We start from the raw sequence: 121896 nt of genomic DNA, 5'->3' as shown, positions 1-121896 counted from the left end.
GGACAGATTTGCTCATCGCTCCATTTTTTAGGTAATGGTTTTTACAGCAGAGGACGGCACCTACCACCTGCAGATCTGTCAGTCAGTATCAGACCTGAATGTTCAGATCCATCAGCAGGAGACACTGAACACAGGCCTAATAAATGGCCGACCTGTAACAAAGAATAGACGATTGCTCACCTGACAGATCCCGCGCTGCTGCTCTGGTTCTTCTGGCAGGGTTCTTTTTTCCATGCTTCCGTGATAGCTGCTGTCAATCACTGACCACTTCAGTGTACAGCTGAGGCCAGTGATTGGCTGCAGCGGTCCCACATTGATGTGATGTCACCGCTGCAGCCAGGAAAATAGAGCCCGGCCAGGAGAATCGGTGCAGCAGAGTGGGATCGGTCAGGTAAATAATCATGTATTCTTTATGACAAGTCGTTGACCCGTGTTGTCTGGTTTTCTCTTAAAAAATGTAAGCAGATTCATACAAGCTAATCCAACCTCCCCCTATGTGCAATGCAAGACCTCCACCTATGATGTCCCTTATACATATTGGAGAAGGTTTATGATGTCTCATAATTATTATTATTATTATTACAGGGGAATAAGCTGCTGCCCTGGCACCCGACACCTATAGCAGCAACTTACTGTATCTCCCAGGAGAACAAAGGATCAGGCAGCTGAAATCCAACATCCCGATCCGTCTTTCCTCTGACATCTGCCGTTATTAAATGGTCGGGAGACCCCCATACATATTAGATGGTTGCCAGGTTTGGCGGATGTTCATCTACTGCATATGTGCACCATAGGACATATGAGAAAAGATGATCTACACCAGGAATGTCAAACTCATGGCCCTCCAGCTGTTTAAAAACTACAACTCCCAGCATGCCCTGATAGCTGTAGACTGTCTGAGCATGATGGATGTTGTCGTTTTACAACAGCTGGCACGTCACAAGTTTGATATCCCTGATCTACACCGTCTCCAGTGGCTAAAGATTTTATCTGCTGGGTTGATATTAGGCCTCTTCTACTACCGTAAAAACCTAAAGGGGTTATCCGGGAATTTGGACTCCTGTCGGCTGTTTGAGGAGGCTGTGGCGCTCCTTTAGCGCTTTGACCTCTTTCCAGGCCAGTAACATCACCGTCAAGTGGCCTAGATGCACCTAGTCACATCCAAGTGAATGGGGCTGAGCTGCAATACCAGTAGCAGCCTCTATACAATGTATGGCGCTGTGCTTGGTAAGCTGTGAAGACACTGCAACACACACCATAGCTCCGACCTCCTCAAACAGATGATCGGCAGGGTGCGGGGGTCAACCCCGGCTGATCTGATATTGATTACCCATCCTGAGGATAGGCAATCCATATCAAATTCCTGGATAACCCCCTTTAACACTACGATATAAGTGTGAATGTGACACATAATACTGTTAGTTGATTTTCCTCCATATCCAGAGCACAAAACATGCTGTCATGAGGGACAACAGCAATCTACAACTTGTTTAAAACTTAAAAATTGTGAAAAGGGGATAAAGCAAAGGTTAAAGGGGTATTCCAACCAACAAATTAAGGTTGGAATACCCCTTTAAGAATTTGGGATCTGCTTCCGTTGTCTTTTAGAGGTGGGACATGGAAAACAGAACAACATACAATTTCCAATACGTTTTCTTGCCACTTGCTTATATTAGCTGTAGCAGAGGATATCCTGGTACGCCCACCCAAGGAGCTGTCCGGCATGGACATGGTAGAAACACAAATTGTCCTATTTATCTAGGACGCAAAGTACAAAACAACAAAAACATTTTATAACGATTCCTCTATGTACAAGTACTAACTCTACAACGCCTCTGTCCCCCGAGCGCAGGAGCTCCCATCAGTGACAAACATGGCTGCCTTATGGCTGATGAAGCCAGGGGGGCGCACTGATCAATGCACTTATGCCACTTTAATGGCATAAAGTTGCACATTTTAGTGCATGCCATATTTGCCCTATAATTTGTGACTTTTTACACTTTTCGCCACTTTTCAAATGTGGGCAGAACCTGTCATTGCCTGACAAATTTACTTTAATTTATAGCTCAACTCTATGCCAAGTCATAGCTGAAGTAGATTTGATTTTCTGGTACATGGACTGCCAGAAGATGTGCAACATTTATTAAAGGGGTTGTCCAGTATCCACCTGAAATAAAGAACAGGTACTTACCTGTTAGATCCTTTGCCTCCTCTCCAGTCATCCAGCCTGGGCTCTTATTTACCAGGCTGAAGAAGTGATATCATATCGACAACATGTGACTGCTGCAGTCAATCACTGGCCTTGTCGGGTGCACTGCTGAGGCCAGTAATTGGCTGCAACAGTGAGGTCACATATTCTTCATATGACGTCACCACTGCATCCAGGTAATTAGTGCCTGGCTGGTAGAATAAGAGCAGCAGAACAGGATGTGTCAGGCAAGTACTTACCTGTTCTTTATTTCAGGTGGATCCCGAAGATTGTCCAGACAACCCCTTTAAGGGGCATGCAACTTACTCCAACAGACTTTGGACTTAAACTGGCATAGTGATATATATATATATATATTTAGTCCAGAAAATGAACGGCACTCCAGTAAATCATGAACAAATGACTCCTTTAATCACCTGTGCGGTACAACGTTTCGTCTCAATACTAGAGCCTTTTTCAAGCAGAGAACTCATACAAATGGTGACATATATATAGGTAAAAAAATTATTGTATGTCACCATTTGTATGAGTTCTCTGCTTGAAAAAGGCTCTAGTATTGAGCTGAAACGTTGTACCGCACGGGTGATTAAAGGAGTCATTTGTTCATGATTTACCGGAGTGCCGTTCATTTTCTGGACTATTCATTGGGGTAAGAAGCCTATTCCCTTAAGAGCGTGCACCCATTTTTCTCATCATTTGCCAGTGCCGCCATTTTTCTCAGAATATATATATAAATAGTAAAAATCCACGGCACTCCTTAAAAGTGAAAAAATGTGCTATTTATTCACACATGTCAAACAGCAACGTTTCGGTTCTCTCTCAGAACCTTTTTCAAGCCAAGTGAGGCTCGGCTTGAAAAAGGTTCTGAGAGAGAACCGAAACGTTGCTGTTTGACATGTGTGAATAAATAGCACATTTTTTCACTTTTAAGGAGTGCCGTGGATTTTTACTATTTGTTCATCACCCTGAATCGAGGGGTCACCGCTGGCACCCATTTTTCAATTGGCAAATGAGTGCTGCCCTGCTTTTTATGTATATATATATTTATATAATTGAACATATAGGACAACTTTCCTGCCAAACCGCCGTGGGGGAAGGCTATACAACAACCACTGAACAGCTAAGGACACATCACTTAGGCCACTATAATTGCAGACTGTAAGCCTTATTACACTAGTGTCATTCATCCACGTCCATAAAGTGAGATAATCTTGCCCTATACGTAACTTGGACAGAAATGTGGGTGGCTGAGTATATCGCATACTTTGCCATGAGTACCCGCTAGCGCAGCTGATTTCAAGGGACACGGGCATCAAAATACAGAAAAACCCACTGGGGGGGGGGGATCAAATATTTTTTTAGTAAACCATCTGAGTAGACATTATGACGGCCCTTTGCAAACGTGAATGCGGGAGGTGGGATTTCTAGCACTGTCTGCCACAGATGACCGGGATGATGTGATGTGACATGTTCCTCTTTTTCCATTAATGGTCCATACTAAATATCTGTAATATCTGTAAGCACTGCTCATGTTCTGCAGAGCCCAATAAGTTCAATGTAAGACGAATAGTAGATTAAGTATCTGGACTTCGTCCCGCCGGTGAGCTTCCAATGGTACACCACGCAGTGAGGCGGTCCCTGTAAAGTCCTGGGGGACTTCTACAGCTGCCCAATCCGTGTGTCAACGTTACATTACACATACAGAGAATCTGGTCTCACTAGCTGATGAAATGGGGGTCCAGGTTCAGATACCTTATAGTATTGGAATATTTAACCCTTTACATATATACACTATACACACACACAAGTCACCATGTGAAGCACCGTCGATTTCTCATGCCTGTAAACAGCTTGTAGGTAACGTCTGTAAGGCCATTAGCTTACATCAAGCACCATCTCCTAAGAGGGATTGTTAACAACCGCTAGTTGTAACGTGATTTTTGGATAATGCCGCTCAAACAGAAGAGATGCCAATGGAATTAGGAGTAAGGCAGTACAAACTAGCTCCTGCTCTGAATGGCTAGCATCATGTAATACTACATTTCCCCTGTAGTGGCCACTGCAGCTTCCTCAGCGATCACTGGGTGATCACCGGCTAGACACCAGGCGATCAGCTGACTGCACGCCTGCCATTGTCTTGATAAGAAAAACTCTTTATCCAAGATCATTTTCAGACGAGCCCGTTCACTGCGGTGTGCAAGCGTGAATTCCCATAGTGAACTCTGCTCCTTTGGCTGCCCAACCTTACATCAGTACAAATCATTACAGCTAAGGTCGGGTAGAGACACACAGCCTTATAAGTCATTATAACGCCATGCAGTCCGATCAAAGGAGCAGAGTACACTACGGGAATTCGTGCTCCCACGTGAGTGAACATACTCATCTGAAACTGTCCGAATCCATCACAGGTTGGTAGACACGCAGGCCTACATACGTGGGATGGTGCCGCGCATGCAACAACCATGTTCTGCTGCAAAGAGCTTGCTTGTCTTTAGGACCCCCAAATGAAAGGTATTGTCCACACCTGACCACCTATCTCATTACACTGTTCCTATTCCACTCAAAGCCAAAAAAAACAAAAAAAAAAACAGAAGCAAAAGCGCTACAATAGGTATGAATGTAACAGAACTGGTATGCCCATCCATGGCCACCTGAGGAACTAACATAGGCATTCTATTCTGCTCCTCGTGGGCCGGTCTTCACTTGTGGTTTTGCTGGAAAACACAATTTCTTGCTTTTTTTCAGAAAATAATGCTGAGAAAATAAACGATTATTACAGACAACACTGACAACGTGACGGTATGAGGCGACGGTACCGAACACTGGTTCTAACCACGCATTGATGGAGCATTGCATAAAGTCAGCTACAAATACCTGTACATTATATATAGAGTGATTGAGGTCCTTGCGACGCCACCTTAAAGTGGATCATCCCGTCTCCACCCAGGTGACACAGCGGGCGTCATACCCAATGGCTGAATCGGCAAGAACAGGAGGCCTTTGGGAGACCTGGCGATCGCTGATTTGGACTGTTTAAGGCATAAATCCTACCAGTCGCTGCGGTGACATAGACACCGCATTCTTACTTCATGCAGGGATGGATGCACTCGTCCTCTTGGGAACCAGCTGGAGGCACTCTACACAGAATTGTCTTGCCGACAAGCAGGCACAATTGTGTAATACCCCCCCTGCTGTTATATGTAGCGTCAATATAAGCCACCGCTACCTGATATATATACATGTATATACGTTTCGTATAAAATAGAAAAACTGTACAGTGGGCAGGCTAGCTTATAGATTCATTATTCAGTGGCTATTTGGGGAATGTGAAATAAACCAGATTTCCACAGCTGGCGGCAGCAGCAGCAGGCTTGTCCTTCACGTCAGGGTCCAGCAGAGGATATACTGACAAAAGCAGCTTACAGGATAGCTATAGGCCCGCTGTGGCGGAAATGACGCTATGCTTTCGTACCATTCACATAGCTGCCATTTTAGGAGAAAAAATGAAACCAGAGACGGGTATGGCGTTCGTGTTGTTTGCCGGAGGACAGGGGATATTTACATCGCGATGAGGAATTCGAGGGCGTCTTTAAGTTCACAATGGCCAGACTTCAAATCGAGAACATAAAAAATAATAATAATAAAAAAACCAAACAAACTGGGAATCTGGAGAGTGAGGTGGATAGCGCTATGGCAGACATTCGCACTGGGAGGGGGAGCGCTTGTGGTGCCGCCTGCTGAGGCATTTGCAGTCCAGGTTAAGGTTGGTCCTATGACTCGTACCAGGAGTGATACTTGCATCACAATCACACAGGTTATTTCTTATTAGCGATTCTCCTCTTCCGTGTTGCTAGCATGTCATAGAAGGGATCTTTGCTAATACTTGCTCTACAGGAAGACAAAAAAATGGAGGAAAATGTTAGGAGAAAAGACAAAATCAATTACACCAGATAACGCCACTAAAATAAAAAATTGTTCCACCTTAAAGGGAGTCTTTCACCAAATATGACCATAACAGACCACTCAGATCAGGTTCTCCATTACTTTCCCCCAGATTAGTATGGTACCTTTCATATTGCAGTCCATCGCCGATTTGCTCCAAAAAACACTTTTATACCATATGGTAATTAGGTTCTGCAAGTGCCCAGGGGCAGCGTTTATGCCGCCGGTGCCCAGGCCTCTTGGCGCTTTGCTTACCAAACCCCTCCTCTTTCACCCCTCTGGCCCGTCCTTGTTTAATCTGATTACCTCCTCCTCTCCGTCTGTCTGATGGATAGGTCATCAGTATCTGATCGGTGGGGGTCCGACACCCGGTCAGCTGTTTCAGAAGGCAGTAAGACCGCGGCCTTCTCGCAGCTTTCCCTAGGCCAGTGACATAACGTTCATTGGTCACATGGCCTGGCTGCAGCTCAGCCCCTTAGAAGTGAATGGGGCGAAGCGCGATACCAAGAACAGCCACTATGCAATGGATGGCGCTGTGCTTGGTGAACTGACAGAAGACCGCGGCGCTATTGCGAACACCACTGCCTTCTCAAACAGCTGATCAGCAGGGGGGTCCCAGGTGTCGGACCCCCACCGATCAGATACTTTTGACCTAGAGGATAGGTCATCAGTAAAGACTTTCGGAAAACCTCTAACATGTTATCTAATATACAGGTCACACTAGGTCTAGTAGCTGTGAGTCACGATCGCCCGGCCTTCTAGCCCCCCCGTCTCTGTGATGGCGATGACTCACTTTATGGACTTTATCCATTCCTCTTTCTCCTCGGGTGTGGGCGCAGATATTCTGTACACCACATGGTTTCCTTCCACCACTCTCCCGTCTGCTTCGGTTTTACAGGCTTTGATAACTTGTCCTTTGTGACTTGGATTGAATAACTCAAAGCAGTTCTGAAAAAATGGAGGTGGGACACATTATTAGTGCTGTCAGGCAGGAGACAAACCTAGAGTATGCATTACCGCCGAGAGAGGCGATATCGAGCAGTCATCGGTCACCAGAAGGGCTGTACAGCAGGCCATGACCTTGGCAGTCAGCTGCACAGATATGGATTCAGTTTAAAGCTACATTCACACTACTGTATTTGGGATCTGCATCAGATCTGCATTTTTTTGTGGATCTTTCACCCCCCCCCCCCCCATTCATTTCTATGGAATCCACAAAAATAACGGACATCATCTGTGAGTTGTCTGCATCTGTATGTCCGTTGCACAAAAGCTAGAACATGTCCTATTCACTACCGCAAATGCGGAAGACGGACCGAATGAAGTCAAAATATCCGCAAAACAGAACGGATACAACACGAACGTCATCCATATTTTGCGGATCTGCGTCACGTGAATGCACCCTAACGCATGTGTCTCAGACAGTTGTGACTGTCTATTCTCCTGACATGTCTGCCTTAGCAATTAGAACAACAATATCAGAGCTCATTTTCTTAGAACTGTGTTGTCCATTTAGTCCTTCTGGAAATGTATTACTAAATGTATTAGGCTACTTTCACACTGGCGTTTTGGCTTTCCGTTTGTGAGATCCGTTCAGGGCTCTCACCAGCGGTCCAAAACGGATCCGTTTTGCCCTAATGCATTCTGAATAGATAAGGATCCGCTCAGAATGCATCAGTTTGCCTCCGTTCTGCCTCCATTTTGCTTTGGTGTCCGTCTGACCAAACTGAGCCAAACGGATTCGTTCTGACACACAATGTAAGTCAATGGGGACTGTAAGAAGGTACCACCGTGGATGGAAGTTATGTGTCACCGAGGTTCCTGGCCACAGTGAAGTAAGAGACGGTATTTTATGTGTCAGCAGCAGCTATTGCTAACTGACACCTTGAGATTTAGCATGGCTGTCATAGCTGATCCAGGACGGCTCTTACTTGGAGTATTGTAAAAGGTAGACCAGGCACTCTATATATGTAGCCAATAAATGAGATATTTATTTGGTAAAATGTAATTTGATACTAAAAGCATAAAGTAACAGCATAAAATAACAGCATAAAATAGCATAAAACAATGACACAGTATACAACAATAATATAACAGCAATGTTAATTAGCAGCAAAGTGTCAGCAGCCAAAATAACGTTAGCAGCCACCGAAGCCTAGCAGAGGAAATGATTTAAAATCCATCCACATGAGTCGCAATTGCAAATCAGATATTCCTTTACAACCGTAGTGGTATGATATCAAAAGTCTTTCTTACAAATGAATTGTCCAAGTGACGGGTCAATGTCCGTATTAATATAATTATTCTCCTGGTTAGTTTGCGGTATAGTGGGAAGGCTAGAGGGTACAGTGTAAAAAGAAGAGTGGCGTCACCCTCAGTTGTATTCGCTTGTTCAATGTTACCTTACTCTTGCTCAATTCCCGTCTCTGAATACCGGCTTGTTGCTCTCAGCTGACTCTGTGTCCAGTATCGCCAGCGGATTCAGCGCTCGTTGAAGTCATGTGCCGCCAGGATTTTTCGTTCCAAAAACTTGGATCAGATCCAGGGGGATTCTCTACCAGCATGCCGTTGCAAGGTATAGCCCATACGCGTTTCGGGGACGTGTCCACTGAAGAAGGGGACACGTCCCCGAAACGCGTATGGGCTATACCTTGCACCGGCATGCTGGTAGAGAATCTCCCCTGGATCTGATCCAAGTTTTTGGAACGAAAAATCCTGGCGGCACATGACTTCAACGAGCGCTGAATCCGCTGGCGATACTGGACACAGAGTCAGCTGAGAGCAACAAGCCGGTATTCAGAGACGGGAATTGAGCTACATATATAGAGTGCCTGGTCTACCTTTTACAATTTTCTATTACCCTTTGTGTGGCTGGGTGGGCCACTCAGACCAAGAGCACCTGTTCCATATTGTCCAGCTGGAGTGATCCACAGACACTCTACTCTCTTACTTGGAGTAGGGTGGGTGACTACTCCCCATGTTCCAGGCTGGGTTTTTCCAGGCGTAAAAAACAGCACTGCCAGGTGTGTGGATTTACTGCCCTCTGCCAGTGGAGCTCAGGAGTCTGTGAACTGAGCGCTGTGCTGGGATTTGAGGTTTGAGCCAGGCTGGAGGACTCAGGCCCCTCTAAAGGATCTGTCTGTGCAGATTCATGACGGATCCGCACCAAACGCGAGTGTGAATGTAGCCTTAGTTGACAACTACTTGTTACCATTCCCCTTATCAAGCCTACAACACTAAAGGTCCTTTTACACAGATCGATCTTTTAGGCAATTATTGGGAACAAACCAAACGTTCCTGATAATTGCCTGATTGTCAGCAGAAAGGAGGGCGGCATTTACATGCAGTAATCAACCCCTGCTGTATGGAGACAAGCAATAGCTGCAGGGATCGGTCGTCCTCATTCAGAATCATTGTTGCTGGGCAACAAATCCCTGTTCACACAGCACGATCAGCTGCACAGAAATGATGATTTTAGGTGCCTACAGAACAGGATCAACGAATGTGTGGGTGATCGCTGGCACCTTTTACCAAGGCCAATTTTTAGGTTACGAGAGTTTATACAAATGCTCATCCCCAATAATATGCCAGATCATCTGTCCATGTAAAAGGACCTTAACAATGTCCAATGTCAGACTATGCAGGCATGCACCCTACTGACCTCCATCTTGAAGGAGGTGACTAAGAAAAAATAAAATAAAAAACACTCACTGGTTTACGAGGATCTTCAACTTCTCTGATGCTTAGATTTTCCAAAGGAATTATCCCTCTAGGCTCTTTATCCTGTAGAAGTATACAATGCATGATTAAACTAGTATTTACTTCTAATGACCTCCAGATCCAGTGATGGTGCAGTTAGTTAGTTGTCCACCAGGGGGAGTCAACATGCAGGATATAAAGAAGGAAGCTGATAGGAAAACTGTAGATGGATGCAAGGGTGGATTTGGAAGCAAAGTTTGGGATTTTTTTTTTTTCAGGCTGAATCATGGTATACAACTGGTTAACAACACACACACATCAGTTTTTAGATGGATTATTGCGTTGCACGCAGAACCTGGCATGTGTTGTGAATGGGGAAAGGGGACTCCGCTGGCAGGTGGCTTATCACGCTAAGAAAAAAAGGATTGGACAGGTTGAAATCTAACATGCCTGACCCTACATTTATTGTGTACATCAGGAAAGCTCAGAATGTAGGCTAAACGTGTGTGTGTATATATATATATTTATATACACACACATATACACACACACTGTCAGGTCCATAAATATTGGGACATCGACACAATTCTAACATTTTTGGCTCTATACACCACCTCAATGGATTTGAAATGAAACTAACAAGATGTGCTTTACCTGCAGACTGTCAGCTTTAATTTGAGGGTATTTACATCCAAATCAGGTGAACAGTGCAGGAATTACAACAGTTTGCAGATGTGCCTCCCTCTTGTTAAGGGACCAAAAGTAATGGGACAGAATAATAATCATAAATCAAACTTTCACTTTTTAATACTTGGTTGCAAGTACTTTGCAGTCAATTACAGCCTGAAGTCTGGAACGCATAGACATCACCAGATGCTGGGTTTCATTCCTGGTGATGCTCTGCCAGGCCTCTACTGCAACTGTCTTCAGTTCCTGCTTGTTCTTGGGGAATTTTCCCTCCAGTTTTGCCTTCAGCAAGTGAAATGCAGCTCAATCAGATTCAGGTCCGGTGATTGACTTGTCCATTGCAGAACATTCCACTTCTTTCCCTTAAAAAACTCTTTGGTTGCTTTTGCAGTATTCTTTGGGTCATTGTCCATCTGCACTGTGAAGCGCCGTCCAATGAGTTCTGAAGCATTTGGCTGAATATGAGCAGATAATATTGTCCGAAACACTTCAGAATTCATCCTGCTGCTTTTGTCAGCCGTCACATCATCAATAAATACAAGAGAACCAGTTCCATTGGCAGCCATACATGCCCACGCCATGACACTACCACCACCATGCTTCACTGATGAGGTGGTATGCTTAGGATCATGAGCAGTTCCTATCCTTCTCCATACTCTTCTCTTCCCATCACTCTGGTACAAGTTGATCTTAGTCTCATCTGTCCATAGGATGTTGTTCCAGAACTGTGAAGGCTTTTTTAGATGTCATTTGGCAAACTCTAATCTGGCCTTCCTGTTTTTGAGGCTCACCAATGGTTTACATCTTGTGGTGAACCCTCTCTATTCACTCTGGTGAAGTCTTCTCTTGATTGTTGACTTTGACACACATACACCTACCTCCTGGAGAGTGTTCTTGATCTGGCCAACTGTTGTGAAGGGTGTTTCCTTCACCAGGGAAATAATTATTCGGTCATCCACCACAGTTGTTTTCCGTGGTCTTCCGGGTCTTTTGGTGTTGCTGAGCTCACCGGTGCGTCCCTTCTTTTTAAGAATGTTCCCAACAGTTGTTTTGGCCACGCCTAATGTTTTTGCTACCTCTTTAATGGGTTTGTTTTGTTTTTTCAGCCTAATGATGGCTTGCTTCACTGATAGTGACAGCTCTTTGGATCTCACCTTGAGAGTTGACCGCAACAGATTCCAAATGCAAATAGCAGACTGGAAATGAACTCTCGACCTTTTATCTGCTCATTGTAATTGGGATAAATGAGGGAATAACACACACCTGGCCATGGAACAGCAGAGAAGCCAATTGTCCCATTACTTTTGGTCCCTTAACAAGTGGGAGGCACATATGCAAACTGTTGTAATTCCTACACCGTTCACCTGATTTGGATGTAAATACCCTCAAATTAAAGCTGACAGTCTGCAGTTAAAGCACATCTTGTTCATTTCATTTCAAATCCATGGTGGTGGTGTATAGAGCCAAAAATGTTAGAATTGTGTCCATGTCCCAATATTTATGGACCTGACTGTATCTGTATGTATAATATATATATATATATATATATATATATATAGATATAGATATAGATATAGATATAGATATAGAGAGAGAGAGAGAGAGAGAGAGAGAGAGAGAGATGCCATCACAGCCCCTATGGGTGACGGCTGCATTAAATGGCTGCAACACTTACAGGCTATGATGGTATCTGTTTATTGACTACGTCACAAAAGGCACTAAAAGACTTATGATGTATCCATAAAGCACAGTCAGGAATACACCACAGCCTCCATTTAACACACAAGTCGGGAGCTTTTCCCTGCATATACGTTAAAGGGGTTGTCTCATCTTAGACATGGGTGGCAGATCGCTAGGATTTGGCACCAATGTCAGATAGGTATGGGAGCAGCTCTGGGACCCGTGCCTACTGGAGAGACTTGCCTATTTTCAGCACTGCCGTAGAAAAGAATGGAGGATGGCTGTGCAAGAGGTACCATTCTGGAGATAGGAGTGGGTTCCAAGGGTAGGTAGGACTCACACCTAGCACTGGTGGCATATCCTAGCAATGTTTAAGGTGAGACAATACCTCTTTCATCAAAGGCCAAGGACGCAAAGTGCATATAGGCTTAGGTTACATTTGGGACTGAACCGCTTTAAGAGTGCAAAAAAGTTCTAATATTGTCTCCCGGCTGTTGAGATTTCACTTGAGGGACCAGAGCTACTTACCGTGGTGTATTCAAAGTAGTAAAGGCAGTTATCGGTCAAGATGAACCACCGACGTTTCCACGTCTTCACTCTTCCTCCTGGAGACACAAAGATCACACTATTGAGGAACCATCCCGAAAATGGCCGGTTCGCAAAAAAAAAACAACCTCCACAGCTTAATCTGGTCACACTCAGAAGAGACCTGGCCCCTTTCATGGAGCTGTCATCTGTGTAGGAACATGTGCTTTCCATTTATCCAGCACATTCAAGCCTCTCTACCAAACTGCGGGGGGGGGAGAATAACATATCCGCCCAACGGCCTTTATGACTTTCCCAAAAGGGCTCTCCATTATTTCATAGCTTTGTCATAAAGTTCTCGCACTAGGAGAATCCCTGACTACATGACGGGATCTTTTCGTCTTCTATTGTGCGTGACCAAATCTTATAAAAAAAAAAAAAAAAAAAAAGACTAGCTCTGGAAGAAATCCAGGAGCGATCCCTGAAGAGAATATCTTAAGGCATGTTTGTGAGCAGGGATGAAGTCATCCAATATCTCAATTAACTGGGGCATACTCATTTCAGAAAGAAAAAAAAAAAAAAAAAAAAAAACAGCTAACGCTGGACGACAGGAATAGCTTCCACCTGTTTTACATTTTACGGGCAAGAAAAGGAGGTCTGGATTTAACCCTTTCTACTGCTGAGGACTGGCTGGCTGCGTGCAATGTGCTCTTCCATCCTTCAATACTTTGTAAAGGGGGAGGGGGGGGGGATAAAAAAGTTTTAAGAACAGATAACATTTCAGAATTACAGAAAAAGCAGATGCAAGCCTGGAACGAACAAACAATGTCTGGACACGACAGTGAAGATGACAGCAGCCGATGGAAACGCAGACCGTGACTTGTAGGCATGGGTGTTCATAAAGCGATGCAAACTCATGCTTCTTTGCCCATTGCTTGATCTTTTTTTTATTTTATTTTTAAATATTTTTTGAATTAGTGGAGGCAACCTATGGGTTCTTCAGCCTGGCATATCAGTCACAACAGCTGGAGAGCCTTGCAGATCGCCGCTCCAATTTTTCAGCATATTGCCTATGGTAAAGAGGACTCCCATTTAGGAGACTGCAGTCTGTTTTCAGCTTTATCTCCTTTCGGTTGACAGGTCAGAGACTTAAAGACGTCTTATAAATCCATTATCCGGCCCTTAACTTCATTACAGATTAATGTCATTACGGATCACGTCGTTAGAGGAGGAGAATATGACATTATACACCTATGTACGGCCCATCTGACTGCTGATGGAGACGCTTGGCCACCATGCAGGAAAGGCAGCGTCTCCTCTTACAGATGGAATCAGTTCATTTGTATTACGGGAGGCGGAGAAGAAAGAATTACAGCTTATTTTCCACAGAACGTCCCTGATCAGCCGCGCTTGTTTTAGGATATGGTGTTTAAGGATTCTCAATTTCCTTGGAATGTCTTATATTCCCCTCCATCTCTTCATAAGTAACTAGTAGTAATAAAGCCTCCGAGACGCCCGCTAGTCTCTAAAGGACCGCCAAGGTGCACTCCTGGGAATATCAGTTCACCACACAATATGGGGGTCGTATTTGACAAAAAGAAAACAAAAAGCGTTGGGTCTTACCCATGGCGGGTATTTACTGATTATTTTATACAAGGAAGGAATTATTTTTTTTCCTAAGTTGGGAAAATTGGCTTCTACCTCAGTTTTTTTTTGCCTTCCTCTGGATCAACTTGCAGGATAACTGGATGGACAGATGTCTTTTTTCAGCCTTACAAACCATGTTACTATGTATGTTACATGACCACCAAGAACTGCTGTAGCCGTCATATCTCACTTCATTACTACTAACGGTAGGCTCGCACTAGCGCTAGGCAATCCAGCAGCCTGCAGCTCTATCTGTCCGACCAAAACCCGGCATTTATGCCAGAAAGCAGCTGGATCACCACCAGATCCCATTACAGTCAATGAAAATCCAGCAGTGAATGGCAGTATCCGGCAATGCCGGATACGGTGAAAACACTCTGCCGGAACAGCCTGCCGGATTTCATAACGCAGATGTGAACATACCCCAAGACTGTGTTCACGTCTGTGCTAATATTTCCATTGTTCTGCATTGAAAATAACAGATCAAACGATGAATAAGAATGGTGCCCGACAGATCCCACTGATTATACGGAGGACATGGTAGCCATCAGGCAGCCTGGCATTTATAGGGCAAAACAGCACTGCACTAATTTTTTAGACTTTTTTTTTTTTTACGGAATTTGTGACAGAGGCTCCTAATGCAAATGTGAATACAGCCCAAGGCCACTGTCCCACAGTCAGTGTTTTCCATCAATGACTGAGCCAAAGCCAGGAGGTGCAGATCTTTCCATTATACCTTGTTTAGGCCTCATGCACACGACCGTATTTTTTTGCTGCATCCGATCCGCGGATTAAATGCAGACCCATTCATTTCAATGTGGCCAGCACACAGTGGTGCTGTCCGCATCCATATGTCTGCCCTGCAAGATAATAGAACATGTCAATGGAGCCTGCAGAACTTGCGGTATGCACATGCCCGGTATCCGTACTTTGCAGATCTGTGGTTTGGGGACCGCAAAACGGAGACAGTTGTGTGCAGGAGGCTTTAGGCTTCTCTCTTGGTTTTGGCTCACAATCACTGACCAGAGCCTAAGAGACGTTATTATGAGGTGCCCTTCCAGCCAGCACAGGTCACTTTTACTGTCTATTTTTGAAGACGACCAGCTAATTCTGTGGGAAAAATATATCGACATATACACACTTGTGAATGAGGACTGCGGATGCTCCAGTGGGCGACGAGCAAAGGATAATGTGGTGGCAAAACACATTTGTGCCGTCATGTCATCAGACCTGTCACTTTCGAGCAAACATTGGCAACTTTCCCCCTCATTACGTGGCGCTCAACACTTTTCTAAAAAGTAGTAGGCAGGGGGTGCATCTATGTGGTGTGACAGATTTAAAGGGCACCCGTCAGCAGATTTGTACCTGTGAAACTGGTTGATCTGTTACATGGGCACTTGGCAGCTGAAGGCATCTGTGTTGGACGGATGGCCCCATGTGAAAAATGAAGTTTTAATATATGCAAATGAGCCTTTAGGAGCAATGGGGGTGTGGCCGTTACACCTAGAGGCTCTGCTCTCTCTGCAACTGCAGCACCTCTACATTGTGATGGACAGGGCCAGACAGGTGTGATGATGTTTTCACTGCCTGGTCCTGTCAATCTCAGCAATATGGACACATATGAACATGGGACCAACACAGATGCCTTCAGCTGCCAAGTGCACATGTAACAGGTCAGCCAGTGTCATAGGTACAAAACTGCTGACAGATGCCCTTTAATCAACTTGGTAAACCTGAAATTTATGCCAGCTCTTGGCTGGTATAAAACTAGACCTTTGACGACGTGCCAAAATTTAGATAGTCCGGTATATGAAATGCCAGCCTTGATTAATTTTCTTCCTATGTGCCTGCAATCAGCCCCTTGATTTGCATATATTGGGGGAAATCGGTTTCCTGTTATTACGTACGCGCTAGATCTGTCAGGGGTGCAATAGGCATCCAGACGTGGCAAACTAATGATTTCCACAGAGAAATCACTAGTACATTTCTAAGACCTAGCAGGATAAAGAATTAAAAGAGATAATGAGAAAAGCAGAAACCCAAAGCTTGAGGGCCTCATGTCCTGTCCTGATTTAAGCATTTTTGCTTTCACTCCAAAAGAAATCTCTACCCAGAAGTGCTGAAACAGATGTCAGCTCCGTTCCCGCAAACTACCGGACACAAGACTAGTCAGCGAAGACAAGTCAAAGGTTTATCATTTTAGGACATGGTTCCCATAAAACATCTACAGGAAGCCGGTGACCATAAGAATTCTACTGGCATGCTCCAATGAAAGCCTATGGTGGACTTAGAACTGGACGGGAAATTCACCTCCTGGGAACCATATAAGAAAAGACAAATGAATGGAACCGAAGGAGCCAAAAACCAATCTTATAGAAAATTACAATTCTGACACTAATTACAAGTATCCTGGTCTTGTCACTTGTGTTTCCCGAGCAGAGATTTTCCAAAAACAAGTATTACGGGTCCAGGAATGAGTAGACACCCATCACCAAGGACAAGACTGGATGCAGGTCTGGGAGACCGGCTAATCTCCTCGGACAGGACACCATCCAGTCAGTAGCACCACATACAGATATGTTACTATAAAGCCATGTACTAGAGCCTTTAGAGTTTGTGTAAAAAGTGCATGAGGCCTAAAAGTCATAAAATGGGTACAGTGAAGGCGATGGGCACTCACATGTTAGGGCCACGTACCTTCTCACCTAAAAAGAGGACAGATGCCATCATAAGGCAAAAAATCCTTTGTAATAAGACATGAAATATCTCCCGTCTTACATGGGTCAGTTGTTCTTAGATAGGGATAAGTGAATCGACTTTGGATGAAAGTAACATCCGAAGTCGATTCGCATAAAACTTTGTTTCAATACTGTACAGAGCAGGAGCTCCATACAGTATTAGAATGTATTGGCTCTGATGAGGCGAAGTTATTACTTCGCATAATAAACTTCAGAAATTGATTTATAATGTAAAAAAAAACATTTCCCGAACTCGGGTTCAGTTCCAAGGTACCACGCGAGACTTTGCGATGTAATAACTTCGGCTCATCGGAGCCAATACATTCTAATACTGTACGGAACGCTCGCTCCGTACAATACTGAAACTAAATTCGATTCGCTCATCCCTATTCTTATGTTTGCGAATCATATGCAATTTTAAAGGCTATGGAAACCTTCAGGGCAATTTTATACAACTGTATTTTACTCATTTAGGGCTAAAAAAATAATTTTTTCAATTTGTCTTTAATAGAATATTAAGCCGTTTTTGAGATACAAGGGTTAAAAAAAATAATAATAATCAGTCTGTTTACAAAGTATCACTTCTCAGTCTCCTCAGCTGAGGGCTCATGTGAAGCCTTATCTCTGATCTCCTGATCCCATAAACACTCATTAAAGCTAGAATATATCAAACATAAGAATATAGCTTAAAGGTGGATTTAGACGAAGCAATAATTGTCCAGATTATCAGAAAACGACCGATAATCTGGCCATCTAAATGTGGCGCTTGTTCATCGGGTGATCCTGTCGTTCGTGCAGGCGCCACCCAATCATCATTTCTGGAGAGCAGATCATGCTGTCTAAACTGCAATCTGCCACCCAGAAACAATGATTCTGTATGGGGAGAAGGCATCGCTGTAGCAATCCCTCTACATCATACTGTGAGGGAGATCGCTGCATGTAAATTTCCCCCTCACTGATCGAGCAGCCGACTGTTTGGAAGGAACGCTTCCTTCCCGAAATCAGCCTCTCCATCGGCCCGTCTAATCCCGCCTACAATTAGAGTTTATGAGGTCAAGAGATCAGAGATGAGGCTTTACATGAGCTGTCAGGAGTGGAGACAGCTTGGCAAATAGACAAATTTTTAATCGCATGTATCACAAAAACTGCTGAAACTTTTTAATAAAAAAAATAAAAAATAATTGAAAAAAGATTTTGAGCCCAAATGAGTAAAATTCAAAATCATTAAAAATGCCCCGAAGGTGTCCATAGCTTTTAAAGGGGTTGTCCATCTTCAGACTGGTTTTTAAATAACTCCCACAGGACCTGTCAAGGGAAGTATACTTACCTGTTCCCCTTCCATGGGTCCAGCGCTTTCATAAATGTGCGTCGGTCCTTCTAGCACTGAAGTTTACATGTGGGGACCATATCAGCTTTAATTTCAATAGGTTAGATGCTTTCTGCCGTCAGTGGTTTAACCTCCTCTTTTTGGCTCAACCAAGCAAGCATGTTTATGGAGGACATAGGGGAGATCACTCTCCCATCATTTATCCTATGCATGTCTAGCTCAAAGGTGTTGCCCATAATTGGAAATACTTGGCTGCTTTAACACAAAAACAGCTCCACATCTGTCCACAGGGTGCGTGTGGTATTGCAGCTCAGCAACATTCACTTCGATAAAGCCAATCTGCAATACCAAACACAACCTATAGACAGGAGTGCCACGGTTTCTGAAAAAAAAAAAAAAAAGCATCCGTGTTTGTCTAGTCTTGGACAACCCTTTTATTAAAGGGCATCTGTCAGCAGTTTTGTACTTATGACACTGCCTGACCTGTTACATGTGCACTTGGCAGCTGAAGACATCTGTGTTGGTCCCATGTTCCTATGTGCCCGCACTGCTGAGAAATATTATGTTTTAATAGATGCAAATGAGCCAAGAACAACGAGGCTTCTAGACACTCTGCTCTCTCTGCAACTGCCGAGCCCTCTCCACTTTGATTGCCGCGCCGTTTGCCTCTCTATCTCTCAGTACAAGTCAGAGGCTCGCAGTACAGAAGAGACCTGCCGGCAAACCCCTTTCTTGTACTGCGCCTGTGCCGGATACTGAAGCGCATGGCGGAGGGTAGGACTTTAGGAGAAGTCAGGTCCAGGCCTGATTACGTTTACACTGCCTGGTCCTGTTAATCAAAGGAGAGTGGAGAGGACACGGCAGTTGCAGAGAGAACAGAGTCTCTAGGTGGAACGGCAACACCCCGTTGCTCCTAAAGCCTGGATTTTTCTCAGCAATGCGGACACATATGAACATGAGACCAACACAGCTGTCTTCACATGTGTACAGATGCACTTCATATTTTCAAGAAGGACCCATTTCAACACTATACAAGTTATACAAGACTATCATAGGTAACTATCGAAAAGAATAATATTCGACATCCAGCTTTGGCACTGCGGTGCACCCAAAATCTCCCTAGTAAATACTTTGTATTGGAAAGAATAGTCAACTAAGCTTTCCAGTACAAAGAGAACAAAAAGTTATACTGCCGTATACTGCATGAGGGTATTCCAAAGGGTCTGTCGGCATACCCGATGTATGGCGCCCCCCCACGGCTGTGTTTGTGGTGTGAATGGACCCTGACTGTTCACTCTGCAAATCTCATCCACTGTCATGAAGATGTTAGGCTATGTTCACATTATTATAGCTTCCATTGATACGAAGCTGCTGTGATGGATCTAAACAGTCACCGACTGGTCTTTAATGGGTTCAGAAATATCTCATCATTTTTGACAGCGAGACTTGTGCTGCATGCTGCCCTAGCCTTGTCGTCAAACAGGATGAAAACCCAGAAAAAAAACCTGCTAATGCAAACAAGAACTGTACACAGGGACAGCTGCAGATTTTCATAGCAGTCAACTTTTTCCAGCTAACCAGTTCACCGCCCTCGTCTGTGCCGATGAGGGGCAAAAACCCCCCAAAAAGTGCAGTCAACAAATGGCTCTCTGGTTTGGCTGGTTAATCTGTGTGCATTACATCAAAACCTATATGAGAGTTACACGTGACATAATATGGATGTATCACCATCAAAGACTATTGGCAAAAAAACAATTACCCTAATGCATGGATTTCTCGGCAGGGCAGAGGCCTCGGAGGGGTCCCATCCATCCTGTAGGTCATCAGCTGGTCAGACAGTAGAGCATAATTAGGCTTCACTCCATCACACAGATGATTGTTTTAATATAATTGGGCCTTTTTTAATAAAATTTCATACAAACAAGCTGGACAGTGAAATGAATCACCGCCATGGAAGTCTATAAAGAACTGGAGATGGATAACCTCTTGCACAAATCTATCACCGCTGAAGACCAGGAGGAAAACATCTAGTCACATATAATGTCTTCCTCACTCGTGGTCATATTGAACTCTGGGACCTCTCAGCATAGTAATAATGTATGCTGCACCATATATAATGATAGTCACTGCTAAGGGTACTTTCACACTAGCGTTTTTCTTTTCCGGCGCTGAGTTCCGTCCTAGGGGCTCAAATCCGGAAAAGAACTGATCAGTTTTATCCTAATGCATTCTGAATGGAGAGCAATCCGTTCAGGATGCATCAGGATGTCTTCAGTTCAGTCTTTTTGACTGATCAGGCCTTTTCAGAAAACTGTAACATGTTGTATTTTTACCTCCGGCCAAAAATCCTGAACACTTTGACTGAACGCCGGATCCGGTCTTTTTCCCATTGACTTGCATTAACGCCGGATCTGGCGCTGTGTGTTCAGTCAAACCGGATCCGGCTTTTGCATGTTAAACCCGAAAAATGTGAAAAAAAAGTTAAAGTCCATAAATGGCGGATCCGTTTTTTCCAATGCATTTTTTCATTGTGTTTAAAATCCTGATCAGGATTCAAATGTAATCCGTTTTCACACGTTTTTCCGGATCCGGTGGGCAGTTCCGGTGTCGGAATTGAACGCCGGATTAAAACAACGCTAGTGTGAAAGTAGCCTAAGTCCTCCAAAATGCTGCACTGATAAAAAATAAAAACAGGACACCCCCATGAATGACATTATTTGCAACAGAGAAGTGAGCAGTCATGGTTCCCACATCCATTAGGGATTCAGATGACATCCAGCAAGTGGCAAAAAAATAAATAAATATCTAACCAAAAATCTAGTGCTTAGGGGCAAAAAGTTGCAAACCGGGAAATGTGTTAAGATTAGTTCCTTTCTACACCAAAAAGCTGGCGCAGAAGCTTAAAGGGGTTGGGGACTTTCTGGTTACCATTGACTAATGTTATATGTAAGATGCTTATATGTAACTTACTGATATGGGCTTTGTTGAAATTCTGCACCATTTTCTATATTTCATAAGGTATGTCCCCCTTTTGTGCTGTCCACATAGGGGTCTTGTCCATAAGATGGCCGCTGATGGAGGGTCATGTGACCAAGCAAATCACCTCCACGTGAGGTCTCCTCTATTCAAACACACTGCACCTGCCATCTGTACTTGCACTGGGAGGTGATTTGCTTGGTCACATGACCCTCCATCAGCGGCCATCTTATGGACACTATTTTTTTGCAGAACAGAAATACGGACATACAGAAACGGAATGCACACGAAGTAACTTCTGTTTTTTTGCGAATCCATTGATATGAATGGTACCGTATAGGGCAGGGATGGCCAACCTGCGGCTCTCCAGATGTTGCAAAACTACAACTCCCAGCATGTAAAGACTGCCTACAGCAGGGCATGGTTGGGAATTGTAGTTTTACAACAGCTGGAGAGCCACAGGTTGGCCAGCCCTGGTATAGGGTCTGCAAAAAAAAAAAAAAAACGGAACGGACACGGATAGAAAATACGTTTGTGTGCATGAGGCCTAATAAGGGGGGCATGGCTTACGAAATAGAGCAACAAAGGCTGTATAGTAAGTGTCAAAGTCATCTTACATGCATATTAGTCACAAGGAGCCAGAAAATAGCCAACCCCTTTAAGCCATAATTACTGTAAAAAATAAAACTCAGACATCATATAGTACATGACAATCTCTTTCTAACAAATGTGGAACCAGCCCTGCACCTCACATGGATCCAGAGATCTCCCCATTTACTGCTCCAATTGTACTGCTACATTTTCTTTAGGCTGGCAGCTCAAGGAGTGTGTCCTTTCTGCTGTAGCGCTTTCCCTCAAACCGACAGCTTCTAACAGAACATACGGCTGGTGGCAGTTAAGATTAAACTGAGCATGTGTGACCACTTCAGTGAGGTGGACAAGAGATAAGGAAAAGAACAAACAGCAGGTGGCGCTATACAGATACATTTTAATGAATATCTCAGCAGCTCTAATAATTTTTTAATTACATGCAGTTACAAAAGTATTCAGTCCCCGATGCTGGTTTGAAAAATGTAGAATGTTTCACATGGCACAACCCCTTTAACAAATCTCCCCCATGCTGTTATAACAATTTAGTACAGGCCATCCATATTCTTAGGCCTCTTTCACACAGGCGTCGCGTGTGAGGGCCGGATAGGATTCGGGTGCGTCGCGGGAAAATCGTGCAAGTAGGTACACAATTGCAGTCAGTTTTGACTGCGATTGCGTTCTAATGTTCTGTTTTTATCGTGCGGGTGCAATGCGTTTTGCACGCGCGTGATAAAAAAAACTGACTGTGGTACCCAGACCCGAACCCAGACTTCTTCACTGACGTTTGGGATCGGTGTTCTGTATATTTTATTATTATCCATTATAACATGGTTATAAGGGAAAATAATAGCATTCTTTAATTCAGAATGCTTACTAAAATGTCGATTGAGGGGTTAAAAAAAATAAATAAATAAATATGTAACTCCCCTTATCCACTTGATCGCGCAGCCGGGCTCGTCTTCTTTCTTCTTGCAGGACCTAGCTGGATAAGGACCTTCGGTGACGTCATCGTGGTGAGCGCGATGACGTCACCAAAGGTCCTTTTGCAGGTCCTGAAAGAAGAAGCAAGAAGACGATGCCGGCTGCGCGATCAATTGGAACAGGTAAGTTAATTTTTTTTTTTTTTTAACACCTCAATCTACATTGTACTATGCATTCTGTATTAAGAATGCTATTATTTTCCCTTATAACCATGTTATAAGGGGAAATAATACAGGGAATACACTTTATTGGGGTCCGTGGTTGCTTTTATCCCGATCATCTCCTAGCAACCATGCGTGAAAATTGCACCGCATCCGCACTTGCTTGCGATTTTCACGCATACCCATTCACTTCTGTGGGGCCTGCGTTGCGTGAAAAACACAGAATATAGAACCTGCTGCGATTTTCAGGCAACGCACAAGTGATGCGTGGAAATCACCGCTCATGTGCACAGCCCCATTGAAGTGAATGAGTCCGGATTCAGTGCGGGTGCAATGCGTTCACCTCACGCATTGCGCCCATGTGAAAGGGGCCTTAGAGGGGTAATCTATGGTTACAAATCAGGGGTCTGTTTTTTTCCCCCCCGAGAAATAGGGCCCCTCCTGTTCTCCGCCTGTGCCGGATATTGCTGCTCATTTCCAGAAACAATAGCAGGCATAATCGATAGACGGGTGGGGGAGCAGAGTTTTTGGGTTTCCAAACCTGGACAAAACCCACAGCATGGAGAGCCCTTTCTTTCTAGAAGCCCGGAGATCCGTGACTTTAACAACGTCATCTTCACACATGATATACCAGCAGATCATTCTGATAGTGGTGGATGAGCTCAACTGTGCTCCATTTGTCTTGATGGACTTTTGGAAAGTCTACGGGGACCGCTATTGATTTTCAGAAGTGTTAAGTGAAGCAGGCAGCTAGAAAGGAGCGGTGGCAATGTTAAGCGTAACTCAATCCACTGGCTAATCTGCCTGCAGAAAGCATGAGTTATTCATGAGCGTTTAGAGGACCACTTCTGCTAATTTCTAGCGGGGAAAAAAAAAAGAGCCTGATCCCCACTGGGAATTTAGTGACCAGCAAGGTATGCATGGAAAGCAAACCTCACTCAGTCTTGTGTTGAACAGCTTGGCCCAATGCACGGCATTACACTTGACGGGAGAAGGAAGCTAGCTTCTCCCCAACCTTCTGCCTCTCCTCATGCTAGCTCAACCACTGCTGCTCAAGTCATCTTGGAACAAAAAACAGTGCACAATTTTCTTAGACATTTTTTCTTATAAATCCAAGGCCAAAGAAAATATAGTGAGGACAGTTTTAAACCTACATAAGGACACCCACTGGTATCAAAACGTACAATTCTTCCAAGAGAACAACGACCCATAAACCTCCTAGAAAAGGAGGGGGAGCAGGGCCGCAGTAACCAGCTCTGTCCACCGCACGAAGGACGGCGCTGTGTCGTTCCTGCAGAACGGTTGATCGACCCGATGGCGATCAGATCGTGATGGCCTTTCACTTGTAAAGGGTTTGTGTCATTTCAGCAAATAGCATTTATTATATAGGAGAAGTGAATACAAGTCACTTACTAATGTATTGTGATTGTCTATATTGTTTCCTTTGCTGGCTGGATTCATTTTTCCATCACATTATACACTGCTCGTTTCCATGGTTACGACTAGAGATGAGCGAACTTCTGTTTTAAGTTCGGCGTCTAAAGTTCGGCTTCCGGTTAGCGGAGGATCCCGATATGGATTCCGAATTCCGTTGTGGTCCGTGGTAGCGGAATCAATAATGGCCATTATTGATTCCGCTACCACGGACCACAACGGAATTCGGAATCCATATCGGGATCCTCCGCTAACCGGAAGCTGAACTTTAGACGCCGAACTTAAAACAGAAGTTCGCTCATCTCTAGTTACGACCACCCTGAAATTCATCAGTGGTGATCGTGCTTGCCCATTATAGGAAAAAGTGGTGCTTTTTCCTATAGTGTGACAGCACGACCATCACTGATGAATTACAGGGTGGTCGTAACCATGAAAAAACGAGCAGTGTATAATATGATAGAAAAATGAATCCAACCAGCAAAGGTGGTAATATGAACAATCACAATACATTAGTATAAAATTCCCCTACATGATAAATGCTATTTGGTGAAGTGAGACAACCCCTTCAAGGGATTTGAGGGAATGCAAAACCCTTTTATTCTGCACAAACGGTCCACATTAATATTCAGAGTAGCGGTCAACGGACCAAGATTGTGCGACAACCTCTTGAACACTGCACCAAAATTGAAAAAGATTGAAGGGGTAAGCAAAGAATAATCAACAAATTGATGACGAAATTATACACTTTAGGTGGAATTACCTTTTCAGGGAAGAAGACCTACGAAGAGTGCGGCCATGAAAGTGAGGGCTGCTTAACTTCATATTTGCAAAATCAAGAAATATAGTAATGGTAGGTATCATAGCATTAGACAGACAGAGGATTTTGGGCATGGATTCGGTGGAGAAAAACTGTCCGAATCTGCGAGGAGACCGCCTCTCAATGGGAGAGGATTTCTGCCGTGCGGTTTTAAATACCGTGCCAAGAATGTATAGGCTCATTCTTGGCAAGGTTTCCACGCAAAGCCACAGCGGGAGCCTGCTCGCGATTTAGCTCTATCCAATGGAGCTAAACCTAGAGTGGGTCGGCATGAAAACCCACAGCAAAAACAGCAGCACAGCGGTTTCTGCTGTGGGATACGTGGCAGACAAGATCCCCCGTCTGAACATACCCTTATGTGGCTTTGTAGGCACGCTTATAAAACACACTGTTCATTATAAGAATCAGAAAAAGTTTTTTTTTTTTTATTATTATTATTTTTTTATTATTATTTCTGCAGACTAGGTTAAGTGATTGTGTTACGTGTTAACTCGCAACGTGAAAGTGAAATGTTAGCATTAAGGATTTATGGTGAAATGTATTTCGCAGACTCTTAATACATTGCAAATGGATCCCCCTCCCCCGATACGCAGTTATATTTCCCCCTCCTGAGGATTCGGCGACTGTGGCACTCGGACTTCCTGAGAAGCGAGCCCGAGTGCTACAGGCACTTTGCGGTTACAGAGATCTGCAGGCTGGAGTCTCGAAAACCGCAGTCTACCAAAAATGACTGCAGATCCCGATAAAAGCCCTCACCATATTAGTGACTGGTAAATGGCAATGCTTGTTAACCAATTCATATCAGGAAATTGAAGCTTGGCAGAAGAATCAGGAAGATTTTTCCAACCAAAAAAAAAATTAAATAAACAAAAACACAAAAATGCAAAATGGTGATTATGGGAGGAGGGGGGGAGAAAATAAAAAGAGCGCAATTCTGTGATTATTTTAAAAAATTGCAAAATAAAATTTTTGTGAAAAAAATTAATATAAAAGATTTAAAAAAAAAGTAATGAATAACTAAAATTGTGTGGCTGGAAGCGTTTGGTGTGTACGTACCTCCTAACGCAGAATAAGCAGAGACAGCCAGTCACAGAACAGAAAGGTGAAAGGTCATAGGCCATAAGGAAAACAAGAAGGCACATTTAAACCACTTATTAAAAATCATAGCCAAACCAAACCAATACAAACTCACAGATAATATGGAAGAAATTAAAAGACACACAAAAATAATCACCGTTTATAGAGAAATGCATTTAGATATTAAATATTGGAAAACCATACCCATCAGCTTTTAGCAAAGTTTTAAAAAAAAAAAGAAAAAAAAGGAGGGTCTTGTCCAGATTTGTGGAAAAAAAATATATAAATATAGATTCCACCCCACCGTTCCTTCTCAAGGGGCCACCAACATCACGTGTTTGGTGTCTTTGTAGTTCGAGTACTATATCAGTACTATAGGATACAGAAGATTGACCTTTCTGAACACAACTTGGACTGGCCGGTATCACAGTGGTTATGGCTAGGAGGACCTAGATTGGTCAGATGTGAACATGGTTGCTCTTGCAAAGAACCTGATAGAATACCTAAAGGTTAGGCATATACCCATGTAATGTTGAATGCAGGGAGACGTAGATTATAATCAGGCGGCACTGCATACACTGATCACGCCGTATTTAGACCGGGCCACATGCAGTGGAAAACACTTCTCAACGTGGTGCTCAGCAAAAAGTAATTTATAGTAGACGACAAATGGCAACTTGAAGGGAGGAATAGGAATAAAGTTGCGGCACTCACCGAAATGTGTCAAAGGTGTCTTTTATTGTGGCTTCCTCAGCAGGTAGCAGAAAGGATCCGGGGCGGACACATAGTTGCAAGCAGCGACGGCCGTTTCGCGCGCTAAGACGCGCTTCCTCAGGCCACTGATTACGTCATTGCGCATACATGCGCTTTATACGAAGTGGGTAGGGGGACGGCCGACGCCGTCAGCAAGTATCTCACTCCCACGGATGTGACGTGATAAAAATACATGCAAAACAACAGGTAAGATTACAATCCAATGGTTAATTGAGCCAAAAACAAAACAAATATGGAAAACATACAGAGGAGGGACGAATATTAAGATGTACATATAAGGCAAGTGGCAAAATTACATCTCTATATCGAGATTAAGATGGAATAGCTAGCCTGGGCTACGGTAGTAAATTAGAATTCCTTGATATGGACCAAGGTCCACGATATGTATATAAGGCCTCATCAAATAGGCAAAATGTTATTTGGAAAAGACAGAGGGAAAGGATCTGCTTCTACATGGGAAAGACAAGTCGCAAAAAATTCTTCCAAACATGAGCGCATGAAGTTTCACAAAAATACAGACATGTCATTTCTATCATTCATTCCTACCGCATGCATAGCCTCCGTGCGCATAATCCATGCGCACGGAGGCTATGCATGCGGTAGGAATGAATGATAGAAATGACATGTCTGTATTTTTGTGAAACTTCATGCGCTCATGTTTGGAAGAATTTTTTGCGACTTGTCTTTCCCATGTAGAAGCAGATCCTTTCCCTCTGTCTTTTCCAAATAACATTTTGCCTATTTGATGAGGCCTTATATACATATCGTGGACCTTGGTCCATATCAAGGAATTCTAATTTACTACCGTAGCCCAGGCTAGCTATTCCATCTTAATCTCGATATAGAGATGTAATTTTGCCACTTGCCTTATATGTACATCTTAATATTCGTCCCTCCTCTGTATGTTTTCCATATTTGTTTTGTTTTTGGCTCAATTAACCATTGGATTGTAATCTTACCTGTTGTTTTGCATGTATTTTTATCACGTCACATCCGTGGGAGTGAGATACTTGCTGACGGCGTCGGCCGTCCCCCTACCCACTTCGTATAAAGCGCATGTATGCGCAATGACGTAATCAGTGGCCTGAGGAAGCGCGTCTTAGCGCGCGAAACGGCCGTCGCTGCTTGCAACTATGTGTCCGCCCCGGATCCTTTCTGCTACCTGCTGAGGAAGCCACAATAAAAGACACCTTTGACACATTTCGGTGAGTGCCGCAACTTTATTCCTATTCCTCCCTTCAAGTTGCCATATACCCATGTAACCCTCTATGACAAAAGCACAAGACAAACCCGAAGAAGCATGTAGGAGGCATAACAGAGGTCAAAGGAAACTCTACCTCCAGCACCTTAACGGATCCTATTTTGTAGGCTCTTATGGTTTTGGCCAAGTACTTTCAGTACCCATGGGATGTCTACTTAACAGACCATATAAACATGTTGCTGCATTTTCACCCATCTGATGCTTAGAGGGATGCTAAATGGGCAAACAAGTAAAAAGCAAAAAAACACACTTACCTTTTGGTAGTCAGCAAGACTTTCTGTAAATTACTGAAACAAACAGCTTTACACTAAACTAGCAGATAGAAGACAACCTCTTATACAGTCTTCTCCATCTTGGCTAGCACCAAACTAGCAACCAGGGGTGGAGCAAGTTAAACCCGCCTCCCTTCCCATACTTCCTGTTTGTGGCGGGTCAGATCAACAGCATTTTTTGTTCATTTTTTTTAATTACTTTTCTAGCCTTTGGATTCCCACTGGATCAAGGAAGAAGAGCAGGATATCTCAGGCCCACTAGTTTGTTGTTTGCTGGTTTTAACATGAGTGCCCCTAAAAATAATAATTTTTGGAAAATAAAAAAATATTAATTTGCATCTACTGGAGAGATCAAACAGATGAAGAGATCAGACAGGCTCTATGTCCGCTCAGTCTGTGTTTAGTTTTAGGTGACCTTAGGAGAAGGCACCACAGGCAGCCGCGACTTTATGTATATACATTCTTAGTTGTGGGTACAGTTTTCCTGTTTTCCAAATCAAAGCATCTTAAAGAATGCATTGTGAGGAAAAAGAAGGGAAACCACAACTGAGAATGGGTGGCTTTATATAAACTTCACAGACCTATAGAACAGGCTGCTCAAAAATTTCCATAATTGAAGATAGCTGAGATCAACCGTGTATCTGACTTCCTGTGAAAAAAGCTATTGAGAAAAACATATGGAAAGGCAACTTGGAGATCATGACTACATACTTACTCTGGCTGAGCAAGCATGTGTTCTCAGTAGGAAGCTGCTGCCAGAGGGGTCTCATCTGACCATGAACATGGCTTAGGCAGGGTGTTGAATGGAGACCAGACCTGTATGGAGACTTAATGGAAGTACTCCATGGTATGGACACTTATTGGCAATGCTCCATGGGAAACAAATATGCAAAGAGGTATCTCCCAAGGAAGAGAACCATCTTGCAAATCCCAAGGCTTGTTGGAAATTCAGATTCCAAGAGGTGGCACTAGCGAGAATGTGTTCTTGGTGAGTATGCAAAGAGGTATCTACCAAGGAAGAAAACATTCTCGCTAGTGCCACCTCTTGGAATCTGAATTTCCAACAAGCCTTGGGATTTGCAAGATGGTTCTCTTCCTTGGGAGATACCTCTTTGCATACTCACCAAGAACACAAAGAATGGGGCAGATAAAATCCAATGATCTGTGGAGAGTCAAGAGGCCCTCATACACATCAGATGGTTGGCTGGACCCGCCAAATTGTCGGGTTCGTCAGACCTACCTCTAATGTGTATGGGCAGCTTAACACCACGGCTAATAAAACAGTAAACCTACACTTGGCCTAATAGAATAATAGAATTAAGTTCAGTTCTAGCCATTGGCATGCATCTTTTGCCCACTCCAACTAATTTTTGTATAGATTTAGAGCATTATAATATTTCCAAAATGTTTTATAGCCTTCAACTTTTTTCCTTTTGGTCCGCCAGAAATACAATCGAGGAAAAACTAGGAGCTAAAAAGTTGCAATTCATCACAGCAGATGTTCTGCACGCTCCTTTTTTAAATAATCGTAAGATCTGATGTTTGAGGAGCCATGGAAATTAAAACTGCACAAAGCAATCTATGGAATCCATCCATGCGCTGAAAGTCACCAGAGTATGGGTTGAAGGCATAGAAAATTCTACAAAATTGCCTAAAGGTTTACAGAATGATAAAAAAAATACCAACAAAGCTCTTCAGATTTAAGCCGTGAGCTGCAAAGCTATTTTAATTATTAAGCATCTGATATGCAGATCTCTGCTTTGAAGATAGCTTCATTATGAGAGTGATAACTATGTTAGCATGCAAAACAGTAATGCAACCCTAAGGGTTGTGTATACGGATTATGAAGAACATACTGTATGTATACAGTAGTAGTAGTCCACTTCCGTCAAGACATTAGAATATCTGCTATTACTATCTTCAAGTATTTGGGCTCTCACGATAACATATTGAGAACATAGTCTATCCTGGAAATGACTTCTAGATGCCCACAGACAGAATATTGCTAAAATGAAGAAAAAATAACTTGTCATGAATCATCTTGCACCATAGATGACCCAGTCAGGAGATAAACTGGCTCCATGTTATTAACACCCCTATAAAACTAACTCATCATCTTTAGGGTTTTTGGTTCCATCCCTTCAGGTAACATGGAGCAGAGCTGCCATTCTGCAATTCTTCAGTTCTGACTTATACTCAACTTTGGCATGTCTCTCTCCCGAAGGCAGATACTGGGGGAAAGAAGGATCAAGCACGCTGAATTTCCACATGCCCAAGAGATAAGCCACTGCCAATGAGGCCTGGCATTAGCGTATTTCCCTTTCCCAATGAAAACATATGCACGCTTGGCTGAGCTCAGAATGCATGTGCACTGGGGGAGTCGAGAGGAACAAGTGTTCAGCCACCAACTATCTAAGGTATGAGACCTTAATCCAACCCATTAACAAGCACTATTGTCCACATGGGAAGGAAGGTTGACTAATAGACAGATCTGGTATCCCTATTCTCAAAGAAAGGGTGGGATACAGACTGGACGCCCACATTTCCAAAAATCCACGGAACCACCTCATGGCTGTCTCCTGAATCTGAAAATCATTAAAGCTGTGTGAACTTCATAAAAGAATGTTGAAAACTGAACAGTCCCATAAAAGTGTCTTCACCTAAGGGCAAATCAGTGAACAGAAAAAAAAAATAATCATGTAATGACAAAACTATTGAAACTGCAGAAGCAAATGTGTCAACGTATGAGTCTTCGGTAGCTCACAAAAATGGTGATTCCAATGAGACCCTCCAACATGCCCCCCTGACTAGCACATTATGCAGCAGAGTTCATTGAGTACTGCATTTCACCAACAAAAGCAGAACCTTTATCCAGAGATGATCGATAGGAATAAACAAAACTGATCAGGTTGACCACCATGGCTCTCTCCCGGGCCATACACATTAGTAAGGATTTCAACATTTCTGATCCTTTGTAACCCCGGTAAACAGTGCCAGTGGTCTCTGAAAGAACCTTATACATTCTAAGCATGCATGCCAAGCCAATCGGGCACATGCATGTTTATAAGACAATTAGGAAAGATCTTATGAAGAGTACTTGTAAAAAATATGAACTTAAAAATCTCAGCACAGGCCCCATCTTTTGAATGCAGATGAATGATTGTCATTACGATCATTCATCCCCATAGCGATTCTCTGTTTGTCAGTAGCATGTCTGTTTACCCAGGACACTGTGACGCCAACAAATAATGATTTTACAATGCATTCAGAAAGTCCAGACCCTTTCACTTTTTGTTATGTTGCGGCCTTGAGCTAAAATAAAAATATTCTACAGGGTGGGCCATTTATATGGATACACCTTAATAAAATGGGAATGGTTGGTGATATTAACTTCCTGTTTGTAGCCCATTAGTATATGTGAGGGGGGAAACTTTTTAAGATGGGTGGTGACCATGGCGGCCATTTTGAAGTCGGCCATTTTGAATCCAACTTTTGTTTTTTCAATAGGAAGAGGGTCATGTGACACATCAAACTTATTGGGAATTTCACAAGAAAAACAATGGTGTGCTTGGTTTTAACGTAACTTTATTCTTTCATGAGTTATTTACAAGTTTCTGACCACTTATAAAATGTGTTCAATGTGCTGCCCATTGTGTTGGATTGTCAATGCAACCCTCTTCTCCCACTCTTCACACACTGATAGCAACACCGCAGGAGAAATGCTAGCACAGGCTTCCAGTATCCGTAGTTTCAGGTGCTGCACATCTCGTATCTTCACAGCATAGACGATTGCCTTCAGATGATACGAGATGTGCAGCACCTGAAACTATGGATACTGGAAGCCTGTGCTAGCATTTCTCCTGCGGTGTTGCTATCAGTGTGTGAAGAGTGGGAGAAGAGGGTTGCATTGACAATCCAACACAATGGGCAGCACATTGAACACATTTTATAAGTGGTCAGAAACTTGTAAATAACTCATGAAAGAATAAAGTTACGTTAAAACCAAGCACACCATTGTTTTTCTTGTGAAATTCCCAATAAGTTTGATGTGTCACATGACCCTCTTCCTATTGAAAAAAAAAAGTTGGATTCAAAATGTCCGACTTCAAAATGGCCGCCATGGTCACCACCCATCTTGAAAAGTTTCCCCCCTCACATATACTAATGTGCCACAAACAGGAAGTAATTATCACCAACCATTCCCATTTTATTAAGGTGTATCCATATAAATGGCCCACCCTGTAGTTTTCCCCCCATCATTCTGCATGCAATACCACAATGCAAATTTATTAAAAAGGAATAACTAAAATATCACATGGACATTATTCAGACCCTTTGCAATGTAATCTAGCTCTGGGGCCTTCCATTTCACTTGATCATCTTTCAGATGTTTCTACACCTTGACTGGAGTCACCTGTGGTAAATTCAGTTGATTGGACAGGATTTGGAAAGATACAGCCCAGTCTATATAATGTCTCACAGCTGACAATACAAATACACGGATCTACAGAAGGGTACAAACACATTTCTGATGCACTGAAAGTTTCCAAGAGCATAGTGGCCTCCATGATTCTTAAATGGAAGAAGTATGGAACAACCAGAACTCTTCCTAGAGCTGGCCACCCACCAAACGTAGTAATCCTGGAAGAAGGGCCTTGGAAAGAGAGATGACCAAGAATTCAAATGGTCACTTTTGCTGAGCTCCAAAGATCCTGTGTGCAGATGGGAGAAACCTCCAGAACGTTAAGCATCACTGCAGCACTCCACCAATCTGGGTTTTATGTCAGAGTGCCCAGAAAGAAGCCTCTCCTTAGTAAAATACACATAAAAGCCCCCTGGAGTTTTTCTTTAATAAAAGCATCTAACGGACTCCCAGACTGTGAGAAACAAGATTCTCTGGTCTGATGAAACCAAGATTGAACATGGCCTCAATTATAAGTGTCATATCTGAAGGAAACTGCTCATCACTTCCCAATACCATCCCTACAGTGAAGCATGGTGGTGGAAGCATCAGTCTGTGGGGCTGTTTTTAGAGGCTGGGACAGGGAGACTGGTCAAGGTTGAGGGAAAACGTAATGAAGCAAAGTACAGATATTCTTAATGAAAACCTGACCCAGAGTGCTTTGGACCTCAGACTGGATTGAAGGTTTACCTTCCAAAAAGACAAGACAATGGCCCTAAGCACACAGTCAAGACAACACAGGGGTAGCTTAGGGACAACTTTGTGAATGTCCTTGAGTGGCCCAGCCAGAACCCTGACTGGAACCCAATTGAACATCATTGGAGAGACCTGAAAATGGCTGCCCACTGACGGTCTCCATATAACCTGACAGAACATGAGAGGAATGTCAGAAAATTCCCAAATCCAGGTTTGCAAACCTTTTAGCATAATATCAAAGAAGACTGGAGGCAGAAATCGCTGCCCACGGGGATTCAACCAAGTCCTGAGTAAAGGGTCTGAGTACTTATGTTAGTGAAAGATTTTAGTTTTTCCTTTTTTTAATAAATTACCAAAAATTTGGAACATTCTGTGTTCTATTCTGGGGTATTGAGTGCAGTTTGATGGGGAAAAACTTGTTTTTTTATTTTTATTTTAGCACAAGGCCGCAACATAAATTGGGAAAAAGTGAAAGGATTTCAATACTTTCCGAATGCATTGTATGTGCCGCATAAACGACAGATCATCCAACAATAGAGAGTTTTGCTCATTTATCAGTTGACCAGTGGAATGTTTATCTTGGCCATTGATGGGGAATACGGATTTAATAAATGGCTCGATCCTGGATACAGGTTAATTAGACAGCTATCTGCCAAAGGCTGTCTCTCCAACCCTCCCAGCCGACCGTGCATTTGAGATGGGAGAAAGCCACTATCCGATGGCTCTGACAATGGGCTTATCTAGCAAGAACAAAAAGATCAGGGATGTCGAATTCCAACAGCCCAATTCTTATCTCCCTGACATCTGCTGTCGGGGGAAGAGTCGGGAGGACCCCATACATATTACGGCTGTTTCACACTTGCGTTGCAGAGGATCTCAAAACCGGGCAAAAAGGGTTCCGTTTTCTTCCCATTCATTGTCAATGGGGACAAAACTGATCAGGATGCATTCCATTCCATAGCGTTTTTTGACACAAAAGGATCAAGCAGCAAAATCAATATAAGCTAATGATGCGGGATCCGTTTTTTCTTATGTTTTTTTTTTTTTTATATGAAAAAACTGGATCCGTCATCCCTTGACTTACAATGATTTCAGTTTAGATCCGATTCGTTCCGTTATGTAAAACAACCACATCCTAACGCAACGGATGCATCCGGATGTGATTACATTACACTGAACCGTTTTGGTCCGGTTTTGACATCCTCTGCTGGATCTTAAAACCGGAAACCAAAACGCAAGTGTGCAACAGGCCTTAGATGGTCATGTGGTCCAAATGAAATTAAATGGTTTAGCCAACATACAGCACTGGGCGCTGATTTACTATGAAAGGTTATGCAGCAGACATAGAATTCTGTAATTAGCCTGCTCTTCTCATAAAATACGCGGCACGTCCCTTTATGCCATAAGCACGCTTGGTTAATTAATGAAAAGACAATAAAGATACAATAATATTTGTAAAATGGTCATAGCCATACTGCACAGCGTTGTACCGCACAGTGTGTAAGAACTAGACCTTTACTGTATATTGCCAGACAAATCCCACAATACCCGCACAGATCCCTCTACACAGTCATTCATTTTTTTAAATTTTTTATTTAATTTCTGCTTTCTAATTTTGTATTGCTATCTACTGATTGCTCTTCATCTGCTCTTCACGACTCCCAGGGCTGCTGACCCTACCCGCTCTGAGGACCCAGCGAGCAGTCCAATTTGAAGCAGGAAGCTCGGGGATCCACGCCTTCCGCGCTAGGAGGAAGGGGTCATGTTGGAGGGTGGATGTGATACAAGACTGTGTTGATGCAAATCAAATTGCTGAGCTCTGCTACTGTGGCTTGGAATGTAATGAGCTGAAATAATTATCGAGCAGCTTAGAAATGCATGGATCGTCTGCCTCTAAATTCGCTTCAATTAACGGAACAATCTCCAGATTTCTTCCACTCAAAAGAAAATGCTTAAAGGGGATAGTTCCGATATTTTAAATAAACGACTTGTTTGAAATCAATAATAAAAAAAAAACAAGCGTACATCAATGTAAACCTCATCTTTCTAAGGCTAAGAGGTCTGGTGACGAGAAAAAGACAAGACACCGTTACGTATTCGCGTACACGAAAAATGTAAAATATAATTTCTAAATATATAAAATACAGAAAAAAAAAAACACGTATAAACTCTGTCTCCTGCAACATAGGGGAGGAATCGAAGGTACAGATTTCATTAGAAAGGGGTAAATTATTGCAGACAAAGTTGTACTAGTAATAAAATCCCCCAAAATAAAAAAAAAAAAAAAAAAATAATAGCAGCTGAAACATAACAAGACATTTATACTTTGAAGTAGTAAAACCCTGATATTGACTCGACTTTGTCCTTCACTTGACATTCCCTCAGGCTAACACAGAGTATTACGTATGCAGGATAGCTGGCTAGGGGCTAAGATGGGATTCAAAGAAAGACTCAACTAAAAGATCTTGGAGGCAACAATGGGGAAAAAAAAGGAGAAATCAATCCACACGTATATTATGAGTCGACTAACCTAACTTTAAGAGCCATCCTTCTCTGTCAGGGTTGAAAAACGTGTGTGTCAGGTCGTTCCCGTCGTCCTCTGGGATCTTGAAGGGCTCGTTCTTAATGCTCTCATACAAATTCTGGAAAAAATAAAAAGGAGAAAACGTTGCAGCATGAAGCGTGACGTCCGGGAGACAGATGTATAGGATGCTCATTTATTTTTGGATGCGATACAGCGACAATTTTCTGTACTGCGGTAAAACAAGAAACAAAAGGAAGAGTCGTGTTTGCCCGCAACAATCACGGCACAGCTGCACGCTTCGTAGAGCGAGCAGGAGGTTTAAATCCATAGGGATAACCGACTGGGTCTAATCTATTTTCTTCTCCACATCCTTCGGCAATTTGTAAGACATCTGCAGCTTCTTGTGTGCGTCTGGTGCGGGTGTGTTCACATATACAGGGTTTTTGTATGCCATTTTGCTGCTGCGGTAATTAAACACAAGCCAGAGGTGACATACCGTAGTAGTGAGAGGGATTCACATAAAATCCTGCTCACATTGGGTAAGGTAGCGACCTTGTGACCACCATAGCCCAGTTTATATCAAGCTACATTATTTTTTTCATAGGGTGGTCATGGTCATCCAGGCATTCTTCTCTGACATGTTGAAGATGCTGAGGAACCCTAATCTACAGTGGTCTAAACCACGGCCTGCCCCATCTGCTGAGGCTTCCCCGACTCAAATGAGAAAATGGTGGAGGTAAAGGGATTTACCAAGGAAATATGGGCATTAAAGTGTTAAAAATAAAAAATTAAATAAAATTAACCATACTTTCACCGATTTCCAGCCGCTGCTGTTTCGATGCTGCTCCGATCTCAGCTGCTCGTTTACCTCTTGTTCCTAGTTCAGGCACCGAGAAACACCTTCTCGGCCAATCACTGGCATAGTGGAGACCCACCGTAGCCCGCGATTGGCTGAGAAGGCCTTTCCTGGAATACGGGGCCAGGACTAAGAAGTAAAAAAAAAACAAAAAAAAAAACAACATGTTTCAATGTATATCTGGTGCTGGATCGGAGGTGCTGTCAGCATCCACACAGGATGGTTACACTGCAAATTTTCCATCACGGAAATTCAAGCAGAAAATCCGCAGCATTTTTTATTAGCAGCAAAGTAAATGACAATTTTTTTTTAAAGAAATCTGCAGCAGAATACACACAACTTGTAAATCCGCATCGGCGCAGATGGTTAAGTATGCGGAAAACCAGTAGCATTTCCAGTTTAACAACAAAAATGTCACCATTTAGTGCGTTTTTTTGCCACTGCGCAATTCTGGCAGACACACTGTGGAAAATCCACAGCGGACCCGACGAGTGTGGACGCACCTTTACAATTTTAATACATTTCAAAGTCCCACATAGTCAGATGGATTAAAAGCCGCAGCAACCAAGGAACGTGCAGGTATCACATCAAACCACTGACGTGACTGACATTATGGAGATTTATCTTTTTTGCAGTGGATTTTCAACTGTGGGGTTTTACTGCAAGGATCACATATGGAACGCACTTTCAGTTCAGACAATATAGCTTTGTGGCCTTTTTCTTTTCAGTGAAGAAGAAACATTACCTAGGACGGCGTCTCCGGAGCACAAATCACACAAAAAAAAAAGTGTTTTCCAGCACAACTCCACCACTGATGATGGACAATGTGGTTCAGCCTTTGAAAACATGTTATCCTATGCTTGCCCCACCTGTGCCTCTTCAAGAAGAAGCATTTATAGAGGAGAGCTGTGTATTGATTCCAGATTGGAGACCATATGAACAACGCAATGTTCTCATAATCCGCCCTGTTAATGTAAATGGATTGCAAGGAATGTACATTAAAGACTATTGAGAAATCCATGTTAAAGCCCTGATGGAAAGTCCACAGGACATTCGCTGCTGCGTCATCAGAATGGAACGGAATAACAGGCTAATAATCTCCGGATGGAGAAGAAAAGGAATCGTGTGGCACACAAATATCGTAAGGTACAAATGGCACGCGATTCATAAGTACAAAATCCACCGGAGAAGCTTCACCTTTCAACTTCATGTGTTAGACATCTGTATGAGGAATCACTTTTGTGCAGGGCAGGACCCGAACACATAGGAGACATTGCCTAGTAAGTGTCACTGCATGTAGAGGACAGTGAGATCACTCGATTCCAGTGGTAAATGGTGATGTCACACAACTTCTACATCTCCACCAATGGTGTGTACAGATGACATGACACCAGTGTTCTCACGTGCAGGATTTCTGATGGGTTGGAAGGCGCCCGGGCATCCCACTACACCTCCACAATTAAAAGAGTTTGAGGATTTTTATACTGATGACCTACAAGGTCTGATCGGTGGGGGTCCGACACCCGAGACCCCCACCCATTAGCTGTTTGAGAAGACACCAGCGCTTCTGTGAGCGCCCTGGCCTTCTCACAACTTACCAAGCACAGTGCCCTACATTGTATAGCGGCTGTGCTCGGTATCACAGCTCAGCACCATTCACTTCTATGGGGCTGAGCTGCTCCTAGGCCACGTGACTGATGAACGTTTTGACACTGGCCTAGTAAAAGCTGACAGAAGGCCACGGAACTGCTGTGAGCACCGCTGCCTTCTCGAAAAGCTGTTCGACAGGGGCCCTGGGTGTCGGAGCTCCACCGATCAGATACTGATGACTTATCCAGAGGACAGGTCATCAGTATTAAAATCTCGGAAAACCCCTTTAAGTCACTACTGATGACTCTAATTCTAATAAACTTTCCGAATTGCATTCGAAGACTACGTGTGCTGTCCCTATTTTTGGATCTTTGGAGGTATATTTGGGTGATCCTTGACAGAGAACGTGCACTAACCTAGACACAAGAACTAGGGTGTGCTGCTACTATCTACATATTGAGAATTACCAGTTTCTATATTCTTTTACTCAAACCCAATAATGGTTTCTTTGAACTATGGTGTTAATTAGGGGTGAGCAAATAGACTTTGGATGAAACATCTGAAGTCGATTCGCATAAAACTTTGTTCTAATACTGTACGGAGCAGGAGCTCTGTACAGTATTAGAATGTATTGGCTCCGATGAGCTGAAGTCTCGCAAGACTTCGCGCAATAACTTCATAAATTAAATTGTACTGTAAAAAAAACATTTCCTGAACTCGGGTTCGGTTCCAAAGTACCACTCGGGAAATGGTTTTTTACAGTACAAATTAATTTATGAAGTTATTGAAGCAATAAATTCAGCTCAGCGGAGCTCTTGCTCCGTACAGTATTAGAACAAAGTTTTATGCGAATCGACTTCGGATGTGTCATCCGAAGTCGATTCGCTCATCCCTAGTGTTAATGTCTATTGAACATAGTTTGGAGGTGCTGGTCTAACTCTCTTTTGCATTGTACATTTGGGGGGTGGCTTCCCCAATTTATATCTTGCACTCCCCACCCATCTGCCTAGTACTATTAATCAGAGCATCACATAGCTGGATTCTACTTTGCCTTGAATTTTGTAGGCCAAAAGCCCAAGAGAGGCAGTGTAGGTCCTGTCTAATAGAAGCCACCTTGTTGCTGGTAGATGGGCCCCGACACCCTTTTGATCAAAAATATGCTCAAAGAGCTTCAAATTTTCATATAGTAAGTATAGCAGTAATGCAGTCTCCATTTGTTCATGTTTTCAATGTTTGCCTGTGACTTTGTGCATGCAGTGTGCTGGTACTTGTAGTCCTTGTTTGCTTTTGCATTGCAGCCACAGTAGCTTGCACCGGTAACTCCCTTTTTATACATAGTTTGCACATATTTTTATTTTTTATTTTTTTTTGAGTAGTTGTCAAACCACTGAATTCAAAGCCTTCTCCTGGGAACCAAGTGCCTGCTGGTGGGATAATTGGCTTCCTGTGAATCTGGCTTATGGTAAAGACATTAGATTGTAGACTCCACTGCAGCAGAAAGTGATGATGAGGCTATGCTCTAAAAAGCCCCATAATCTTTATATTGCAGATTTCAGGGAGAAATGACAATAAAGAGCAGCCTTGTGCAGCCACCCTATATTCCTATTCTGCCTGAAGAAGCAATCAGCCCTTAATATAGACCATCTCATAGGTTCTGTCGGCAGTTCACGGCACGGATCCACTGCATGTTCACGCCCAAAGAAACCACAACAGTAGAAGGAAGGATCCAGCGTGCTTAACATCTAATGCTTTATTCCAATATCTGCATTTAAGAAAACACATCTTCCCAACAGTCAACTGATGCGTTTCGACCGGATAGTAGTCTTAATCAGACCATTCTGAAGATGTGTGTTTTTTAATGCAAATATTGGACTGAAGCATCAGATTTTATTAAGCACGCTGGATCCTTCCTTCTACTGTTGTGGACTGATGAATACCTGCCACAGCATATTCTCTTCAAGTCCTGAACTTATGATCCTGGATTGCCTCTGGTTCCTCTAGTGCTCATACTCCTACACGGGATTGGGTTAGCTGGCTTAGAGCATGGGTGCATTTAGAAATGAAGGGAAGGAAGTGAGGAGACTGCTCTCTCGCCCCAGCACCATGGAATACGTTGGCCGGCTATAAAAAGCAGTAACGGAGTAAACAATATGAAAACAGAATGGCTTTAGTTAATAAATGAATTACCCTTAATAATTCCTCTGGGAGATCGCCACCTTCATTGATGCCACGATTCATAGATATAAAGCGCTCCACTGGTGGCTTATCCCTCACATTGGGGTTATGCAAACTTGTATTCAGCATAATGATAGCAAAGGACAGGACGTAGCAGGTATCTATAGGGTAGCAATAGATGAAGGTTATTATATGGAGTCCATGAGTTAAGGAGTTACTAATTTCTCACAGCAAAAAAAATCCCTTAAATTATACAGTGAATATAAGAAACTTTGTAATATATCTTATTAAAGAAAATATGCTTCCTCTCGGGCTTCTTAGACTGTCTTCCTCCTCTTTCCCTTCACTCAAGCCTTTATTATGAAGGCGGTTGACGGGGAGGGGAGAGTTCCTTCCTGGCAAACGCCTGCTCGTCAGCGAAGAAGTCTGCTGCTATTACAAGCAGCGATCTCCTCCAGAGTATGGGGAGGAACGATCGCTGATGCCAACAGTGGTGGGGCCTTATCTTACTAAATATAGTAGAGTCGAAAGTGCTAAGTGTAGCAGAGCTGAGAAACTGCAGTTTGCGTGTCTCTCATCCTCCATCCTCTCTCTATAGACATCAATATTAAAAGCAGGAAAGAGCAAAGTAGCGTGATAAAAGCAGATAGCAGCATTTTTCCTTAACAAGATATATTACAAAGTTTTTTATAGTCATAATATTTTTTTTTCATATTCATAATATATTTATATTCTTCTATATGGAAAGCAGGTCAAATAGAGTCCAAAGGTGAATTCTTTAAGCCCCATTTGATCCAGAAAAGTGAATGTAGCCACCACAGTAAACATTTCAATAGTGTTTTTTGGGTATTCAGACATGTATCCCGCAAAATCCTGCAGACGGCTAAAACTCAATATGAACCCAGCCTTAAAATGTGACAGGCGGCCGTCACTTTCTCTTTGTCCTACTAACCTGTAGACTGAAACACTCCAGGGTTACACAGACAGTATCGTGATGCAAATGCTTCCATCATTCTGTCTATCTTCTGGGCTTCCCCTGGTAGCCTGAAGCTCCACAAAAACTGTCTGCAATAATAAAAAAAAACTTAATAAACATAAAATATAGAGCAGTTGAATGCTGTTTGCTTCCACTAATTCTGCATTTTTCCGAGATTTGATAACTGATGACACCTGGGATTCCTGCCGATCAGCTGTTTGAGAAGGCCGTGGTACTACTGCGAGCGCCGATGCCTTCTCAAACAGCTGATTGGCGGGGGGGGGGGTCCCAGACACCCACCGATTAGATACTGATGACCTATCTAGAGGATTGCTCATCAGTTAAAAAAAATCTCTGAAAATCCCTTTAATCATAATCCAAATGGACAAATCAATTTACGGTATTTCATAAAGGATACTGCCCCCCTCTCCAAACCATAATGGTTACTTGAGCATACTGCAACTCATTTGCCCGGAGGTGTCCTTAATCACCTCAGCAGATGGCTCATTTTGCCAAAAATCCACTGATCACAATGTATGCAAATTGACAGGGCCAGGGTCATCACACCTGCCTGGTCCCGTCAATCAAAGTGCAGAGGCCATGGCAGTTTCAGAGAAAGCAGAGACTCTAGGTGTAACGGTAACGCCCCCGTTGCTCCTAGAGGCTCATTTGCATATATTAAAACATGATTTTTCTCAGAAATGCGGCCACATATGAACATGGGACCAACACAGATGCCTTAAGCTGATAAGTGCTCATGTAACAGGTCAGCCAGTGTCATAGGTACAAAACTGCTGACAGATGCCCTTTAAAGGGAATCTGCCACCAGTTTTATGCTGCGAGGTTCCAGCTCCAGCACATGCCAATGAATCCTGATATTTATAAGCTCACGGCTCTCCCCATCCCCCTGTCTTTAAATGACAGTTTATTGTCCATATGAATCAGCAGCAGCCGGGCGGGGAGAGCCGTGAGCTCCTGAATATAGAGACTCGTTAGGCATGGGTTCGACCTGTTTAGCACAAGATTTTAGCAAAGTCAGTTATAGAAAGTGGCCCAGGATTTTGCTCAGGGGACCTGTTGATAGTTAATGTTGCCCTTAGTTAGGACACCATAAAACTGGTGACAGATCTCCTTTAAACATTTTCTATTCAATTTTGGGGACCATCGTCACAGCTTTGCAGCAACTGATGGTACACCGTTAGGGTATGTGTACACGTAGCAGGACTGGCAGAAAAATGGATGAGGTTTTAACATTGCATTCATACGCTGGGGAATTAGATCAGTGTGGAAAATATTAGAGGTTGTCTCACAGTAGCGACACTATACATAGCCTATAAACCAACCAGAGGTAGTTAAATGATTGAGACATTATGAAACGGAAATTGTGCCAGGTTTCCCTGTGTTAAACAGAGGCCTATTAAACAGAGTTCTATAGTATAAGGATTGTTGGCATCAAAGCACTACGTTCTACAAGTGTTACCTGAGCCAACTTGGCTTTCATTACATGTTACTATTCATAGGAAAAGTCAGTATAATATGTATATATATATATATATATATATATATATATATATATATATATATGTAAAGACCGTATTTTTCTGACTATAAGACGCACTTTCCCCCCCCAAAGCGGGTGAAAATGGCAGTGTGTCTTACAGCGCAAATGCGAATGACCGCTTCCATTATGCAAGCGGTCATTAGTATGCAGGAGGCGCGGGGATGGGTGAGTGAAGAGCTGCGCTGGCTGTACTCACCACTCCCCAGTCTTCCAGGCGCCACACTGCATGTGTCCTGACTGTGTACAGCGTCAGGACATAGTGCACATAGGCGCGCATTATAACTTGACATTGCGCGACACTAAGTGACAGTGCAGCACAGGCCGGAAGAAGACCAGGGAGCAGTCAGAGTGGTCCAGAGGAGGAGAGGCATGTGCATTTTTTTTGTTTGATGGAGGTTTGGGGTCTGATCTAAGGAGGAATGGGGATCTGATCTGAGGCTGATAGGGGTCTGATCTGAGGAATAGGGGTCTGATAAAGAGGTCTGATGGGGGTCTGCTCTGAGGTCTGAGGAGGAATGGGGGGTCTGATACAGAGGACTGATGGAGCTTGGGGGTCGGATATGAGGTCTAAGAAAAAATGGGGGTCTGATACAAAGGTCTGATGGAGTTGGGGATCTGATAAATATTTTTTCCTTTTTTCCTCCTCTATATCCTAGATGTGTCTAATGGTCCAGTAATATATATAAAAAAAATATATATATATATCCTCTGAGTATATGCAGATTGCTGCTCTGACCTTAATGCCTGGACAAGATTCAAATCCGCAAACTCATGGAGTTCAACAAATGCTTGAAGTACCTGGATATTAAAATCATCCCTGTAAGAAAAAAAAAGGAAGATTGTAACACATTGTAGATTACAAATAGCTACTAATTTAATAACGGTTATCACTATATTTCGTACAAACCCCCAGCAGAACTGCATGTGTAGCAAATAAAATTTCCTGTGACAACTGTCCTACTAGGTAGCTACATGAATCATAAGAGGGGTCACTCAAACTGGAAGTCCAGTGGTTGCTAGACAAACAAGAGACACCCCCCAGAATATATTATACAGGACCGGCAAGAGCATATATAAGCTCTATTAAGGTTTATATTGCCAATTAACCTTGCTTGGAATCAGATCTTAAAGGGGTGTTCCAGGTTTCTTTACACTGATGTCCACTACATAGAGGACTGAGCCTTCTGCTTCCAGCTCTGTTGGCTGATGAAAACAGCTGATTAGCGGGGGTGCTTGGTGTAGGACCCTCACCGATCTGATGCTAATGACTCATCCTGAGGATAGGTCATCAATATGAAAAAGCTGGAATACCCCTTTAAGAAAAGATATCCATTGAGCTTCTTCCACTACGTCTGCCGCCCGCAGAACTTGTTTTTTCCATAAGCATAATATAACGGTTCATGCATTTCCTGCTCAACACAAGAGACACGTGAAGCGGCAGCTCAGTAGAGCAGGGTCATGTACTAAAACGCTTCAACACATGTCCACATTCCTCAACCGTTGTGAGGCTATAAATCAGGATTACACAACAGGGGCGTTCAGGGACATGTGAGTGACAGCTGACGACTGACGATGCTGCCGAGAGCAGGATTTCGGTGTCCGTGCTGCCCAGCGATAACATGCGGAAGGTAACGTGACAGACAATAGTCCCATTATAAAGAGCCATCATTTCCTGCAAATCAGATTTAGTCCTGAGGAAGGCATTACTAGATGGTAAAGGGGTATTATCCCACCTGGGACAGTTAGGGCATATCTGATAGATGCAGGTCAACCCTCTGGGACCAGTGCACACCGCTCACACCATTCACTTCTTTGCGTGGCCGATTCCGTAACTCCTGCAGAAGACCACCTCTCCACTGGTTCTCCGCCTGGGACCCCTGTTCTCAGTACACAAGTGAGTCCCTGAGGTGAGCCCCACATTGATCAGACATTTTCATCATATGCAGTAGACATCCAAGGTTTGAGCCTTTAAAGCGCCATAACTTTTTTTTTTGTTCAGATAGACATATGTGGGCTTGTTTTTTTGCGGAACATGTGCTTTCTAATGTCACCCATTTAATATTGCATACAATGTAGTGGGAAACTGGAAACAATTCCAAACGAAATTGAAAAAAAAAAAAGCAATTGCGCATAATTTTATGTTTTTTTTTTTTTACAGTGTTCCCTATGTGGTAAAAGTACCCTGTTCTCTTCATTCTCTTGGTCAGTATAATTACAGCAAATCCACATTTATATAGCTTTTCTTGTGTTTAATGCAGATTTTTTTTTTTCTAATAAATTATTTTTTCTGTTACGTCTACGGAGCATTTTTTTGCAGGCGATCTGTGATTTTTATTGATCCCATTTTGGAGTGTGTATGACTTTTTAATAATCTTTTTATTCAATTTTTTTTGGCAGGTGAAGCGACGAAAAAACTGCAAATTGCCAATTATTTCTTTTTTCCTGTTACAGTGTTTATCATACGGGATAAATACATTTATGTTTTAATAATTCTGGCATTTTGGGATGCAACAATGATGAGATACACCCAAAATTATTAAAAAAACTTAGTGGTGAGCTGGCAAAACCGTTAACAGATTTATTTAACCAATCATTAGTAACAGGAGTCGTCCCGGAAGATTGGAAATTGGCAAATGTCGTGCCCATTCACAAGAAAGGTAGTAGGGAGGAATCGAGCAACTATAGACCAGTGAGTCTGACATCAATAGTAGGCAAATTAATGGAAACCCTATTAAAGGATAGGATTGTGGAACATCTAAAATCCCATGGATTGCAAGATGAAAAACAACATGGGTTTACTTCAGGGAGATCATGTCAAACAAATCTTATAGATTTTTTTGACTGGGTGAATAAAATAATAGACGGTGGAGGTGCAGTAGACATCGCATATCTAGATTTTAGTAAGGCTTTTGACACTGTCCCACATAGAAGACTTATCAATAAACTGCAGTCATTGAGCATGGACTCCCATATTGTTGAGTGGATTAGGCAGTGGCTGAGTGACAGACAACAGAGGGTTGTAGTCAATGGAGAACATTCAAAACAAGGTCATGTTACCAGTGGGGTTCCACAGGGATCTGTACTGGGACCGATTTTGTTTAATATCTTCATAAGTGATATTGCAAAAGGCCTCGCTGGTAAGGTTTGTCTTTTTGCTGATGACACAAAGATATGTAACAGGGTTGATGTTCCTGGAGGGAAACGCCAAATGGAAAAGGATTTAGGAAAACTAGAAGAATGGTCAGAACTCTGGAAACTGAAATTTAATGTGGATAAGTGCAAGATAATGCACCTGGGGCGTAAAAACCCAAGGGCAGAATATAGAATATTTGACACAGTCCTGACCTCAGTATCTGAGGAAAGGGATTTAGGAGTAATTATTTCAGAAGACTTAAAGGTGGGAAGACAATGTAATAGAGCAGCACGAAATGCCAGCAGAATGCTTGGATGTATAGGGAGAGGTATAAGCAGTAGAAAGAGTGAAGTGCTTATGCCGCTGTACAGAACACTGGTGAGACCTCACTTGGAGTATTGTGCGCAGTACTGGAGGCCATATCTCCAGAAGGATATAGATACTCTAGAGAGAGTTCAGAGAAGAGCTACTAAACTGGTACATGGATTGCAGGATAAAACTTACCAGGAAAGGTTAAAGAACCTTAATATGTATAGCTTGGAAGAAAGAAGAGACAGAGGGGATATGATAGAAACTTTTAAATACATAAAGGGAATCAACTCGGTAAAGGAAGAGAGCATATTTAAAAGAAGAAAAACTACCACAAGAGGACACAGTTTTAAATTAGAGGGGCAAAGTATTTACTGAGAGAGTAGTGGATGCATGGAATAGCCTTCCTGCAGAAGTGGTAGCTGCAAATACAGTGAAGGGGTTTAAGCATGCATGGGATAGGCATAAGGCCATCCTTCATATAAGATAGGGCCGGGGGCTATCCATAGTATTCAGATATATTGGGCAGACTAGATGGGCCAAATGGTTCTTATCTACCGACACATTCTATGTTTCTATGTAACAATACCTGTGATGTTTCATTTTTCACTTATTTTTACTACAGGGAAAGGGGGTGATTTAAATTTTTATATATTTTTTTTAAAACTTCTTTTTACCTTTTCTAGCACCCCTACGGGGCTTGAATATGCAATCAGATCACTAATGCCAATTAATTATTGCAATGAATGGTGAATTTGCTGTTCTTATAGAGCCTGCCACCCGCAAGCCTGCATAAGAACTACTGTACAACTGTAATAGCATGGGTTCCTTCAAAGACCCAGGTTATTGCACACCATAAACGGCTCCCCTAATCGTCCCGCAGGGGGAAGCCGTTGAGGCAGTTCTCCTCGGGAAAGCCGCCTCAGATGCTGTGGTCACAATTAACCATGGCAGCTGGGGATGGGGGGGGGTTTAAACGTCTGCAACCGGCGTTATCACCGATCACAGATATTAGCCCCGGGTGTCTGCTGTGTATCTTTAAAGGGATACTTCTTGGTTGTCAAGGGGTTAAGAAACCAGTTATGTGGCAACTATTTAACGTAAGCTGGAATCTGACTGATTGCTACTGGCAAACAGTCCACTTTCCCTTGCAGCAATTTTGATAAAACTCCCCGTTTTGTTTCAATTCCTCATAATTTCAAAGTAATATTCTAATGGAAGGGCGACATGGGGCAACATCAGCAGCAAGTTGGTGTGATACTGCACTTCTGTTGGGCTCAATATATTTTTGGCGATGGGCCACAGGGGCTCTTCATGGAGCACTAGCCTTTATAGAAATACATCATGCAATCATAACTGTGGAGCAGGAAGCTGAAATATAAGCGAGACGTTCTGCATTCCATGGTCATGTCATCAGCCCACACCTACCCCGAGGAACTTCACCGTAAAGCCTCGCAGCTAGAATTCGAGCGACTACGTCCTGCTAAAGCAAGAAATGAAAACAGCTTTCTGGTCACCTGCCAGCGGCTAGTCAGAATGACAGGAATGTCTAACAAAGCTATGGATCTGCGGTTAGGCCTCAGCCAAGCCCATTACTGCAGCAACCACCTTGGAAAAGGGAGTGTAATCTCAAAGGGACACCAGACTTAGAAACTGATCAGGCAAACGTAACAGCCTAATTTTCGAAAGTCAAGTCCAAATGTAAGAAAACGTAAGAAATAAAAAGAAAACTTTCTCCGCCTATTCGTAATAAAAAATTAAAGTGCACTGAACCAGGCTGATGAAGCAGCACCAGCAAGACTCCTATATAAAATTTGAACGTATTTGCTTTAAATTTTATGTACAAACTGTTCCAGCTTAGATCCTCTCCAGGCGCAGGTTCTGCCGTTTTACGTTATTTAAAAAAAAAATATATATATATTATACTCAATGCAGCTCTTGTGTGCTGAAATGTGTATGCTGGCTGAGAGACAAATTCCTACAAAGGAGCCATACTGGAGCCCAGCACAGAATGAGGTGGCAGATCGCAGGCACAGCGCGCACGTTTGGCATGCACAGCAGACTTACAGCCAGGACACAAATCCTGGACTTTTGTTTCAAATATGGAGAGAGAACTAAAACTATCATAAAAACAGGGAAAATATTCACGGCTTTGCTAGAGAAGAAATGGGGGATAAATAAGTGAATAATGGAATGTCTTTAGGCCAGGGTACAATATATACATGAAAGCGAGAAATATTTCCTTTATAAGACCTTAGTTGGACACATTTTTATAAAAAATTGCTCTTAAAGGGGTTATCTCATCACAGACAATGGGGGTATATCGCTAGGATATGCCCCCATTGTCTTATCGGTGCGGGTCCCACCTCTGGGCCCCGCACCTATATCGAGAACGGAGCCCCGAAAGTGATGGAGGCCGCAGTGTGCATGAGCAGCCGCCCTCCATTCATTTTCTATGGGGCCGCCGAAAATAGCCGAGCCCGGCTATTTCCGTGAAGCCCATAGAAGTAAATGGGAGCGGTGGCCAGTCATGCGCGGTGCGCTCCCATTCACTTCTATGGGGAGAGCACTTGGTGGAGGCCGGCCTGGAGTCCTCCAGCCACCACTTTCGGATGTAAAAGACCAGGGATGCCCAACCTGCGGCCCTCCAGCTGTTGCCAAACTACAATTCCCAGCATGCCTGGACAGCCTACAGCTATTAGGGCATGCTGGGAGTTGTAGTTTTGCAACAGCTAAAGGGCCGCAGGTTGAGAATCCCTGTAATAGACAAATTCTCCCACTTAGGACCCTTGTTTCCCAGCAAGCAACTGATTTTACCATGACATTTAGAACTGTAATAAACTACAGTATACGAGAACCTTCGACATCGTAGAGGAGGAGCTCTATGGTACAAACGGTTACCGTTTAATTACATCGTTAAATGTCTGTCTACTGCTTTTCCCCCCAAAAAATCAGTTGTTTGGAGGGGGGTGTCAGGAGCTGGCACAGCCCCCATATTAAAGGGGCTGTCTGTGATTTGACAATTCCTTTAAATATCTGATCATGTCACAGTGTAATGCTCCCTGTAATCAACCATTTCAGGCTGGGTTTAGGCCTAGTTTTAAGGGGTTGTGAAAAAATTGGGGGGGGGGGGGGGGGGGTAATTGACAAACTCCCCTATTCGTCCAGATCTGTAAAGGAAAGATGACTTATCCGTTTTCCCCAGGCTCCTTCCCCTGCAGGCCTGTGATGCTCCGCTAGGCTCTATCAATATCTACATTCAGTTAGAAATCGCCGTGGCGGTGACTGGCTCCCCCTACGTCAAGACAAATGGTCACATGATGCAGGGTAATCCGGTCACTGCTGCGGCCAGTGATTGGCGGCGCAGGAGAAAGAACGGAGAGCCAGCGCTGGGAAACAGGTCCCGCCCCCCCCCCCCACATTCTTGCACAACCCCTTTAATGGCCATCAATGGAAAAACCCGATCGGAAGTCCAGAAAAGCCCTGCCCCCACAATCACTCCTTAAGGTGCCCGTATACATTCAACAGCCCGCAGCTGTGTCTCCTGACTCCCCCATACACAAACGCTGGGCTTGGCCGAGCATGCATGTGCTTTCAATGGAAAGTAGGAAGCCGCTGTCAGACAACTCTCTCCTTGGGCGTTGAAACTCAATGGGGGACATTTATTAATAATGGTGTAATTTGCGCCAAAAAAATATACTAACATAAAAAATCTAAAGTGGCGATTTATTTCACCTCATATGAAAAGGCGCACAACACTTTTAAAATTTACCTTTTTTAAATATACTGTAAACCTGATTATCCGCCTTTTTCTCTCTATTTGCGACATTTTAACACAAATGGCACTAAAATGTGACTTTTTTAAACTAATTTCTGGCGTGATGCATTCTTTACGCTCACAATTCAGGAGAAAACAGCTGATATATTTGGTGCAAATCAAAACGCCATTCGTTTTGGGGCATTTTATGCCATAATTCTGGTGCAACATGTTTAGTAAATGTCCCCCAATGCACCCAGTCTTTATCTTTCGGGGACGGTTGTAAGCTCCCCATACACGTCCTCTAATGTCTCTGGTACCGCCCAGACACATTCATATACCTCCGCTCAATGCTACCAGCTCTTTTGGGAAGCTGCACTTTTTTTACAAGATGCTCTAACAAGGCTCGACATGACTCATTAGCTTTAGATTTCTTGATACAAGATGCAGAATTTCCAGTCTATGGCTACTTTCACACTAGCGTTTTTGATAGATCCGGCAGGGTTCAGCAAAAACGCTTCCGTTACTGATAATACAACCACCTGCATCGGTTATGAACGGATCCGGTTGTATTATCTTTAACATTGCCAAGACGGATCGGTCATTAACTCCATTGAAAGTCAATGGGGGACGGATCCGTTTTCTATTGTGGCAGATTGTGGCAGAGAAAACGGATCCGTCCCCATTGACTTGCATTGGGGGTCATGCCGGATCAGTCTTGATCAGTTTCCCAGGACGGAAAGCAAAATACAACATGTTGAGGTTTGCAACTAAATGGAACGGAATGCATTTTGGAGCATTCCGTTCTGTTCTGTTTTGTCCACATTAACAATGAATGGGGACAAAACTGAAGCGTTTTTTTCCCCGGTATTGAGACCCTATGACGAATCTCAATACCGGAAAACTTTAACGCTAGTGTGAAAGTACCCTACCTCGGAGAAGAGGCGAGCGCATGTTTAATATCCAGGACAAAGTCATACATTTTTAGCAGCGCAAGCAAAAAATTAAAGTGACAGCGTGCCAGGAGCCAAGGACGAGGCTTGAGAAAAGTCGCGGTAAGAGGACTGCAGCGCTGCGGTGTCTGGTGAATAAAGGACAGCACATCGGAGCTACTCCTGGGATAATATTCAGGGTGCCAATTTACCTTTCTCCCAGGTAATCACCAATGACCGTTTTGTTCAGACCTTCGCCTTTGTATAGAAACTGCGCTATGTCCTCCGCCGTGTTCTGCAACAAGTCGTTCTCGAGGAGGAACTGGATGCCCTGGGTGTAGAAAACACAACATAAGCGCTCGACGTTACCATCAGCAGAAAGTCATCTAAACCAGAGTCTAATTTACATTTTACAATCCATAGTCCAAGTAATGCATACATGTAGGCAATCGCACATCTTAGGATCTATTCACATTGCACTTGTGGCGTTTCCTGTATATAGTATCACACACAATGCCCTGTAGGGCTAGCTCAGCTGAACGTAATGATACCTTTCTCTTAGGGATCCATTGCTTCCTTCTGGAGAATAAGCACTTTTATTCCATATGCAAATTAATAGTTAAGTGCACTGAGGGTGGGCCTAAGCCACTTGGTGCACCCTTGTTCTCCCCTTCGTCCACTGCCAGCCCCCACTCTCCTACTTGATTGGCAGTGCCAGGTGAGATAACTATACAGGAACCTGGTCCTATCGCTCAAGAAGGAGAGAGAGGGACTGAAGAAGGAGAAAGGGTGCACCGAGTGGCTTGGACCCACCCTTGGTGCACTTAACTGCATATGGATTAAAAGTACTTTCGGACTTCCGGTTCCGGCACGCATATGTGAGGACGTGCGGTGAAGGAGCTCCGTATACCCTGCTACATATCGGGGGTTTGCCGGGACCAGAAGCGGGATCGCTGCTGCCTACCTTGATTGAACCGGGTGGCTCATGGACAGATACCTGGTCCGCAACGGCCCCCCACTGCTTACCTCTTCACTCCTGCAGCGAGAATCGGCACTGACGCGATCTGACAAGATGGCGGAGGGTAAGCGGAGAACAACCCGCTCCTCTTCACAACCCCCCCTACCGCCCGATGCAGATGAATCTTCTAGAGGGGAGTCACCGCCGCAATCGCAGCAGTCGCTGCAGCTCCAGGAGCTGGAGCTCCCTAGCAAAGAAATCGCTTTGGCGGTTGCACAAATACTGGCCCCAGATATTAAGGCCAAGTTGGAGTCCACCATTGCTGGGACTATGAAGCAATTACAGCTGGACATTGCGCAGAACTCTTCCCATATTCGGGAATTAGAGCAAAGGACAGGGACCCTGGAAGACGAGCTTTGCAACTCAGTCTCAAGTAAGAGACATAGTTCGTATTAACCAGGCCCTGCAAGATAAAGTGGAGGACCTGGAGAACCGCTCCCGTAGGAGCAATATTCGCATAGTGGGTCTCCCAGAAGATTTCCCAGCGCATCATTTGGCGCGTTTTTGTTCCTCAGAACTCCCGCAGGCGCTGGGATTTGAGTTGCCGCTTACTGTAGAGAGGGCTCATAGAATTGGCCCCCCCAGAGAAACACGCGTTGATAACCAGCCATCCAGACCGAGGCCGGTTATTGTTAAATTTCTTAACTATGCTGACAAGGAAGCCATCTTGGGGAAGTACAGACGCCTGACTCAACCCCTCAGAGTTAAAGGGAATAAGCTCCTTTTATTTGGCGATTATTCTATGGAAGTAGTCCGAATGTACTCGCCAGTTCAGTGCGAAAAAAGTGAAGTCTACAGTGCCTTATGGCGGATTTATGTGGGTTACTCTCACTCAATGGTTTATTGTTAATGCTGTTGTTTACGGGTTGGGGGGAATGTTCTTAGCCACTTTTACGGTCATGCTCCATGGATGTTTTGCACTTTCTATACCTATTATAAGCGGCCGGAGGCGGCCTCCACCAGGTGGTACTCCTTGTAAGCCCTTTATACTGAACCAATTATGAAAGTAGTCACTTGGAATGTAAAGGGCCTTAGAGCCCCGCAGAAAAGAATAATGGTTCTCAAACACCTCAAGAAATTGAAAGCGGATATTGCGTTGCTGCAGGAGACGCACCTGGGGGAGGCTGACCTATGGCGCATGAAGCGTCTTTGGGTAGGACAGGTCATGGGATCCCCATCATGTGGCAGGAAAGCGGGGGTGATAATTCTCATACATAAGCGAGTAAGCCATAATGTGATCGCTACTGAATGTGATGAGGAGGGCAGGATTATACATCTTAAATTGTCCACGGACGCGGGTCTTATAGATCTATTCAATGTTTATGGACCCAACACTGGTCAGGCCCCTTTTTTTAGGGTCTTGGAAAGTAAAATTCTACAGGAGGCAGGAAACCAGATTTTAGTCATGGGGGATCTTAACGCAGTACATAACCTAGAGGAAGATAGGAAACAGACGCAGTCTTCGCTTCAACCTACGCAGCCTATCAGAGGTGGAAAGTTTTCTTTAGAACCTCTCATTAAGTCCACAGGTATGATAGATATTTGGAGATTCCTGAACCCAGTGGAAAGGGAATTCACTCATTTTTCACATGTCCACCGGTCGTGGTCCAGGATCGATTATGCCCTGACTTTGCCACAACTTTCGAAAAAAGTCCTTCAGGCTGAGATCACGGACATGGTTATATCTGACCACGCCCCGGTATGCATCACTATTGCAGAAAACACCCCCAGAGGCACTGATAAGGTAGCTAGGTAAACGCCAAACCCTATGTCTGACGATGATTTTTTAGATAGACTGAAAGGTTGGTGGTGGGAATTCTTGGATAATAATTCGGGTCATCGTGATAATCCTTGCCTCCTGTGGGATACGGCTAAAGCAGTTATTCGGGGTAATATCATTTCATATACATCAGCTAAAAAAAGGAAAATATGGCTAGGGCTCCAGCATGCCACTGATGAGGTCCGTTCGGCTTACACTTCTTACTTAGCGAGTCCTATCGACATAAACAGGACAAGTGGGTGACGGCAAAACACAATTATGACCATAAGTTAGAGCAACAAGTTAAACTCCATATGGATTATCACTCGGCCAAGCTGTTTAAATATGGCAATAAGGCAGGTAAAATGCTAGCTAACTTAATTAACGCACAACGTTATAATCCTGCCATTAGGTCAATTTTAGATGAAGGGGAAGGAAAAAGCTCACTTACCCAAAAGACATAATTGAATGCTTTAGGAAATATTATGAAGCACTTTATTCCAAAGACAGGTTTAACCAGTCACGGGCGGAGGAACTTCTAGCTAATGTCTCTCTCCCCAAACTTTCAGAAGATATGCTAAATAGCCTCAATAAACCGATTACAATTGAGGAGGTTCAGGGCACCATTAAGTCACTCGGTAACGGGAAAGCACCGGGTCCGGATGGGTTCCAGGCGGAGTTCTTCAAGGCCCTTGCGGTGGATGTCTCCCCGGTTTTGCAGGAGCTGTCCAACTCCTGTCTACACGGGGGGGACATTATGTCTACAGGGAAGCTGGCCCATATTAAACCGATTCCTAAACCGGGTAAAGATGTTGCCCAGATGGGATCTTACCGCCCGATATCGTTAATTAACCAAGACCTGAAAATTATGACTAAGCTAATGACCAATAGACTAGCGGAACTCATGCCATCCCTGATCGGACCTCACCAGGTCAGGTTTACAAAGGGGAGAGCAGCGGCCACTAATATCAGAACAGTTCTAACGATATAAGATCACCTTTTTTATAATCAGGATCTAGCTGGTTGCCCAGCCCTGCTGTCTGTGGACGCGGAAAAGGCCTTCGACAATGTTAATTGGAATTGGCTTGGGAAAACGCTGGAGGCCTTTGGCTTTACAGGGCCTTTCCGGACGTTCCTAGATAAATTATACGCTGGCCCGATGGCTCTAGTTCATCTACCTGGTTTTCTGTTGACACCTTTCGCCTCCACAGAGGTACGAGACAGGGTTGCCCCCTGTCCCCGCTCCTCTTTAATTTAGCCCTGGAACCTTTAGTCAGATTCCTGATTCATTCTGATGTGTACCAGGGGATTAGGGTGGGAACTAAAGAAACTAAACTCATATGTTTCGCAGATGACATACTTATTTTCCTTAATTTCCCAGAAACAGATCATAATAAAGTATTAGATTCTCTACAATATTTTGGGGAGGTGACAGGCTATCGGGTGAATGTGAGCAAAAGTCAATTGTTATATTTAAAGGGATATACTAGAGATCGCACAGCACCAATTATACTCCAGGAGGTGGAGGTAGTCCCCCAATACTTGACCTATCTGGGGATTAAAATAGGTAGAAGTCCACTGTCCCTATATAAATTAAACTATAGTCCACTAATCAGAAAGATAGAGGAAGAACTTGATAGGTGGCTGAATTTGCCATTGTCTCTATTCGGGAGGGCCCATCTAGTGAAGATGGTCAGCTTTGCCAGATTACTTTATCCCTTGCAAACAATTCCTCTCCTGATAACACATATGGACGTTGCCAGAATTCAAAAGGCTTTTTCACGCTTTTTATGGCGAGGTAGGAGACCGAGGATCGCGTACGCGAAACTATGTCTGTTGAAATGGGAGGGGGGCATACAGATGCCTAATATCAGGAAATATAACCTAGCTTCCCTCTGGAGACATATTAAAGATTGGATGTCTGGTTCCTCGAATTTTTCCAATACCCCCTTGGAGAAGGAATTGGCCGCTCCATGGGATTTGAGAGCTATTTTACACACCAGAATCCGAGACATTCCTCTGACTTTGAGGAAATATACACTACTGAAGGATACTTTAGCTACGTGGAGAGGGGTCCGTAAACTGTTTCGATTACCTATGTATCTCTCTCCATACATGCCATTATGGACCCTCCCAGCCTTTCCAGCGGGGAGACAGTCAGTAATGTTTACACTCTGGAAAGAGAAGGGAATTATTTCCTCGAAACAGTTGCTTAACCCCATGGGAAGTGAGTTATTGTCTTGGCAAAATATCAGGTCCCAATTCCGGTTGCCTCCCTCGCACTTCCTCCCATATAGTCAAATTAGTTCTTTTTGCCGGTCTCAGTCGCTAAACATGGGAGACCAGGAAAGGAGAGTCTGGTTCGATGCCCTAATGGGAACTCAAAATAATTCCTCTTTCGGATCTATATCGGAAAATTCAAAATACTAATTCGATTCCGATAGAAGCAAAAGTTTTCCAGAAATGGGAAGTTGAGCTGGGGGAAGAGGAGTTGACCCCAAAATTAAGGGAAGGCTTGGAACGTGTGAGGCAGGCGACAGGAAATGAGACATGGAGGGAAATGCACTTCAGGATTTTGCACAAAGCAACATATGCGTTTGACTTGTCTTATAGGGATGCTCCAGCACACTATCTTAGATGGTGCCCAAAAAGTCAACTCCAGAAAGCCAATCTGTTGCATGGGCTGTGGGGCTGCCCGTCTTTAACCCCCCTGTGGAAGGGTGCGCTAGAACTCCTGAAACAGATCTGGGGGGTGGAAGTACAATTGAATCCACTACATTGTATTTTTCATTATATACCTTAGGATACTAAGGGGGAAATAACTCACTCCACACATGTCAAAGGTATACATCTGTTTTTACTAGCAGTTAAAAAAACGATATTGAGGCACTGGATATTCCCCACCATTCCCACATTGGAGGAAACAGTGGGCATTATGAGCCGTATTCTCTATATGGATAGGCTGGAGGCAGAGAACAATAAGGATACGTCCACAAAATCCTTCTTCAGTAAGTGGAGGAAATTTATTAGCCATGTTCTAACTCCTATGGAGATTCAGGAGGTAAAGAAGCCTTTTCGCCACACTAAATGGTATCTGGAAGAACAGATAAAGGGGACGTTAGGTGCACTAGAGATAGATATCCCGTGATGGTAGTACTAGCTAACTAGAGGTGTAGACATGATTTCTTCAGGTTATAGATACAGGGGCCCGGCAAGCGGCCGTGAGGCAGACATCTTTGACGGAGAGTTATTTTACTTGACCGAACGTTGGGCACACAGTTTGGGGTGACAAAGGTTCATGGGAGGGGGGAGGTGGGTGGGAGAAAATGGAAAATTGGGAAATATTATTATCTTCTGCCATATATGACACTTTATTGTAAGTGTATCTGGAAATGACATTTGTATCTGCTAAGTGTCTTTTTACATATGTATGCTGCTAATTGATGTTTCCCTGAATAAAAATATATAAAAAAAAAAAAAAAGTACTTTCATTCCAGAATGAAGCAACGGATCGTGAAGTGAAAGGTATCATTACATTCAGCTGAACGTCCCCTACAAGGCGCTGCGCCCGCTGTAACGGACTCCCATTAATATGTACTAAACATAGGACAGTCATTGACGTTGACTCCTCACCGGGTCCTATGAGTGTTTGCTTATGCGTCTCAGCCCACATTACATTCACTTATCTTCCGAAACAGTCATCTCAGATGGAGCAGGACTGGCCAGGCAAAACGCAGGAGGCAGACTCCTCTGAATAAACAGTCTTCTGTGTGCATCTGTCTGGAGACGGCAGACTACACCGACATCAGCTGTTTAACTAAACGCCGTCCGAGCGGTGCGGCAGAATATTTTATGATATGAGAGACTATATACAAGTGCACGGTAATAGCCTGCATACACAAACACATGCAAAGTAAAAATCGTATGCAAAATTGGATGAGATGAAGATGTACAGCTTAGGGCTCATGCACATGACTGGATCCATTGTAACAATGCCTGTCCTTGTTCGCAAATTCTTTTTTATGAACGGGCATACAGACATATGGACACGGAAAGCACACGGAGTCATTTCCGCTTTTTTTCAAGCACCATTGAAATGAATGGTTCCGCATACGGACCTGTAAAAAAAAAAAAAAAAAACGGAAACGGAAGCAAAATACATTTGTGTGCATGAGTACAGGTCATCAGTATCTGTTTAGTGGGGGTTCAACACCCAGCACCGCCACCGATCAGCTGTTTGAAGAGACTGCAGAGCTCCGGAGAGCACAGCGCCGTCCATTGTATAGTGGCTGTGCTTGTTATTGCAGCTCAGGTCCATTTGCACATGACCGTGTGCTGCGGACCGCAAATTATAGTCCACAATGCATGGGCACAGACCGTAGGGCCGCCGTATGTGGATCGTGTACCCATTCACTTGAATGTGGTCCGCGATCCACATCTGACGAGCCGTACCTCAAAAAAGCAGTACATGCACTACTTTGTTGCGGTGCGGAGGCACGGACAGAAACCCCACGGAAGCACTCAGTGGTGCTTCCGCGGGGTTCCGTGCCTACATTGCACACGGACCTTCCGGATTGCGGACCCATTCAAGTGAATGGGTCTGCATCCGTGATGCGGGGTGCACACGGCCGATGCCCGCTTTTTGCGGGCCGCAATACGAGCACCGGCAGGCAACAGCTGTGTGCATGAGGCCTAAAAGGAACTTAGCTGAGCCTAGGCTATGTGACAGATGAATGTGACGTCACATGGCCTAGGAAAGGGCTGCAGCACTCACCAGAGAGTCTTGGTCTCGTCAAACAGCTGATCGACGGGGGTGCTGAGAGCGAGATCAGATACTGATGACCTATCCTGAGAATAGGTCATAAATATTAAAGGGCATCTCTCAGCAGATTTGTACCTATGAAACTGTCTGACCTGTTACATGTGCGCTTGGCAGAAAAATGATGCTTCAATAGATGCAAATAAGCCTGTAGGAGCAACAGGGGCGTTGCCATTACACCTAGAGGCTCTGCTCCCTCTGGAACTGATGCACCCTTTGCATTTTATTGACAGGGCCAGGCAGTGAAAACATCATCACACAACGGGTCTGTCAATCAAAGTGCAGAGGACGCGGCAGTTGCAGAGAAAGCTGAGCCTCTAGGTGTAATGGTAACGCCCCAGTTGCTCCTAGAGTCTTATTTACATATCTTAAAACATCAGTTTTCTCAGCCATGCGGACACATATGAACATGGGACCAACACAGATGCCTCCAGCTGCCAAGCGCACATGTAACCGGTCAGCCAGTGTCATAGCTACAAATCTGCTGACAGATGCCCTTTAAACTCCTGGAAAACCTCTTTAATAATAGACTCAAAACAGAAATGAATCCATACAGCACTGTTCACGCCTGTGTCCTGCTCTGTCCGTCAGAGTTCCAGTATCTGCAGCGCGATTCTTACTGTCAAAAATTTTAAAAACCGAATGGAAACCTGACAGATCCTACGTTAAGTCAATGGGACAGATGACTGATCAGTATACACCACCAGAGCCTAAGATGAATGACATTGTGGAGTTCATATCAAAATCAAAGTTATTGAAACATAAAATCACACAAAAAAACACAAAGCATTAGGGTACCTTTTTGGGGTCCATATTGAATTTTTTCCTCCCCATAGCTATCTGTTTATTCCTCTGTGTGGTTTTGCTAATAAAAGATAAAAAGACACTTAAAAAACGGATCTTGCAAACAGCACATACACACATTATGGAAAAACTATAAAATCGCATAACTATAATAGATCAGAGCAAAAAAAACGGTTAGGCTGTCTCGTGTTACTGAGAAGAGAAAATGGATGCAGTCATCAGGTTTACTGTGATTTTCTCCGGAAGCATTAAACCCCCACTAATTGATCTTAATTGAGATGAAAACTGCAGGAGGCGTACACCGGTCCTCAGTGTATATTTGTCACACGTGTGACATCAGGAAGAGATTGGAATGATGCAGGTTTCATTATTATGAAACACCGCGACAATTCAGCAAATTATGCACATACAGTAAAAAAAACTGAATAATGCCTCATGCACACGACCGTGCCGTTTTTTTTGCGGTCCGCAAAAAACGGAAGCCGTCTGTGTTGCCTTCCGCAATTTGCGAAACGGACGGGCGCTGGCAATATAAATGCCTATTCTTGTCCACAAAGCGCGGACAAGAATAGGACATGTTATATTTTTTATTTAGCGGGGCCGCGGAACGGAGCCACGGATGCGGACAGCACACGGCCCTGTGCATGAGGCCTTAGGCTGGGGCTACACGGCGATCTTCGACGTGTAACCCCGGCTTTATTCTGGCATCAGCGAGACCTGACAGAAGCTGGAGTTCTATATATTTCACATTACATGCGGTATTCAATGCCAGAATGCTGCCAAAAGATAAAAAAAAACTACTACATAAAATGGACATCCCCTATAATAATAAAAAAAAAGGAACATTGAGCGAGATTTATCAAAATGCAGCAGACTTCTAGTTTAATTTGTGCAAAAAACGGACATACAAACTTTGTACCATGTTTATTAAAGTGGTAGTGCCACGAAAAATATTCCACATTTTTCAAACCAGTCCCTGGATCTGAATACTTTTGTTATTGCATGTAATGAAAAATGTATTACAGCTACTGAGTTATTCAATAAAATGCATCTGTATAGCGCCACCTGCTGTTTGTTCTTTTCCTCATTTCCTGACCACCTCACTGAGATGGTCGCACACGCTCAGTTTAAATCTTCAACCATCACCAATCGTATGTTTTATTAAAAGCTGTGACAGTTACAGCAGGATAAATTGTCCAGTACAGTAGAGTGATGGTGTAGCAAGTGGAGTAGCATCTCAAGACCGACACGTTAGACTTACTGAAGCACCACATTTATCAAACACGGTGCGGCATTTGAAAAATTTGGCGCAAATTATGGGAAACTAGAATCCTGTATAATGGAGTTTAAAAAATTTCCCTCATGATAAATCTCCCCCATTGAATATCAGGAAATTACAAAATCACGTTCAAGACCAAAAAAATAAAGTGGCTGAATTTTCAGAGCCGATCCATATGAATTCAACTACATGGCCGCACTCCTCTGTATAGGAAGTAACTCCCTGCGAGTGTTATGTGCACACACAGACTTTACCGCGAGTCTTTCCTTATACATGTTCTACCAGGGACCTGACCTGTAGATCCCTGATCGGCAAGGACCATTTAGGCTCTGTTCACACCACCATCAGAAAGTCCCTTCAGACGCTCCATCGGCAGTCTCTGCAGATTTGATCTGAAAGAATAACGCAGCATGCAGCGATACTCTTCCCGTCCAAATGGTGGAAACCCTGACAAGATCGGACAGGCCCCAATATAAGCCGGTGGTAACAGTCGTTAAACAGATCTGGCAAAATCCAAGAAGCCCAAACGGAGATTTTGGGGGTTCAGCTCTTACCCAGATAATCACTTCGGGCCCCATTCACAGGACCGTATGGCCGCCCTGCCCATGTTCAAGACTACAAACAGCGGCTCCACAAAACTCAGGCACCGGCCGTGTGAATTCCGCTTTATGGTGCGAACCCGTTGACTTGAATGTCAGCTTAATGGGCCAGCACCCTCCATGAGGAGTTCACACGGCCTCATATTTTGCAAACCTGATGTTTGCGGTCCACAACAAGGGCACAGCAGCCATATGGTCGTGTGAATGGGGCCTTTAGAGGAAAACTCATGTATAATAATTTCCCCCTAAAACTAACAAATAAATACAATTCCTAAAATGTGCACTCTCTACAGAAAAGATAAGTATATAGGCTTCGCAAAATTCCTATGGACCGGGTAATCATAGGGACCAATAGTAAAAGTTGGAACGTGACCCTTCTTGGCCACGGCCATCACCAGCTGCGAGGGAGTATATCATTATGTGTGATAAGGGTCATATAAAAAAGTGCTTTGTGTCTCTTGGTCCTTGGATATTTTCCTCTCTCCCCTAATCTTTCTACAAAGCCTTTGCATTGCAGGTTCTTATTCACACATGGGGTTGAGTCATGGTTTCTTTCTGAGGTTCTCAAACAATAAGGTCAATGCGAATACGGCCAAAAACTCATCTCAGTCCTCAGTCTTCTGCCTCACTTTTGTGGGGTTGTCCAGTTTTGGGATGAAATCGGACATCCCTCCGAATCAGCCTGCAATAAACAATGGTATGCACTTACCTGCTGAATCCCGGGCTGCTGCTCCAGTTCTCCCGGGCCAGTCTCTAGTTACCAGGCTGCAGCGGTGACGTCACACTGACAACGAGTGACCACTGGCCTCTTCAGGTGCACCGCTGAGGCCACTGATTGGCGGCAGTCAGGAGTTGCTGACCCCACAGCTACAGCCAGGTAAATAGAGCCCTGCTAAGAGAACCAGAGCAGAAGTGTGGGATCCAGCAGGCAAGTACTTACCCGTTCTTTACTGCAAGATGATATGGAGGGTTGTCTATGGCTGTCTGTACACCTTAGATTACTTGTGGCCGAATGCTTGTTCACCCGACAGCTATCCTTCTGACCACCCACACATGCATGCTCGGCCTGTGTTCTCAATAAGGAGAGGACACAAAGCCCATGCCAGACTTGAAGCGACTTACTGTATCTCCTTTGAGAACAAAAGGATCTGGCAACTCAACTGCCCAGTCCTTCTTTCCCCCCAATATCTGCCATCGGGGGGAAGGTTGAGACACCACCATACACATTAGACGGGCGGTCAGGCCCATTTGCCATCGGGGGGAGAGTCGAGATACCACCATACACATTAGACGGGCGGTCAGGCCCATTTGCCATCGGGGGGAGAGTCGAGATACCACCATACACATTAGACGGGCGGTCAGGCCCATTTGCCATCGGGGGGAGAGTCGAGATACCACCATACACATTAGACGGGCGGTCAGGCCCATTTGCCATCGGGGGGAGAGTCGAGATACCACCATACACATTAGACGGGCGGTCAGGCACACCTAAACGTCCCCTACAGAGTTATGCTCTTGTGTATGGATCTAAAATTCCTCACAGATTTAACTCAAGGATTTGCAAGGTGCTGATTGAAATCAACTAGACTTACTTAAAACTGCAAAATTGCAAACATGTGTACAACCACCAAGCTCAACTTTTAAGGAAGCCACTTCTCCTTTAAGGAAAAGCTACAAACAGAGATGTAATGGTCCTTGAGTTGCTATTTTAAAGAGCGCACAAGACTTCCTCCTCCTCAAACGATGTCCCATGACTTATTTTCCAGCCAAACGACCGGCTTATTAATTTAAGGTAGCCCGATATCCGGCTTCCAGCACTTCCCACCGACATTACACGCCACAGATACGCTGTCTTGTGTTGCCCGCCGGCGATCTGCATGCAGACAATCACGAGAAGCATCTGAAATAGAACGTTAATTGGTTCCCCTGCATTCTAATCAGGGCTCTTCAGAAACCTAAAATATTAATGCAAACATGAAATAGAATTTTCCGCAGCCTTCTAAGCTGCTCCGTGTAATCTGAGCTGATAACTGCTTTGCATGAACTAGGAGTAGCAGAATGTCCGCCCAGATGGGCATCCGTCAGCAAGAAATTCAGCATGAAGCCAAGCACAACGCCGGGTAGGGTTTGCTGAGCACAATGTAATAATACATATGACACCTTTATTCATTGTGCCAATGCTGAGAAAGATTTTTACTACAATATGCAAATGAGCAGTTAAGTGCAACAAGGGTGGACCTGAGCCTCTTTGTGCACCCTAGCTCCGTCAGCATCTCTTTTCATGGATGACTGACAGGACCAGTCTTCTGATTCTTATTCGTTCCTAGCCCTAAAATCCTAGGCCACCATCATGTGTTAGAACATCGGCACATGCGCAGCACAAAAATCTTTGCAGCAGGGCTGGGCATAGTACTGTTCTAACACACGGCACTCGCGCGAGATTTCAGGGCAAAGCGAGGAGAACTTTCAGAAGCCTATCCCTGTTGAGCAGTCATGAGAGAGAAAAAGTGGTAGAGCAAAGCAGCTAGGGTGCACCAGGAGGCTTGGGCCCACGCTTGGTGCACTTAAAGGGGTTGTGTCATTCTGGGAGCTGGTAAAGTGGTGTGTCCTCTTCTATGGGAGCTCTTCATTTTCATTAACCCAGCTTTCCCAGAAGAACAATTCCGTTCGGCATTTTCTAAGCAAGTTATATCTACGTCTTAGGCCTTGTTCACATCAGCGTTCAGCCTTTCCGCTCTCCTGCTCCGTTACAGGAGCAGGAAAACGGAAAGGACGGATTCGGCTCATAACTGCGCCGAACGGAGCCCACGGACCTCATAAACCCCTATAGACTATAATGGGGTCCGTTAGGTTTCCGCTCAGAAGATGATTTTGGAGCGGAGACAAAAGTCCTGCATGCACAACTTTTGTCTCCGCTCCAAAATCATCTTCTGAGCGGAAACCTAACGGACCCCATTATAGTCTATGGGGGTCTATGAGGTCCGTGGGCTCCGTTCGGCTCAGTTATGAGCCGAATCCGTCCTTTCCGTTTTCCTGCTCCTATAACGGAGCAGGAGAACGGAAAGGCTGAACGGTAATGTGAACATAGCCTTAGGATTCCGATTAAAGCTCCCACAGGTCCATCCTTCCGTCTCTTCATTTCTCCTCCAGACAAGGCCAAGGAGCTCAGCAAAAACAGCCCTTTCATCCTCGCTATTTGTGGGGGGTCCCAGTGCATGGCCCCCCGACTCCTGACATGACGCATTTACGAACAATCAAAGGATAGAAAACATTCTGGTTCCATAAAATAATATATTAATTTATAGTTGGCAAACAAAAAAATCAATAAAAAAATGGCGTACATTTTCTGTCCTTCCAGAAACCCCATCAAGGAATCCAGTCAGCCGCCCCCCTGGCCAAAATGGCTGATAACAGGGAACATCGCACATCATTTAAATACAATCAAACAGGAGACAAGAAAAAGCTTAAACATACATTTGACCTTTTATTCATTAACACTTGACCCCCTACATTTACCAAAACCAGATCCATTGGCCCATGGAAAGTCCTCCATTGGTACCAACACTCCAATGCAGTAGGTAACTTCCATTGTGGCCTGGTAGTAATAGATCAGTAATCCTCTACCTACCTTTTAATCCAAAGCTACTTTAAAACCCGTGAGACAAAAGCACTAATACTCGTAAACCGCTTTGTGGCCCGATCTCGGATGACGGTGAACGCTTACCTTTCTTCTACAGACGTTAGGTTGTCGATTTCAGTCATCACCTCTGCAATTTCAAACTTCAGCCTCTGTATGAAGAAGAAAGAAGAAGACGACGGTCATGTCCGGCGAACACCAAATGGAAGGGATACCTTTTACACGTGGGAGTTGCTGATGCTTCTGGATTTTGACACAATTATTGCAGGGATTAGCACGGATTTAACATCAGAGGTCAATGGCGTTCCTGTAAAGTTTCTGCATAAACCATTGTTCTGAAGACTCTAAGTTAAAAGAAAAAAAAAAAAAACACTTCAAGGGTGTTCGACATAAAAAACTTCTTGTTTGTGCGTAAAAATCAGATCGCAAACAAAAAAGCAAGAATGTGAAATGGATGAAAGAGACATTTGTGAGAAGACAATAGTGGGCATTGTGATGATAGCGTGAACAAAAGCGGCAAAGAGATTTCCTCTAATTCACCAAAGCTGTGAATGTGCTTAAAGGGGTCGCCTCACTTCAGCAATAGGCGTAGAGAAAGTTAATGAGGCACTTACTAATGTATTCGGATTGTCCATATTGCCTCCTTTGCTGGCTTGATTCATTTTTCCATCACATTGTACACTGCTCGTATCCAGGGGTTACGACCACTCTGCAATCCAGCAGCGGTGGTCGTGCTTGCACACTATAGGGAAAAACTCCCACAGTCCCGGCCACCTCTGGGAGGCTGGCGCTTTTTCATATAGCGCGCAAGCACGACCACCGCTGCTGGATTGCAGGGTGGTCGTAACCCCTGGAAACGAGCAGTGTACAATGTGATGGAAAAATGAATCAAGCCGGCAAAGGAGGCAATATGGACAATCACAATACATTAGTACGTGCCTCGTATTAACTTCCTCTACATGATAAATGCTATTTGCTGAAGTGAGACATCCAATTTTAGTAAATTAGGAGTGATGCATAGATTCCCAAAAATAGTCTGCAATGCTTTGTGTGGATGATGGGTTTTTCAGAGAACATCAAAATGTAGAACACAATGGGAGAAACGAGCCAAAAAGAACAGAGCAAAAGTGTAGGATCAACCAAATCCAGCAATCGGGCAGCAGTTTTTATTTGTCACAATTGAGAGTTGAGATCCGATTGGTTGTTATGAGCCTCTCCCACCAATGCTCCCCTTTAAGGATCACTTCCATCTTCGATAGGACCTGCTATACATGTCTAAGAGATGCTGAACCTACCTCTGGGACCTGCACCAGTCTCCAAAACAGGGGTCCCCAAACCACGGTCCCACCACGTCCAGGCAGAGAAAGAATTGAATGGTGGCCCTGCATGCGTGTGGCTCTCTCCATTCCCTTCTATGGGAGTTCTGGGAACACCCGAGCACACTTGCTCCACTAACTCCTGTAGAGGTCAATGGAGCGAGACACATTTGTGCGGCCTAAATGACGGGCCACTGCCATCTCATCAGACAGGAAGGGGGACGCAGGAAATGGTTCTGAAGATTTGAGGGGGTCTAAAAAGTGGGACGTAAATCAGAGACTAGAATATATAAGGATTTTTTTTTCTGGAGGCCTATCCCTTTAATGTTTGATCGTAGGGCTTTGACCCCCAAGTGGACAGGACTGAGAAGCAATATCAGGGTCATGTAAACAATGAAGCCCCTTCATTCTGCTGATTAGGCTACATGCACACGGCCGTATGTGTTTTGCAGTCCGCAAATTGCGGATCCGCAAAAAAAACTGTTCCGTTTTTTTTTTTGTTTTTTTTGCAGATCCATTCTAATAATGCCTATCATTGTTCGCAAACTAGAAAAAAAAAAGGAGATGCACTACGGAACGGCAACGGAACGGACATACTGATGCGGACAGCACACAGTGTGCTGTCCGCGTTTTTTGCGGACCTATTGAAATGAATGGGTCCGCATCCTATCCGCAGATAAAACGGAACGGACACTGAAAACAAAATACGTTTGTGTGCATGAAGCCTTAGCGGCATACCAGAGGTCAGACCCCCTACAAATCAGATATCCAGGTCCTATAGAGGTTTGACTCACAGAACACCCCTTAAAAGGCGTATCTAAGTATGCTTCACCCTACAGGTCCTACAGGGTGGAGGGGATTTTAAAAGAAGATACGCGCCTGGACAAGCCCATGTACGGCACTACATCTTTTTCTCACCGCACAAGCTTCTCGATAACTGTGACCAGATGTGTTTCATCATGGCGGCTTCCACAGTCCGGGGCTCATCTTCCGACTTCACATGATTAATGTCTAGTGAGGGCGATTGCTCAACTCCAAGTAATGTCCAGCAGCCATTGCAAAGCAATCCTCAGAGGGACCAAAAATATTTTGGCCTTTGCACATCAGCTACTTTCTCAGCAGCCTCCACACCCAGATGTGTCACAATGATGTGCGGTTCACTCGCCCCAGCTGGAAAAAGATAATCCCACACATCTTATGTGGGAAACCTCCCCGCCAACAGAAACGAGCCGATAACTCAGTCACTTCCTTGTATAAATTGGCCCTCAAATCCCCCTCTTGGTAGGGGCACTTTCACACTAGCGTTTATGTTTTCCGGTGTTGAGTTCCGTCCTAGGGGCTCAGTACCGGAACAAGACTGATCAGTTTTATCCTAATGCATTCTGAAGGGAGAACATTCTGTTCAGTATGCATCAGTTCAGTCCCTCCTACGTTTTTTGGCATGCTGCAGTTTTCTCTCCGGCCAAAAATCCTAAACACTTGGCCGAATGCCGGATCCGGCATTAATTTCCATTGAATCCGGCCCCAAGTGTTTCGGCAAAGCGGATCCATTCTTTCCGTCCACGCATGCAGAGACCATTAAATCTGTGAAAATAAATAAATACATACCGGATCCGTTTTTCCGGATGGCAACCGGAAAGACGGATCCTGTATTGCAATGCATTTGTGAGACGGATCCGCATCCGGATCAGTCTCACAAATGCATCCATTTGCGTCCAGATTGCGGATTGCCTGCCGGAATCTTCTGCCGCAAGTGTGAAAGCACCCTAATTCCCATTCAGCATTTTCTTAGTTTTAGCCATCGCTTTGTGACCAATATGGTGGCTATAACAGGGGACGTGGCACAGCTTTCCCACTGCATGATCAGAAATCTGAAAATGTGTCCAACATCTTATATATATATGTTAGCTATATCTGTATCTGAGACACAGCAGAATAGAGGTTCCCAAAGGCCAATCATTCCCAAATCATTTGCCACCTTAGGGAACCCCCGATTCCACCTCTTCCTTTTGCTGATTTAAAGGGGGTGTTCTGGAAGTTCGATATTGATGGCTCATCCTTTGGACAGGCTCTCAATATAAAATCTGGCTGTGCCGCCTGTGTGGATAGGTCATCCGTTAAAATATCTCGGAAAATAGCAGGCAATTTCGCAACAATACAATCCCTTTGAATGATGAACGTACGTAGAAATCAGTTACGAAATATTCCAACTTTACCTCTATGTCATCGATAAGCTCCTTTTTCCTCCGTCTTATATTTAACAATTCTTCTCTCTCCTCAGACGAGAGATCTTCTGGCACTGAAACGAAAAGAAATTACTTGAAGTGACCCGCAATACAAAGCAACCAATAAAAACGACCACATCCTAACCAGACGACTCTATTAATATCAAACATTTCCAGCCGCACAAAGACACCCACAGCGAGAGCAGAGCGGCATCTTTTATTCTACTTTCAGAATTACAATCTGCCCTTTCAGGCGGCTTTCATGTGACATGTTGCAGATGCAAAGTCACCGTCACCAAGTCTACCAAGTAATTCAATTTCATAAGATTTCGTCGCCTGACCGCACCCCCTCCCCTCCCTCCGCGGTCAAAAAGGGACAGCGAGGCTATGATCTGCAGGCAACAAAGGGTTAATTTTTTAAAAAACATTTCCTCAATCAGGAAATCAGCAATCAAAATGTATAGAAGAAGAAGAAGAAGAAGAAAAAAAAAAAAAAAAAAGCACGGCCTGATTACGCTGCACAGTACCTCGGGGGATGGGGTCCGCAGAATTGGGGCAGTTCCAGCATATACTAGAGCAGTAATAATAGTAGCTGCCAGGACTGGAATCACAAATCCGAAAAACGAGGGTGTTTATCCCTTTACAGCAATGGTAGCCATTCTTTATCAGAGCCGGAATACGGAACAGACGCCTCCTAACAGCACACATCTGTTGACTCCATCTTGCACACAGACTTGTTGGTCCTCATCAGTGCAAGATATGGACACCAAGGCTCTATGGAATAGGGTTTGGGGAGCAGACGGGTAGCGCAAAAGAAGGTATAAAATGTCCTTTGCTTGTGCGCAATTGACAAGAATAGGCATTTTCTACCATAGGGCTGGCCATGCCATAAAATGAGGAACACTCATGGCCGGTATCAGTGTTTTGCGGATCCGCAATTTGCAGATCAGTGGGGGCCCTCACACTTGGGACCCACGCCGATTAGCTGTTTGAGAAGGCAGCGGCGCTCCTGTGAGCGCCGCTGCCTTCTCTCAGCTTTTCCTAGGCAGGGCGACTATACGTTCATTGGTCACGTGGCCTAGTAGCAGCTCAGCCTGAGCGATACCAAGCACAGCCGCTATACAATGTACGGCGCTGCGCTTGGTGAGCTGCGAGAAGGCAGAGGCGCTCCCAGAAGTGAGCTGATCGGTTGGGGGTCCGGGATGTCGGACCCCACCGATTAGATATTGATGACCAATACAGAAGACAGTATTAAAATCTCGGAAAAAAACCTTTTAAGGCCTCATGCATGCGACTGTATAATGGGTCCGCATCTGATCCCCAATTTTTGGACCCATTTACTTCTATGGGTCCACAAAAAATACAGACAGTGCGCGGGTGTCATCAATGTGCCGCCAGCCTCAGTGCGGCCGTTCCTCAAATTAGAGAACATGTCCTACTGTTCTCCGCTTTGCAGGCAAGAATAGGCAGCTCTTAAGAAAAAAACTGCAGCATGCGCACGAACGGTATCCATGTTTTACAGATTTGCGGTTTGCGGACCCCAAAACGGATAGTCGTGTGTATGAGGCCTTCTAGTTATTATCTGCTTGCTCCATAAAAGAATGGCTTCTATATCTTACACTGATGAAAGATGAAAAGCCAGAAACAGCCACCTACAAGTTACAAGCCCACAGGTTGTATCATTTCGGCTGTATCTTCATGGGTCCTGGTGCGCCTCGGCAAGGGTGAGGAGGTATTTACGCACCATCTTCAAGTTAGGAATAAAGCCATTTTTATGGAGATTTGTGATGGAAGCGATGACGGGCAGATACCTTCTGTATAAAGGAGGCAATGCTGTACTTCAGGCTCTCAGTGGGGGACTTGTACTGGAAATGTCACCGATGACGGGGGGTGAAATCATTACATGGGCGGCTTGCTGGTGTGACATTGTGATGCCCAGCATGGTCCTTTGATCTGCTGGAGCCAGTAATCAGACCATTGTCTGCCTACAGCCCACCCTGTGAAGGCTGATCTGCCAACGCTAGAGTCCGATCGGATGCTACCACCGACCAAACAATGTTATCTCATCTACAGGAAGCAAAAAAAGTCAAACACCATTTACATGTTAATGCCATGTAAATGACATGATGACATCCAAGAGTCAGTGGAGCCATCATTATTGGGTTTGCCATAGGCAGCATAGGTCATGTCCAAAGTAGGAGTCCGGCCCTCTTTCGTGAAAATGCGGTTTAAATCAGCAGATCGGTATCACATTTCTTGAGGAGGACAAACTGCGTTCCAGCAGAAGAACCGCTTTCTATACTCCCTGTAAGGCACGGAGTTCATGGTGACGTATGGCTTGCCACGTGTTGTGCCACGTTCTCATGCAAGGTGAGGGCGATATGTTGGCTGCTTTTGCAAGACCTGAGGGCAGGACCAATGAGTTTCTTTTTGAGATGACAGAATTGAGGATGCTAGATGTCACATGCACTCGTGGGATCCCACAGGCCGACACGTCACACGTCACTGGGACTGATCGATACTGGTCGGTCCTCAGCCTGCAAGGAATACACTGGTGGTCAGGTACATGGGTTCCACACCCCATTATCATGCATCTGAAACAGACAAAGGGTGGCTCTCAAGGACCAAGCGAGGTGACATTTGCCACCACTGCTGCTCTGCAAACCAAAACCCGACAAGAAGCAGCACTTCTGCAGCGGTTCACACGTCTCAGCTCTTCTTCCTCTGCGCCAGTATTTTTATTATTCAGCTTCTCTGAATAACCGAAAATGTGCACTTGTCTAAAAGGTCATAACTATTGCTCAAGTAGATCGCCCTGTCCCTGTGCTATGCATTTAAAGTGAAGCTTTAACATCATGGGGAAACTGCATAAACCCCCATAGGAGCAGGAGTTATTTCATGAAATCTATCTGTACAGCGCCACCTGCTGTTTGTTCTTTTCTGATTTCTCTGTCCACCTAGGGTGGACGCACTTGCTCAGTTTCAACCTTCAACTGCAGCAGAAATGATTCTCTCTCTCCCCCCCCCCCCCCCCCACTCTTGGAGCAATGAATGGGGAGATCTTTGGATCCATTTGAGGTACAGGGCTGGTTCTAGATTTATTAGAAAGAGATTGTCATGTTCTAGATTATGTTTATTTTTATATATTAAAAATGAATTTCCTAGTTCCTTATTCCAGATGGGCAGCAATAAGACTTGTGACAACAGGTCCTCAGAGACTTAAAGACTCAAATAGTAGAACCCCCCCCCCCCCCCCCCCCCCCCAACACACAATGTCTGGGCCCCTCCTATAAACCTGGTCCCCGGCACCCATGTCCCCCCAGATCGCTGCACAGCCACCGCTGCATCTCCCCACGGATTAATAACATCCCGCAACATGGGGGAGCAGACAAAAGCAGGCCGCGACGGTGACCAGCCTTCCTAGCTATTAGCTGCTCCCCCCGTCGCCAGATGTTTTGATCCGCACGATGGGGGTGATACAGCGGCGGCCGTGCAGTGATCCTGAAGGACGTGGGTGCCGGATCTATAGGAGGGGCCCGGGTATTTCTACTATTGGATAACCCCTTTAAGAGCAGTGTCATGAAAAATGGTATGTGGGTCACGCCAGCCACGGACCGCATGATTTCACCGGCTCTGAAATGTCAGGAACTGTCAATCAAACAAGAGGGGGGGGGGGGCACTAGGCATGGTGCACCAAATAGAGAAGCCCCGCCCACAGTGCACCGTAACCCTTGTTTGCATAAAAATAAAAAGAAGCAAGACTACAGGACAGGATTTGCACAAGAAAGGTGTGGTTATGTTTTGGGGCGCCTACCCTGCATGGCGGCAGGCTTACTCACCTCCAAGTTGAGGGTTGGCAGACATTTTCCCTGCACATGCACTGCAAAGGTGATGTAGTATTACATGGTAGCCCTTCACATGAATGGTCAACCCATGCAGAGAAAGTTTGTCGGGGGTGTGGGGGGGGGGCAGCAAATGGTCTGAAGTTTGGGAGTCGGCCTTATGTTTACCCGCTGTCATTTCACCGACGTCACCAAATCCGGTCACAAGCTTCCTATGAACGGCGAGGAGTTCACTGAAAGGATGCCTGGTGGAAATGGGGAACGGTTCCGTCACGACTCGGATCCAGTTATCGCCTTCTGCAATTCTGAATGCAGACGATGAGCGTTCAGTTGATAGAAATAAGCCAGCCCTGTCACCCTGCCAATACATCTGGCATCCCTGATGGAAAATTGTCCATCCAGGTTGGAACGAAGGGCGTTTTGCTTCCCTCAGTCCTCACAAATTCTTTTTATCTGCTCAGGAAGCACTTTAAATGATCCGACGGGGACAGGAAGGATTTCTGCACTCCGCTAAACCATGGATTTTCTTTCTAAATAGAATAAATTGTATTCTGGACAAGAACCTAAATAACCGTACAACTCACAAAGTCAGGGCCGACCTGGATCATTTTTGCATTCAACCTGCTGACTGTCTCCAGCCAGAGGAGTCTCCCGTAGGGTTGGATTTCTATCTGTCAGAAGCAATTACCTCCCCTAAGATAAGAAACAGTATCAGGGCTCATGGACATGACTGATCTGATCTGCAAAACACAGATACCAGCGTGTGCTTTCTGCATTTTGCGGAACAGAAAAGTCGGCCCCTTATAGAACAGTCCTATCCTTGTCCGTAATACAGACAATAATAGGACAAGTTTTCTTTTTTTTGCAGAACGGACATACGGACACAGTCATTTCCGGGTTTTTTGAAGTGAATGGTTCCGCATACAGGCTGCAAAAAACATATGGAACGGACACAGACAAAAAATATGTTAGTGTGCATGAGCCCTAAGGCTACTTTCACATCTGCAGCATGGATTTCGGCCGGCTGTTCTCTGGATCCGGCACTGCCAGATGCAACCTGAATGCCCGCCGGCCCCATTAACTAATGGGGTCCGGCGGAGATCCGGCCGCAATCTGGCACGCTGCAGTTTGCGTCCGGCCGATTCCCGGCATTCTCTGCCAAAAGTGGCAGCCGGATCGCAGTGCCGCAGATGTGCCTAAGGCTATGTTCATACACTCAGAAGACCTGCAGTGTATCAAAGTACCAGCAAGGTGGACCAGATCTTACACAATTTCATCCATAACTTGAAGTGCAGAACGGATCTTAAATCCATATTATGTCAACTTACGCAATGAAAATTCACAGCAAACCCGTCCTGTGTGGCTGTATCCCAATGTTGGCCATACACATTAGATTAATGTAGGCGATTTCAGTGGAACGGGCAGCCATATACATACAGAGGCCTCCCGACTGCCCCCGGGGGAGACCAGGATCAGGCAGGAGATAGGCCAAGTCAAGCGTCCATGCGTGTGAAGAAGGAGAGGGGGTCAGGAGCTTTCAGCCAACAACTATCCAAGACCTTTTGGGGCATATACTATGGAAGACCTATCCTCAGGATAGGTCACCACTATCTGATCGTCAGGGGTCGGACAGACCGCTCTGTAAGCCCTGCAGCCTCCCCACATTATAGTACATTGTATTGCAGCTCTGCTTGGTTTTGCACCCCAGGGGCCTTCACTTAAATGGAACGAAGCTGCACAAAAGCCACCTGACCGATGAACGTGACGTCACTAGCCTAGGACGAGGCTACGCAGCTCATGGCAGCTGATCGTTGGGGGTGCTTGGAGTCGGACACCTACAATTCGGTATTGGTGACCGATCCTGAGGAGAAGTCATCCAGATTCTACTCCCAGAAAACACCTTTAAAGGGGCTGTCTGACTTCAGCAAATAGCATTCATCATGTAGAGAAAGTGAACACAAGGCACGTACTAATGTATTGTGATTGTCCATATTGCCTCCTCCTTTCCTGGCTCAATTCATTTTCCCATCATATTATACACTGCTCGTTTACAAGGGTCCCGAACCACCGCTGCAGTGCATATACGGGAGCTGCGTGCCTATGTGCGGTCCCAAGGCTGCCACTTTTTCCTATAGTGTGGATTGCAGGGTGGCTGTAACTAGGGATGAGCGAATCGACTTCGGATGAAACATCCAAACTCAATTTGCATAAAACTTCGTTCTAAAACACTGCGGACGTGTGAATGGACCCCACGAATGTATTGGCTCCGATGGGCCGAAGTTATTGCTTTGCGAAGTCTCGTGAGACTAACTTCATAAATTAATTTGTACTGTAAAAAAAAAAACAACATTTCCCGAACTCTGGTTCAGTTCCAAGCATTAACTTCGGCTCATCGGAGTCCATACATTCTTAGAGTCCATCCACACGTCCGCAGTGTTTTGCGGATCCGCAAATCACCGGGCCGGCACCCCAATAGAAATGCCTATTCTTGTCTGCAGTGGTGGACAAGAATAGGACAGGTTCTATTTTTTTGCGGCGCCGCGGGCCGAAAACGCAGATGCAGACAGCACACTGTGTGCCGTTCTGCATCTTTTCCGTCCCCATTGAAAAGAATAGGTCCGCACCGGATCCGGACCCAAAGTGCAGACGTGTGAATGGAGCCTAATACTGTACGGAGCTCCTTCTCCATACAGTATTAGTACAAAGTTTTATGCCAATCGACTTCGGATGTTTCGTCCGAAGTCGATTCGCTCATCCCTAGTTGTAACCCTTGGAAACGATCCGTGTATAATGTGATAGAAAAATGAATCCAGCCAGCAAAGGAAGCAATATGGACAATGACAATACATTAGTAAGTGGCTTGATAAATGCCATTTGCTGAAGTGAGACAACCCCTTTAAGGGTCTTCTTGCCCCCAATGAAAAAACACACGCTTTTTACATATTTGTATCTGCCATGGAATGTAATATGTAGATTTATTTATGGCAATATATCATATTCCAGATACCAAAAGGCAAAAAAAAAATTACCATTGCCACCGTCACCTTGGCCATGTTCTGTGTAATGACATACGTTTCCATAATGGAGTATAAATTGGGGATTATGACATTCCCCCGCCGCCTAGAGCTTCAATTAAAAGAATATAAGAAATGAACAAGATGATGACCTAACGTATATTAAGCCTCCGCGAATCACGCGATTCAATTACTGGGAATGTGCAATTAGTCTTTATGTGTCTCCAGTTTCCTTCCTATTAAAGTCCCTGCTGGAAATCCACCCACGTTTCGTCTCGAAGCCGCAGAAATCCCAAATCCATTTCTCAGCAACGCGATGTCAGGCTGGTCAGCGTGACGGATGGGAAACCGCTCCGGGGTCCTGCCACCCAGGCCTCCAACGGTCAGATACGCATTTCGGGACCCATCGCTACGCATTGCAAGATCTACCACTGGCAGATCTATTCATGATCACAGACGATTGCCTCCGGGACTCACGATCGTCACCACCCCCCCCCCCCCCCCCCCCCCCGTAGTATAATCCCTGTGTGGCCATCTTCAAGGCGACGGCGGGCTCTCAGGGCCTGAACAAGAACTGAGCCTGGTACTCTTCTCTAGTCACACCACATGCAGTACATGGGCAGAGATTTAGGACTACTCTCACATCAGATGCAGCGCTCCAAATGCCCTGCATAGCCTTCACGCTAAAGTCTAAAATTCTTCCTGCCTTCACACACCACTAGGGGGAGCCCGAGAGTTTACTGCATCTGCTTTTATTATTGAACTCGATGCATAAGCAGTATGCAGTAAGCTCCTAAGCGCTCTCTAGTGGCGAACACAAAAAGCAACAACTGTATTATTTGACTCTATAGCTATGCAGGGGATTTGGAGCTTTGTATCAGAAAAACGAAGCTCTGTGCACTATAAAGATATATTATAAAAGTAATCGGTGCAGAATGCTGGACTTCTAGGTGACCTCCATATGCCTTCTGGTACGCAGTGGACAACTCTGTATTCTGCCTTATTTGGGCATTAATCACTAGATAATCACAGGCAACTAGGGTATAATCATCTCCATTAGCGGCAAGGTCCCACATGAACATTGCATGGCTACGTCTCTGCTACATGACGGCCGCAGTATAATTTCATACTATATTACAGGAGCTCATCCAATATTGTGTGTCATGTCCCAGCAGCGGTGACATGGATAGGTGACATAACGGACATGACTCACCCAGCTTATTGAAGCCGCTGTTGACTGCATTCTTAGAATTAACCCTATGGGCACCGTACATTCTTGACATAGCAAATGAATGAGAAGGATACAGTTGGTTTCTGATGAGTACGAAAGGTGTGTGTGGCGAGTATGAAAGCATCTCCGTACGCCCGTGACACGGTATAGAGGACATGGTGACAAACGTTCATACGAAAAAGCGGGGAAATGTCACCGTTCTGTAAGAAAACCTAGAGCACACACAGAAGTCACTTGAAAATGACATTTCTTGTAGAAAAAAAACAAAAAACAAAACTGATGCTCAAGTTTCCAAGTCTAAAACTTGCCAGACACTTGCTCCTCTGGACTCCTCCCTATACACATGCATGCTCAGCCTGGCCGAGCGTGCACATATTATCTATATAGATAGGGGAGTGATCCGCTGCCAGACAGCTCCGTTGGCAAGTTATGTCCCTTGAGAACTGGCCAGGCATGTCAAAGTCCAATACGCCAAACCAGTCATCATTCTTCTGGCAGAATTGGGACACAGCCCTACACATGAGTTGGTCAGCCAGTCCCCTGTGAAATGAAGGGGGATGGGGGGGGGTTCAGCTTCATCTATGGCCACCTTAAATCAGACATCATATAGTACATGACAGTCTCTTTCTAACAACGCTAGAACCAGCCCTGTACTTCACATGGATCCAGAGATCTCCCCATTCATTGCCCTGCTAGATTTATATCAAGGGGAGTGTCCTTTCTGCTGCAGATAAGGGGACGTGTCCATTCTGCTACCGCTCGCTCCACATCAACTCAGGAGGCAGCTGAAGGATCATACCGAGCATGTGCGGCCATCTAAGTGACCCGGACAACGAAATAAGAAAAAAAAACTGCAGGTGGCGCTGTTCAGACATTTTATTGAATAACTCAGTGGTTGTGCTAAATGTTTAATTAAATGCAATTGCAAAAGTATTCAGATCCGGGTGCTGGTTTGAAAACAGGTTAATAGCTAGAGAACTGCCAGGAGCTCTGGAAGTCCAACCTGTAATACTTTCAGGCTATTCAACCTGCAAAATACCGAGGCACCGGAGCACTGTTGTCTTGCACAGGATAAAAACTTTTTATTAGATTAAATTTAGTAAAAATTATTACTGATTTGCACCAAATAAAACAGTTCTGCCTGCGCAGTGCCTTGGAGGTGATACTTGGTGCTTTCGACTGACTAGTGGTGGACTGGTTAGACAAGTGGCTCCTGCAGGAACAGGCCTGGTGACCTGACAGCTGCCGCCATGCTATTTTACACAAGCCCCCATTGAATGGACATGACAGGTGACAGATGACAAGGTGCTGACAGGCCACCCTGACCTGCTCCAACCAGTAATGCATTGGCAGTGCCCGCAGAGGAGACTCAGAAGATAAGAAATCCTGCTTTTACTGCATACAGCTCCGTACTTCTGCAAGTTCCTGAATCAGCAGAAAACATCCATGGTCTCCTACATATTCATTCAGGAATCAGATGAGTGGAGACGTTTTATTTTTTCCAGAAGGGGCTAGGCTTCGGTTACCTGGTTTTCAGAGCACCAGGTGAAGGCTTGTGTCTTCAGCCAGAGCCCACTAGGTGTTAAAGAGGACCCGTCCCCTCTCTTGACCTGGCTCCCCCATGTAATAAACCGTTCTAGAGCATCCATTCGTATGAAACTATGTTATACCATTCCTTTATTATTCCTGCTAGAAGTTAGGGATTCATTACTAGCAGTTTGCAATGAAGGTCCAGATTCCCATGATTAATAAAAAATGAAAATCGGACATCATATAGGACACGACAATCTCTTTCTAACAAAGCTAGAACCGGCCCTGAACCAGAGATCTCCCCATTCATTGCTCTGCTAGATTTATATCAATCTGGCAGCTCAAGGGGCGTGCCTTTTCTGCTGCAGCTGCGGGGGCGTGTCCATGCTCGCCCCATCACAGCCCAGGGGGCGTGTCCATGCTCGCCCCATCACAGCCCAGGGGGCGTGTCCATGCTCGCCCCATGACAGCCCAGGGGGCGTGTCCATGCTCGCCCCATCACAGCCCAGGGGGCGTGTCCATGCTCGCCCCATCACAGCCCAGGGGGCGTGTCCATGCTCGCCCCATCACAGCCCAGGGGGCGTGTCCATGCTCGCCCCATCACAGCCCAGGGGGCGTGTCCATGCTCGCCCCATCACAGCCCAGGGGGCGTGTCCATGCTCGCCCCATCACAGCCCAGGGGGCGTGTCCATGCTCGCCCCATCACAGCCCAGGGGGCGTGTCCATGCTCCCCCCATCACAGCCCAGGGGGCGTGTCCATGCTCCCCCCATCACAGCCCAGGGGGCGTGTCCATGCTCCCCCCATCACAGCCCAGGGGGCGTGTCCATGCTCCCCCCATCACAGCCCAGGGGGCGTGTCCATGCTCTCCCCATCACAGCCCAGGGGGCGTGTCCATGCTCTCCCCATCACAGCTCAGGGGGGCGTGTCCATGCTCTCCCCATCACAGCTCAGGGGGGCGTGTCCATGCTCTCCCTATCACAGCTCAGGGGGGCGTGTCCATGCTCTCCCTATCACAGACCAGGAGGCAGATAAAGGATGACACTGAGCATGTGCAGCCATCTCAGTATGCAGGACAAAGAAATAAGAAAAAACAAACAGCAGGTGGCGCTATACAGATACATTTTATTGAATATCTCAGTGGCTATGCTAAATGTTTAATTACATGCAATTACAAAAGTATTCAGATCCAGGTGCTGGTTTCAAAACTGTTGAATATTTTTCGAGCAAATATCTCTCCCATGTAACCAGCCTTCTGTCCGCTGTAAGAGCACATTCACACAAGCATGTTTTCAGTGGCTGCTTTTTCCTCTGCATCTGTGGATCTCATCGGAGGGAAGCAGGAAAGGTGTCCTTCCCCTCGTGTTATCCGCTCAAGTGTCTGCCAAGAGACAGATGCTTTATCCGTCTCCTACGTCTGGGATCGCTTCCCACTTTCCCTACTTTTGTCAAAAAAAATTATAATTTAAAAATGCAACTGAAAACATGTAAATGACCACATCTATCAGAGGCCTTTTCAGAAACAGGAAAGAAGCCGCCTCTCGGCAGAACATCTTCCAGAAAGGAAAAATCTCTCTAAAAACTCTCTTTTACTCCCAGGCTTAATAGCGATGCGATCATTGCGCTATTCGACAGCGGCAGATTTTTTTTGCGATGTTCCAAGCCTGTTCCCTACCACAGCTTAGTTGCCAACAGTCCCAAATTTGCAGAGGCTATCCCTGCAAATACGGGCTGTCCAGGGCCAAACATAGGTGGGCTTATGTAACCATCCCCCATAGATGGATGGTGCCAGCGGGTTTGGGTTTCTCGCAGCCAGGGCTTGCATGCCCCAAATTTACCAATTTCTACATTGTTAAGTATGCAACTTGGCGCTCTCCACAAGGAATATTCCCGTAAATTGGTATATAGAAATATAATTTCAGGCATTTTAAAGCATAATCACACAATCTACCATGATGCGAAGAGCTGCAGGCATTAAAGGGAATCTGTCACCAGCGACCTCCCTATCCAACTACACAACTGGGGTTCACCCGATTAAAATGCTGTTTTTGTTTTGTTGATCCGAGGCTCTGTTCCCGAGTTATTAAACTTTTTCTTTTTGGTGCAATGAAGGCGTCACCATTGCTCTTTTTACATCCAAGCTCCACTCCTTCCTGTGGCCAGCCCTGACCTGGCTGCTTTGATTGCCAGAAGCAAGCAGTAATAAAGCAGTCAGGGAGGAGCTGGCCACAGAAAGGAGCGGAGCTTGGGTGCAACAAGAGCAAAGGTGACGCCCTCATTGCACCAAATGAGAAAGTTAATACAAGGCACTTACTAATGTATTGTGATTGTCCATATTGCGCGATTCATTTTTCCATTGCATCATACACTGCTCACCAGAGAGGCCGACGCTTTCTCCTATAGTGTGCAAGCACGACCACCGCTGCTGGATTGCAGGGTGGTCGTAACCATGGATACAAGCAGTGTATAATGCGATGGAAAAATGAATCAAGCAAAGGAGGCAATATGGACAGTCACAATACATTAGTAAGTGCCTTGTATTAACTTTCTCTACATGATCAATGCCACTTGCTGAAGCGAGACAACCCCTTTAAGCACGTATATAATATATATAAAAATAAAAAAAGTCTCTCCTATTAAAACCCTTTGGCACGCTCCGGCACTACTACATACCTTGCACACTTGTCACTCGCTATCTGCGAGCATAAGTAAACACAGGTTTTCTCCAACGCCTTCACCACATAATATGCTGATGCCGCTCCATGTGGTAGACGGAGCTGTCGGGCACACTGCCAATCTCAGACACTGGCCACAAGACCTCTATTGTAACAGGCGAGAAATGACTAACGGGCAACACGTACTGCAGGGCGAGTACACACAACGCGCCGCAGAGCTCCGTGAATGCAGGATTCAGCCCACTCTGCCCACTCCAGCGCTCCGTCGCATTGCTATTATGTTCATTAGTGCGCAGGGGAAACAATTAGCGCACACAAAAGTTGCAATTACCACATTAGACAATGACGATAGATTTCCGATTGCGGATACCGCGGGAATACGGAAAAGAAGCCAGGTGTGCCGCCACTAATACACTTATTAGGTATGGGCAGCCCAGTGGATGGTGGGAGTCCTGCTGCTATTCACTTTAACTAGTTCAAGGACGTGAGTGTTTGTAATATACGGTAATGTATTTTCAGTTTTTTACGTTGATTTTGTCCTAGGCAAAACAGAAACTTTTTGTAGCGTTATGGGTTTATTTTAAACTACCTAGGTACAGCTGTAGTCTACAGCAGGGATGGCCAACCTGAGGCTCCCCAGCTGTTGCAAAACTACAACTCCCAGCATGCCTAGACTGCCTACAGCCATCAGCAGGGCATGGTGGGAGTTGTAGTTTTACAACAGTTGGAGAGCCGCAGATTGGCCATGCCTGGTCTAGAGCAGGCATGCTCAACCTGCGGCCCTCCAGCTGTTGCAAAACTACAGCTCCCATCATTCCCGGACAGCCTACAGCTATCAGCCTACAGAAGGGCATGGTGAGAGTTGTAGTTTTACAACAGATGGAGGGCCACAGGTTGAGCATGCCTGGTCTAGAGGAACACATTGAGGGTCATTTCGGTTATGGCCCCGTTTTGCAACTTTTTAAAAGCCTGTGTGACAATATTTTGTCACGGGGGGGCGGTTTTGAGCCGTGCTCGCCATTTGGGAGTAGCGAGGCAGTGATGGGGACCGACACATTTACCGTAGTTTTACACCTGGAAACAGGCATAAAATCGAAGTGAAAACTACTCCCGAGCCTCCTCATAAATGAGGTGCTTTCTCCTCCAGCGCAAGGAGGAAACAAAGAGCGGAGTTTTACATTGGTCTTTGTAAATGACCCCCACTGCGTTACATGCCATCTTGTGGACGGACACTCAATTCTGCACCGACTAGGTGGCACGCGGCTGCAGCAGTTTTCAAACTGATAGGATAAGGAGCCCAGATCAGTATTTTCCTTTAAGAAATATGTGGGAACCACATAAAGATTGTTCTTAAGGCCTCATGCGCACCGCCGTACGTGTTTTACTGTCCGCAAAACACAGAACCAGGCTGTGAGCATGGTGCCTTCACCACCTCCCGTCTAGAGAAAAATACTATCCTTGTCCACAAAACGGACAAGAATAAGACTTGTTCTACTTTTTTTTACGGGGCCGCCAAACGGACTTACAGATGTGGACTGCACATCAGCGTGCTGTCTGCATCTTTTACGATCCCACTGAGATAAATGGGTTCGCATCCGATCTGGAAAAAAAAAAAGCGACAGAGCGCCGCTAAAGGCATTCCGTTATGCATTACGTCATAGAATTGCGTCATGGTCCGTGGTAACGGAATCAATAGCACAATTCACCTTTTAGCACCAAAAAAAGTGTGAACGAATGTCAAAATATGAAATTCGCTCATCTCTAGTATCAACCACTGGAGGAATCTCAACCTTTTTTTTCGCTGAATACAAAAATTTTCTTCTTGTAAGCAAAAAAATAAAAAATAAATAAATTTGTTGCCTACAAGAGGCGGTTATTTAATGGGTTAAACCAATAGTCAAGAGAACAGTAAACCTGACCGTTTATACAGATCGTATAAAATCCTTCCGATTTTACTGGCTTCATCTTCATAAACATTTACACAGGCCATAAAATGGCCGCCTCACCAATGTCAGGCTGCATGTCAGCGATGACATGATGGCTCCTCATCTACAGGCCATGCTGCTCCGCTAGGCTCTTGTGCACACATTTTGCAGGGTGGGATGGGCCCCGCACCCGGTAAACGAAGCAAGAATTATTACAGAAATAACTATTAAACACCCCCCGTCCCCTACAGGAGGACCCCTGCCGATTAGACACTTATCCTGTGGATAAATTGTAATGGGACCATCCCTTAGGCCCCATGCACACAACCGTATTTTCAGTGCGAATCCGATATGGACCCATTCAATCAATGGGTCAAGAATGGGCATTTCTAACATTCTATTCAAGTGTGAAGGAAGTGAATCAGACCCCCGCCGTTCTGATACGGATACAAATAAAACGGACAACCCCTTTAAGGATAGGTCACCAAAAGCTGTGGGTTTTATATCCGTAGCATATGACTTTCCGCTGCAGACTTCCACATGGGTGAAATCTATGGCAGAATCCACAGAATTCATTCGGCCTCAAGTGTATATATGTATCATCTCGCTGTCTGAACATGGCTGCACAAATGAGCACAGTTTACTTGTGTGCCGATCAGTGTGATATAAGATAGGATACTTCGGATACTCCGACTTGAGAATGGAGTCTTTGAACCCCCGAAACGCGTCGTCTACTCATGGAGGTTCCAATACAGAAGTTATTCTTTACCAATTCTGGTCGTGTCTCTGCGCCAAGGCATGTCCTCGTATAGACGGATTCTAAGACGTTTCATCCACCAACCTTCTCCAAACATGTAACACACGGTTTCTGCTGGCGATTTGTTGCGGATTTTGCAGCAGAATCATGGCAAAATCCGTCCTGTCTCACCGCACGTTAAAGGGGTATTCGCATCACAATGATCACTGTTAAATGTGTTAATGATTTGACAGTGATCATTTTTCTAAATACATTTTATTATCCAATTCCCACCCTTTTTGAGGAAATAAGTCCCCTCTTACCCGATTGTTGTCTCCCTTGGTTACGGCCACCTCTCCTGTCGAATCCCGCCGGGCCGCGCTAGCGCAGAAAACTGAAGATTCTCTCCCGGCCGGGCAATGTCCTGAACGCGCACGCCGCAGCGCATGCACCATGAGGACTTCTTCCTGGCCAGTATAGTACAGAGCCGCCAACGCGCACGCCGGCTCTGTACTATACAGGCCAGGAATAAGTCACCATGGCGCATGTGCAGCAGCATGCGCGTTCAGGACATTGCGCGGCCCGGCCGGGAGAAAAACTTCAATCTTCTGCGCAAGCGCAGGCCTGGACAAGAGAAGACGTCAATCAAGCACCGCCGAATCCAGGAAGTGAACGTCGCGCTGGACGAAGGTAAGTATGAAAACTGAAGATAGGAATACCCCTTTAAGGCTTCATGCACACGAACGTTGTTTGTTTCCATGTCTGCTCCTGTTTTTTTTTTTGCGGACTCATTCATTTCAATGGGTCCGCAAAAAATGCGGACAGCACACCGTTCGCTGTCCGCATCAGTATGTCCGTTCCATAGCCCAGCAAAAAATATATATACCATGTCCTATTTTTGCCCGTTTTAGGCATTGTTACAATGGATCCGCAAAAAAAAAAAAAACAGATGGCATACTGATGTCATTCGTTTGTTTTGCGGATCCGCAATTTGCGGACCGCAAAATATATACGGTTCCTGCAATTTTTGCCTTAAATATTTTGAGGCGCACAGAAAGGCATTTCGTTCTGCATGTGTGCTCAGAGGCGCGATGGTTCCCATCTGACAATCATCACTGGTTGGACTGGCAAGATCATCAGCAAACCCAAGGACACGGATCGGTCACACGCGACACCGGGAATATAATCCTAATCTGGCAAAATGCACCGCCTATCCAGACAGCACCCGACTCTGTAAATGCACGCAAGTCACTATAAATGCCGAAAAACCTCCGTTCTCACAGATCATGGATCGCCCTTTGTCTACTAAGAGGTTCTTTTAGAAGTCATTTCACTTAAGAAAGCTTTTAAAGGGGCGCATCAAATGGACTCAAAGACGACGCAGGCCGCCTAGAGAGCCCATCATGGTAACACGTGTGCCTTCCAGCTTTCTCTGTGCGTTGCGAGCGTGCAATCATCCTGCAGATGGGAGCACACAGGACGGTGAGAAAAAGGCCGTACCCATGGAGCTGCGGCCGCGGATCGGATTTCCTCGTGCAGGCCTCCACCCGGCTGTGCAACATTTGTTTAATAACCGGCGACACATGTCTTCAAGGTTCCTTCACATTCTTCTGGCACCAGAAGTGAATACATCAAACTCAATATGCTGTACACATGTGGAAATATGGGAAACACATGAAGAGGAAAACGTCGCCGTACTCCGCAAGTGTTACAACCAATTCCACATTGAATTCCTGCCTGCGCTGTATTACAGAAAATCTGTTTCTCCAAGAAATCAAATAATCGACCACAAGACGTCCTGTGGGAAGACTTAATATCCGGTTGAGCCGCTATACTCGTATCTCTAATAGGAAATACTAGACCATCAATATGGACCCATCCCCCACATTGCTTCTCTCATTTCGTGGAACACGGGTAGGTTCACGCTAGGGCTGGCGCGATATGGCCTAAAATCTATATCACGATATAATTTGAAGCATGTGCGAAATAACGATGTATCACGATATATTCTTTTCTTCTGTATGTATACAAATCAGGGTGGATAAAAATCAATGATTTAAAAAAATAAAATAAAAAACAGATTTTTTTTATTTAAATCAGATTTTTTTTATATAAAATGCTTTGAGGAAAAGATATTACCATCCAAAGGTTATTCCATCATGAAATAAAGATTTGTTTTTTAATTATGTAGAATAAGGCTGTACGTGGACTCCCATATGGTTGAATGGATTAGGCAGTGGCTGAGGGACAGGCAACAGAGGGTTGTAGTCAATGGAGTATATTCAGACCATGGTCTTGTTACCAGTGGGGTACCTCAGTGATCTGTTCTGGGACCAATATTGTTTAATATCTTTATCAGCGAAATTGCAGAAGGCCTCGATGGTAAGGTGTGTCTTTTTGCTGATGACACAAAGATTTGTAACAGGGTTGATGTTCCTGGAGGGATACACCAAATGGAAAAGGATTTAGGAAAACTAGAGGAATGGTCAAAAATCTGGCAACTAAAATGTAATGTTGATAAGTGCAAGATAATGCACCCGGGGCGTAAAAACCCAAGAGCAGAATATAAAATCAGTGATACAGTCCTAACCTCAGTATCTGAGGAAAGGGATTTAGGGGTCATTATTTCAGAAGACTTAAAGGTAGGCAGACAATGTCATAGAGAAGCAGGAAATGCTAGCAGAATGCTTGGGTGTATAGGGAGAGGCATTACTAGTAGAAAGAGGGAGGTGCTCATGCCGCTCTACAGAGCACTAGTGAGACCTCATTTGGAGTATTGTGCTCAGTACTGGAGACCATATCTCCAGAAGGATATAGATACTTTGGAGAGAGTTCAGAGAAGAGCTACTAAACTGGTACATGGATTGCAGGATAAAACTTACCAGGAAAGGTTAAAGGACCTTAACATGTATAGCTTGGAAGAAAGACGAGACAGAGGGGATATGATAGAAACTGCTAAATACATAAAGGGAATCAACAAGATAAAAGAGGAAAGAATATTTACAAGAAGAAAAACTGCTACGAGACTGGACTCTTTTCAAGGCCTGGGCTCCAATGATTATGATGTTGGTTCTCAGCAACCTCTTACTTTTAGCTCATCATTGACACACCGCAGAAATCAGAATTTCTGTCACTATTTTATGCTGCCCTCTAGGTCAGCCTATAAATATACAACAAATTTCAAACTTTGTTTGCAATATGTAGTGCAAATACAAACATGACTGAACAACGTCAGTGTTTATGCCACTTGCGTGCCGCGATTAAACTTCTTGCGCATCAAACGAGGTTTTTCGCCAGGAACACAAGTTTGTCCGCAGTCTTGGGCTTCAGTGCAGATCGGTGGCATGTTACTAAGTTACCACTGGTGCTGAATGTCCTTTCTGCGAGGGCACTCGTGGCAGGTATGCAATGGTATTTCTTGGCTAGGCTTGCCACCCTGGGAAAATTAGCCTGGTGCAGCCTCCACCACACCGGTGGGTCAGCTTCTTCTACATCCAGTGCCTGCAGGTGACTCTTAAGCTCAATTTCAATTGCTCCTCTGTCAGTGAAGGCAGCTGGGCCAGGCTGAGCGGATGAATTTTTGAAAAAGCTGCCCAGACTTCATTTACTCCTCTTGGGTTCTCTCTGGGCTTCTCCAGCAGCTCCTGTGCTTGTGTGTGATGGTGGTGACTCTGTGGCAGACACAGCTTGCGTCTCTAGCAATGCCTGAACTTCTGCTGCTGCTTTTGTGAAGATGAACTCTCTTCGGTCATCTGCTATATATGATGATCTGAAGAGTGGGTCGACCAAGGAGGCCATATCCAGGAGGTCATCAGTGGCAGGGTCTGAGTACTTCTCATTTAAATACTTGAGGATGGCTCTCTTCATGTCCTTCGTCAGGTCTGTGTCAATGTCATCATCAGCTAGAGGAAGAACTGTGGTGTTTAGAAGGTGGAGCACAGGTTTGACATAGGACACACTCACATAGTCTTCTCCAGACAGAGCATCTGTGAACTCCAACAGGGGATTGAGGGTCTTGTTCATAGATTCTAACACATCAATGTCCTGCCAAGTTGGTACCAGGTGCCCGGTTTTCCTGTCTGCTTTCAGGACCTGTGATATGGCCTTCCCTTGTTCAAGCAGCCGCTGAATCATCTGTTGTCGAGACCCCCATCTGGTTGGTGTTTCAGTGATGAGGCAGGTTTACCTCAGCCCGGGCACTAGCCATTTCTCTCTTCCTTTTCCAAGTGTAAGAAAAGGCACTCACTATTTTCTTGCATTTGCCAATTGCATGTTCAACACGGGCGTCTTTCACACAGATATTATTAGCACAAAACCCAATGTCATCATCAGCTAGAGGAAGAACTGTGGTGTTTAGAAGGTGGAGCACAGGTTTGACATAGGACACACTCACATAGTCTTCTCCAGACAGAGCATCTGTGAACTCCAACAGGGGATTGAGGGTCTTGTTCATAGATTCTAACACATCAATGTCCTGCCAAGTTGGTACCAGGTGCCCGGTTTTCCTGTCTGCTTTCAGGACCTGTGATATGGCCTTCTCTTGTTCAAGCAGCCGCTGAATCATCTGTTGTCGAGACCCCCATCTGGTTGGTGTTTCAGTGATGAGGCAGGTTTACCTCAGCCCGGGCACTAGCCATTTCTCTCTTCCTTTTCCAAGTGTAAGAAAAGGCACTCACTATTTTCTTGCATTTGCCAATTGCATGTTCAACACGGGTGTCTTTCACACAGATATTATTAGCACAAAACCCCCGCATAATGTTGAACTAGTCTAGGACTAAAAGAAACGTTTACCTACCGATGGAGCCTGTGGCCGAAGCACTGCAATCTCGTCCAGCCATTCATTTCCACTGCTTTCACAATATTTGCGCCATTGTCGGTGGTTATGCAGACTTGTAACTCTTCTTTAAGTCCCCATGACTCCAGCGCTTCCTTTAATCCCTGAGATATCAGTTCACCCGTATGATCCTCGGGGAAATAAGCCGTCTGTAGGCATCTGCTGCACAACTTCCACTCGTCATTGATGAAGTGGACTGTGAGACTAATGTAAGGCTCCATTGTGCGACTTGACCACAAGTCCGTAGTAGTTGCATAGTGTTTCATGCTCCGGAGTTCTGTCTTCACTTGCTCGCGGACTTTGTCATATAGTTTGGGCATTTCAGTTTGGGCAAAGTATTTGCGGCTAGGTACCTCGTAACGTGGTTCGAGTGTCTTAATCATGTTCTGAAAGCCGCTGTACGAAACGGCACCATGTCCTTACACAGGTACAGGGTAATGGCATTTTTAAGAACAATCCACCGCCAATTTCTTTTGTCATATGGAATGCCTTTAGAAAATGCTTTTAAAATATTCATCTGGTGTGTAGGGGCAGGGCCACCTTTTTGGTTTCCACTTGACTGACTGGGCGTTTGTGGAGGGCGCAGTTTTTGGCTATCTTCGTATTCCAAAACGTGCTTTGTTTTGAGGTGATAAAACAAATTTGTTGTATTCCCCATATTCACTATTATTCTCGCCCGGCATAGTTTGCAGATTATATTTTTCTGCTCAACATCTGACTCCTTAAACCCAAACCAGGTCCATATGACCGAAGTTGCACCGGTCTTCTTTACGAGCACCTCCTCCTCCATGCTTGTGAGTTTGCCAAAACAGGCACACAGCTTGACGACGTCAGGGCTGCAGGTAACATCAGGGCTGCATTATCATCATGTCCCCCAGCCAGCACCATCAGCCCCATGCCATTGCCAGTGCCACCATCATGTCCCCCAGCCAGCGCCATCAGCATGTCCCCCAACTAACGCCATCAGCCACATGCCATTGCCACCATCATCATGTCCCCCAGCCAGCAACATCAGCCCCATGCCATTGCCAGTGCCACCATCATCATGTCCCCAGCAAGCTCCATCAGCCCCATGCCATTGCCACCATCATGTCCCCCAGCCAGCACCATCAGCCCCATGCCATTGCCAGTGCACCATCATCATGTCCCCCAGCCAGCGCCATCAGCCCCATACCATTATTTACCACCATCATCATGTCCCCCAGCCAGCGCCATCATCAGCCCCATGCCATAGCCATCCGAAACAACCACCCCCCCCCCCCCCCCCCGGTAGATTCGGGCCCCTGCTACTTACCTTTCCTGCACGGCTGGCTGATTGAGTCCACAGGAGATGAGACGGGCTGCGTCTTCTTCCCAGCATGCACTGGGAGGGACCTGACATCACACACAGCATCAGCCAGAGCCAGCGTGCTGACGAAGTGTAAACGCAAGGCCCTGCAGCGCGGTACAGAGTCAGGAGGCCACAGAGCGGTGAGTGAGAAGCTTCTTCAATTCACTACCGCTCCATGGTCATCTATCGCGATATGGCGATATAAGTAAAATCTATATTGTTGGCCGAATTGATAACGATAATATAGTCTATCGTTTATATCGCCCACCCCTAGTTCACGCCCCTGTTTAGCTGATCTATCAGACCGTTCCTGCTGAAGTTCACTGGTTCTGGCCCAGCGGAATACTGCCATTCACCACTGGACCGGCAGAGATCCGGCTGGCTGGATCCGGTAAACTTCTCAACAGCCTGCCGGATCAGTTAAACGGAGGTGTGAACCTACCCTAAGTAAAAGGTATCATTAAAGGGCTTATTTAGTAAATAAAGGGGTTATGCAACCCCTATAATTCCCTTCCCAAATGCCCAGGCCCCTTACACAGATTGTACTTACCTCGCTCCACGGCAACCGCGTCGCTTCTGAGGGGGGGGCAGCTGATAGCAAGCCACGACGGGAACGAGCCTCCCTAGCATCGCCCAGTTGAAGATCAGCCCCCTTCACTTTAATGGGGCTGAGATGCAATACCAAGCACAGCCATTGTACTCGGGACTCAGACCCTCGCCTATGTGATAATGATGACCTAATAGGTCATCATTATAATTTCCTGGATAACCCCTTTAAATTCAGTTGAGCTATTTCTAACTTCCTTTAATGACTTCTTTTTGCAAGTGCGCTGCAGAAAAAGACTAAATATGGTTCACATAATGCGATACGACATTGGATGTAATCTGAGGAATGAGCCTGATTGGATCCAAAACGCGTCATTGATATTCCAATAAAGATACCAGTACATTCAATTTAAGCCTCATGTACATCCCTGACGCGAGCAGCACGTGGATCCTTCTTCTCCTTGACTAACCATGATGCAATGTGTGTCACGTAAAGAAGCAGTTTAAAGGGGTTTTCCAGAATTACTATTCTTTAACAAACATGTTCATGTAGTTGCTTACCTCAAGTACATCTTGTTGTTGTTTTTTTTTTTTTTTTTTTAACAATTTTGACTCTCCTGACCCATTTTCACCATGTAAACCAATCACTCTGGTTTGTTTCCATCCTGTAGGTAGCACTTCCTGTTGCTGAGTCCAACCAAACCCATGATGCACTGTTCCTTCCTCTGGTACACCTCCAGCACCGCCCCTAACAATACCCAGATAGTTTATAGCTCCTCCCCCTATCACTGCCCCGCCCATAGACATAGGATCACAGGAAATAAGAGCTGCATGGTCATGTGACCACAGCCTGGAACGGGAGATAGGAGCAATAAAGGGAAAAGAAATACATTACAAAAATTACAGCGACCTTCATAATGGATTATTTTAAAGGATGTTGATGCAAACTAGAAAACCCCTTTAAGGTGCTAAAGCCGGGGTGCAATCTATTTTGTTTTTTCTGTAACCAAAGATAAACTTCCCTATTCCCGGGAGGCTGTTTTATTGTCTGGGGAGACATTCAGCGCTTCCCATGCAGTAAACATCACATAAGGTTTTGTAGTCCTGCGCTCCTAGCAACTGACGGGCAGCCCGACCTTTCACGAATGACTGCAGGAAAACACACAGCCGCTCCGAGGTCTTCCTCCTATTTACTACATACACCCCAAGCTGCAGTTATTTCATTACATTCCTGGTATGTAAAGGTGCGAGTTTACGTTGGATAGCGGCGTTACGATTAATGGTAGGCCACGTTTGCATAAAAAAAAATTAAAAAAAACACACAAACATGACGTCTTCTACACAAATACCAAATGTAAGAATGGATCCGACGTGAAGTCTTGGCTGGCTATGGGCGTTCTCCTCTATTGTTTTCGCTTCACCTCGTACATGCTGACCACGGAATGATTCATGACATTGAGATGTTGGCCTCGATCCGCACGTCTAATTTAAGATTAACACTGTACAGTTAGATAAAAACCGCACCAACATGCCAAGAGTTGACTTTTCACTCAGTGGCAGGAATGCCAGCTGGTTTTTAAGATTTCACACGTGCGCACACCTCTAATCCATTCACTATATAATGCGGTGGTTATCGGTCTAATGGCTACAGGGATTCATTATGGTCAGAACAGAAGATCCCGCCAAATGCGATGATGGGACCTGCAAACAGCGTTATGTCTATGGGGCCTGATAGATCTTCACCTAAGGCTTCTATTGGGAGGGAAGGTTGGACAGACATGACTCTGTAGGGATTGTTCACGCCCGATCCTTTTTTGCGCCAAGAGAGAAGGCCCCCCAAAATCGGCACATTCAGACAGCTTTACTCATATACATGGGCCCCTTTAGTCTACAAATTCTCCAGGGCTCCAAGTTAAAAAATAATAATTTAGCCATCTTTGGCTCCTAATTTTAAAACGGAGAACATTTTTTAGTTGCCATCGGGCACCATGTATGCCTATGATGACTTAGCGGAGGGCCCTAAAAGGTCAAGGGGTTAGAAAGCAGCAGGGAACACAGTGATATGTAGGTTAAAGGGGTTTTCAATGTCTTCTATATTGTTGGTCTATCTTCAGGATAGGTCAGTAATATCTGATCTGAGGGGGTCCGACTGCTGACAGCCCTGAGTGAAGAGGCCGTGGTACTCTATTGCGCGCTTCAGCCTCTTCTTAGGCCAGTGATGTCATGGTCATCGGTTACGTGACTTTGGCGCATCTCAGCACCTGAAATACCAAGCACAGACAATCTACAATGGATGGCGCTGTGCTTGTTATGTTGCGAGGAGGCCGCAGGACCCAACACAGCACCACAGCATCATCAAACAGCTGATGAGTAGTGTTGAGCGAACTTGTGTTTTAAGTTTTGGCGTCTAAAGTTCGGGTTCCCGTTATGGATTCTAAATTCCGTTATGGTCCGTGGTAGCGGAATCCATAACGCGATTCTTCGATAACCTGACGCCGAACTTAAAACACAAGTTCGCTCAACACTACTGATGAGCACCGATGCCAAGTGTCTGACCCCTACTGTTCGGATATTGGTGACTAGGGATGAGTGAATCAACTTTGGATGAAACATCCGAAGTCGATTCGCATAAAACTTTGTTTCAATACTGTACGGAGCGAGCACTCTGTACAGTATTAGAATGTATTGGCTCCAATGAGCCAAAGTTATTACTTTGCAAAGTCTCGCGAGACTTCGGGTAATAACTTCAGAAATTGATTTAAACATTTCCCGAACTTGGGTTAGGTTCCAATGTTTTTTTTTTTTACAATATAAGGCTACATGCACACGACCGTGTGCCCCCCGTGGCCGTATTGCGGCCCGCATTTAGCGGGTCCGCAATACATGGGCACCGGCTGTGTGCAGTCTGCATCACGGACCTATTCACTTGAATGGGTCTGCAATCACGGAGATGCGGAACTGAGGCACGGATCGGAACCCCACGGAAGCACTACGGAGTGCTTCGGCTGTGTTTCTGCCCGTGCCCCTGCTCCGCTCGCGCCGTACAGTATTGAAACGAAGTTTTATGCGAATCGACTTCAGATGTTTCATCCAAAGTCTATTCGCTCATCCCTAGTGGTGACCTATCCTGAACATTGGCCATCAATGTAGAAGGAATGAAAATGTAGTTCACATTCTGACCAGACACGTGAAGTCGTTAGACTGGCATCTTCTGCGCACAAGAGTGTCAACTGGTTCTATAAAGACCAAAAGGCTGAAGGTTGGCAGAGACTATAAAAGATGGTCAGACTCGATACATGAATGTCAGCCAAACTGTCCCTCCACGAGGATCGGGCATACTGGATTGCAACATGCCCGATCCTCTTGTTCTCACAGGAGATGAGCCACCACCAGAAGTGTCTGGCAGCAGCTTAGTCCCCTCTCCCCATTGAGAATGCACGGCAGACATAACCCCATTGCATGACATTACATGTAGCAGCTTTTCGGATGTAAACCTTGCATCAGTCTTGCGATGTGCAAAATGAGGCAAAGATATCACCTGCCATGAAGCGCCAAAACTTATCTCTACGGTATGATTGTATACGAACTATGACAGCGACATAAACCTCGCAAAACATAGAAAACGTTCAGCAGACTGTTTTATGGCTGCTGCAACACAGGACAGAAATGAAGAGAGCGTCCTTAAGGGGTTTTCCAGCATTGACCACAGTTATTCTTGTATAGAGTGAAATATAAGGAGCGTCCGGCTCCGCGTTAGGCTACTTTCACACTAGCGATTTTTGAGGATCCGTCATGGATCTGCAAAAGCGCTTCCGTTACCATAATACAACCGCGTGCATCCGCCATGAACGGATCCGGTTGTATTATGTCTTCTATAGCCATGACGGATCCGTCTTGAACACCACTGAAAGTCAATGGGGGACGGATGAGTTTTCTATTGTGCCAGAGAAAACGGATCCGTCCCCATTGACTTACATTGTGTGCCAGGACGGATCCGGCCAGGTTTGGCTCCGTTTCGTCAGACGGACACCAAAACGCTGCAGGCAGTGTTCTGGTGTCCGCCTCCAAAGCGGAATGGAGACGGATCGGAGGCAAACTGATGCCTTCTGAGCGGATCCTTATCCATTCAGAATGCATTAGGGCAAAACTGATCCGTTTTGGACCGCTAGTGAGAGCCCTGAACGGATCTCACAAACGGAAAGCCAAAACACCAGTGTGAAAGTAGACGTGTTCCTTTCCTTTTGGTCCGCCAAGGAGACAGCCGCAAAATATATAAAAGTGAAGTGGATCGCCAAGCAATTATAAAGTCAATGTAAAATACAACCTACACACTCGCCCAGCTCGTCTACAGCTAACGATGGAGCGCACACACTGATGACCTCGCATGATAAGACGGAGTTTACAATGGCAGGACAGGCGTTATCAGAAGGTATCTGGGACTCTTTGAAGTTGTGTTTTTTCAGTAATATCTTCCCCCAACCTACCCTGCAGGACGAATCCTGGAGAACCTTGGTTATTATATTCATATGTACGATGTCAAAGTGACTAGTTGTGACAATATATGTACAAGGGTGTCTCCAACTGAAAATCAGTTCCATTCATCTCCATGGGGCTTGCAGAAATCCATGCGCTTGCTGCCAAAACAACCCTATTCAGATGAATGGAAGGGATCGTCAGTCTCAGAAATTCGTCTCACTTCAGTAAGTGTCATTTATCATGTAGAGAAAGTTAATACAAGGCACTTACTAATGTATTGTGATTGTCCATATTGCTTCCTTTGCTGGCTGGATTCATTTTTCCATCACATTATACACTGCCCGTTTCCATGGTAACAGACGACCCTGCAATCCATCAGTGGTGGTCGTGTTTGCACACTATAGGAAAAAGCGGCAGCCTCTCTGGTGGTCGGGACCGAGGGAGCGCACGAAGGCTGGTGTTTTCTACTATATTGTGCAAGCACGACCACCGCTGATGAATTGCAAGGTGGTCTGTAACCATGGAAACGAGCAGTTTATAATGTGATGGAAACATGAATCGAGCCAGCAAAGGAAGCAATATGGACAATCACAATACATTAGTAAGTGCCTTGTATTAAACTTTCTCTAGATGATAAATGCTACTTACTGAAGTGAGACAACCCCTTTAAAAGGGGTTAGCCAACCCCTATAATGCCCTGGCACCACATACAGGTGCCCACTCTCTGGCACCCGCGTGGCTCCTGATACCCAAACAGTCATCGCGCGGATCAAAACATCCGGCGACCGGGTGGAAGCAGCCAATAGCAGGCCGCGACGGGAACGAGCCTTCCTAGCATTGCAGGTGACGGTAGGGAGGCTTGTTCCCGTCATGGCCTGCTATTGGCTGAGGTCCACCCCTCCCCCCGGTCTCAGATGTTTTGATCAGTGTGATGGAGAGTTGCTGCAACAGCCGCGTGGGCATCAGGAGCGTCGCGGGTGCTGAGGAGCAGGGTAAATATAACCTGTATGTGGTGCCCGGGCATTTTGGGGGGCATTATAGGGGTTGGATAACCCCTTTAAGCATCCTTCAGACAAGCGTGTCCCGTGCCAGTGTGATTTCCCGTTATGACCTTCCTTCTATAGCAGCATCCTTCAGAAAGGCCATCAACGTTTCGTCGCCAGGAGTCTACAATACACAATGGGGGTCATTTACTAAAACTCCTTATGCCAGGTTTTTGAGTAAAAAAGTTGCAAAAGCCCACTGGACCTCGTGCATCCACCAGCATAAAACGCTGCTCTTTGATAAATGACCCCCAATATCTTTTCAGCTTTTGAAGAACGCAGCCAAGGGGGGTGGGCAGTGCATCCATTAATATTAAATCATAAGGGGGGTGAATTAAAACTAAGGGCTCATTTACATGGGTCAAGGACTGGGACACTTACGTTCCCAATAATTGCCTTTGCATAGCTGCTGCCGGTTTGTTCCCAATGATTGCCCCTGTGCATCGGCTCATGTGGGCCCTGCCTATAGTAACCTACCAATCAGGTTACTGCTTTTTAGGACATAAGACAATGAATGGGCACTTTGGAAGGACGTTAACAGGTGCAACCGCCAGTCCAGCATTATAATAATTGTAAATGCACATGACAGTATCAAGAGATATCGGCATAGAGCTGATCCGACGCATTTCATGCATATTCCCCGACGTTTCATTTTTTAAATACTTTGCCTGGAAAAATGTAGAAACCCCCGACCCCCCTCCAGTGTCCATAAATCTGAACCACAGGACGCCTTCTTTACAGAACATGAACAAATGAAGTTCATCGAAGGAATGTAACTTTGTGTGAAGAGACTCAAAAGGAAAAAAATAGTAAAAAAAAGAAAAAGAAAAAAAAGAAAAATCGAAAATCTTGTCAAAACACAACCTTCAGAAGTCCAGGGATGAAGCCTCTGCAATGTCCCAGCACGAAGTCAGAAATTATAACCAAAGCCATATGGCGCACAGACTACCCGGCGGCGAGCCAAGTCCGCCCACAGGCCTTTTAAGCGCAAAACGCTGTAAGCAAATAAGACGAATACAAATCAGTCCGTGTATAGTTATTTAATACTGGGGACGAGAAGAAATCAGGATTATCATCCCGACTGGAACTTATCATCACGACTTTGGTTACGGCAAAAAGAAAAGCGGAGCCAATCAGCAAAGCCGTGCCTTCTAACGACCCCCAAAAGTGATCATTACGGATTCCAAAGAAATAGGGGTCGATATACAGGGCAATGATTGGGAGCAAACTGTTCGTTCCTGATCATTGCCGCTTGTTAAGCTGCATTCACAGGCAGCGATCAACCTGTTAGACCTCTTGCACACAACCGTATGTATTTTGCGGTCCACAGAAAACAGATCCGCAAAAAAATATGGATGACATCTGTGTGCATTCCGTATTTTGCGGGACAGAACAGCTGGCCCTTCATAGAACAGTACTATCCTTGTCCGTAATGCGGACAATAATAGGACATGTTCTATTTTTTTGCGGAACAGAAATACCTTCTGTTTTTTTGCGGACCCATTGAAGTGAATGGTTCCACATGCGATCTGCAAAAAAAAAAAAAAACGGAACGTAAACGAAAAGAAAATACGTTTGTGTGCAAGAGGCCTTAGGGCTCATGCACACGAACGTATTTTCTTTCCGCTTCCGTACTTTTTTGCGGACCATATGCGGAACCATTCACTTCAATGGGTCCGCAAAAACAACGTAAGGTACTCCGTGCTTTCCGTTTCCGTATTTCCGTTCCGCAAAAAGAAGTGCATGTCCCATTATTGTCCGCAAATCACGGTCCGAGGCCCCATTCAAGTCAATGGGTCCGCAAAAAATACAGAACGCATGCGGAACACATCCGTAGGTCATCCGTATTTTGCAGATTTATACTGTAGAAATGCTATGCCCAGCCCATATTGCTCATGTGTTTGGTGATTAATAAGTTACAGTTTCCGTCCCGCAAAAAACGGATCGCACACCGACACCATATTGTGTCAGTGAAAAACAGATCCGTTCCCATTGACTTACATTGTAAGTCAGGACGGATCCGTTTCGCTCCGCATCAAGCTGCGTTTTAGTGTCCACCTCAAAAACGCAACGGAGACCAAACGGAGCCAAACTGATGCATTCTGAGCGGATCCTTATCCATTCAGAATGCATTGGGTCTGAACTGATCCGTTTTGGGCCGCTTGTGAGAGCCCTGAACAGATTTCACAAGCGGACCCAGAAACGCCAGTGTGAAAGTAGCCTTACCCCTACAGGGGTTGTATCACTTCAGTAAATGGCATTTATCATGTAGAGAAAGTTCATACAAGGCGCTTACTAATGTATTGTGATTGTCCATATTGCCTCCTTTGCTGGCTGGATTCATTTTTCCACCACATTATACACTGCTCGTTTCCATGGTTACGACCACCCTGCAATCCATCAGCGGTGGCCGTGCTTACATACTATAGGAAAAAGTGCCAGCCAGGACAGTGGGAGTTCAAATAGGCTAGTCCTTTTTTTTTATAGTGTGCAAGCATGACCACCGCTGCTGGATTGTATGGTGGTCATAACCCCTGGAAACGAGAAGTGTATAATGTGATAGAAAAATGAATCCAGCCAGCAAAGGAGGCAATATGGACAATCACAATACATTAGGAAGTGCCTTGTATTAACTTTCTCTACATGATAAATGCCATTTTCTGAAGTGAGACAACCCCTTTAATGTAGTGGCTACACTTGAAAAGCCAGCCTCCCTGAGCTGAGCCACATGCGGAGCCCAAAGAGCTGCCAGATCACAGCCAGGCAAAAGTGGAGCTAGTCTGCTATGGGGCCGAGCCTGAGCGCGGAGTGACAGGAACAGCAAATAAGACGTGGTGGAACCCGCACATACCTCTGCCATCAGGAGATGGCAACACTTTTGCACCCTGCGATTGTGTCCGCAGGGGGGAGATGGTAACAGGGAGTCGCTGTGTAACTGCCTAGATACCGCAGTCACTACTGGCCGCGGCATCTAAGGAGTTAAGCAGGTGACATCAGAGTTATTTCCGATGACGGCCATTACAGCAAGAACCCAGCTGTAGTCAGTGCTCCCGTGGTGATCTGGAGCGCAGCATCAACGCAGCCTCTGCGGAGTCTCTTCAGTTACTGCAGCCCTCGTCACGGACTGCATTGAGTATGCACACTTCTTGTGTGACCCAAAATGGTGACCATCCTGATCATTCACGTCGGGCAAAAGTATTTTTCAAAAGAGATTAAAAAGGCAGTTGGAAACTTCAAAGGCGACCAGAAGGGTTTACAGAAGCAAGCAATGAAGGTTACCACTAAATAACAGCAAGCAGAGATCTTGAAAACCAGGCGGAAATAATACTGGAGAAGTGTATAACGCATCACTGTACGATGAATAACCGTGCTGTAATGTCCCTTTAAGTGCTGAAACGCGCTGGGTCGTCATCGGCATGTGTTCAGTTTATCACTCCCCGCAGCAGGTTTCCTGATGATGTGCACCACTTCTCATTAAGGACAGAACACACAGCGTGGTTTGATAAAGCTTTTTCCATTGGAAAGAAGGCTAAAAATGGACTGTTTCCCACCAAGGACTGCTCGGGACTTGACGGAGATTTAGTCTTGATGAGGATTTAACACAGAATATGCAGACATTTTATGAGGCCAAGAAAAGAAATCAGTTCCATGTGTTACGATGGCGCTTATTAGCCGCACAGTGGACAGCTTGAGAGCCAGGTATGTGAGCCCCTCCGTACACATTGGGGGGGGAATCAGCCTTAGGTCCCCTGTACATGACCGTATCCATTTGGCGGTCCGTAAATCGCGAGCCTACAAAATATGGATGCGTTCCGTGTGCCTCTTGCTCCCATTGTCCGTAAAATGGACAATAAAAGGACATGTTCTATAATTCACGGCACAGCCGCATAGATGCAGACAGCATACGGAGGGTCCGCATTTGCCGCCCCATAGACATAAATAGGTCTGCATTCAATACACAAAAAAATGCTGATAGGTTGCGGACTGAAAGTACGGTCACAGGCATGAGGCCTTATTTTGGTATGGACAGGCCAGGTGCACATCATCTGAAGGTCAAGAACACAAAAGAAAAATATAATGCATCCCCTTAAAGGGGTTCTCTGGAATTTTCAAAAAATCTTGGCATCTTCTGTACATGCAGAAGATCAGCTCGGGATCACCTCAGGTTAGGACCTCAGCAGAAGAGCCCGCAGCACGATAAGTACTGACCAAACTATCTTTCCTACAAAGGACAGAAGATGCTAGGATTTTATGAAAAGCCCGGAGAACCCCTTTAACACAAACTGACATACATGTTGACCATTGGCAGGGTTAGGTCTCTTCGCGATGCCGTACATGTACATCATCGCCGATCGCTCCCCCCCCCTTGTGATCTGACGCGGGAGTGTGCCTGTGAGCGCCTCGATCAGTGTTGATCAGGGGATGGGTAAAAAGGTAGGGTTCCCTTTGTCCTGCCCCGTCAGCTTCGGCAATACAATCTCCGGGGCTGACTGGAAGATCCTGACAGCCCTGGGCCTAATAATGGCCCCCAGGGCGGTCTAGTGATAAGGTACACCTGCGCATGTTTCATGTGTCCGCATTGCTAAGATGATGATGATGATGTTTTAATATATGAAAATGAGCCTCTAGGAGCAATGGGGGCGTTGCCGTTACACCTAGAGGCTCTGCTCTCTCTGCAACTGCTGCCCCCTCTGCACTTTGATTGACAGGACCAGGCAGTGAAAAAGTCATCACACCTGGCCCTGTCAAAGTGCAGAGGGCGTGACAGTTGTTGTAGAGAGAGCGGTGTAACGGCAACGCCCCCATTGCTCCTAGAAGCACGGAGTGGCTGTGACGTGGCTATCGTGCCCCAAGAAACGCGCTACCATGGAAGCCACCTCAGTATTAACTAACGAATTACAAACTGGTTGTTAGTAGTCACTGCTCATTGTTAATAGTCGCAGAGTTTTTCGAGTTAGGTCTCTTTCCCGCGTCCATGAGGACATCCGTGACAAGATGGTCAGTGATTCATCCATGAAGACGTCCGTGAAAAATCCACGTTGGGTCCGTGTGTTGGTTTTCTGCCCTCCATGTGACATCTGTATTCCACTGCTTGGCTAAAAATAAATTTCCAGAGCATCTCCCATCGATGTTCCGTAAAAACCACGGAGCAAACACAGACGCCAAGTGTGCATGTGGGAGGGGATACTGTCAGCTGACAGCGGTCTAATGTGCATGGCCAGCAGTGCCATCCTTAAGACCAGGTTCACTAGAGGAATCGTGGCCTTCACAGGAGGCGACACCACAATTTAAAAAGGCCAGACATCAATTACAAGATTGTGGAAAGAGCGGTGAGACATGAAAAACATGTGCAAACCCAATTTGTGTTCTTGTCTTCTTGAAACAATTTTTTTGGGGAAGGTAACATATTATAAAATGTTCAAAGAAAGAGACAATTACTCATGAAAGGAAGATTAAGTCTGCACAGCACCAGGAACCGTACGACATGAAAGGCCTGGAGACGCGTTCGTGAAGGTGTTCCTGATCATGTCCTGTGCAAACAATGGGGGATTTATAGAGGACATCAAAACACCGCGTCAAAGGAAAGTTCCTTGGAAGTAGCATCCTTCATCAATCAAAATCCATCTTACAGTCTTGTTGTTCGTTGCGTGAAGCTGCTTTCTCGCACATAGTTTTCATGCCACATTCCTCCATCTCGTAGGACCGATGCCAAGTGAGATAAAAGCAAGGGGCGGTGGTGGTGGTGGACTAAAAGATCATCATTCAGAAAGAAGTCCTGCTAATTTATTAAGATTCTGAATCTGAAGCGCTGACGACAAACGTAGAAGGAGATAATGGCCGGCATTGTGACACCAGCAGTGTAATCGTATACTGGTGACATTGTAGTGCCTGAATTGGTGAAGAATACTGTACCAGTGTCCGCTGAGCTGAAGAAGCACAGTCCTACGTGTGCCTCTGGTCAAAAACCAAAAGAAGACTTCCCTACGAGCAGTCTTTAACACCTGTTACCTCCTGTCACCATCTTGGCTCCACCTGGAGAGAACATAGGTCACCCGGCCAAGCATAGACCTACAAGTCTATGTTACTGACTGTGAGAAAACCCTACCCCATCCACCATTCCAAAAGGACCCCATACACATTAGTGTATTGTCAGATTATGAGAAGTATCGAACAAAATCACATATTTCAACCAATTCTTTTGCCCTCCCAGGAGGTCAGTTGTCACCAGATGTGGCCAACAACAGCTTTCTCCTCTCCCACCATTGAAAACATACAAAATCGGACAAATTGCCTCTTGGGAGAGATAGCTGTCAATCAAACGATTCTTCAGTTGACAGCTTAAACGGGTTGTCTCATCTGAGGCATTGGCGGCATATCGCAAGGATATGCCGCCAATGCCAGATAGGTGTGGGTCCACCCATCTGCAGAACAGGCCCCCGAAAGTGAAGGAGAGCGCAACACATGTGCGACACGCTCTCCATTCATTTCTGTGGGAGTTCTGAAAAAAGCAGAGCGAGTAGACGTGGCCATTATCAGAAGTCCCATAGAAATGAATGTAGAGTGCACCACGCAAACACGGCCACATTTGCTTCTATGGGACGGCCAGAGATAGCCAAGCCAGTTCTTGGCCATTTTCGTCTGTCCCATAGAAACTCAGCTCACTTCAGGGGTCCCGTTTTGGAGATATGTGTGGGCCCAAGAGGTGGGACCACGCCTATCTGACACTGATGACATATCCTAGCAATATGCCACCAATGTCTGAGGTGAGACAATCCCTTGAAGGCCTCTTTCACACATCAGTGAATCACAGACTTGTGCTGTCCGTGGTCTCCACGGACTTTAACGTGGGCATTCACACATAAGTGGGTCTGTGGTGACACCAGAGAGGCACGCCCCATTTTGTCTTGGACTACGGGACCCTCACACACAGTATAGACTATTGTCCATGATAACCATGGACACAACAAGGGTGCAAAAAGGGATACACAGACCAATCCTTTACGGATGAACCACTGACCATCTTATCACGGATGTGTAAATCTACAATTGGTGTGTCAGTCAAATGTGTGCATCAAGGCAAGATAGCATAAGCAGGAATGCAGACCTTTAAACAGAAACCAAAACACGGTGCATGGAACCTGGCATCGAAGAACGCACCCACGGACAATGCTGTCGGTCCGGTTATGCCTCTCAGACAGGAACAACAACACACGCAGAGATGTTCTTCTAGAAGAATGGCAGAATCTGCAGAGGTGAACAGTATTCAGTTCTACCTTGCACATGAATGCTATTTTATTGTTTAAACCACTAATTCAAAGGGATCTGATGACATCACCGAAGCATTTCAGTAATTCCACTACTTTCCAGTGAACGGATGAGCTGCCACCTTGGTATTATTCTTATAATGGGCGAGGATGGTGACTTCTGAATGTGACATCTATGGGAGCTGTAATGGCAGCCAAAGGGTTCTTCCAAGACTATGATACCGACAGACTAGACCAGTGGTGGCGATCCTATGGCACGGGTGCCAGAGGCTTCACTCAGAGCCCTCTCTCTGTGGACACCCGCGCCCTGGAAAAAGTCTATGGTGTACCAATATGCCTTTTCTTGCCATGCATCAGCACAGCACAGGGCGCACTATAGGCAGCGCATTGACTGTAGGCAGGCTGTTATAGCTAAATGAAAAAGTACTTGGAAGATATACTGTAATGGTAGTCAGGTTAAGATGCCATGTTGGCACTTTGCGATAAATAAGGTGGTTTTGGATTGCAGTTTGGGCACTTGGTCTGTAAAAGGTTCACCACCACTGGCCTAGACTGAGTGTTCAGCTGTTCCCCCGACACAGCGCCGTACATTTCTATATGGTTGTGCCTCGTATTGTAGCTTACAGCAGATTAGTACTCATTCGAGTAAATAGGGCTCTGGTGCAGTACCAGGCACAGCCACAACAAAAAGTATGGCGCTGTCCTAATTTAAAAATAAATAATGTAACGGAGCACTCGCTGAAGCACTCCTGCCTCCTTAATTTTTAGGACTGGTTCCTTGGAGTTGAACCCTCACTGATCAGATACTAAAGTGGTTCTGACACTGATCAGTTGTTTCAAGTGGCTGCGGTGCCGCTCCAGTGAGCACTGCAGCCCCTTCACAGCATACTAAGCACAGCGCCGTCCATCGTATAGTGGCTGTGCTTGGTAATGCACCTCAGGTCCATTCGTTTGAAAGGAACCAAGTTGCACATCAGCCATGGGACTGATGAATGTGACGTCACGGACCTAAGAAGAGGATGTAGTGCTCCCCAAAGCATCGCGGCCTCTTCAAAAAGCTAGCGGTGCCGAGTGTTGGACTCTCACTGGTCAGATATTGATGACCTATCCTGATGATAAACAAGTAGCTCCAAACGATATGAAAGTCTTGGTAAATATTTTGGATCAAAATCATGCAGGTTCCCGTCTAAAGAAGCAACCATACCGTTGGTAGATGGGCCCAACACAATTTTGATCCAAAATGTGCGCATAAAGCTTTTATAGTAAGTATAGCACTAATGCAATTCATAGTCACCCATGGTTCCAGTGTTTGCAGGTGTCTTTGTGCATAGGTCAAGCATCAACATTAAACTTTTGGAAAACCCCTTTACTAGCCTATCCCGAGGATAGGATTACAATTTCCCTTATGGTATAAGCACATCTTTACCTCAGACTTACAATTTCCCAACAAGATATGATCGACCTCTTGAACGTGACGTCTGACAAGCTTGAAACAACGTAGGTTCATGTTCTTAATGGTGGTCCAGAATCAGACTAGACTAAAGAGGTTTCCCCCCCCCCCCCCCCCCAGAAACACCACCACTTTTGCCCTTAACTGTGTCTGGCATTACAACTCCTGTTTTCTAACCCCCTTTAAATGACACACGGCCTGTAACTCAACAGGGTCGTCAGCCCTACAACCATATACAGAGACCTCCTAAGGTCTAAAGCTAGGCCTGATCGACCACCATATGCTCGGCTTCATTAAAACAAGTTCTGGATGTCATTACTGGTCTGTCACATAACACAGTTCCATATGGCCCTGGGTCAGTCTACGGAAGTCAGGGGTTATGTTGTGACTTCCAAATTTTCTAAAGGCTCAAAAAAGTTATCCAATTTTCAAGTGACCTGTGTAGTGACCTTGAGAAAAATGGTTTAATCACAAAGTCATACCATGTGTCAGTAACGGGCAGCCACTGATCATGATATAGAGCAACAAAACCAACTTCCATGTCTACAGCATGACAACATGACCTGAAAGCCAGGTCAAGCCTGATAAGTAATTTTTGAAATATCGACCTAACAAAGTTACTTACACTCTCTTGTCAGACCAATTTTTTTTTTCTTTAAGGAACTGTCCACTGTCAAACAAAATTTGTGCCTTCATTCCCTTTCACAAAGCGGATCAGGTCAACGCAATGGGCTACCAGACCCAGACATTAGCCTAAAGAACAAAACTAAGACCAGACTTCATGCGATGAAGTAAATTTTGGCTGATCGATGACAGACCATCACTGTCAGGAACGACGATGGCTGAAAGAACGTCCCCAAAACATTCCCAGAAAGCTTGTCCATCTGTGAACATGTATGGCCAGTATGAAGGACTCTAGTGGCCAAGTTGGACTATGGCTTTGTTCATCAGATAATCGTTACTCCAAGGGTCATTCAACCATCGGCCTACGTCTATCAAACCAGCACTTGGATCTCAATATTTTTGTAATTGCGTATAATTCAAAAATTTTTAGAGCTACTGATTCAACTAAATCTATCTGTATAGCGCCACCTACTGTTTGTTCTTTTTCTCATTTCTCTGTCCTGGTTGCTGAGACAGAAGCACATGCTGGGTTCTAGCCTTCAACCGCCCCCAGCTGCAGCAGAAAGGAGACACCCCAGAGAAAGGAGAGGGTCCCTGAGCTGCCATCTTGAAATAAATCTAGCAGAACAATTGGAGCAACGATTGGGGAGATCTCTGGATCCATGTGAGGTCCAGGGCTGGTTCTAGCTTTGTTAAAAATAGGTTATCATGTACTATATGATGTCTGATTTTCAGTTTTTACATTATTCATGGAATAACCCCAATAACCATTCCCAAGATTAAATGGAGCCCCCAAATTTTCTTTATCTCATTATCTACTGGAACTTTAGGCCCCGGAAAATCACATTTGGCAGATTTATCCTCATGTACATTTTGTTTCCATAACTGAAGGAGGATAAATTAAAAAAAGCAAAAAACTAAAAACACACACAGCACAAATTAGAGGGGAAACAATTCAGTTTTATTTGCCAAGATCCAATTCACATCTTGATGAACACTTTATTTCTGTCAACTTAACCTCAAGGCTGGGTTCACACACTGGGGCCTAGACCGCATTCATTTCTTTACTAGAACCACTACATTGCTGCGATCCTTGGGCGCGATTACCGTGTAGCCGAATTCTTAGGCCTCGTCCGCATTTCCTTGTCATTTTCAAGTCCGTGAAAAATGCGTCCTTGTTTCACCCGTGGAGATGACCGTGAAGGATCTGCGTTTGGTCCACGTGTCCGTATTCCACGGACATTGCTCAGCTGAAAATTAATTTCCAAAAGTATCTCCTATCAGTGGTCAGTAAAAAACGGACGCGACATGGATGCCATCCGTGTAGTGTCCGTGATTTTCACGAACCCATAGACTTCAATGGGCGAGTTTGGTCTGCATCACGGACCAAAGTAGTGCATGTCTACGTCATTTTTTTTTTTTCTGTCCCATGGTCATGCGGACAGCATGCGCCAGTGAAAAGCGAAAAACGTGGATGAGTCCTTAGGGCAAATGCGCGATTCCAAAACTAATTTCCGTACAGATTTCTCTGGTTCCGCACCCAAATCCGCATGTGTTACTTGTGGACTTCATTGCGGATTTTGTCCCGATTTCACCCTTTGTATTGCAAAAATCCACTGAAATACTTGACACTGTGCGGATTTCAAAATCTGCAATTTCCGCCTGGAAAAATACGCACATTGTACAAGAGATTTGTCTGTTCTCATTCACGTTACTGGTACCATATTACGCCACAGTTTTCTCTGCACAGTTCTTTCTTTTTTCTTTGTTTTGTTTTCCGTGGATTTGGACCCCATATTTTTTTTTCCTCTGCCGCATCGCGCCTTCATGCCTCTTTGTCCATATGTGTAGAAGCCATAATTCCACAGGGCGTAGCGTGCACAGATGTCAGCGCGCCTGGATTTCCAGGGCATAGTTCTGTAATATTACATTACATCAACAACTGAAAAAAGAAAAAAAAAAATCCATTGTGTATCGAGGAACTGCATCCAAGACGTGTCCTATTAGGAGTGCGGCGACCCGTGGTAGTCAATCCTTTCCGAGGTCACGCACGCTGTAAGGGCAGACAGCAAGGTCAGTGGCTCCACATAAAGAAGACGGTGCACATTGGAGATTGGTTAAAAGTGACATTTCGGATGCAATGTGGGGGCCCTCTCCATTCCAGACCCAAATGGCTGCTGGCGAGAATGGCAGACATCATGCGACACGTTGCACTTAGGTGGGGTGCCCTTGTCCCATTTAGTTAGTCGAGCCGACAATTTCTCCGATTTCTTTTTTTTTTTTTCATCCTGTGGCACAAAACCCCCCCCAAATTTCCCCGCCGTTGGCTAGAAACATAAACAGCTATCTGTGGCTTCACACTTTCGGCATTAGCAGCAGACAGGGACGCCATTGTTCCCCTATTTCCAACAAGGGCAGCGTGCAGAGCGCCTGGAGGCGATTCCTGACTAGATAAAAAAATGTAGGTCAGAAGCGCACAAACCAGTTGTCAATCTGGCAGCAGTTTAGAGGCGTAATTAATTGAGTGATTAGTATCACCTATGTGACCTAAACAAGCCACGTTAGGGTGCCCTCACACGTTGTGGAATTTTCCGCAAAAAAAAAAAAAAAATCAATTGCAGATTTTGTTGCTTTTTTGTTTTCCTGGGTATTTGTTTGTGAATTATCGGGGTTATTTATGCACATTTTTAAGCCACTTTTTGCACGACCCCCTTTTTGCAACTTTTTGAAAACCTGTGCAACATGTTTTGTCGCACTGGCGTTTTCGCACAGCGTTCTACACACACACACACACAGGAGTGTCAAGGGGTTGGGGGGGGGGGGGGGGAGCATGCAACTTTGGTCTCAGACAAATTTACCAACATTTACGCCTGAAAGACGACTCCAGACAGGGGTTAGCTTAGTTTTTCCGCCAGACGCACAGACTGCTGAAGGTGCGCCTAATTTATGAGGAGGCACACGCCACATTTTCCACCAGCAGAGCAAAAGAGGAGTAAAAGACGGACGTAAAAAATAGCCGCTCTTCGTAAATGACCGACCCCCATGTTGTGGATTTCTGAGCGGATCACATCTCCATTGAAATGAATGGAGACATTCATGTACAGGAAATTTGCGACAAAACATTATTCGCATCCTGTTCCGCTGTGGATTATTAATTCAGAACGCAGGTACAGTATGGTTTTATCCCCATAGTCTAACATAGGGGATGTCTTTACGTCTCACGCGAAAGTGAGTTTCCCATCAGGGTGCGATGCGTGGTGTGAACTCATAGCATCCGCACTTAATCCTGACCCATTCATTTCAAATGGGTCTGGGCACAGAAGCGTCATTTTTCCCGCAATCATTTCTGCGTTCAGGAAAGATCAAAGCATGTTCTATATTGTGCGCTTCTCACGCAGCTCTAGCTTTATAGAAATGAATAGGGCTTGTGTGAAAAACGGAAGACATCCGGATGCAATACATTTTTCACTGATGGTCGCTGGGAGATGGTGAGCGTTATTCTTCGGATTTTCTTCACGTGCGTGAAAAACACATTAACCAATTGAAGTCATGGAGAAAAACTGAACCGCTGAACTCAATCTTACGTGCTGCAAACCCATCATTTTTTCCCTGAACAGGTCCTGATACAATCTGTAGAGCTTGTGTGAATTGAAACCCTAAAAACTGTTTTTAATGTGGATTGATTTTAGAAATTCCCTTCATGATAAATCTGTACTGTAATGAAGAAAGTTTCAAAAATGTTCCTAATATACTTTTTGTGGCTTCATCTGTTGCACCAATTTTAGTACCTGTTGTCACCCCTGCGTTGTCGAACCTTGTTTTATTCAATGTCCTAGATGGGACAACCCCTTTAAAGGAAAAAAAAAGTCAATTATTTAGAGACCGGAAAGCTGGACGTGGACCACCATTGATCTCACGATGTTCTCCTTCCACATTACAACATGAAAACGACACGGGGAAATGATTACGTATGGAGGCCAGAGAAGCACAGATGTAGGCGTCCAAGTGTTCAACCTAGTGCTGGAGACCCTGAGAATATGGTCTTCGAGCAAAGGGAGGCACACCATTAATTACTGGGAAAGTTCCTCTAAGATCTAGGGATGAAAACAAAACTGGAACCACGTCTGAGTTATAACAATGGGGGGGGGGGGAGGAAGGTTCAGATGTTCGTAGAACTTCATATACTATCAACTTGTGGCAAGAAAGAATTTCGAAAATTCAATGTAAAAAATTGAACGCAGATGTTCCTCAAAACACAAATAATAATGGTCTGACTTCATGGCAACCAAACAGGTCAGCCCACTTCCTTCTTAAAACAAATGCTCCAGGTCCCCGGAGCCTTCCCGTTCCATTAAAACGAAACACATGTACGGCCTCGTACAGACGGGTCCCCACGTAGGACTCCGCAGGTGGCCAAACAGGCGACTTACTTTACTGTCTGATTTATAGGCAAGATTGAGACCAGAATCAAAATATACTAGAATTTATCGGGTCACATTGTTTAAACATCCTTTTCCTCCAGACAAAAGTCATCTGCGTTTTTTCAGCGAGACGAGGGGGACGGAGAGGCTACAGTTTTCCAACAAGCCTGGAGGAGAAATGGCAGGGAACGTGGAAAACAGTTCGACAGCACATTTTTACATCATTGGAGAAGAACCTGGGCAAACATTGGGGGTCATTTACAAAGACCGGCTTTTTCACGCCGTCCTTTGGTTTCCCCTCCTGCGCTGCTGGAGGGTTCGCCTCGTCAGCAATTAGGCGCACCTATGGCAGTCCTCCATGCGCTTGGAGTAAAAACTAATCTAAGTAAAACGCAACAAAACATCGGCGCAAAGGCATTTAAAAAAATCGCAAAAAAGGGTTGTTTTGTTTATTTAACACCAAAACTGGAGAAAAGAATGTTGTAACTGGGGGTCATTGTCTTCTCCAATAAACACACGAGGAGTAAATAAGCAGCGAGCAGAAGCTGTGAAGGCATCTTAAAGGGGTTGTCTGAGTTGCAATTTTTTGGCGCCAAAACTACAGGGAGGTAATTAACTTCATATAAAAACTTAAAATTATCAGAAAGCCCCTCGGATCCAGCACTTCCATACACTGTCCTTTCAGCCACGACATATTGTTCTGGCTGCAGCGGTGACGTCGCGTATACCTCTGCAGCCAATTACTTGGCTAGGTAAGTGTACAGTATGTCACCGCTGCAGCCAGAACATTACATCGTGGCACTGCTGGATCGGAAAGGCCTCCAGAAGGTGTTTAAGTTTCTTTTTTACATGCACATGACCATGTCAGTTATGCAGTTGGCAAACCACGGATCAGCAAAATACGAATGCGGTCTGTGTGCCATCTGCATTTTTTTTTTTTGCGGACCCATTGACGCGTGCTTTCCGCATCCATATGTCCCTTCCACAAAAAGATAGACTGTGTCCTATACTTGGCCGCAAAATGAGGACCACTGACCCATTGAAGTCAATGGGTTGTGTGCATGAGGCTTTATATTAACTGTCTCCCTGCAGTTTAGACATTAAAATGGCATCTTGGACAACCCTTTTCACACAAACAATTTTCCCATTGGGGTGATGGAGTCTGGGTGCTGGCCCCCATACATATCAGATGGCCAGTTGACTATGTAGTATAGGGACCTCCCGATTCTCCCCTGACATATAACGATGGGTGAAAGAAGGATTGAGCAAGCTGAATTTCAACGCCTGATCCTTCTGACTGGCGACAGTGGTGACCTGCCTCCTTTGCGTCATGTCAACTGGAGGGGCAAGTCACTGCTGTGGCCAGTCACTGGCTGCAGTGGCGTCCCCGAGCACTGCAGCAGAGGCGATAAGCAAAGAGAGAAGTTGTTCTGAGATAAGCTTCCACTAGAGGTGTCTGAGATCAGCTTTCTTCTCTCTTGCCAATGAAAACACATACATGCTTGGCTGAACTGAGCATGCATGTGTATGGTGGGAAATCAAGAGGCATACCGTAAATGTCAGATGAATGACAGGTGTATTGGCACCCTGAAGAGGTTGCTCATCTTCTGGGAGTCCCCATTTTGTAGCTGGATCTGCAGTGGGAAGCATACTTACCTGCTTCCCGCCGCTAAGGTCCCAGCTCCTGGTCCCCGGCTGTTAACATCTGATTTGATGCCTCTGCAGCCAATGACTGACGGCAGTGGTACTGCTGTGGTCAGTCATTGGCTGCAGTGGCGTCAAACTGGATGTTGGTAGTGGGGGACCTGAGCTCTGCAGCAGAGGCGGATGGGCAAAGGAGCCGGAACCCAGCGGTGGAGAACGGGCCAGTATGCTTCCAGGTCCGGCCACGTGAGAAGAGTCTACCAGAAGACGCCAAGAAGAGGAACAAGCGCTTTAAGGAACTTACCACAGTCAACAACAAAAAAAGGAAACCAACTGGTTCGCAAATGTTTCCTGTGGATCCTAAATTGGCAGCAACCTCTACCACAGCAGAATATGGCAAACCCAGCCATCGGTTTAAAGAATTATCCAGCAGATTAGCCGATCACATGTCCCAAGAACCTCTGCTGTTCTTCAAGCCATCAAGATATCACACAGACGCGTGCACACTGTGACAAACCCCTGCCGAGAACACGGGCAGCAGAAAAAGTCCAAACGCAGAACTTCCTATTCTTTCACTTTCTAAACAGGAGGACCCAACATGTGGGGTCAATGTGTGCACCAAGCCAGCCCATAAGCAACTGTAACCTTTAAGACACGCAACGTAGGAAAGACGTCTGGTACGGGGGGGGGGAGATGGAGGATCCACGGCACAACCACGTGCTATGCAGAGAAGAAACCTGCAGCTCCTGGATACATGAGCCATGAATAACCTCGTCACTCAGAATGACTCGTCCATAACTCATGAAAACCACCAGCAGGAATATAATCTGATGGTGGAATACACGGTCCTCACACCAAAACAAGTCCCCGCGAGGAACTGAAAACGGAGGGAGGGGAAATAAAGGGGGGGGGGGGTCAACATCTGCTGGGGTAGGACTTGTGAATCCCACCAACTTACAAGAAGAAAGAGCCATGATGCCCAACAGACCTCTGGATCATCAAAAAAATGTCATTATCTTAAGAATTTTGCGCAGAATGAACACGAGTCCTCTTCCCATGGAGCCGATGCAACCAACGTGCTTGTAACGGTGTACACAAGTGCTACAGCGTAATAATGGCTCATACACACGAATGTGTGCCGGCTGGATCCGTATCGCGACCCGCAAATGGAATAGGTCCGCAATCCGGAAGGTGCGATGGCGAGGAACCCCACGGAAGCACTACGGACTGCTTCCATGGGGTTTCTCTCTGTGCGGGGCGGACAGATCACGGACCCATTCAAGTTGAACGGGTCTCGATCCGTCTGCCGAAACCGCACAGATGTTGCCCGTGCATTGGGGAATGCAAATTGTGGTCCCCAATGCACCGAATTGCCGGAACACGTTTGTGTGCATGAGCTCTAAGAGTGATTTAAAGGCGTTAGAAAAAGCTAAAAAGTCCCAAATTTTGTTGCAAAACATAAAAAAGTTACAAAGTCTGAGACTGTTTTAGGTCAGAAAACTGGCACAAATGACCCAAAGTTGCAAAAATTCTTCATAGAAAAACATATTTACGCCTCCAGAGATGCATTTTCTTTGGAGGAAACGCTGAAAAATGAAAGGTGGAATCTGATTGGTTAAAATAGGCAACTAAGACCGTTTATCTTTGCAGCCGCCTTGATGACTTTTCCCCATGGATCCCAGCAGACACTTTTTGGAGTGCCCCTTTTATTCCCGTCACTGCAGGGTCTTTGAGCGGGGCGAGAACATTGCACCAGGCAGACTGCACTCCTTCCTGCTGGAACATTTTCTGGGCGGTTTTCATGAGTAATGGCAGAAGACTTTGTATGGACAAGTCATTTGGCCTGACTAAGTCATTCATTTTTCACGTTTTATCTTTTCATGTATACCTCCACAGTAGTTCTTTGTAGCAGTGTTATATACAGGGTGACGGCCGCCCTTTACACGGTTATCCTTGCCCATCACTACCCTGGGGTGTTCCAGGACTTAATGGGATTCATGGCCTATCCTGAGGACAGGCAAATCGATATCTGATCAGTTGAGGTCCCACCCCCACCGCTGATCAGCTGTTCCACAAGTCAGAACCACACAGCGCCATCCATTGTGAAGTGGCCACAACTGGCAACTGCAGCGCTTCCACTGAAGGGAACAGGAGCAGTGCTACAGTATAGAATGTGTAGTTCCGGCAGAACTGCTGATCGGTGCGGCTGCAGTGTCAGACCCCTGCCGATCAGATATCCTGAGGTTCGGTCACCCCTTTAAAGGCTCTTTCACACAAGCAAGTTTTGCCAGATGCAACGTGGGTGGCATTACGCAGAGCATCCGGACTGAATCCTGGCCCATTCATCTTTGCGCCCAGGAATAATCACTTGTGTGAAAGAGGCTTTAAAGGGGTTATCCAACCCCTATAATGCCCCCGAAAATGCCTAGGCCCCTCGCCCAGGTTATACTTCCCTGGCGCCCCGGCAATGCTTCTGATGCCCGCATGGCTGCCACTGCATCTCGCCATCAAAACATCAGCAGCAGCGGCTGTGCGGGCATCAGATGCGACACGGGTGCCGGGGAGCAAGGTAAGTACAACCTGTGTGAGGGGCCTGGGCATTATAGGGGTTGGATAACTCCTTTAGGAGGACCTGCCCCCTCTTCTGACATGTCAGTTTTATTAACTACTTGCATTCCCCATGTAATAACAATTCTGGAGGTTCTATTCTTATGGCTCTATGTTGTGCCATTCCTCTGTTATTCCTGCTAGAAGTTTACAATTAAATTGCCAGCAGTTTGCCTCAAAGGTACTGCTGGGTGTTACCAGTAACAGGTGTGTGACTCAGCTGTGCAGGGACACACCCCCAATCGGTAACATCCGCCTGTACTTTTACTGCTGGTATAAACTTCTAGAAGAAATAACGGAGGAAAGGCACAACATAGAAGAATAAATGCTCCAGAATTATTACAGGGGAGATGCAAGTAGTTACTAAAGATTCACGGACAGCACACGTACCCATTCATTTTAACATGCATGTATTCACACATCCGTGTTTTACCGCAGTCCGTGGGTTCCTGTTTTTTGCACGGACGCACGCTCTATTTCATGGATCCTTCACGCACATTATAGTCTATGGATCTGTGAAAAACACGGACACAACACAGATGCCATCCGTGTTTCGCGGACCATTAGGGGGGGGAGGCTAAAAAATAGATTTCCAGCTGTACAGTGTCCGTGACAGACGGACAGCAAAAAACGGACACGTGGACAAAACACGGATCCCTCACTGACATATCACTGACCATCTTATCACGGAGGTGTGAATGAGGCATAAGGGCTGGCCCGTGCCCATAGTGCGCTCCATGTCACAGACGCAGACCCACTGACTTGAACGGGTCCGTAATCTGCAAAATACGGAGTGGTGCAAAAACAGGCTCTATTTTTTTGCCATACGGACTAAATCTTGCAGATCGCGGACCCATTCAAGTCAAAGGGTGCGCATCCGCTAACGGCGGGCACATGGCTGGTGCCCGTGGACTGCTATTTGCGGTCCGCAGCATGGCCACGGGGTGCGCACCTTCGTATGCATGAGCCCTAAGACAGACATGTCAGGGGAGGAGACAGGTCCTCTTTAAACGACATAGCACCTTTCTATAAACTCATAAGATAATGAGAGATGGAGTTCCCCTTTAAGAATAGAAAAAAAAAATAAGAATGGTAATCAGTCTCTGATGGACGATGGCCACAGATTAGAGTCTCCGGGAGCATCTTCTGATATGAGCAACGATAGCATCAGAGCAAAAACAACTGTCACAGCAGCTGCCCCCGACCGCGAGACAAAACCTTCTTGTCCTGAGACTGCACTGGAGCAGGGTTCAACGCAAGACAAAAGGAATGAACACGGCGACCTAAAACTTGCAGGACGGCTCCTTACTGCAAGCTGTGCAACGGACCTTTCGCAGACATTTACGCACACAGCGCACGCAGCGCCGCCTCCACTCACAACCTTAGCGCACAGACAGTGAAAAAAAAAAAAGAACTCCGGCATTCATTACACATTGCCAAGGGTGGGGAAAAAATAACACACAGTTTCCTTGACTCCAAGTCCCGGTATCCATTTCAGGGGACGGCCAGACAGGGTGCCGTCTCAGGAACGGAGACGTTAAAAGCCAGGCTCGCCTGCCAGAAATATTTTGGGGGGGCTCCAGCCACCCACGTAGTAGAACAACATTACAGAATCCTCGTCTATTAAACGTAAAGAAAATACTCCCTCCCTCTGTTCATATACCTGGCACCCCGGGCGCAACATTTTTCATCTCCTGCAGGTTGGCGGTCTCGTTACCCACCACCGCTGAGCGCTTCATTGACGACCTGAACCATTTACCACGCTGCCACCACCCCGATGGGGGGGGGGGGGGGGGGGGGACATGTCGGTGTTGCTAGGAGACAAAATCTACTACTCTACGTGAACCGATCACTTGAACGCCCCTATATGATCTGTACTGCGGGCGTGCACCCTGCACCTGGGCTTGCGCACGTGGCGCGCGCCAATACACGCAAATTGCCTAAACCAGCAATGCCATCTGCAAGGACATGGCAGGGCGCTACCGAAGCATACCCTAAGCTAGAAGACGGGCACAACCGAAATCACCAGCTTTTTATTAACCCCCGAACTCCTCAAAGACTGCAACGACTGTAGTCCCCAACTGGCTGTCACACAGCAGTCCCTTCTGTACTGGGACTTGCACTGCAGAGCCCGGATTAACCGTCTCTTTGCCGCTAAGGAGCCAACCCCTTCATTAACCGCCTGCCTGCCGGTGACAGCTGGAGGTGACCCTCTCGGGTCCCGCAGGGACTGGCTGCTATGAGCAAATCCCTTTAACCCCTTGGGTACCGGGCAGATCTATTGACAAGATGGAACAATCAACCACATTGAGGAAATGGAAAGGGTTAAAGGGACCCTACATGTCAAGGCAATATGAGGGTGGTCCCCTTACGTGCTGTGGGGGTCACTGTATGTAAACAGGCCTGATAGCTGCAGCTTCACCATCTAATCAGCGCTATGTACTAAGGCAGAGCAACAGTCTGCACAGCGCCCTCACCGCTCAGCCCCATGCACCGATCCCGGATTACAGCAGAGATGACATTTAACTCCTCCGCTGCCGGCGAGGGGACTGCTGCACTGAACCACACCACAGCGCACAGGGCGACAGCCCCGGCACCGAGCAGCTACTCACCAGCCCCGTCTTCCTCCATTCCCGCTTGTTTTATCAGGGATAAGCAGAGCCGAACCGGCGACAACACAGCACAGTCTAGTCACAGCCGCAGACCCAGTCCTCTCCTCACACACAGTCACCACTGCAACACCAGACGCAGCTCCCCCTCGCTGCGTCACCGCCCACTGTCACATGACCAGCCCAGCGCCGCCCTTCGCGTTGGGAAGTCACGTGACTTTGGGGTATATAATAGAATGCGCTGGACTAAGGCGCGACAGTCCGGTTCTGGGCTGCCTTGTGAAAACAAGATCTGTTTATGTGGGCATGGGAATGGCATAGAGTTAGACCCCCTCCCTTAAAGGGATTCTGTCACCAGGTTTCACCTCTGTCAGCTAAACATATGCTGATGTTCAGGGCCTCATCAGGATTCCTAATGTGGGCTTCTAAATGTGATCCGTAGCCTTATTTTGCTAAAAAACAGGTTTTACTAACCTGTCACTCAAAGAAATAAGGTGCCCAAGGGGATGTCAGGGGATGCAAGGTGCCCGTCGCACCCACCGCCGCCTTTCCAGACTTCTGCGCCGCCTCCTAATCCTCTGTGCCGCCTCTCGCTCTCCCTCCATCCCCCCTCCTCCTGCTGTAAGATCTCGCGCGTGCGCACAGGGCTCTGCCTGATGCGCCCGTGCGGACTTCTCGATTTGGCTTCTTGAAGCAAAGTGCGCATGCGCCGGCACTTCGCTCAACCCAGGTATGACCTGCACTCTGGCGCCAGCCTCTCAGAGCCATCTTACAGCAGGAGGAGGGGGGAGGGAGGGAGAGCGAGAGGCGGTACAGAGGATTAGGAGGCGGTGCAGAAGTCTGGAAAGGCGGCGGTGGGTGCGGCGGGCACCTTGCATCCCCTGACATCCCCTTGGACACCTTATTTCTTTGACTGACAGGTTAGTAAAACCTGTTTTTTTGCAAAAATAAGGCTACGGGTCACATTTAGAAGCCCACATTAGGAATCCTGATGAGGCCCTGAACATCAGCATATGTTTAGCTGACAGGGGTGAAACCTGGTGACAGAATCCCTTTAAGACCCCTTTTGCTCTATAAGGCCTTATTCACATTTCCGTGTCTGTTTGACATCTGTGGAAAAATTCATCCGTGGAGACGTCTGTAAGGGCTCGTGCACACGAACGTGTTTTCTTTTTGTGTCTGTTCAGTTTTTTTTGATGACTGTATGAGGAACCATTCATTTCAATGGGTCAGCAAAAAAACAAAAACGGAAGTTACTCCGTATGCATTCCGTTTCTGTATGTCCACGTGTCCTTTCCACAAAAAAAATAGACCGTGTCCTAGTATTGTTCGCATAACGAACAAGGATAGGACTGTTCTATTCGGGGCCAGCTGTTCCGTTCAGCAAGATACGGAATGCACACGGACATCATCCATATTTTTTGAGGACTGTAAAATACAGTGCATGAGCCCTAAGGGACTCATTTTTGGTTGTTTTTTTGCCCTCCATATGTCATTCGTATTCCCCCAAACACTGCTCAGCTGAAAATTAAGTTTCAGAGCATCTCCTACCAGTGGTCAGGGAAAATGGCGCAATCACAGATGACATCCATGTTGTATCAGTGATTTTTCACAGACCCAAAGACTTCAATGGAAGTGTTTGGTATGTCTTAAAGAGGACCTTTCATGGGTCCAGACATTATAAAATAAGTGGCACTTTAGGTAGGGCATCAAACAGAGATCTAATAGAGCTTACTATTATTCCTGGGCGCCGCCCCCGGTCACCCGCTGTGGCCCCCGTTAATTCTCCTGCCTGGTATGCCATTTACTAGTATCGGTGCAATGGGTAGGAGACGCCAGATTTTTTTCTGTGGGCGTCTTCTTCACACGTCCGTAGTGCATTGTGGAGCTGCGGACCGGAAGATCGGGGGCCGCGCTCCGGAAATGCAGATGCGGAGAGCACATAGTGTGCTCTCCGCATCCATTCAGTCCCCATAGAGAATGAATGGGTCCGCACCCGTTCCGCACAATTGCAGAACGGGTGCGGACAACACTTGTGGACGTGTGAATGAAGCCTTATTCTGTTAGGTACATCTGATCACCGAGATGAAAAAGTGGTATGGAGAATAATGACAATGAAGTGTCACCGCAACAGCCACATTATATAGAAAACGGAATCCCGGAAATCAGCAATCTGGGGTAGATATTTACCCAATATATATCAGAACGCGTACACACCGCATCAGAAGGTGTAACTATCAGGGATGCAGATAGTGGCATCGAGAAAGACCACTCGGCTGCTCTAAGCCCCTGATGTGAGGAATTTGTCCAATGGTCATGAAAAGGAAGAGGAGAAAAAAATCTCCCTGTTTGACCTATGATGGTTGGGGGGCCACATTACGTCAGACCACTGTCTTGAAGTTGCCTCTCTACAGTGTATAATTCATGGGGAAGATTTATCTAACTGGTGTAAAGTAGAACTGGCTTGGTTGCCCATAGCAACCAATCAGATTCCACCTTTCATTTTTCACAGATCCTTTGGAAAATGAAAGGTGGAATCTGATTGGCTGCTATGGGCAACTAAGCCAGTTCTACTTTACACCAGTTAGATAAATCTTCCCCAGTTTCATAAATATCCAGTTTCATAAATATCCCCCCATGTCTCCTTCCTGGGGCATTACTATTGTGAGGGGGCACTAAGAGGACATTTTACTATATTGGGGCACTATTATGAGAGGGCACTAAGAGGACATTTTACTATATTGGGGCACTATTATGAGGGGGCATCACTATTGTGAAGGGGGAACTAAAAACATTTTTATTGTGTTGAGGAACTGAGGGGGCACTAAGGTGGTATCAGTATAGTAAGTGGGCTTCATTACTGTGTAGAAGGCACTAAAGGTGCAATCTTACTGTGAGGGGGCACTAAGGGTGTGGAACTCCTATGAGGGGACACTAACGGAGTATTATTGCTCTGAGGGTCACAAAGCAGACTTAGCAGAATTGGACAGGTATAGAGAGAGAATGAGTTGGTTCAGAGGCAAGATTTAAAGGGGTTCTGCAGTTTTTTTAAACTGATGATTGATCCTCTGGATAGATCATCAGCATCTGATCGGTGGGGGTCCGACACCCGGAACCCCTGCCGATCAGCTGTTTGAGAAGGCAGCGGCGCTGGCAGTAGCGCCGCAGCCTTTTTGCTGCTTACCGCAGGCTCAGTGACATCACGACTAGTATCAATGGCCTGGGCGGGGCTAAGCTCTGTTCACATGAATGAATGGATAAATGAATCCAGAGGATAGATCATCAGTTTAAAAAAACTGCAGAACCCCTTTAAAGGGAACTTGTCACCATGAAAATATGATGTAAGCTACAGACTTCATATCATAGAGCAGAGGAGCTGAGCAGATTGATAAATAGTTTTATCCAAAAAGATTCAGTTAAACTTGTAATTTATTTATTTAAATTCCCGCTCATTGGCTTTGAAGTCAAGGAGGCGGTCCTATCAGTGATTGACAGCTATCTCTGTATACACAGTCATAGAGACAAGGCTGTCAATCACTGATAGGACCACCTCCTCATAGAGGGAAGGCTGTCAGTCACTGATAGGACCTCCTCCTCATAGAGGGAAGGCTGTCAGTCACTGATAGGACCTCCTCCTCATAGAGGGAAGGCTGTCAGTCACTGATAGGACCTCCTCCTCATAGAGGGAAGGCTGTCAATCACTGATAGGACCTCCTCCTCAGAGAGGGAAGGCTGTTAGTCACTGATAGGACTACCTCCTCATAAAGGGAAGGCTGTCAATCACTGATAGGACCTCCTCCTTATAGAGGGAAGGCTGTCAGTCACTGATAGGACCGCCTCCTCATAGAGGGAAGGCTGTCAATCACTGATAGGACCTCCTCCTCATAGAGGGAAGGCTGTCAATCACTGATAGGACCTCCTCCGCATAGAGGGAAGGCTGTCAATCACTGATAGGACCTCCTCCTCATAGAGGGAAGGCTGTCAGTCACTGATAGGATCGCCTCCTCATAGAGGGAAGGCTGTCAGTCACTGATAGGACCGCCTCCTCATAGAGGGAAGGCTGTCAGTCATTGATAGGACCGCCTCCTCATAGAGGGAAGGCTGTCAATCACTGATAGGACCTCCTCCTCAGAGAGGGAAGGCTGTCAATCACTGATAGGACCTCCTCCTCATAGAGGGAAGGCTGTCAGTCACTAATAGGACCGCCTCCTCATAGAGGGAAGGCTGTCAGTCACTGATAGGACCGCCTCCTCATAGAGGGAAGGCTGTCAGTCACTGATAGGACCGCCTCCTCATAGAGGGAAGGCTGTCAGTCACTGATAGGACCACCTCCTAATAGAGGGAATGCTGTCAGTCACTGATAGGACCTCCTCCTCAGAGAGGGAAGGCTGTCAGTCACTGATAGGACCGCCTACTCATAGAGGGAAGGCTGTCAATCACTGATAGGACCTCCTCCTTATAGAGGGAAGGCTGTCAGTCACTAATAGGACCGCCTCCTCATAGAGGGAAGGCTGTCAGTCACTGATAGGACCTCCTCCTCAGAGAGGGAAGGCTGTCAGTCATTGATAGGACCTCCTCCTCATAGAGGGAAGGCTGTCAATCACTGATAGGACCTCCTCCTCATAGAGGGAAGGCTGTCAGTCACTGATAGGACCTCCTCCTCAGAGAGGGAAGGCTGTCAGTCACTGATAGGACCGCCTCCTCATAGAGGGAAGGCTGTCAATCACTGATAGGACCTCCTCCTTATAGAGGGAAGGCTGTCAGTCACTGATAGGACCTCCTCCTCAGAGAGGGAAGGCTGTCAGTCACTGATTGGACCGCCTCCTCATAGAGGGAAGGCTGTCAATCACTGATACGACCGCCTCCTCATA

At 45.4% G+C, this 121896-nt stretch overlaps 1 protein-coding gene across 1 annotated transcript; it reads right to left on the bottom strand.

Annotated features, from left to right (window-relative positions):
• Positions 1–3570: 3570 nt before the first annotated feature.
• CYTH3 (cytohesin 3) lies at positions 3571–117168 on the bottom strand. The gene is made up of 13 exons (XM_040439266.1): positions 117029–117168; positions 69217–69299; positions 65772–65836; positions 60164–60230; positions 51982–52100; positions 44375–44455; positions 42054–42166; positions 41114–41262; positions 36487–36598; positions 12746–12822; positions 9863–9934; positions 6945–7099; positions 3571–6097 (listed from the first exon to the last, which is right to left on the bottom strand). Exons 1-13 carry the CDS (start codon positions 117045–117047, stop codon positions 6025–6027), a joined length of 1185 nt encoding a protein of 394 aa, XP_040295200.1. The 5' UTR covers positions 117048–117168; the 3' UTR covers positions 3571–6024.
• Positions 117169–121896: the final 4728 nt, after the last annotated feature.

Source organism: Bufo bufo, chromosome 7 (assembly GCF_905171765.1).
Source record: "Bufo bufo chromosome 7, aBufBuf1.1, whole genome shotgun sequence".
NCBI lineage: Eukaryota > Metazoa > Chordata > Amphibia > Anura > Bufonidae > Bufo > Bufo bufo.
The sequence above is the reverse complement of the archived record's forward strand: the minus strand, read 5'-3'. Positions and strand labels throughout refer to the sequence as shown.

Bases quoted from the DNA above. Each gene is read 5' to 3' on its own strand.
- CYTH3 (XM_040439266.1), bottom strand. The intron at 65,837-69,216 runs GTAAAGTTGGAA...TTCTTCATACAG, and splicing joins AGCTTATCGATGACATAGAG to AGGCTGAAGTTTGAAATTGC. The intron at 9,935-12,745 runs GTAAGTAGCTCT...ATACTTCTACAG, and splicing joins ACTACTTTGAATACACCACG to GATAAAGAGCCTAGAGGGAT.